The sequence below is a fragment of the Jaculus jaculus genome, unplaced genomic scaffold (assembly GCF_020740685.1).
Source record: "Jaculus jaculus isolate mJacJac1 unplaced genomic scaffold, mJacJac1.mat.Y.cur mat_scaffold_46_1_974171_arrow_ctg1, whole genome shotgun sequence".
Classification (NCBI taxonomy): domain Eukaryota; kingdom Metazoa; phylum Chordata; class Mammalia; order Rodentia; family Dipodidae; genus Jaculus; species Jaculus jaculus.
In genome coordinates this window covers 738,098-861,692 of record NW_025423499.1, presented here as the reverse complement: position 1 = coordinate 861,692, position 123,595 = coordinate 738,098, and the positions used below count along the sequence as shown (strand labels likewise).

The 123,595-nt window shown below is 38.7% G+C and overlaps 1 protein-coding gene across 1 annotated transcript; it reads left to right on the top strand.

Moving 5' to 3' along the window:
* The first annotated feature begins 53,542 nt into the window (after positions 1 to 53,542).
* LOC123457426 (vomeronasal type-2 receptor 116-like) lies at positions 53,543 to 96,472 on the top strand. Its single transcript, XM_045141344.1, has 8 exons — positions 53,543 to 53,680; positions 79,288 to 79,364; positions 79,951 to 80,088; positions 89,090 to 89,381; positions 89,760 to 90,563; positions 91,795 to 92,022; positions 92,538 to 92,661; positions 95,553 to 96,472. Exons 1-8 carry the CDS (start codon positions 53,543 to 53,545, stop codon positions 96,470 to 96,472), a joined length of 2,721 nt encoding a protein of 906 aa, XP_044997279.1.
* The last annotated feature ends 27,123 nt before the right edge of the window (positions 96,473 to 123,595 follow it).

Genomic DNA, 123,595 nt, shown 5'->3' with positions numbered 1-123,595 from the left:
CCCGATGGGTCTGACCACAATTTTAAGAACTGGCAGCCACTCTAAGAACATTTACTGGCTGTTGCATACCCAGTTTTGTTGATAGGAAGAGAGGCTAGATAGGAGGCCTTTGCCAATGCCCAAAAAGGCCATCAGTATTCACACAGGGAGCTAGGGGCCTTCAGCCAATGCCAGAGGGTAGCCCTGGCCAAGAGGCTTCAGTTGCCTGTTGCTATATTGCAATTCCACGCGATGGCGCCAACTGAAAGTAAAAGGAGGAAAAGAAGTGCAAAAAGGAAGTCTCGCAGTTCCTGTGCTTGAAAAAGATGACTCAATAGTCTTTACTTTAATTGCCTAAAATTCGTTGCTTACCTCAAATGGATCAGTTTCGTAGGCAGGCTTTTCTGCGTTGATTGCGGTGCAGGTCTGTATTACATGTGTATTGCCTGTAGTGACCTCTATGCAGACCTTCATTCACCTCTCCGGTGAGGTGGCAGTCTAATGGCTGGGAAGGCCATCCACTCGAGTGATGCCCAGGTCACACTTCATACCTTGGGCCCCATGTTGGGCACCAATTGCCCCGGCCAGCAGGGAGTTGAACAAGGACTCAAGGATAAGCTCACCTGGGTGAAAGACAAACAGACACAGAAGGAGACAATGCAAGGCATTTGTCATGGCCTTGAGAGTTCATTCTTACATGTAGGCTTATATAGGGCTGTAGGGGGAAGGGGACGTGGTCAGGGCAAGGAGTTGTAGGGGGAAGGGGACGTGATCAGGGCAAAGATTACAGAGTTACTGGTTAAACCGCATTGCCTTTGTTTCTTCATTAGCTACCAGCAGTATGGGGAATGTTTGGACAGGTGTACGATCCCATTGTTTCCGGTAGTTGAATATTAGGTGAGGAAGTAGAAACTTAACTTGATATATGGCAGTCTTTGTGGTAGTTGAGTATTAGGTGAGGAAGTAGAAAGTTTAACTTGCTATATGGCAGTCTCTGTTAACATGGCTGAAGTTTGTTTCATAGCTCCCAATAATATTACAAAGCCTTAGTAATAAAAAGAGAATGGTACTGAAATAAAACAGGAGTATAGATAAATGGAATAGACTTGAGGACCTGGACTTTGGGTAAATCAACTGCACCTATTTGATATTTGACAAAGGCGCTAACAATATAGGCTAGAAAAAGACAGCATCTTCATCAAATGGTGCTGTACAAACTGGATAACAATATGCAGGAAACTAAAACTTGATCCACACATCTCTCCATGCACAGCATTCAAGTCCAAATGGATCAAAGACCACAATATAAGACCAGAAACTCAGCTACTACTGGAAGAAAATATAAGAGGAAATTTCCATGATATATAAATGGGAAAAGACTTCCTCAACAAAACCACAGTAGCACAGGATGTTAAAGAATTACTCACCCAGTGGGATCACATGAAGCTGAAGAGTTTCTTCACAGAAAAATATACAATAAGCAAAGCCAAAAGATTACCCTCCAAATGGGAGAAAATATTTACTAAATATCCAACTGAAGGAGGACTAATCTCTAGAATCTACAAAAACTCAAAAACTTAAGCAATAAAAAGTCAAAGAACCCTCTGACCCAAAGGGGCAAAGAACTGCTCAGGAAGTTAACAGAGGAAGAAATACAATTGGCAAACACACACTTAAGAAAATATTCATCATCCATAATCATGATGGAAATGCAAATTAAAACAACAATGGGCTTCCACCTTGCACCAGTAAGGAGAGTAAACATTTAAAAATCCAATGAAAATAAATGCTCATGATGATGTGGAGAGATAGGAATGCTCATCCACTCTTGTTGGGAATGTAAGATGGTACAACCACTTTGGAAAGCAATATGGAGACTCCTATAAAAGCTGACCACATAGTTACCAACAGACCCAGTTATTCCCTTACTGGGCATATGCCATGAAACCTCTAAGCCTTAGTCCAGAGAAATGTGTTCAAACATGTTTATAGGTGATGAATTCATAATACCTAAGAGCTGGGATCAACCCAGATGTCCATCACTAGAAAAATGGAATACTAAGTTGTGGTATGTCTTCACTATGGAATTCTACACAGCAGTAAGGAAGGACAACACAATGAAATGTGAAGAAAAATGGTTGAACCTGGAATAGATCATGCTCACTCTACTCACCCAATCACAGAAAGATAATCACCACAAAGTCTCACTTATCTACAGCACCTAACCTGAATCTACCCAAGATGCCAACATACCTATGAAGTATCTCAAGGACCAAACAATAGGGTGGTTGGGGAGGTATGGGAAGGTAAGGGAGGGTGGAACACAAATGGCAATGATACCATAAAACTCTACATCCTAAAAAACAGACCAAATGGTTGAACCTTCTCCAGGCCCTTAGAGGGAACACCTGAGTCACAAGGCCCTCGAGAGTATATGATAAAGACTGACTTTAATCTTCTACTGTTTCTCTCTCTCTCTTTCTCTCTTGCTCTTCCTCTTCTCTCTAACTGTTTTATATTACTTATCTTTTTCTTCCTTCTTACAGGTCAGTGGGCACTGACATGTAACTCCAAGTACCAACAGGTGGATATCATCCACAATGAGCTTTTGATCAGAGAGACCCACAAGGTATCCTAAAAGAATGACTGATTTCTGTCAGAGTACTTGATGACCCACCATAGGTTAGTGGTAAGACCCTACTGCTGAAGACACCATATGCATTTGACATGTAACATGGAATGCCATGGCTGGAAGCTGGAAGAGAGTCAGCAGCCATATAGTTACTGTGTCCAGTTGTACAAGGTGCTACATGGGCAACTGGGGGAAAATGACCAATACCTGCCCAGCCAACTCATCGTCTAACGTACGTAGCAGCAAATAACCTGTTGTGAATCTCACACAAGAGCAATAGTGGCACACAGCCATGGTGGGTAATCATCTGCTCTCGATTTGGCAAACTGATCAGCTCAGTGACAGAACCCATAGCTGGAGCTGGGAAACAAGACAGAACCATATCCAAAAATGAGCCCATTCTCTGCTATTAAGCTACTACCAATCATGGGCTACAAGAGGGCCTATACCTATTAAATTCTCTCTAAAAAAATAATGATTATCCCATTTATCTGGGACTAAATTTACTTTTCTTCAGAGATTCTGCTTCTCTTTTTTCAGATAGACGGAGGTTTGAGGGAGAAAACCACCCCTTCATACCTCAAAATGGTTCTGGCTGAAACTAAGAATAATTGGCAAAAGAAGAAAGTGTATTGTTTTCTTGGTGAACCTGGTACAAGAAATAGGGTGAAGGAGATTAACACAGAGCACAATCAACTCATACCAAATCATATATCCACAGACACAGAGGCTCCCAAAACCTCGTGACTGAAGCAGACCTTAAATGAACCTAACATGGCTCAGGGAAATATGCAGAAGAGGGTGCAGAAAGAATTTCAGAGCCACACATTGGGTGACCATACACAGAGACATTTCCTCCTACCCATAACTGATGGCTAAGCCCACAGTGCATGACCCATATACCCCAACAAGGAGGGGCCAGGTGGAGGGCGGAAGACAGGAGGTGGCTAACAATGGTTCCAACTTAACTGTATTCACTGAGTACAATAGAGATAAAAGAAATTCAAAAATAAAGTTTCCCTTTCATTTGAAAAATTGCAGTATACCAGTGTACTCAGATGTAGGAACTTATATATCTATTCCTTTAAGGAAGATTCAACATAGTCCTCATTGCCATGGTTTCACACTGACTTAGGCTCTGGGATCAATACTACATTAGGAAGTTGCTATGGGAATTGTGCTACTCTGCACTGACTCCATTTTCTCTACCAAAGATTCAGACATAGCCTTTCCACCACTGTAGATTCACACCAAATAAATACTCAATGTAACACCTTCATTGTGTCAGAAAGAAGTCACTACTGGAAGTAAAGCTTCCCCCCACCATGGACTAGATACTCAGCAAATACAATCTGAGCCGATTGTGTGGTCACAAGACCCTCATTCCAACTAAGAAAAGGAAGAAACTACAGGCACAGGTGAAACCAAAGAGAGGAACTGGCAGGAGGCGTGAGAGAGCTGCTTCCGCAGTGGGCCTGACAACCTGCACCAGGGTGATGGAGACAGGCACTGAGGAGACTCACAACACATCAAAGCAGAAATCCAGAACCTACTGAGAGCTCATCACTAAAGTAGACTTAAAGAACACCCACCATGGCATTCACTTGTCATCCCAGGGCTGGGAAGCAGGAGGCAGGAGCATTGCTGAAATGTACTGGCCAGGTGGTCTAGCTGAACTGGGTAGCTCCAGGATCAGTGAAACCGTGTCTCACAACATAAAATGTAGAGCATTGAAAAAAATAACAGCAGATCTTACCTCAAAAAACAAACAAACACCAAAAACATAGAACAATTGAGGGAACTAAAATCAAAAGCATGATATACACATATGAAAGTGCCAAAACAAAAATAAAATAATTATCTTCAAAAGCTGGCCAGATGTGGTGGTGCACACCTTTTATCCCAGCACTGGGGAGGCAGAGGTATGAGGATGGCCATGAGTTTGGGGTTAGCAACCGGCTACATAGGAATGAATACAAGGTCAGTCTGGGCTAGAGCGAGATCCTATGTCAAAAATAAAACAAAAAAATAATGAAATTAATTAAACTTTGGTGACATATGTATTAAGGGAAAAAGTGCACTTCATATAAGGACATGGTATAAGCTTCAATTTTAGTTATCTGTTTCTAAAGTTTTCCATTGAACATTTTTGGATCATTATATGTACTTATATGTGTGTGTGTTTATATATATACATACAGAGAGACAGAGAGAGTCTTATAGCCTTTGTAGCCAAAAATACTGGGACATTTTTCAAGTTTACAAATAGGGTAAGAGCATTGAAGTTTGGAACCCCCAGAACCGACATAACACTGGATGTCATAAGGCCTGCATCTGTCATCCAAAAGTACCTACACCAATGGGTAACAGAGTTAGGGGAAACCCAAAGCAGGCATGGATGGTTAGATGGTAGGTACCACAGAAGTCATGTGTCTTGCTCTCTCTCTCTCTCTCAAACATGGTGAAAGATGAGGCCTAACATCGCAAGACATGTGCATTCCCCCAACACCGCATAGACACACATGAACACACGAGCAAACACAAATGCCGTACTCTTCAACTTATTCTTTACTTTTTCTTGTGAGGCAGTCTCCCTCTAGTCCAGGCTGAGATTACTTAGTGGTTAAGGCCCTTGCCTGCAAAGTCTAAGGATCCAAGATCAATTCCCCAATACCCACATGAAGTCAGATGCACACAATGGCTCATGTGCCTGGAGTTCATTTTCAGTGGCTGTAGGCCATGGCATACCCATTCTCTCTCTGTGAGTCTCTCTCATTATGTAAATAAACTAATTAATTACAAAGAACGTCAGTGACAAAAAGGTCAGGAAACTGAATAGCAGAGCAAAAGTGGCAGAACCTTAGGAAGCAAGACTCCCATAGAGGGAGTGTCAAGGTGAAATTTCAGTCCCCTTTTCCTCCATAGTATATTTTCTCCATATGAAATGTGTAGTAGCATTGGGGGGATGACACAGTGGTCAAGACACTTGCTTGCAAAGCCCAAAGACCTGAATTCAATTCCCCATTACCCAAGTAAAGCCAGATGTACAAGGTGGTGATTGCATCTGGAGTTCATTTGCAGTGGCTAGAGGCCCTGGTGTGCTCATATTCTCTCTCTCTCTAATAAATACAATTTTAAAAAGAATTGAATGTTGAGAAACTCAGACATTCATTTGCACTAGTTCTCAGCCACTATGAACTTTGAGATTAATTTAAGAGTTCGGGATGGGTTCTGGGCTTGTATGTTCTCAGACACCTTAATGGTGTGAAGTGTGTGAGTGTGTGTGTGTGTGTGTGTTTACTTGTGCATGCATGTGCAGGTGTGTGGACACATACATGTGTCATACACCTGCTCATCTCTTCATATATCAGGGACCAGATGTCAAGGTTAGGCCTTTGCCTCAAGGACTGTTTGACTTATTTTTTGAAACAGTGTCTCTCAATGAACCTGGAGGTCATGAATTAAGCTAGATGATCTGGCCAGTGAGTCTTCACCTCCCTCACACTGGGATGGCAAGGGGGCACCACAGCACCTGGCTATTGACATGTGAACTGAGGCTTTGAACTCACATTCTCATGCTTGCACAGCAAGTGCTTTCCCCATTGAACCATCTCTCCAGCTCCAATGGCAGTCACATTTTTGTGTGTGTTTTTTTAAGTAGTGTCTCATTGTATCCCAGGCTGACCTAAAATTCACCCTATAGTCTCAGGCTGACCTCGAGCTCACAGCCATGATCCTCTTACTTCTGCCTCCACAATTCTGGGATTCAAGGCATGAGAAACACCACATTCCACAGGCCAGTGACTTTTAATTCCATGTCGTTTAAAAGACTTTGGCTCATCCATAGCCTGACTTCCACTTGGGGTCCCTTTTTCTTAAGCAAGCTTCCCAGGTTAGAGAGATCTTTCCAGGTACCTCTCCCAGTGAGCTGGGGTGCAGAAAGAGATTATCACAGCAGTACACACAACTACTATTGGGACTACCGGGTGTCCTGGCATTTAGACATCACCTCCAAGACTGTGAAGCCTACTGGTGCCACAAGGATCCCTGCAAGTATATTTCATTTCTCTTAGAAATTCAGATTCAGGTGATCAGACTTGACCACCCTGAAGAAATTTTTCAGATCCAGAGTCATCTGAGTACATGTTCCCATAAAATAAACCCTGACATATAAGGAAAAAGAACAGGGGGTGTAGAGATGGCTCAGAAGTTAAGATGCTTGTCTGTAAAGCTTAAAGGATCCAGGTTCAAGTCCCCAAAACCCACAGAAAACCAAATACACAAGGTGGCACATGCTTCTGGAGTTGTTTTCAGCAGTAAGAGGCCCTGGCATGCCCATACTCTCTCTGTGTCTGTGTCTGCCTTCTCTCTGTCTCTCTCTCTCTCAACTAAGTTAAAAATAAAAAGAAACAAAGCCATTGACTCTTAAGAACTTAGATGTATGACCTCATCTAATCTATATAGTTGAAGTCTTAGGACATTTTTGTTCTTTTCTTTTCTTTTTTTTAATTAGTTTTGTATTCAGCAAATACAGTAAGTTTGGTACCATTATTAGGCTCATCCTCCCCTCCCCTTGGCCTCTCCTTGTTGAGGTATATGGGTCATGCATTGTGGAATTAGCCTTCAGTTATGGGTAGGATAAATGTCTCTGCATATCATGACCCAACATGCAGCTCTGACATTCTTTACGCCCCCTTTTCCACAAATTTCCCTGAGCCATGTTGGGTTCCTGTTTGGTCTACTTCAGTGATAAGGTGTTGGGGTCTTCTGGGTCTTTGGCTCTCTGATTTTGTAGGAGTTGATTTTTCTCTGTGTTAATCTCCTCCACCCTTGTACTGGTATCAGGTTCACCATGAAAACAGCACCCTTGCTTGTTTCACAATTTTTTTGTTTGTTTGTTTGTTTCAGCTGGGGCCCTTTTGAGGTATAATGGGGAGGCTCTCTCCTTAGGATCTATATCTATCTGAAAAAGAGAAGCAGATTCTCCAACAGACAGTAAGTTAGAACCAGGACAAAGGAGATAACACTTACTTTTTTAAACAGAGAATTTAATAGGTGTAGGCCCTTTTGTAGCCCACGATTGATAGTACCTGGATAATGGAGAGCGGGCTTATGTTTCGATATAGTTCTGACTTGTTTCCCTGCTCCAGCTATGGGTCTCATATCACTGAGGGGATCAGTTAGCCAAATCAAGAGCAGTTGGTTCCCCACCATGGCTCTGTGCCACTATTGCACTTGTTGGGCATCACAACAGGTTATTTGCTGCAAAGTAGGTTAGATGCTTGCAGAGATATTGGTCAGTTTCCCCCAGTCACCCATGTAGCACCTTCTGGCACTAGACGCACTGACTGGGGACTGACTCTCTTCCAGCTTCCAACCATACCATTGCATTTTACGTGTCAACCACATAAAGTATCTTCAGCAGTAGTGTCTTACCACTAACCTATGGTAGGTCATCAAACAGTCAGACAGAAACCTGTCTTTCTTTTAGGAAATCTTGTAGGTCAGTCTGATCAAAAGCTCATTGTGGATGATAGCCACATGCTGGTACTGAGAGTTTCAAGTCAGTGCCCACTAAGAAAAGGAAGAAAAAGAGAACTAATTTACAAGAATTAGAGAGAAGAGAGAGAGAAAGAATGAGCTAGAGAGGGGAGAGAAGGAGGGAGGGAAGCTGTAGAAGATTTAGGTTGGTCTTCATCATACCCTCTCCAGTGTCTTGTGGCTCAGGTAATCCCTCTAAGGGCTTGGTGAAGGTTCAGCCATTTGGTCTGCCTTTTAGGGAGCAGAATTTTATGGTACTATTGTCGTTTGTGTCCATATTTGAGTTTCCCACCCCTTCATTGCCCTCCCCTCCATCCCTACCCATCCTATTGTCTAGTCCACAAGATGCTTGCTGGGTATATAAGGCATCTTGGGTAGATTCGGGTTAGGGGCTGTAGATGAGTGAGACTATGTGGCGATTTTTTTTCCATGATTTGGTAAGTTCACTGAGAATGATTTATTCTAGATTCAACCATTTTTCCTCAAATTTCATTGTGTCATTGTTTTCTTACTGCTGTATAAAATTCCACTGTGTAGATAGACCACACCTTAGTTATCCATTCTTATAGTGGTGGACATCTGGTTGATTCCAGCTCTTAGCTATTATGGATTGAGCTGCTACAAAAATGGTCAAGCAATTCTCTCTGGCTGTGGTTTGAAGGTTTTCGGGTAGATGCCCAGGAAGGGAATAACTGGGTCTGTTGGTATCTCCATAGTCAGCTTTTTCAGGAGTCTCCATATTGCTTTTCAAAGTGGTTGTACCATCGTACATTCCCACCAACAGTGGATGAGTGTTCTTTCTTCTCCACATCTTTGCCAGCTTTATTTTCATTTGAATTTTTGAGGTTTGCTATCTTTATTGGGGTAAGGTGGAATCTCATAGTTGTTTTAATTTGCATTTCCCTGATGATTAGGGATGATGAACATTTTATTAAATGTGTGTTTGTCATTTTTATTTCTTCCTCTGCGAACTGCTTGTTCAGCTCTTTGCCCCATTTTGTGAGTGGGGTGATTTTGGCTTTATACTCTTTACATTTTTGAGGTTTTTGTAGATTCTAGAGATCAGGCCTCTGTCAATTGGATAACCTGCAAATATTTTCTCCCATTCTGTGGGGAATCTATTGGCTTGGCTTATTATATGCTTGTCTGTATAGAAACTCTTCAGCTTCATGAGATTCCATTGGTTGAATCACTGTTTAAGATTGTGAGTTAATGGGGTTTTGTTCAGGAAGTCTTTTTCCATGCATATATCATGGAAAGTACATCCTACATTTTCTTCCAGTAGTAGTCAAGTTTCTGGTCTTAGATTGGGTCTTTGATCCATTTGGACTTGAATGTACTTCATGGCGAGATGTGTGGATCAAGTTTTAGTTTCCTGCATATGGTTATCCAGTTTGTCCAGCACCGTTTGTTGCAGTCTTTTTATTTCAGCCTCTATTGTTCGGGCCTTTGTCGAATATCAAGTAGTTATAGCTGCTTGACCTAAAGTTTGGGTCCTGAAATCTATTCCATTGGTCTACACTCCTGACTTTATGCCAGTACCAAGCTGTTTTTTTTTTCTTCTCAATTTTTACTAATATTTCCCATGATTATAAAAAATATTCAATGGTATTACCCTCCCTTCCCCCACTTTACCCTTTCAAATTCCATTCTTCATCATATCCTCTCCCCATCTCAATCATTCAACTTATATATATACGATACGAACCTATTAAGTGCCCTCCTCCCTTCCTTCCTCTTCCCTTTATATCTCCTTTTTAACATACTGGCCTCTACTACTGAGTTTTTTCCTTCTCACACAGTATCCCAGTCAGGGAGAACATGTGGTGCTTGGCTTTCTGAGCCTGGGTTACCTCACTTAGTATAATCCTTTCCAGAACCATCCATTTGTCTGGAAATTTCATAACTTCATTTTTCTTTACTGCTGCATAGAACTCCATTGTATGAATGTACCATATCTTCATTATCCACTCATCAGTTGAGGGACATCTAGGCTGGTTCCATTTCCCAGCTATTATAAATTCAGCAGCAGTAAACATGGTTGAGCATGTACTTCTAAGGAAATGAGATGAGTCCTTAGGATATATGCCTAGGAGTGCCATGTCCCTTATTTCTTTCTCAGTATCTTTGTCATTTGCATATAGAAAGGCTCCTGATTTTGTGCATTTATTTTGTATCATGCTACTTTGCTATAGGAGTTAATCACCTTCAAGTGTTTTGGCATGGAGCTTCTCAGGTCTCTTACATATACAATCATGTCATCAGCAAATAGAGCTAACTTAAGTTCTTCCTTTCCAAATTGTATCCATTTTATTTCTTCTGTTGTATTGCTTGAGCTAGTACTATATTGAAAACAGAGGTGAGCATAGATAACCCTGTCTTGTTCCTGATGTCAATGGAAATTCCTTCAGTCTCACCTCCATTAAGTATTATTTGGGCCTTAGGAGATTTGTATATTGACTTTATTATGTTGAGATGTGAATCAACCTTGCCAGTTCTCTCCACTGTTTTGATCATGAAATGATGTTGTATTTTGTCAAAGGCATTTTCTGCATTGAAATGATCGTGTTGTTTTTGTGTATAGCCTTGTTTATGTGGTGTATTACATTGACAGATACCTATATGTTCAACCAACACTGTGTTCCTGGGATGAATCCCACTTCGTCAAGATGGATAATACATTTGATGTGTTGTTGGATTTCGTTTGTGAGGATTTTTTTCAGGATCTTGCTTTGGCTCTAACTTTCCAAAGCCACCTGAGCTCTTGCCTGGTAGTGGCCCCAAAGTTTTCTGAGCTCTCATGCTGTAATGCGCCAAAGCTGCCTGTGTTTGCACCAGGAGGGGCATTGAGGCACCAAGCACCGAGGCAGCCCACACTCTGGCGTGCCCGAACACCAGGACCCAGGAGTAGTCTAAGCTCTGCAACAACAGGACAATGGCGGTTGGCCACAACAGACAGGGATGGTCATGAACCTGAGCTGATACAAGTGACAGAGACAGCCTGAGCTCCCATGGGCAGTTGCAATCGGCCTGGGCTTGTGCATGAATGTGCAGTGGCCAGAGCAGTAAGTGAGCAAATGGGCCGAACATGCTAAGCATACACAAGCAGGGATTGGCGCAGTGGCACACATTTCGCAGGCAAATTGATCAAAGGAGCCTGAGCTCCAATGGGCCCATGAGTGTAGCCTGGCCAAGGTCACTCGTGGCCAGGGGTAACAGGGCGATCACCCCTGTGCAGTGAGTCAAGTGGACTTATATTGGCCATGGACCCTTTTCTTGTAGTAAGTGTGAGAGGTTCCTGAAGCTGGGAATGTGGGTTTAGTGGCTGCTTGAGTGCAGGGCTGGGCTACCCGCATGTGAGGAATCAGTGATTCCCTGTTATTTTTCCTCTCTGTGCCCTGCAACTGAGAATCTACTTGCTGGGGTCCAGCCCTGTCTTGAAGAAGGGCCCCTGAAGAGAGGTGTGAATGGGAGTGGTGAAATAACGACTTGAAGTCAAGTTCTGGTGCAAGATGACAGGGCATCTGAGGGCAGCTGAGTTTTTCTATCTTTTTCTCTCTGCCTCCATATCTGTTTCTTTTTTTTTTTTATTTTTCTCTTTCTATTTTTCTATTTTTTTTCTTGTTTTTTCTTTTTTTCTTTTTTTGTCTTTTTTTCTGTTTTCTCTTTTTCCCTGTTTCTATGCTTCCATGTTTCTATATTTCTCTGCTTCTCTGCTGCCACAGCTCTTAGTCTCAGTCTTTTATTTTGTGATCACGTCATACAAGAACAAACTTCAAGAAAGGTACAATTTTACAGAATTCATAGAAACTTTTTGTTATTCCTTATCATCAAACAATCCCATAATTTTTCACCTCAAGTAAAGTTGTCAGGCCCCTGTAATGATTAACTGTTTTCACATTTTCCCCATGTATGTGTGGTCAAGCACTTGTGATTTCCTGGACTTCTACTTTCTTTTTTTTTTTTTTAATTTAATTTATTAGTTTTCTTTTCAGTAAATACAGGCAGTTTGGTACCATTATTTAGGCTCATCTGTGATCTACCCCCTCCCATTAGACCCTCCTTGTTATTGAAAATGGGTCGTGCATTGTGGAGTTAGCCCCCAGTTATTAGTATGATAAATGTCTCTGAAAATCATGACCCAACATGTAACTCTGACATTCTTTCCGCCCCCTCTTCCGTAAGATTTCCCTGAGCCATGTTGGGTTCATTTTTGGTCTGCTTCAGTGCTGAGGTGTTGGGGGCCTCTGAGGCTCTGGCTCTCTGATTTGGTAGGAGTTGATTTTTCTCTGCATTGATCTCCTTCCCCTTTGTGCTGGTATCCAGTTCACAGGAAAACATCACCCTTGCTTATTTCGCCAGTTGTCCTTAGTTTCAGTTGGGCCCCTTCTGAGGTATGTTGGGGCAGCTCTCTTCTTAGGATCTGCATCTATCTGGAAAAGAGAAGCAGATTCTCCAACGGAGAGTAAGTTAGCACCCAGAAAATTGAGATAACACTTACTTTTTTGATAGACAGTTTGATAGGTGTAGGCCCTCTTATACCCCGTGATTGATGGTAGCTTGATATTGTAGAGTGGGCTTGTGTTTGGGTATTGTTCTGACTTGTTTCCCAGCTCCAGCTCAGGGTCTAGTACCACTGAGTGGATCAGTTAGCCAAATCAAGAGCAATTGATTCCTCACCATGGCTGTGTACCACTATTGCACTTGTGTGGGTATCACATCCGGTTAATTGTTGCTACTTAGGTTAAACAATGTGTTGCTTGGACAGATCTTGGTCACTTCCCCCAGTCGCCTATGTAGCGCCTTCTGGCACTAGATACGCTGACTGTCACTTTTAAATTCAGACTATTTCCCATTATCTCCTTAAATGCTTCAAATTACATCTAAAATGATGCACATGATATTTTAATTGGAATGTTTATGTTTCCTGATAAAGGATTTAAATAGCTGTGATATGCTATTACCTAAAGTCTTGAAACCAGCTGCTTTCTGAATTATTATTTCATAGATGCTAAGGAGATATTATGCTTATATTGAAAGTGTTTGCAAAATTACATATCGCTAAAGCCAGAAAAGGGAGGAGTGGTGGCATACTGTCTAAAGTACTTTCTTGCGAAGACTAAGGACCCAGGTTTGACTCTCCACATCCCATGTAAACCAGTTCTATATGGTGGCACATGCATCTGAACTTCGTTTGCAGTGGGTAGAGGCTCTGGCATTCACATTCTCACTTTATCTCTCCTTCCCTATCTAATCAATCAATAAATAACAGAATGGAATGAATATAAAAATTTATGTCCAAAAATTATATCTCTGAGCATATATTATTCATCAGCAACCTCTTGCATCCTGGGAAGATAAGGATGTGAAAGATTCCTTCTTTTTAACTTCATTTTATGTCGATTCACAGAGGATTATATGAATATGTGACATTCCTTGATAGAAATAATATATTCATTTACTATTTGACCTCAAAGAGTATTTTTATTGTGGGAGAACCAGTATGTACAATGGATCTAGGTACTAAAAATGTGGTTCATGGAGTAAAGTGAGTATTATGTTTATGGTCATGAGTATTTATCATTTCACCCAAGTGATTACATAAGGCAATGAAGAAATATTATCTGTTTTTTTTCAGATAGATGGATAAAAGAGACAAACTGGAGAAAGACTCTCTAAACCATGAACTTACCCGATTTGTTAGAAATCTCATTTTCTGGGCAGGGGAAACAATCAAAACAACAGGCTGCGTTTCCCTCATGTCGGAACTTCCTGAAACCAAGCTTGCAAGTCTCACTGCACACAGAGGAGGGAACCTGAGGTAAACCAGAAGTGTAGTTGTAAAAGTTGGTAATGTTATATACTCCATTCAAACGATATGTGAAAATAATCACCCTTACTAAACTCTTTATCCACATCTACAATAAAATTGAGGTGTCACACTCTATTTATTACAATGTATGTTGTCATGTCTGTCAAGATTTTTTTTTTTGTTTTTGAGGTAGAGTCTCACTCTAGCCTAGGCTGACCTGAAATATACTATGTGATCTCAGGCTGGCCTTGAACTCACAGCAATCCTCCTAACTCTGCCTCCCGAGTGGTGGAATTAAAGTCATGCACCACAACACCCAGCATGTCTGTCAAGATTTTGATGAAATATTTTGCCATTTCCAAATATTTTTCAAAAGATATAAAGAAAATCTAGGACATTGGTAAAAGAAACATAAACAACATGTTGCACTTGGCCAAATCGTGAGGGCACACATGGGCCCACATGATTTTATCTATTTATGTTGAGAGTAAAACATCACAGTTAGGTAAATATACCTGCCTACTCCATGTGGCCCACTCTATAGCCTCATCAGACAAATACAATTGTTGACCGAAGGAACCATATGATGTAAACTGTCCTATTTTCACCTTGATTCCAAGACCTTGTGGATAATTTGAAATGTGGAAAATATCATAGTCTGCATCACATTTTCTTTTCTCATTAATAGTCACTAGGTCTCCAATGGGGTTAATAATTTCCATATTCTTCATAGTGTGGTAAAACTAAAGAAACATATCAGTTCCAATTAAGTAAAGACGAAATGGACATAATATGTGATATGAGTAATACCTTTGTTTTTTAACACCCTACCCAGAAAATGAAACTCTATTGCATGTACCCCATAATGTGAAAAAAATGAATTCCCACAGATAAATGGAGAAGCACCCAAATTCAAAAGTACTCCCAGCAACAGGTTTTAAACATATATGCAGCTACTTAGAAAGTATTACTGATGACAATACATACCTTTGAGCAGTCAGGTACACATAGACTTGTTATTGGGTGAACATCTAACTGTTCATAATACATTGCGTGGTAAGCGTATGCCCAGGCATACACAGCATTATATAGATTATAACTCTCATCATTCATGGCTGTCAAATCCTTGACTTGCAAACCATTTTAATGAATTATTGAGTGCACATTTACTCTGTGTTCTACATTTAGATTCAATGTCCAAACAATTAAAGTATATCCATTGTGATCTCAGAACAGAAATGTCTATTGGATATTGAGAAGTGTTCATTGACTGAATAAATTTTTTAAAATTGGGAATCTCATGTTGGCAATTAGAAAATGTGAAAGCACCATAGAATGAGTCAAAATTGATGTCTCTTCCTGTATTTGTGATGACATCCCACTGTGAGGTGGTGACCCAGATCCTGCGGATGCCTAAATTTGCCCATCTTCTAAAGCTCACTTCCAGTGTGGAATTTAATTCACCATAAATGACCACAACATTTGCCAATGATGTCACAATTTGTTTATAATATTTCTCAGCCCTTGTATTGTATAAGTCCATGTTTAATGGGATCACATTCACAAAGGCTAAACAGAGTTCATTTCCTTGCATCTTTTCTCTGAAGTCTGAGAGAAATTGAATACCTTGGTCATCATCAGAGATGGCCAGCCCCATCCAGGTCCAGTTGAAATGAAGCATTAGGGAGACTATGGCAAAAGGCAGCCTTGTTTCCTTGGGAGCAATCTGATACACATAAGGATACTGAAAACGGTCACTCAGAACAGGATTTAATGGGCCATAGTGAATCTAAAGGACACAGAACATAGAAATGAATGTGAGGAAGAACAATGGAAGAAAACTCAAACTAAGATCTGAAATGTTTTAAACACCATTTGGGAAGAATGTTTAGAAGGATGTTTGCTCACACCATTATTCATTGTATTTCACTATCCATAAGACTCTGGAAAAGTACTGAACAGTTTAAGAGTTGTAGCAAATCCATTTTTATGTCTCCATAGATCCTCCTGTCAATTTTTGAAAGTTAAGTGCTGAAACCCCACTAAGTCAAGGATTATGATCTCTATTAACTGGATGTAACGATACATGAATAATCCAAATATCTACTGGAAATATCCCTAAGCACATGAGATTCATAACTCTACTCTGTACATAACAAAGTCTCACCTGTCCTATATTAAATATTATTGAGAGAAATGTCCCAATTTTACTACTTCTTTCCCATGATAGTCCTGTAAATGATAAGCCACATTCATTTATTTCACATTTATAATTAGGAGGAAAAATCCGTATAGCTTCTGTGGAATGTAGGCAAGAGACAATAGTCAATGAATCATCACATGTGGAAGGATGGAATGAAAAATTAATAGACTTGTTGGGTATAAGTTTGGGATTTCTGTTGATCTCTTCAGTGACAAAAATCATTGTGAGAATATATTGATATTTTTTGGCTGGCACACTGAAATGAAACACAGTAATCATTATGGATGAGGCTTCAAACAGGATAATCTTCAAAACAATTTGAATGGACATGTAATACATGTGATAAGTGATGGTTTGCTCCTGAAATTCTCATGTAATCATGCACCTTTTAGTGAGGATATGATCCTACGTAGCATAAAGATCAACTAGGAATTTTAAATTATTAAATGAATGCCAATTCATAAAGGGATTTATGTTATGAATATATAGAGAGAGCTGTATTCACCTTTGGCTAATGAGAAACTGGTGAAAAGTATATATATAGTATATATATAGTATATATATAGTTTATTGGTCATAAACGAACATGGAAGTAGACTTCCTCCACACAGAATATCTTGATGCTAGAATTCTAAATTTTAAGAAATGAAAAATAAATGCAGTAGTGATCGAGTTTAAGGTATTTTGGTGGGCATATGTGGGTAATAGTCACCATTTTCGTGGAAGATCACATTGTTTGTGTTTGTGTGTGTATTTGTGTGTGTGTGTGTGTGTGTGTGTGTGTGTGTGTGTGTGTAAGAGGGCCTGTGCTTGTTTCAGTGTGTACACAATAAACTAGTGTAAGTTGTTCTTCTACATTACTGTACATGTCATTATTTGTCTTCAGTTTTTCTTTTGACACAGGTTCTGACTCTTGCCCTTTCTGACGTGGGATTCAATATGTAGTCTTAGGGTAGCCTGGAACTCATGGTGATACTCCTACCTCTGCCTCCTAAACACTGAGATTAAAGGTATGTATCACCATGTCTGATTTACATGCCATTATTCTGATGACTTGGAGTTCACTAATTTGGTCATACAAGCAACCAATATCTAGGGATTAGGACTTTTCAAACTCAGAACATGGGATGACATGTGCTCCAAGTCACAACTTTAGGTTAGGGCCATGGATTTGAACAAAGGACCTCATGTTTATGGGGAAATTCCTTTACAAATTCCTATGTTTTGCTACTTTTGTTAAATACCATCCTGCAATGAGTAAAGCAATTCCCTGTTTAATGGTGAATATACAGTCAATCCTATCTATTTACACAAAAACATGGCACTTATAATGCCTTTGAAGGCATGGGTATCTCTTCTAATTGTAATGTGAACTCTATTTCACCAGGAATTGGAAGTGTCTCTTCATTTTTGGAGTTAATTTGCTTCTTCTGTTAAGTAATTCTATTTTGCAAGGACAACATAGCTGACAAAAATCAGGTTAAAGGAAGGCATATTTGTTGCAGATTATCCTTCCAGGTCATACTAAAGAATACTCAAAATTGATAAGGATATTATTGGCAGCCATAGCATGGTATCTGGGAGTGGCGTCTTTCAGTCCAGCAAGGAGGCCCACAGAGCTATATGAATATTGCACATTGGCAGTCATGCCTCTTCCTTTTTATACAGTAGAGGATCTCTGCCCTGCTATGGTGCTGCCTACAGTAAATTTGGATATCCCCAATTCAATTACCCAGTCAATCTTATCTAACAGGAATTCTCTCCATGGATAACCTGATCCATATAATTCCTCTCAGATGATTATAAGTCTTCTCAAGTTGAATATAAAAATAAAACTTGACAGTTAAAACATCTTTTCCATCTGTTACCTCAAAAATTCTCTCTCACATTTATTGTACCAATAAATGTGGGCTAACTCCACAATGCACGACCCATGTACATCAACAAGGAGGGGCCATTGGGAAGGTGGTAATCTGTGGATGAGCCTAATAATCATACCAAACTGCCTGTATTTGCAAATAGAAAACTAATAAAAAATAAATAAATTTAATAAAATTATCTCTCTAATGGTAATGTGAAATATTTTAAAGTGAAGAAGTATTCCCTTTGTCTGATATAATCTTCTACTGTAAGTCTTTTGATCAGAGAACTAAGACCATAAATATCCAGAGTTATTGTTGTTCTGTGAGTTAATTTTTATTGAGTGTCAAAGATTTCTTTCATTATGGTGTTTTAAAACAAGGTTTCATTCCCCTCTTCCCCTTTTCTTTTTTCACATCCCTTTAAGCTCCTCCCTGATACGTAGCTTTTCACCCTTCATCCCTCAGGTTTCCTCTGGTTTGGTGGTATAGCACTGTAGTTGTGCCTCTTGTGGTTGGTCAATAGTTGTAGCTCATGTTACCTACCCCTTCTTGTATTTAGAGTTCGTTGAAAAATCACCTATCTTGAAGGGCTTTTTTTTTTTTTTTTTTGTAGCTTTCCATCAAGAGGTGGCAAAGGTGGTATGAAGGGCAAAGAGTCTTCCTCTACATTCTGACTCACAATTGGAACCCTAGAAGTAATTATTTATCTAGGAAGAGGTTCATGGATCTCAGGAAATTGCTCCTATACTCTTATTGGAACCCAGAAATGGGGAGTGTGGGTGGAAATAAGGACATGGGTAAGGTTAAGTATGCCCAAACTAGCATGAGTGCTTCTGTCCACCTGCAATTATGATCCTTGCCACAGGTGATATAGGAGATAGAAAGTGGTATAGTGACTTGGTGGCTATGCTGAGAGTCATGTGTGACATCCAAGTCCATGTAACAGTGGCAGGAGGATAACATTTGAGATCTGAGGATTTGGATACACTAGAGTGAGGATGTGTTGTGTAAACAAAAATCATTTTTATCAATGGAACACAATGATGCTATTGATAATTATTAATGTAATTCTTCTGACATCCTGCTCTACCTTTACGTTACACTTTTCTATCTCTATGTATCATTACTGGACTTCTAGTTGACCAAGTAAGCAGAAAAAACTCAGGACATAATGATATTTCAGATGTTGATAATTTCATGTTCCCTTAAACTTTTGTATCTCTCTGCAAAGAAACCCTTTGATATCCTATATAATTCTCTTATTATTAAGTCTTTTTTATTTATATTTACTAGTATTTAATGTGCTGAATGATTTCTAGCTCATTAGAGGTATTCTGTAGATGCATTTTGACTTCCTATTTAAAATAGTTATTCATAATCATTTGGTCTTTTTGTGAACATTTAATATTTAATTATTTGAAGTGACTACAGCAATGTTAAGTAGCAAAAACATAGCATTCTCAACAAATGTTGCTGGACATATTGAATAACTACGTATAGAAAAAATGAAACTACACCCATTCCTCTTCCCATGCCAAAAAAATTAAACTCCAAATGGATGAAATTCTTCAAAATAAGATCCAGAAATCTAAAGATACAGGATGAAACAAAAAGGGAACTTTCTACAAAATATGACTAGGGCCATACTTCCTGAAAAATACCCCAGTCATCCATGAAATTAAATAAATCGTTCAACCCATGGCAACTAATAAAGATAAAATGTTTGTCTACAAACAACATACCCTAAACAGAACCCACAAACTACCTACAGATGGGGAGAAAATCTTTGCCAGTTATACCACTGACAGAGGCCTAACTTCCAGAATCTAAAGGAACTCAAAAAAGTAAACAATAGGAAAAAGAAACACTAAGCTCAAATAATGGGGCAGAGAATTCAACAGAAATTTCTCCAAACTCAACTCTGAAAATATGCAACATTCTTAACCATCAGGGACATTGAAATAAAAAATTCTATGACATTCCACCACACTCCCTAAAGGATGGGAATCTTTAAAAAAATTAAATGAGGGCCGGGTGTGGTGGCACACACCTTTAATCCCAGCACTTGTGAGGCAGAGTTAGGAGGATTGTTGTGCGTTTGAGTCCAGCCTGAGACTCCATAGTGAATTTTAGGTAAGCCTGGGTAGAGAGAGACCCTATCTCAAAAAACAACAAAAACAAAAACAAAAAATAAATGACAGTACATTTTGAGAACACCTAGGGAAAGAGGGCCCCTTATTAACTACTAGTGAAAATACAAACTTGTAAAATCAATATATAAATCAATAAGTAGACTCCAGAAAAGGAGTATAATATTGCTACTAACTAACTCTGTCATTCCTCAACTGAGCATCTACCCTAAATGCTCCACTCTTCACTCCAGAAACATTTGCTCAATAGTAGCTGCTCAAATCACCATGACTAAGAACTGGAATCAACCAAGATGCCTATCAGTTGACAAATGAATAATGAAGATGGGGTACATACACACAATGGAATTCTACTCAGCCCCAAGGAAAAAAATCTAATGAAATTGGCAGGGACATTGTAGGACTTGAACAGATCATACTAAGTGAAATCACTCATATGTAGAAATACAAATGCCTGGTTTCCCTCATCCATGCTTCCTAAACTGGAATAGCTTGAATTGCTATCATACCCAACAAGAAACTGATGGTCAGATGAGAGGGGTGGAAAGGTTTCTGGAAGGGAGTGGGAAGGCACAGTGGAATGGAAATATAAAGAAAATGAAATCCAAAAATATATTGGTATCATAGAATACTTTCTCATCAGTAGCAGACTAAAAGATATAATCATCAATAGGAGCATGGGGGGATTGTCTGGTAATGATTAGGCCTGAAGAGAATGGAATGGAGGCTTAATGTAAACATGGAATAAAATGCTGTATGAAAGCAGCCAGCAATACTGTGAGAAATCAGGGGACTATGGTATACCCAAGCAACAATCCTGACCAGTTGTACACACCTGAACAATAGTGTCAGTCACCCTAGTTAAGTAAACAATGCCTATCTCATTAGCTAAATGATGCACTCAGTGGAAAAGAAACCATAGGTAGAACTAAAAGTCAATTCAGAATCCTATGGATACCAAGATAATAGACTCTGATGAGAACCATCCATTAGTCTTTGGTCAAAAGTGAGGCTACAGCTATCAAAATCTCATTGCGGCATGGAGGCAGGGTATTATCATGGGCTATTTTTTATAATCATGGAAAATGTTAATAAAATTGTGAAAAGAAAAATAATCTCTTGAAGTTAATAATTCTTCTACATTTTAACCTATCCTGATCCCACTCTACATTGGAGTATCTGTTTGTCTTTCAAGGAAGCAAAGAGAACAAAGCACAACCAAAATATATCAATAGAACAAGAACTACCTACTGTATGTCAGGAGGTAAGGGATAGAGACACTGATAATACTCTGAATGCAATAAAGCAAAAATCCAGAATGATGAGACTTACACACCAACGTAGACATAAAGCACAGTGAGGATGAGTTTGTGGAAACAATGTACTCGCGACAGGTTGGGCAGAAACATCCAGAAGCATTGCATTCCCCTACAATGACAGACTTTTCAACTCACATGTTATTACCAATCATTACATTGTGATTATCAGTAATCATATTTGGAGGGCCCTCAGTGAAATGGGGATAGGGGTGAGGGCACTGATGGTAACAACAGTTGATATATCCATACAAAGTGTCCACTTAATAAAAAAGAAAATATTATTAGAAGTGAAAAAGGAAATTTCTGTTTGTAACATGTCAGTCTTGCTATTAAATTGTAATAGCTACCACTGGCCAGTTTAGGAACTCAGGAGGGATATAAGTAATCACAACTTTGAGTGACATCTCCTATTCTACCAAGAGTACAAATATTCCCTGGGCTTTCTTAATTGTGTGTTTCACCCTTGTATTAACTGGAATAAAGACAAAACACCTGACAGACTATGTTTCAAATTCTTGCTATTTTTTTCCAAATAAAATGCAGTAACAGGAAAATAATGCAAACTTGGCACCTGTCTTCTCCACATACCCTGTTACTAAAGGAAGAGAATATCATGGAATCACATATACCTATTATCTGAGAGATTAGCATCTATGAGAAAAGTCTGTCCAGGGTTAGAAAGACAAAGACAATGGTTCTCTTTTCAAAGACTTTACAAGTTATGTGCTTATGGGTGAAAGATGAGCAGCTACTTATATAATCCTTTGTCTCAGCCACTTAATAATGAACAAATATGAGTGATGTTTATTTTATCAAAGGAGGGTCTAATATGAAGCAAGTTGTAAAGCCCTGTGTTCTCCAAATTCTACCTTTCTACAGAAACAAAATACTGAAGAAAACCAGGAAGAAAATCTACCTCTGGACAAAACAGTCAGTCAAGTAAAAACCTCTGGAAAATCTCACCAGCAGAATGGACGGAGGAGAGAACAGATGTCAACTATAATCCCAGGGATTTGTGGCACAGAGGCGGTCGCCATCTTGTCCAGAAGTCTAATATTTTAGTTTATTTTTTTATTAATTTTATTTATTTAAGAAGGAGAGCAGGAAAAAGGCAGATAGAGAGTGAATGGGCACACAAGGGCCTTTCCTCTAGCCACTGCAAATGAACTCCAGACTCATTTGTCACCTTGTCCATCCTGCTTACATTGGTCCTGGGGAATTGAACCTTGGTTTTTAGGCTTCAATCAGTATGTATCTCAAAAAATTTTGAATATATGCCCATCAAATCGTATAAAAGGTGTATGATTTTTCATAGTTAAAAATTGTATCAAGGGGTTGAAGAGATAGCTTAGCAGTTGAGATGCTAATATTTTATTTTTATTTATTTATTTGAGAGAGAGAGATAATGTGAATTACAGGGCCTCTAGATGTTGCCAACATACTCCAGATGAGTGTACTACCTTCTGCATCTGGTTTATGTGCATTGTGAGGAATAGAACGTTGGTCATTTGGCTTTGCACACAAATGTCTTAACCACTAAGCCATCTCTCCAGCCCAATTTTTCAAATTCTTAAATGTTTCCAGTGATACAATGTGAAAAGTGTAGACAAATAACAATATCCACAATGTACAGGATAACTTTTCAAATACACAGGACAAAACACAAATGGAAAAACTGCCAGTATCTCTGTATCTAGTTCACCAGGACTTGGTAACAAGTAGTCATTGTGGGTAGCTTAAAGAACTACCATTGCATTCTCATGATTTTGGAGGTTGGAAATCCAGTATCAAGGTGCTGATGGCACTGGCCCTCCTCATGCTCCCAGAAGGTCACCTTCTCCCTGGGTTTTCATGTGACCTTCCCTCCATACTTCTCCATATATAAGTGGCTCCTCTAGTCATGGCACACTTTTAACTTACTTACCTGCACATTAACTCCATATAAAAATAAAACCACATTCTAAGGTACTGGAGGTGAGGACTTCAGCTTAGCACTTCAATCTATTATAGTACATTAGTGTAAACTCCTCCAAGGAAGCAATTTAAGGGATCAACAAAAAATAAATTAAACATGTATTTTCACATCTTTTTGTAGTTATCACATTCGAAACCAATAAAAGAAGGAAAACATGCTTTCTTGACATTCAAGAGGCTGTGGGAACTGACTCCCAGAACTATGAAAGGGAATTGAAAATGATGAAAAAATTCTTATGAAGAGCCACTCTGTGTCCTTACCTCTGACCCAGGCATGGGCTCTCCAAAGAGAGAAGTTGGACACGTGCTCTAATATGTGTGAAAAGATGGAAACATCCTCAGCAGGCAGTGACTACTCGAAGTCATGAATGAGACAATCAGAGCATGTGCATATTTAGTGGCATAATTCCCTTTGGGCCTAACCCAGAGATCCCATAGCTCTGGAAACTTATTGTGTGAATTGTTGATATGGTGGGCCCCTGCCCACCAGAGACATTTGCACAAGTAAACCCTTAGCTGTGGGACAAGATCCACGGTAGATGCAATATCCCAAAGAGGAAGAAATAGTTTTTCCTCCAGATCTCCTTAGAAGACAAGACAGCACACTTGGACAAGTGAGAAAATAAAGATACAGTTCTCATTACATGAATTTGTGGGCTGAAATTTTTACCAGATTCTATAGGGTGGACATTTGTGTCTCCCCAAATGTATGTGTGGAATTCTAGAGCATGATTTTAGTCTTGGAGTTGATGGCCTTATGATGGGGTTCTTTGTCTTTACATGAAATGTCCAGAAAGCATGAGCCTCAAAGTTCTGTCATGTGAGTCTAGAGACAAAAATAGCTATCCATGAGGAAGTACCCTCAGTACAATCCACATCTATTAGAGCCTTGATTTACTAGCTTCTAGAACAATTAGACATAAATGTTCATCACAAGCCATCCTTGCATGTATTCTGTTAAAGAAACTCCAAGGTAGTAGGACAATAGGCATCGTGATTATCCAGGTGACATTTCTAAACTTAGGGGGAGGTGACATTGGAATCATCAGACAAAAACGCTGCCTCATGAATTAGATTCACAAATTGACAGGATCTCACTAGAAGGTCTGTAAGAAGAAACCAAGACATTCACACAATAATAATTAGATAATGTTTGGTTCATTGGATCAGTCACCACTTTCTACAAATGCAAATTTATTCAAAAATATGTAAGTGAGGTCTGGAAGGGATCATGAAGACAATAAGTAAGCCCAAATTCTGGCATCTTAAATATGTGCTTCCTGGACCATTATTACAGCATCTCCTGGGAGCTCCTTGGATGTGCTGAATTGTGGCAAGCTCCTCAAGAGTTTCAGGACTCAGAATCTGCATTTTATGCAACTTCCAGGTGATGCCTAATGCCACTAGTGTAAGCAGCTATTGTCTGGGCAATGCTTGCTACCCAGGTGAGAGATAGATGGCTCAGGGTAACAGAAGACTTTTGCTTGAGCCTTGGCATTATAACAGGCAGAAGACCAGGGAATGCAATCACTTCAATTACATGAATTGAACTGTGCATGTTGAGTCTCAACATTCCCTATACTTTAAAGATACTGTAAGTTTCTGTGGAAACATAATATTCAGGGATTTAGAAAAATCCAAATGATCCCATCCAGTAATCAATGTAATTTGGTGGACTAAACTGTTTTTCTTTCTCCTGATCAACTGTTAAACACCCTCATTATAAAAATTCATCTGAAAGGTAAGCAGAATGTAGAGTAGATAAAGGAGTTCATTGGCTCATGGTGAAGATATAATCATTGCTCTACGATGGCCTGTTCAAGGAGACTGTATTAAACAAATGCATCACGGCACACCATTGCCCCAGAGGAGATGGTCTAGTTGGCTCCAAGCTCTCCTTCAAAGCTTGTGCTCAATTAATTCTATGCTTTCATTAGACCTCTGTACCAGATTCTGATGTGCTAATTATTGCCTGGATTATTCTTCACTGCAAAATACACAAAATATGCACATTCTACCAGAAATGCCATAGAAGAGGCTTTCATGGTGGGCATGTATTATAATTTTATTCCAAATATGTAAGCAGCAACACAGCTAACAAAGAGTCAGAATTTTTTAGCCATCAAAAGAGATGAGAGAGCTATAGAGATGGCTCATTGGATGAAGAACTTGTCACACAAGTGCATCCTAGTTGAAATCTTCAGAAGCCACATAAAATCCAGATGTGCAGCATAAAATATGTAATCCGAGATTGCTTATGGTCAAATATGGGAGAGACAGGAGAATTACCTAGAAACTTGCTGAGCCATCCTGGGGAATGCTTTGTTGACTGAGAGACACAGCTTCAAATACGGTGCAAGGTGAGATCAGAAACCTGAAGTTGTCCTCAGATCTCCACATGTATGCTGTGGCTCACGGATCCACATGAATGCACAATACAATGCACACACACACACACACACACCATGCACAGAGACACACATGAAAAGGATAGTGTAAAATTATGTGAACAAGAGGGAACATGGTTCTGAACTAAACTTTCCATCGATCAGAGATCTGAATTTATGACATCATAACCCATCTTTGACACTGGAGTTATCTTCAGAACAGATAGAAAAGAGAACCTTTAATGTCTATTTTCTTTATGCTCACTGTTTATTTTGGGCTGAATTTTTTTTTTTTTAGTATGAGTTCCAAGATATATATATATATATATATATATATATATATATATTTTTTTTTTTTTTTTTTGCATGTGAAAGTTTTTTTTGATATCAGATTCACTAAGAAAGGAGAACTCTTTCTCTTTTCCCCAATTCCTCTGTGGTTTCAGCTGTGGTCAGAAAGGCATGCACTTGGTCGTTTATCTCCTCAGGTCTAGCTCCCATCTGAAAAAGAAAAGGAAGTTCTCCAATGGAGAATGAAGTCATTACTGGTTAAATGGGATAACCATTATTAAGTTAGAAAGAATTAAAAGGATGTAGATCCTCTTATAGTCTATGGTTAGGGGGATCTTTATGGTGGAAAACAGAATTATCATCTGGATATGGTTCAGACTTGTTTCCCAGTTCCAGATATGGTTTCCTTTCCACTGAATGGATCTGTTAACCAATCCAAGAGCATGGGGTTATCCTTCATGGCTGTGTGCCACTATTGCATTTGTGTGAGCATTATGTCAGGTTGTTTGCTTCTGAGTTACTTTGACTTTGACTTGCTTGGACAGATTGTGTCCACTTTCCCCCTGGAAGCTCATGTAGCACCTTCCAGCACTAGATGGGTTAATTGTCTGAGGACTAGCTCTCCTCCGGATTCCATCCAGGTTTCTCCATGGTCTGTGTTGACAACTGTGGACTTTTATTTAATGTTACAAGAAATCATACAAAAAGTAGTGATGATCAATCCTTTCAATTCGAAAAACCATCAGCAGCAGACAGAGAGATTCCACCATAACCTCATAAAGGTGATAACACATGTATACAAGGTGAGCCAAAACACAGGCTTTGCTCCATGTCTTAAAGATGCCATTCTATTCAAAGATCTGCAATAAAACCCTAATAATTTGTTTTATTTGTTTTTTCTTTGAGGATTTTAAAATTTCATTTATTTGTTTACTTAAGAGAAGAAAAAGGGAGGGAAGGAGAGAAGGCCAGAGAGAGAGAGAGAGAATATAGGCTCACCAGGGACTCTATCTACTGAAAATGAGCTCCAGGCATATGCGCTACCTTGTGCATCTGATATACATGGGTCCTGGGGAAGTGAACCATCCTCCTTTGCTTTTCAGGCAAGCATATTACCTGCTAAGCTGTCTCTCCAGCCCTGAAGATTTTAGTATATGAATCTACTGTAATTTCATTATATTTTCCCATGTTGCTCTCCTTTGTCCCCTCTGCATTCCTATTCCACTTTCCCTCTTCTTTTCAAGTTGTCCTTCCTCTGTTCTGATGTCTCACATTTTTGTCTTTCTCTGTCCTCTGTCACATTGTTGATGGCCTCAACCTTGCTCAGGTCTTGTGGTAGTGACAATCCCTTTTGTGAGATCATAAATTCACTGGTCATATTTCATTGTGACCTGTGCTTAAGAATGCAGGGGCTGAGGTAAGGTGGGGCTGAGGTAGGAACCAAGACAATAGGAACTATTCAAATTGCTGTCCGTTCACCATAGGACAGATTATGATCTCTAGTTCCTTCACCCATATTTCTGAAATGCCTGGCTTCTTGAACATTTAGTGCTTTTCCTGCTTAGCTCTGCATTTGTCTTTACTCAGTCACATCCATTCTCACTTGGGTCACCACATTCCTCATAACGGCACTATCACTTTTCATAATTTCACTCCCATCTAGAAAGGAACTAAGAAACATTTATACTGAACTGTAATTGACTGATGAGTATTTCAAGCTTTGACAATAAAAGTATATTTCCAAGTTTGAGCAGGCAAGGGCTTAATTTTCATGATGGCACATGCTGGGGAGAAAGCCTCAGGAAATGGTGACATTTCAGGAAGAGTTGATTTACTTGAAGATATGCATGTATTACTTTTCTTAAGAATGAATGTACAGGAGTGGAGAAATGGCTTAGCAGTTACAGCACTTCCCTGCCAAGCCTAAGGACTCATGTTTGACTCTTCAGGTCCCACATAAGACAGACTCACAAGGTGATGCAAGCACACAAGGTCACACATGATCACTATGTGACACATGCATCTAGAGTTTAATTACAGTGGCTGAAGTCCCTGGTGCATCAACTTTCTGTCTCTCAAAACAATGGGAGGCCAGTCTCTTAGACTTCTTAAAAAGAATATTGTAAAGCAGTACATCATATAAAATCCACATAACATGTACCATTGAGACATGAGGGTTCACATGTGAATTTTACCTTTGAGTGATAGTGAAGTCTCCTTGTGTTGATTACAGACCAATGCTCTATACATAAACAGATGATTAGTAATTTTTTGAGCTAAAATTTCAGCTTATGGTATATAGATGAATAATTGGCAACATGCTCATATGCACAACTGTTTGTGTATTGGTATAAGTAAAACAAAAAGCTGGATTACAATTATACTATAAAACGTGGTGCTGCAACACATGTTTAAAATGAATAACCCTTTATTTTTCTCAAGAAAAGGAAGAAAAGGATGTGGAAGAAGTACAAGAATTGCTTAGTTCTTTAAAATATACTTCAATATGTCCAGCCTTAAAAGTGACTGACAAGGACTAGAGAGATGGCTTAGCAGTTAAGGCACTTGCCTGAGAAGCCTAAGGACCGAGATTCAGTTTTTCAGGTCCAACGTAAGCCAGATGCACAGGGTGTTGCATGGATCTGGAGTTCGTTTGCAGTGGCTAGAGGTCCAGTTGTGCCCATTCTCTCTCTCTCTCTCTCTCTCTCTCTCTCTCTCTCTCTCTCTCTCTCTCTCTCTCTCTCTCATAGATCAATAAAAATAAATCTTTTTAAAAGGTGAGTGACAAGCTAGCACTGCAGCGAGTCTCCTCAGGCAATCTAGCAGTATATACCAGCATTCCACCACTGTGTCCTGGATTTCAGTGAGATCAAGGAAATAGATAACGGGGAGTTTGAAGAGCAGAGCAATTAACTGTTCATTGTACAAATTATCTGTATTAATTGTGGTAAATTTTGCATATCAGATACCACTGATTCCTAAAGTCATTCCAACTCCCTTAAAGATCAGCAACCAGAAAATATGAGCACATAAATATGTGTGTGTGTGTGTGTAAGCTTATGTTTCTGGATTCATTATGCAGGTTAAAATATATGGTTACATTTTATACATTCTGTTATTTGGAGGAGACTGTCTTTGCCTAAACATCTGTACTTGTCCTCTCTCTCTCTCTCCTTGAAGTCTTTGCTAAAAATTAATCTCATAATAGTAAGATTGTATTAAAACACCATTACATATAAATGTGATATATATATATATACATATATATGTTATATATGTGTACATAATGCTGCCAATTGGAGAGTTAACCCATTTAATCTTTCTAAAATATTGTTAGCTGATGATAGAGGTTCAAGAACATGACTGATGTTAGCTTATTAGTCCTGTTCCATACATTTATGATGAAGAATAATTGGAAATCATGTCAAATATTTATTTAAAATATTTTCATTACACTGCTATTTATAGATTACTGCTAGGAGTAATCTCAGACTGCTCTTTAGCAAAGGTGAAAGTAAATTATGTTGTAACAGAAATGAAAATCCCCCTCAATACCGCATAGATGGAAAGACACCTTGAGCTTGAGAAGAAGGTTTATTCACATCAATGTATCTGTTATTTTAAATTATTCTTTGTGACTTACAAACTCCCCCTCTGCTTCTAATGCAATATCTTGAACCTTGATGAGGTACTCTGAATCTTCAATGAATAAATACTTCTTGAAGTATGACAATCTTCAAGACAAACTGCATCCACACAATGTCCATGTAGTAGCAAGTGACATATCCTGTTAGTGAAGATGACACGTATCACTCACTTATGCCTTCATGTACTTTGCATTTTATCATTTTATGACACCCCCCCCACCTTGAATGAACATCCTGTGTCTAGAATGGTGACAATTACAGTGAAAATAGAATGTGGGGAAGACTCCAGTAGCTTAATCAGCAAAGCCCAGGAGCACCAGGTCTTCAACCCCATGCGACTGATGAAGAAGTTACCCTGTGCCATATGCTGTGGTAGGTAGTGTACTTGCATTCTAACTAAAGAGCACAGAGGTAACTGGTATAGAATATTATCTTTAAGAAGAGAAACAGAGGGCCTCATCACCTAGATACTAAGAATATAAGAATTTATACTATTTAGAAAATAAACAGGATTTCATAAACACATGCATTCATGTTGTTCCCAAAATATTAACTTCAATAGGTATTTTACAATAATCCATTTAAATCAAATATATACATGGAATTTCAAATGACTTCTGAGGACAGAAATGATCAGCTATTCTAAGGACTATGTCGCTGGATACATATTCCAGATATTTTCAAAATTTTAACACAAAGCAATGAATTAATGTGCCAAGAAAGTATACATATATTTTTTGTAAGTATGCAGTACTTTATCAGCAGGACAGTGAAGATCCTTAGCTACTCAGTACACCTTTCCTCTCTGTAGGCACATTGTTGCACATTAGATTTCCCAAAATTATTGCCCTTTTAAAACTGAAACTTCGCACCCTTGATTAACATCTTTTCAGATGTCAGTCACCTTGGGACGACACAGAAGGTATCATGTACTGGAAAGAAGTGACTGGAATAATGAGTAATGTCTCGATCACACCTTCCAAGGCTCAGGGTCTAGACCCTGAGTTGCTTGAACAGATATTGGTCATTTCCCCCAGTTGCCCATGTAGCACCTTCTGGCACTAGACATGCTGACTCTCTGGGGACTGACTCTCTCCTGGCTTCCAGCCATGCTGTTCCATTTTATTTGTCAACTGCATATGGTGTCTTCACCAATAGGGTCTTACTACTGTCCTTTCGTGGGTCATCAAGTTCTGTGACAGAAATCTGTCATTCTTTCAGAAAATGTTGTAGGTTTCTCTGATCAGAAGTTCATTGTGGGGCTAGAGAGATGGCTTAGCAGTTAAGCGCTTGCCTGTGAAGCCTAAGGACCCCGGTTCGAGGCTCAGTTCCCCAGGTCCCACGTTAGCCAGATGCAAAAGGGGGCACATACTTCGTTTGCAGAGGCTGGAAGCCCTGGCGCGCCCATTCTCTCTCTCTCTCCCTCTATCTGTCTTTCTCTCTGTGTCTGTCACTCTCAAATAAATAAATAAATAAATTGCTTAAAAATAAAGTTCATTGTGGGTGAGAGACCCATGCTGGTACTGGGAGTTACAAGTCAGTGCCCCCTAAGAAAATGAGGGTAAAAGGTAACTAATATATAGGAGTTAGAGAGGCAAAAGAGAGGCAGAGGGATAAGGAGGAAGGGAAGATGTAGAGGACTTAGGTTAGACTTGATCCTACACTCTCCAGTGTCTTGTGGATCAGGTGTTTCCTATAAGAGCCTGGTGAAATTTCAACCATTTGGTCTACTTTTCAGGAAGTTGAATTTTATCATACCCATGTCGTTTGGGTCTAGATTAGTGTTTCCCACCCCTTCAATGTCCTCCTCTAACTCCGCATACCTCCTAGTGTCTCGTACATGAAATGCTTCCTGGGGATGTAAGGTATCCTGGGTAGATTCAGGTTATGTTCTGTAGATGAGTGAGAGTATGTGGAAATTGTTTTTTCTGTGATTGGGTAAGTTCACTGAAAATGATCTATTCCAGGTTCAACCATTTTTCCTCAAATTTCTTTGTGTCATTTTTTCTTACTGCTGTATAGAATTCCATTGTGTAGATATACCACATCTTAGTTATCCATTCTTCTAGTGATGGAAATATGGGTTGATTCCAGCTCTTAGCTATTACGAATTGAGCCGCTACAAACATGGTTGAACAAATCTCTCTGGCCTGTGGTTTGAAGGTATTGGGGTAGATGCCCAGTAAAGGTATAACTGGGTCGGTTGGTATCTCTACAGTCAGCTTTTTCAGGAGTCTCCATATTGCTTTCCAAAGTGGTTGTACCATCCTACATTCCCACCAAGAGTGGATGAGTGTTCCTGCTTCTCCATATCCTTGCCACAATTTATTTTCATTTGATTTTTTGATGTTTGCTATTCTTATTGGGGTAAGGTGGAATCTCATAGTTGTTTTAATTTGCATTTCTCTGATGATTAAGAATGATGAACATTTTTTACCTTGAAAATATATTTTATTTTATTTATTTATTTTTTAATTTATTAGTTTACTTTTCAGCACATATAGGCAGTTTGGTACCATTGTTTAGGCTCATCATTGGCCTACCCCCTCCAAGTGGCCCCTACTTGTTGATGTAAATGGGTCATGCATTGTGGAGTTAGCCCACAGTTATTGGTATGATAAATGTCTCTACATATCATGACCCAACATGTGGCTTTGCCATTCCTTCTGCCCCCTCTTTTGCAAAATTTCCCTGAGCCATGTTGGGTTCATTTTTGGTCTCCTTCAGTGATGAGGTGTTGGGGGCCTCTGATGCTCTGGCTGTCTGATTTGGTAGGAGTTGATTTTTCTCTGTGTTGGTCTCCTTTCCCCTTGTGCTGTTATCTGGTTCATCAGGAAACAACACCCTTGCTTGTTTTGCCAATTTTACTTAGCTTCAGTCAGGGCCTTTTTGAGGTATGATGAGGTGGCTTTCTCCTTAGAATCTGCATCTATCTGCAAAAGAGAAGCAGATTCTCCAACGGAGAGTAAGTTATCACCGAGAAAATTGAGATAACACTTACTTTTTTGATAGAGAATTTAATAGGTGTATGCCCACTTGTACCCCATGATTGATGGTAACTTGATGTTGGAGAGGGGGCTTATGTTTGTATAAGGTTCTGACTTGTTTCTCAGCTCCAGCTATGGGTCCTATACCACCGAGGGGATCAGTTAGCCAAATCAAGAGCAGTTGGTTCCCCACCATGGCTGTGTGCCTCTATTGCACTTGTGTGGGCATCACACCAGGTCATTTGTTGCAAAGTAGGATAGACCATGAGTTGCTTGGACAAATATTGGTCATTTCCCCCAGTCACCCATGTAGCAGCTTCTGGCACTAGACACGCTGATTGTCTGCTGACTGGCTCTCTCCTGGCTTCCAGCCATGCCATTCCATTTTACACGTCAGCTGCATATGGAGTCTTCAGCAATAGGCTCTTTCCACTGACCTTTGGTGGGTAATCAAGTACTTTGACAGAAGTCTGTCATTCTTTTAGGAAACCTTGTAGGTTTCTCTGATCAAAAGCTCATTGTGGATGATAGCCCCATGCTGGTCGTGGGTGTTACATTTTAGTGCCCACTAAGAAAAATAGGAAAAAAAAAAAACTAATATTCAAGAATTATAGAGGGAGAGGGGGGGAGGGTGAGAGAGAGAGAGAGAGAGAGAGAGAGAAGATATAGAATATATAGGTTAGACTTGATCCTACCCTCTCCAGTGTCTTGTTGTTCAGTTGTTTCCTGTAAGGGTCTAGTGAAGGTTCAGCCATTTGGTCTGCCTTTTAGTAAGTAGAATTTTATGGTACCATTGCCATTTGGGTCCAGATTAGTGTTTCTCACCACTTTGATGCCCTCCCCTCCCTCCCTGTCCCTTCTAGTGTCTAATCCATGAGGTGCTTGCTGGGTATGTAAGGTATCTTGGGTAGATTCAGGTTAGGGGTTGAAGATGAGTGAGAATATGTGTCTATTTTTTTTCTGTGATTGGGTAAGTTCACTGAAAATGATCTATTCCAGGTTCAACCATTTTTCCTCAAATTTCTTTGTGTCATTTTTTACTTACTGCTGTATAGAATTCCATTGTGTAGATATACCACATCTTAGTTATCCATTCTTCAAGTGATGGAAATCTGGGTTGATTCTAGCTTTTAGCTATTACGAATTGAGCCGCTACAAACATGGTTGAACAAATCTTTCTGGCCTGTGGTTTGAAGGTTTTAGGGTAGATGCCCAGTATGGGAAGAACTGGGTCTGTTGATATCTCTATAATCAGCATTTTCAGGAGTCTCCATATTGCTTTCCAAAGTGATACATTCCCATCAACAGTGAATGAGTGTTCCTGCTTCTCCACATCCTCACCAGCACTTATTTCCATTTGATTTTTTGATGTTTGCTGTCCTTATTGGGGTAAGGTGGAATCTCATAGTTGTTTTAATTTGCATTTCTCCGATGATTAGTGATGATGAACATTTTCTTAAGTGTGTGTTTGCCATTTCTGTTTCTTCCTCTGTGAACTGCCTGTTCATCCCTTTGCCCCATTTTGTGAGTGGGGTGTTTGTCTTTTTATTGTTTAGATTTTTGAGTTCTTTGTAGATTCTAGAGATTAGGCCTCTCTCTCAGTTGGATAACCCAGAAATATTTTATACCATTCTGTGGGTAATATATTGGCTTGGCTTATTATATGTCTGTCAATAAAGAAACTCTTCAGCTTCATATGAACCCATTGGTTGAGTGACTGTTTAAAATTGTGAGCCACTGGGGTTTTGTTCAGAAAGTCTTTTTCCATTCCTATATCATGGAAAGTACTTCCTAAATTTTCTTCCAGTTGTACTTGAGTTTCTGGTCTTATGTTGAGGTCTTTGATCCATCTGAATTTGAGTGTAGTGCATGGTGATATGTGTGGATCAAGTTTCAGTTTACTGCATGAGGTTAGTCAGTTTTGTCCAGCACCATTTGTTGAAGATGCTATTTTTTTTCCAGCCTCTATTGTTCAGGCCTTCATCAAATATCAAATAGCTATGGTTTCTTGACCCAAAATCTGGGCCTCAAGTCCTCCATTGGTCTATATTTCTGTTTTTATGCCAGTACCATGCTGTTTTTATTACTATGACTTTGTTGTGTAGCTTTAGATCAGGTATGGTGATGCCACCAGAAGTATTTCTTTTGCTGAGTATATGGTTGGATATGCGAGGCCTTCTGCCTTTCCATATGAGATTTGAGATCATTTTTTCTATCTCTGTGAAGAACACTGTAGGGATTTTAATTGGAATTGCATTAAATCTATACATTACCTTTGGTAGGATTGTCATCTTCACAATGTTGATTTTGCCTATCTAGGAGCATGGGAAGTCTTACCATCTTCTCAAGTCCTCCTCATTTTCTTTTTTGATTGTTTTTATATTTTCGTTGTATAGATCTGTTACTTCCTTGGTTAACGTTATTCCTAGGTATTTTCTTTTTTTACTTGCTATTGAAAATGGGACTATGCCCCTTATTTCTTTTTCTGTATCTTTGTCATTTGCATACAGAAATGCTACAGATTTTTGTGCATTGATTTTGTATCCTGCTATTTTGCTATAGGAGTTAATCACCTTCAGGAGTTTTGGGATGGATTCCCTCGGGTCTCTTACATATACAATCATGTTATGAGCGAATAGAACTAACTTAACTTCTTCCTTTCCAAATTGTATCCCTTTTATTTACTTCTCCTGTCTTATTGCTTCTACTAGGACTTCCATAACTATGTTGAAAAGCAGAGGTGAGAGATGACATCCCTATCTTGTTCCTGATCTTAATGGGATTTCCTCCAGTCTCTCTCCATTAAGTATTATTTGAGCTTTTGGAGCTTTGTATATTGCCTTTATTATGTTAAGATGTGAACCAGCCATGCTGATTCTCTGTAGTGTTTTGATCATGAAGTCATGTTGTATCTTGTCAAAGGCCTTTTTTGCATCTATCGAAATGATCATGTGGTTTTTATGTTTAAACTTGTTTATGTGGTGTATTACATTGACAGATTTTCATATGTTGGACCACCCTTGTGTTCCTGGGATAAATCCCATTTGGTCAAGGTGGGTAATGGTTTTATGTGTTTTGGATTCGGTTTGCAAGTATTTTGTTCAGGATCTTTGCATCTATGTTCATAGGGGAAATAGGCGGGTAGATTTTTTTTTTTTTTTTCTTCTGGCATCTCTGCCTTGTTTTGGGATTAGGGTGATACTAGCTTCATAGAAGTAGTTGGGGAGCTTTCCCTGTTCTTCAATTGTGTGGCACAGTTTTGGGAAGATTGGTTTGAGTTCTTCCATGAAGGTTTCATAAAATTTGGCTGAGAATCCATCTGGTCCTGACTCTTCTTTTTGGGGAGGTTTTTTTATTGCTTTTTCAATCTCCATGAGTGTGATGGGTTCATTGAGGTGATTAATCTGCTCTGAGTTTAGCTTTGGTACATGGTATGTGTCCAGGAATTTATACATCGCCTCCATTTTTCCAGTTTTGTGGAGTAGAGGTTTTTGAAATAAGTCCTGATGATGCTCCCAATTTCACATATGTCTGTTGTGATCTCTCGTTTTTCATTTTGAATTTTGTTAATTTGGAGCCTCTCCTTTTTTTTGCTTGATCAAATTGGCAAGAGGTTTGTCAATCTTGCTTATGTTTTCAAAGAACCAGCTCTTTGTTTTGTCAATTGCCTTAATTGTTCCCTTGGTTTCTAATTCATTAGTTCCTGCTCTGATTTTAATTATTTCTTTCCTTCTGGAGGTCTTTGGGTTGGATTTTTCTTGTTTTTCCAGTGCCTTTAGGTGGATGGTTAGGTTATTGATTTGGGATCTTTCTGTCTTTTTTATGAAGGCATTGAGTGCTATGAGTTTTCCCCTGAGGACTGCCTTCATTGTGTCCCATAAGTTTAGTATGATGTGTTCTTATTGTCATTCAATTCCAAGAAATTTGCAATTTAATTTTTTATTTCATCCACTATCCATTTATTGTTTAAGAGTGTGCTGTTGAGTTTCCAGGTGCTGTTGGGATTCTTGGTGGGTCTTTTGTTGTTGATTTCTAGCAATATAGCATTGTGATCTGATATCATGCAGGGAATTATGTTGATTTTCCTAAATACGTGGAGGCAGTCTTTGTGGCCCAGTATATGGTCTATTTTAGAGAATGGTCTATGGGCTGCTGAGAATAATGTGTAGTCTGTGGATTTGGGATGGAATGTTCTGTAGATATCCATTAGGTCTAACTGTTCTATGGTGTTGTTGAGCTCCCTTACTTCTCTGTTGAGTTTTTGTTTGGATGATCTGTCTATTACTGATAAAGATGTGTTGAAGTCCCCAGCTATGATGGTTTTGGTGGTTATTTCTGTTTTATTGTCAAGTAGGTTTTGTTTTATGAACTGTGGTGCCCCTGTGTTTGGTGCATACAGATTTATGATTGTAATATCCTCTTGATGGAGTGTTCCCTTGATATGTAGGAAGTAGCCTTCTTTGTCTTTTCTGATTATTTTTGGATTGAAGTCTATTTTTTCTGATATTAATATAGCTACATCTACTTGTTTCATATTCCCATTTGCTTGGAATATTGTTTTCCACCCTTTCACCCTGAGGAGGCTTCTGTCTTTAGTGGTAAGGTGGGTTTCTTGAAGGCAGCAGATTGAAGGGTCTAATTTTTTGATCCACCGTGTTAGCTTGTGTCTCTTGATGGGTGAATTAAGGTCATTACTATTTAACGTAATGACTGTGAGATTTGATTTGATCCCTGTCATGTTGTGGTGGTAGAGGTGTGCTGGTGTTTTCAAGGTATTTGAAATTTTTTGTGTCTATTTTGGGTTTGGTTGTTGTGATCTGCTTCATGTAGGCATTTGTGTTTGGTTATTTGTTTCTTCTCTGTGGAGAATTTCCTGAAATACTTTCTGTAGGTTTGGTTTTGTGCTCATATTATCGTAAAGCTGAGTTTTGTCATGGAAAGTTTTTCTTTCACCATCTATTAAGACGGAGGCTTTTGCTGAATTGAGTAGTTTGGGTTGGAAGCCATAGTTTCTTAGAGATTGGAGAGTTTTATTCCAGGCCCTTCTAGCTTTCAGGGTTTCCATTGAGAAGTCTGAAGTAATACTGATGGGGTTTCCTTTGAAAGTGGTGTGTTGTTTTTCCCTAACTCCTTTTAGGATTTTATCTTTGGTGTCAATATTTAGAGTCTTAATTAAAATATTCTATTATATGATAATTATTATATAATTATAATAACTTCTCCCGAGTATTACTTGTTATACAGATGCCAGTTGTCTCTCCAGGATTCAACTACTGAGGACTCACATCTCAATGTTGTAGTTTTGAAGAACTGTGGATAAGAATGTGGTTCTAGTAGAACTTCATTGCTTGCCACTTTCTTGAAGATAGATTTCTTTTATCCTTATTTTCTGTCCTTATACATGCTATCCGCATTTTTGATGGCATTCATCAAGAGACATCAAAAACAAGGCACCATACCAAAACCTTTGAATTTACATTTGTATACTTTCATCTAAAACTCTTAGCTTACTATCCAAAGTTACGTAAACTAGAACTCAAATGTGAGGGTTAGAGATTTATCCATGCACAGGAGAAAAGAGTTCAATGCCTTGCACCTTGAATCAGAATATAAATTGTTTAAATCACCTTTCCTGTGTTGTGCTGATGAAGAGAAAATATACAGAGTGCCTGCAAAACTTATGTGACAGTGACTGTGGTGGTTTGATTCAGGTGTCCTCCATAAACTTAGGTGTTCTGAATGCTAGGTTCCCAGCTGATGGATATTTGGGAATTAATGCCTCCTGGAGGGAGTGTATTGTTGGGGGCGGGCTTATGGGCTTTATAGCCAGTTTCCCCATGCCAGTGTTTGGCACACCCTTCTGTTGCTGTGGTCCATCTTATGTTTGCCAGGGGGTGATGTCCACCCTCTGCTCATGCCATCGTTTTCCCCTGCCATCGTGAAGCTTCCCCTCGAGCCTGTAAGCCAAATAAACCTCTTTTTCCCAGAAGCTGCTCTTGGTTGGGTGATTTCTACCAGCAATGCGACCCAGACTGCAACAGTGACAGTGTCATTCTTGGTCCATGTGAATGAGAGCCAGGCATGAGGAATAATCCAGGGGATAAGATAAGCCTTGCCATTAATGTTAGCTTCTTGATAAAACTAAGATAATGATTTATTATATCCTCTTGATTTTCTTCTGAATATTTTGCATTGTCTTTCCTGAAGGACTATAGAAGATTTTGGTCCTAGGAAACACAAACTCAGAGCAAGCCTGAATATTTTTCAGGGCAATACTATTTTGAATGTGATATTTAGATTGGTGTAAATAATAGTGGCCAATGGAATAGATCAGTATCATTTTTTTTTTTTTTACAATTTTTAGCTTGTGTGACTCTCATAGTTATATCCCATTCTTGCAAAAATAGTAGAAAAGATTAAATAATTTATCCATTGCTGGTTTATAAAACTGTGCATATATTTGTGGTAGGATTCTTCTCCTTTATGAGTAAGTTAAGGATGAAATTGTAGGAAGAAGACATTCGTAGACTATATGTAAAAGTAAACAATGTACCACATGCGTCTCTATAATAGGTATGCAATATTATATTTATTCTTCTAAAACAATACAATTCTCATCTTTCAGTGAGTGGTTGCACATTTCAGAGGCCTTAACTCCATTCATCCACCTCTAGAAATGTTTATCTTTCACAAACAAGTCTCTGCTGAATCAAAGCAATTAAACTGCCTGATCCTTCCACCAAAAACACATGTGCTTATTCTAGGCCAACAAAATAATACAATAACATTAGAGCATCAATATATTTTTTTGTGATTTGAATTTTTGAACTTTGGTTCTTATTTGACTAGGTGACTGTGAAAATTACTTACTTTATTGCAAGCAACAACTTGCAAATTTTACTGTCAATTAATATAGTATACTTATTTGTAATGGGCCAGATGGTGGATCATTTTAGCTTTATGGTCCCGTGGTTTCTGTGGCCCCTGTGACACACCACTGCTATAGTGTTAAAATCGACATGGGTGATGTGTAATGTCAGATGTGACTCACTTTGAGCAAATATCTAGTGGGCACAGTATCATTTGGCTTTAAATAGCATTCACATATAATGAATTATTTGAATTTCAGATATTTTTCACTCATGAATTTTTATAATCTCTCAATACTAATTGGAGAATGGAGATAAGTAACATGTTATTTATTTTACATAAAATGGAAATTAGAACATATAGCCTTCCAACATATTTAAAAAACATGAAAATATTGACATCTGAAATATTAAATTTACACAAATTTTGAGATATCATACTGCAAAATATGGATAATTTTTAACTGTTAATCTTTTAACTTTTTTAAAAGATATATGCGATAATTTCATGAATATGTTTTTTCATATATACTTGAATAAATTAAACACAATGTTTTGCATAAAAATGTAAATAAAGACTCACAATTAATAACCATAAAACCAATTTTATTTTACAAGCTATGTAAAGACAATTGTCTACAATTTTATGTTCTGCATTTAATAAAATTCAGAACTCAGAAAATAATATTTGCAGAAAATGAATGAATCCTCCAGTACATAGATTTTTGCATTATTGCCCTATTACTCTGTCTTCATACAGGGTTACATAAATCAGTCTAATCAGATACACCTTATGGTAGGATGGGATTTGTTTCAGACTTGCAGGCCCAGGGAAAGTTCTATATTGGCAGAAGAAGCTGGCCCCTTTGACCAAATGTACCCAGAGAGAAAAAAGACCAGTAGCACCACAGGCAAGCACACTCTGGGAACACAGGCAGCACTCAAGCACTCTGCATAGGTTAAACTGGAACCTGATCTGGCCCAGTAACACCTCAGAGCTGGACTTGAGGATGTGTGCACAGTGACACCTCTTCAAGCTTTGTGGCTGGAAATCCAAGGGACAAGTTTTAATAAAACATTTGAGTCTATTGGGGGACATAGATTCAAATGACCACAGTGCAGAAGCAGAGAACAATGAATGCTGGTGGGCAGCCCTGTTTATTCTTTTTATACAGTCCAGGATGTCTGGCCGTGGTGAGGTGGTGCCCACAGTTAAAGTGAGCATTCCCACATCACCCAAGTCCAGATTATCCCTACAGATGATTCTTGGTCCCATAAAGTTGATCATCAATATAGACCATCATCAATAAGAACAACACTGAGGTTTTGGTGGAGGTGTGGACTGAAAAGGGCATGAGGGATTTTTCTGAATAGTAATAGAAAGATTATATATCTTGATCTACGTAGGTCACATAATACATATACACAGAAATATAGGTGTACACAACATGACTTATTGCTTATAAACTGAGTGACCTGCTCTAATTTTAGCCAACAATGTTAGACAACTTCATTATACTTATGGGATATTTATTATTTATTTGTTAATTTGTGAGGAGGGTGAGAGATTGAGGGGGGAGAGAGAGAACACAAGTCAGGCTTTCTTTATCACTGCACACGAACGCCCATGCATGTGCCACTTTGTGCCTCTGACTTTATGCAGATACTTTGGAATTGAACCTGGGCCACCAGGCTTTGCAAGGAAGTACTTTAATACCCTCGTCAGAACTTCCTTACATGTCGAGATGAGTGTGATGGAACATCTGGATCTCCTGACTAATCAGCCCATATTTTACCTGGCACCTTGCTCAGGCTGAATCAAGGCCTAGCTGAGGTCTGTGTTGTCAAGTCATGTCATAGCAGCATGGCTATGATTTATGCACCCTAATTATTAGTTACAGCGTGTGGAATGAATACACAAGGGCTAGAAAGATGGCTTTGTGGTTAAAGGTGCTTGATCGCCTGGGTTCAACTCCCAATTATTCACCTAAAGTAAAAGTGGCACAAGCATGTGCAGTTTGTTTACAGTATCAAGAGGCCTGGAATGTTCGCTTTTTTTCTCTTTCCTGTCTCTCTCTTGGAAAATAAACACATAAGTAAACATTAAAAAAACTAAAGATATGTAATAGCTGGGAGGGGTGTCTTGCTCCTATAATTCCATATGAGGGAGGCTGAAGCCCAGCACTAGCGAGGCTGTAGATGGAGGAGTATTGTGAGTCAGAACCCAGACTGAGCTTTAGTATTACACCTGTTTCAAAGAGAAACAAAGAAAAAATCAGTAAACTAAAGGAAAAAGATGTGACTTGGGCTGCTGTTGAATGAGATATAAGCCTAGGACAAGAGAAGATAAAAGAAAGATGAATAAACATGTTTTATGTTTTCATCCCATCAGTTCAGACTCTGTGTCTCCCTTTCTATTCTTTTTAAACTTTGTTGAGTTATTTAGGAGAGAGAAAAAACAAAGAATATAGGGAGAATAGAGCCTTTTGCCTCCATAAACAACCTGCAGGCATAACCACTACTTTGTGCATGGGCGTTTATATGGGTAATGGGGAATTAAACCTAGATCAGCAGGCTTTACAAGCAAGTGCCTTTAACTGCTCCACCCTGACTGCAGTCACTTACTTTAATTTTATTTTATTTTTGAGATAGTGTTTCATGTAACTCTTCCTCCAAGAATTTGGTATGTAGCTGAGGATAACCTTGAACTACTGCCTCCATCTCCTCAGTGTTGGATGACAGATCTGAACCACTATGTCTGGTTTGTGCAGTGCTGATGATTGAACCAAAGGGTTTGTATAATTGAGTCAAGCACTCGACACTCTGAGTTACATCCCCAGCCATTTGTAGTAATTATTTTTCCATTTATTTCTGGGTATGTGTTTGCAATATGTTGTGATGTGTGCATGCACATGTATGTGCCCTTTTTTCACCTGGAGCAGAGGTTGCTCATTTGCAGTGCTCAGTGGAACACCAAATATCCTGCTCCATCATTCTTCTGCCAGGTCCTGTGTTTGGAGTTAGAGTCGCCTATTCACTGGTTCTTGAGCTTTCAGGTCCCTGCTGATTCTTGGGTATTTGTTCCTCTGCTGGACTGGAGTGACAAACATATATGGCCACTCTCAGCTGTTGTACATGGAATCTAGAAATTTGAACTTCAGCATTCTCAGGGTTCCTCAGGCCCTTATGCTTGTGCAGGAATAGATATAACTATCAAATTTCCAGCCCTTCCTCCTCTCATTTTGTTTTGAGACAGTGTGTCATGTAGCCATGGAAGGCCTTGAACTTGTTATGTAGGCAAGGCTGGCCTTGAACTCTGATTCTTCTGTCTATGCCTCTCAAGTGAAGGATAACAGACATCATACAACACATCTGGATTTATTTTCTACTATTAATTTATTTACTTTATTTTGAGGGTACAGATTTTATGAGCTATGGTCTCTCTCAAGCCTGGGCTCACCTGGAACACATACTATCATCCCAGGCTACCCTCAAACTCAGAGTGATTCTCCTACCTGTGTCTCCCCAGCTGAGCCTCTTGCAGCCTGAACTTTTCTTCATGCCAGCATCCAGTTTTTCCACTCTCCAGAGCTGTCTTTCCCTGGATCTGTGGCAGGTTAAATTTAGGCTTTGTGACTTTAGAATTTCCTATTCTCAGATCTCTAGGGTAGCTCAACTTTAACTCATAAGTCACCTCTCAATATAGCCTGACCACACTGCCTTTTGAGTCCTATAGAATGACAACATGGAACTCCTCCCCTCACTTGAGGAACACAGCCTTAACATAACCCACAATCGGACTTGAGGCTTGTGGAAACTTTAGGCTTTTCCTGAGTGCACAAGTTCAGCTTGCTCACCAGGACTGCCTGACTTGCCTTATGGACAAGGTTTCTACATCCTTTTCCCCCTGTTGAGTAATAGTGTGGCTGGAGACGTGTTAGGCTTGGTCACAAATACCTGTGACTATGGGGGACACTATGTTCAATAACAACCACCTGGAAACAAAATGGTTGTATCTGAGAATGAATAATAGAAAACATTTTGTTTTTCTCTTAAACACCTTGTTTTCTTTACAAATGGTGTCATCTGCTTTTCCCTCAGAGAATTGCAAATAATGTTAAATTCTACATCTGCTATAAGCTGCTTCAAGAAAAACTCCTCATGTGCTTTGATATATTGCAGGACCATTTGTAGCAATTTAGCAAGATTAAAACAATTGTCTTTTTTGTAAAGTCATAGTTCTGGTGCTCACAGCAAGTCATAGTTCTGGTGCTCTATGACAGGCAGCACCTGTGAGTCATATATTTTGAATTAGTAGGACAAGATTTCAGGCAAATTTGCCTGGGCCAGTCTTTTTTTTTTCCCTCCTATTCAATTTTTTTTCATAATTTTTATTAACATTTCCCATGATTACAAAAATATCCCATGGTTATACACCCCCCCACACTTTCCCCTTTGAAATTCCATTCTCTTTTTTTTTTCTTTCTCAGTTTTTATTAACATTTTCCATAATATAAAAAATATCCCATGGTAATAGTGCTGGAAAGAAGTGACTGGAGTAATGAGTAACATCTTGTTCACACCTTCCAAGACTCAGGGTCTAATGTGAAAGAGGTGGCAGAAAGAATGTAAGAGCCAAAGGAAGGGTAGGGTTCCTTACAATATGCTCCTCCAGACACAAAAAGCCCTGGATATCCTTAACCTCACAGTGCCTGACATAAGAGGAAGAAAAGATCATGACATCAAAATAAAAGAGAGACTGATTGAGATGGGGAGGAGATATGATGGAGAATAGAATTTCAAAGGGGAAAGTGAATATGCTAACTTTTAGAATGTTCTTCTAGTCATATCTAAGAAGTTTCTTCCCAAGATTTAGCTGCTATTCTTATTTCCTCACAGAGAGACCTGTGGCCTCTGCTGCTGGGTGACCCTGGAGCTACTGGTGAGGACACACCCTTAAAAATTGCTACCATACATTCAGCTGTGTGTGCGTATGTATGGTTCACTGCTAAGTCCAGGCAATTCCTGTATTTAGCAGTTGAGTAGTGGTTCAGCTCAAATGGAGGAATGCTGGGTTAATATGGGCTTAAATCTAACATAAACTTACTACATGGGAGACCTAGGAAAAAAGTCTTCATATGAAGAAAGGGAGAAGCATACATTTTATTTTGAAGATTGTAGAGATCAAAAACATGTCAAAGATAATTGCATGGCGAGCTATTGTTTTTGTGCAAAGAATATATCATACCCTTAAGTCCAAGTGCTCATATTATTCAGTTTCAGTTAAATTTGAAATGGGGGTATGGAAAGATGTCTTACCAGTGAAGGCATTGTTCTGAAAAGTCAAAAGACAAAGGTTTGATTCACCAAGACCCATGTAAGCCATATGCACAAGGTGGCACATGTGCCTAGAGTTTGTCTGCAGGGGCTGGAATCTCTGAGGCACCCATGCTCACTTACGCTTGCTCTCTCTCTCTCTCTCTCTCTCTCTCTCTCTCTCTCTCTCTCTCTCCCCACTCTTTCCCTCTCTCTCAAATGAAAAACAATCAAATTAAAACATTTAAAATAAATAAATAAATAAATAAATAAATAAATAAATAAATAAATAAATTTGAAATAGGAATTTATGGCTGGAGATGAAAAAGTGGGAAGAATGTTGGGGCATACATTTCACTTCCGTGCCTTCTTCACAAAACAGTTCTGGAATTCGTCCAGTGAATCAGAGTTGAGCAAGCATTTGGCATCACAGTTCATTAATGAGCTCATGGACATTATGGACAGACTGAGTAGTTACTTCCTTAGGCCATTTACTTATCCATTTATATGCACTCATGTAGCAAGGGTCATATACCATGGGCTTGGAGGGCTTGGGGAGGGATCAAACATTTTTGCATTTTACAAGACAAGATGTTATTGTCGAATGCAACCCATTCCAATCCCACCTTGTAACCAAACAAAGCACTTTTATTGCAGTGTAGGTTCTAACTTCTACATAATAATCGTCAAATAAACATTTCCCTGAAGGGGAATAGAATGGAAAAAAACAAATTAGTTTTAGGAGGCTAGGAGGAACCTGCCCTCGTCTTCGCTTTCCTATATAGAGACTGGTTTCAGTGATTTGTCTTCTGGGGCCCACCCTCTTGTGTCCCATAACATTTCTGTAGGAAGCTAAGTCTAGAGCTATCCAGATAAATTTAAATGGAAATAGGAATTTGGATAGCTGAAAAACTGAATTTGAATTTGAAACAATCTAGCATCCTTTTCTCCTCACTATAATGTGCAAAGTGCACACAACACACCTTCCCAAGCCCCTGCCTGATAGTGTTGGGTATAGGATTTGGAGTTTATGTAGGTCAGAGGTGTTCTGCTTAAAGAATTGTCATTGGTAGGATATTCACATTCAGACATCAACAGGCTGATTATGCAGACATAATCTCAAACATTTTCTCATGGTGACACACATTTATGAAAAGATCAGAGTTACATGGTCCACATGGATTATCCAGGAATGTTTCTCAATCCCATGTGTCTCCCCTCGGGCTTTGACCCTTCTGTGCCCAACTCTGACACCAAGAACTGTGGAACGTAATTCTTAGCTTATTGTCAGTTAATAGCACCTTAAAAGAATGATCTAGCTCCTAAGAAATTACTGAAGTGAACTGTTCCAGAACTCTTTAGTTTAGGTATTGTTGTGGTCAAAAAAGTGAAGCAATGTAAGTACAGGAGGAATTATTTATTTTTCTTAGGTATGAAAATACTCTACTGGCCTGTCAAAGGACGTGTGTGTGTGTGTGTGTGTGTGTGTGTTGAACAATACCTTAGGTTTGGCTGAATCAAGAAAAAATATATAACTTGACACACAAGCATCCTTGAAGTTTTAATTACATCAATTCTGTATTTATTTTAGTTTTGTGATTTAAGTTGATCCTTATGACTAACACCATTGTAGGGAGACTGAATCATATATATTTCCTATTGTACAGTTCCAAAATATATCAATGTAAAATAATTTGTGTTGTGCTTCTTAAGATAGTGCTAAGGAAAACCATTCCTGAAGCAGGTAGGACATACTGGAGGACTTTTGTGCTCCAGACACTCAAATGTATGACAAAAATCAAACTTCCAGGCATAATGTCAGACTTTCTAAGCAAGGGAATTGGTATCTTACAAATCAAAACCTACAAAAGTAAAGGTGACTGAGAAACATCTGGTTGCACATGGAAAAGTTCCCTGAGGAACATGATATGAGGAACAGGTGAATGAAGACATGGGGCAGGATACTCTCACTTCTGGTTAGAGAAGCTTCTCTTTTCAGATGTTGATGGCCACAGGGATGACTCAAAAGGCAACATAGTGCTGTGAAAAAGGGACAGAGGATTGTCCAGCACGGACACATCCCACACTGTCCAAGGCTCAGTGTCCAATGTGGAAGAGGTGGTGGAAAAAATGTAAGATCAAAAGGAAAGGTACCACTCTACATACAACTGTCCAGATAGAAATTGGGCTCGATATCCAAGACCTGGCAGTGCCTAGCAATACCTACACAATAACCCTCACAATAGGAGAAAAATATGATGACATCAAATTCAAAGAGAGACTTATGGAGAGGGAGGGAGTATGACAGAGAGCAGAGTTATGAAGGGGAACGTGGGGAAGAGGAGGGAAATACCATGGTTTGTTGTCTGTAAGTATAGAAGTTTATATTTATATATTTATATATATATATGTATGTATGTATGTATGTATACACATACATACATATACATATACATGCGTACATACATACATATACATGCTTACACATACATACATACATACATACATACATACATACATACATACATACGTACATACATAATGGAGCAAGAGTCTTGGGGAGAAGGCTCGGCAGAGCTTATGGGGGTGGAGGAGGGGCTGATTTCTCCCCTTTCCCACCCTGAGAAACCCTCTGTGACTCTTCCCTGCACTATGATGCAGACCTGCTGCTGCCCAGGCAACCTCAGAATTCAGTAGTCTCAGGAAGCCTTGAGATTCAGAATATAGAGAAGTTTCTCTCCTTTCTGAATAGCCATACTGAACCATGGTTGAGCTTTGTCTCAACTTTCTGGGACACAGACCCTAACTACACCTTTCGTAGAATAGTGGGGTTGCTTCTTAATTACCTATAGTACCTGATAGCCATTCTTACCACCACCCTGGGAAAGTAAGGACATCAGAAAGGTAAGGAAGTATGATGACCATCTGAGAAGTTTATTTATTTATGTTTATGTTTCCCATTTCTGTTCTCGTGTTACTGAATGCATTTTTCTGTCCTTGAAGATGTGACACTGAGAAGAGGGTGTAAATATACCTGGGTCATGAGGCCTAGAAGTATGCATGTGTGTGAGAAACAACTAGAGACCTAAGCTTTTCATCTTGATCTACAAGCTACCTCTACTGGTGTCAATGAAAAGGCCAGGATAATGTAGCCAACAACATTGATTCCTAGTTTTATTGCCTTTGTTAAGGAAGGGAGCTCCTCTGAGGGGGAACAGCAACACTTGAGACCTGAGAACATGCACATTTACACCTTCCTGCTCATAGCAGAGCAGTGCTGACCACTAAGGCCCCCATCAGAGGCCGGAGCCTGAGCTTTGTCCCCAGGACCCAGGGTCCTCAGAGGAAGCAGTGCTATGACTACTGACCATGGCGGAGCACAAGACTTCTGATGAAAACACAAAGTGTGGACTTTAGAAGCAAGGTTCTCTATAGTTACAATAGAGCAATCAGAATCTCTTCAATCACCTCTGAAAATTAATAAAATGAAGGAACAGATATTGTTAATTTAATGCATGCTGCATTCCAGATAAATGAAAATCTACACATCCTTGAGACAATATGAGTAACTCCACCTACTTATTTTATCCTTTCTTTTTACAGGGACAGGGCATAGCTGATGAAGGTAGGAAACTTTTAAGGGTAGGTCCCTGCCTGTAAAGCCTGCTCTACAATTCAAAGGCAATTCTTCTTTCCTCTTGTACCCAAGCCCACTTTCTCACACACTGTGAATCCCATAGACTCAGGGCTGCCTGTTTTTGACAAGTGCGGTATAGTTACAGGAAGAGATGTGTCGATGAAGACAATGTGACAGCACTTTCAGCAAGTGCTATGCTCATAAACTTTCTATTGTATCTGCAATAGCGATAGTGCTAAGGTCAGTTGTATGCACTCACATGCCTCTGAAGATGGCCCTACTTCTTCTGTGTCCCTGTGGCTTCCATAGCTTTGGTGACTAAGGCTTCATGTACTTTGTCTTCTCGCCTCTCAGCAAACCTACCAGAGTGTTAAACTTCAACCCCAGTGCCCAAATGTTTTTCTCCTTTCCCCTCCAATCCCTCATCTAACTAAGTTATCCCCTTACCTTCTGCCATAATATTGGGGAACTCACTGCTACCAGAACGAGGCTCGCCCTTGAATTCTAAGTTACCAGGAAACTATATCCCACCTCATCTATTTTCTATTCTCCCTCATCTGCCATGGCATACCATTAAGAATGCAGCAACTCTTTTCAAACCAGAAGCTGCTTTGTCTCCAGCAGGCTGACCTACTGAATTGTCCAACAATGTGTCAACAACAAAAACCATTGACAGCATAAGATGTGCAAAATCAGTCCTGCCAATGTTGGTGCATGGGAAATTCTAGGCCAATATGAAGCCTCTGAACGGCACTGGAAGGGCTCCAGGAATATTTGTACCATAATGTCAACTGTCTCACTCATATCCCATCACTTGCCCACTACAATGTCCACCTGTAGGCCACTCATTACCCACCCCACCTTCTCAGAGATGTCTGAGCTGCTGGGTTTCTTGGGTTTTGGACAAATTGTTGAAGAAGGAGGGTAGTAATTGAGACTGAATATATGGAGTACCCAGAATCTTTCAGAATATTGAGAAAAGGTGTACACTTGGAATATCAAGGCCATGTAGAAGAGAGAGGACACCTAGTGTAGTAAAAGAGGTTTCATGTCAGCTAGCTAACCTACTGCCCAAGACCAGTTCCTAAAGAGGACTCTGAGTTCACAGCTGTATGTAACATGAACACTTTTCAGATCTCAATGTGGAGCTTATAACGGATTTTTCTCTCAGCAGAAAGATGACACCCAGGTCATCACAGGACACTAAGTGAAAACAAGTAGATCAATGTGCCTCTCAGGAGTCATGTCAGGCTGTCACCTGCCTGTACACCACTAGAGGTGGTGAGAGAGAATGTGAAGGACAGAGATATCCCTCCCTCTTTCTCCCTCACACCTCTCTGTGTCATAGCCAGCACTTTTGTTGTGGGCCAAACTGTGTCTCTGATTTCCAAATTCATATATTGAGACCCAGCATCTGGAACTGACTATTGCAGACTTCCTTCAGAAAGATGGCTGAATTAAAAGGAAGAATTAACACAGGTCCAAATCCCATATGATTGGCATCATTATAAGAGGAAATTACAACATAAAGATATCAGAATCCAGGTATGGTTACATATATTTTTAATCCTATCAATTGGGAGGCAGACATAGGAGGATCTCCATGAGTTCAAAGCCACCCTGAGACCACAAAGTGAATTACAGGTCAGGCTGTGCTAGAGCAATACCCTACCAAAAAAACGACAACAAAAGACACCTGAAGATTGTTCTGATCATACACATTTATTTTATTTTATATTTTATGGAAGTGGCTGTCCCCATCATGCACGACCCACAGTCCCCATGGGGATCATGGGCATCCCCCAGGAGGATCACTGTGGGGGGCATAGGAATGAGGGAAAGGATTGTACCAACATGTGCTGTTTACATACTGAGCATGTCCATAATTAATAAAAATGAATAATATAAGAAAAAATGTTAAGACCCTACAATGCAACAAGCTAATTGGAAGATACGTTTTAGCCAAAAACCTTATTTCTGGAACTTTTTCACAAAAAAAATCTTTATTGTTTGGGGAATTAAGCTTAAGTTATCCTGTAACAACTCAAGACTATTATATTACTAGTAGAAAGTTAATGATACATTCATGCATGCATCACATACATATTGAATACTTCCAAGATACTGTACATGGTATTATAGATAGCACATGGTGCTATAGATAGAACAGTGAACAGATCAAAGCCCTTCCCTCAAGAAGCTCACATTATCATAGACACAAACTATGTATTCACTGTTCCTATGTAAACAGAGTTTTCAAACACTCTTTGCAGTAAAACAGTATATTCTCAAGTGATTTCTTCTACTGAAATAATTCATTTCAAGTTGCTTCTATACCAGTAATAACCAGAAGTTTTATATGAAGTTTGTTTAAATATAATCAGCTTAAGATATTCTAATATGTATTTCAAATTTAGGGACATTATTCAAAAATCTTCAGGCATCCTATTTAAAATTAACTTCTAATATATAATAATGTCTAGTGTATATCTTGACAGTGTTCAAATTTGATTTTATGATATAGTCCAAAGTCTGTATAACTATGATAGAGTGGACAATTATTTTTCAAATTTTCTGAACAATAATGAATTTATAAGTTAGTGCTTTGCCATGGGAGTTGGACAGCATAATTTTAGAAGTGAGATATAAAGCCAGGGCTGGTGGTGCGTGTGGGTAACCCCAGAATTGGGAGACAGATGTAGAAGACCTGCTGAAATTTCAAGGCCAACCTGAGCTATCTAGTCTTAATCTACTAATCACCTAAGTATTAATAGGAATGGGCAAACCAACACAATCCAGCCTTTACTCTATTTTTATATGCTTACAAACTAAGATTATTGTATTTATAAAATGTAAAAATGTAAACAAAAATGAATATGTCAGAAATCTATGTGAAAACCAGGAATGCCAGTGCACACCTGTAATCCTAGTGCTGGAAAAGTGGAGGAAGGAAGACCAGTAGTTTGAGATTGAGATTATTCTCAGCTACATATATGGTTTGAGGCCAAATTGATATATGAGGCACTGTTTCTAAGGCAAAAAAGAAATACACCTAGGTGACATACAAAGCCAACAATATTCAATAACATATAAATAATAATAATTGTTGGGTCTTGAGAGGCCCCCACATGAGGCCTAGTGGAACTTCCTGAGCCTAACTGCCTCCGCCCAGCTATGACTCAGCAGGGGGCCAAATGGCCTCTGGCCTGCTACTTCCACACAGGAAATTAGAGTTCCTGCCCATGGGCACTGAGAACTCAGCAGGAGGCCAAATGGCCTCTGGCCTGCCACTACCGCACAGGAAGTTAGAGTCGCCGGCTCATGCGAGGTTACTACCAATCATCTCAAAGGTTGCGGTGTGCTATTGGCCCTTAGATCTCACCCCACCCTAAAGTCTCTGCCTTCCTCCTCAACATTATATAAACACCCGCCTGTAACAAGAAAGTGAGTTCCTGCTTCAAAAGGACTCCCCAATCAGTGTGGTTTTTCTCCAGTGGCCAGGAGAGGTTTCTGGGTTGTCCTCCACTCATCATCCTCCCTCAACCCCTAGGGAGGACCCAACAGGCCTGGTTCTTCCCTTGGCACAACCTGTGCAGGAAGGAGCCCAACAATAATCATACTTAATATTCTGGCCCACTGTTCAATTGTGCAATTTGTTCAATTTTGTTCAATTTAAGCCTTGAATTATCATGACATTCCAAATAAATTTAAACTGTTTTCTATTAAAACTGACATTTTTAAAACAAATCTCTCATTTATGGACTACAATACAGTAATCCTGAATCTTAGCTGGTAATCAACGATGGTTGTGAACTAACTGAGAGATGTAATCTCTCTTCCAGGTTCCACCTTTCTGACATTTAAAAAAATTCCATCTAAGAACTAGAATTGCACCTGTTGGTGTCGCTGTCACCTTGAGAACAGGAACAAAGGAAAGAAAGTCTACAAGGTCTTTGATTCTTCTACCCAGGAATACGTAAAGCTAAGCTTATTAAAGACTAATGTTGAAGCCAGCCTACATGGGTTTGAATTCCATTCCTTCTGCTTGGGAATATCTCTATGCATCGGTTACCAATTGCTTCTCTGTGTTTCAAAGAGTCTGGTTAGTCATTTCTGGTCCTCCAAGTGTACATAGGCTTCCTGTGTTTTTCGTCTGCCTCTATAGTCCATCACAAAAGTTACATCTAGTATGTTCAGTCCTGCAAAGTCTGTGATGTCTTTCTCATTGCAACTGTAAGGAAGGCCTCGCAAGCAAACCACACCATCCTTGACTGCAGGTGAAGACTTGATCTGCAGACTCTTCGTCAGGGCATCCACATCCTCATTGTTGGTCCCCACAAGCTTCCACATAGTGCTGACCCATGTACACCCAGTGCTTTTATATGAATTTCTGTACATCCTGCTCTGACTCCATTTCAATTATGGCCTCACCCCTTCCTTTTCCTTCTCTATTTAATAAGAAGTGTATTCCATTCTCACTATTGCAGATTCTGCAGTCTGAGAAAAAGTTATGCGCATCTTCCACAGTACATGACCAGGGCAACTCTGGAGCTCTAATGAGAGAAACATCATCCTCTTCCTCTCTTAACTTGGACAGGCTCAACTGTACTCAGGTGGTGGAGGAAGGTCTTCCGGATGGATCTTTTCGGACTCCTGGCTGAAGGCCACACCGGGCAGCGGCCGCCAGCACCTGGGGCAGCAGAAGGCCGTGTAGGCCAGGTGGGAGGCGGCGGGGTACTGCGGCGAGGGAGAGGCCCCGCAACCTCCTGGAGGACGCAGCCTGAGCTGTGGCTCCACGTGTTCGAGGCAGGCATGAGCAGCAGCAGCAGCAGCAGCAGCAGGAGGAGGAAGAGAAGGCGACAGGCCAGGCACAGACGAGAAGGGCGGGCAGGCGAGGCCCATTTAAGCTGCAGCTAGCGCCCCAGCACGCAGTGGGATGGCCGTGGACTGGGCAGGCTGTGGGGAGTCGGGAGGCGGGTATGGCGTGCAGGCCCAGGCAAGTGGAAGCCAGGCCCCGGGGAAGGAAGCATCTGCGCTGCGCCGTGGGCGCCTGGCCACCGCGAGGGCATGGACCGTGAGAAGCCCAAACTGACGTTTTTATTTACAGGCTCCTACGTTCAGAACTTTCCTGGTATCAGATTTATTTTACTCACGAAAGCTCTCGTCATCCACTGAAAATCTAAACTTTCATATTTAGAAGTTCATCAGGTTTCTGGGATGAAGTGTATTAAAAAGTAACAGTTCGAAATTTGCACTTATTAGTCACCATAGGTGTAATAAATTGAAAATATAATTTTGTAGCCCAGTGTGGCCACAGTCTCACTATGTAACAAAGGATAACTGTGATATCCAGTCCTCCTACCTTTACCTGTAGAGGTCTAGGATTATAGGCATGTGCAGTTATGCCAAGTTAAATGGTGCTAGGGATTAAAGCCAGGTATTAATGCACGCTGGAAAAATACTGAACCACCTGAGCTATATCTCCAGTACCAATTTTATCGTTAAAAATTTTTAAATTTAAATTAAAATTTTATTAAATTTGAATTTGAAATTATATTTTTAAAATTACTTTCCCACCTATATTCCTGCAATCCTTTAAAAAGTTAAGTCCATACTTGAAAATGCCACTAAACTCTTTTCCTCCCCTCTCTAGAGTGGCTAAAATGAAACAAATGCTTCTGAAGATCCGTAGGTTGAAACTGTAACACGGAACTTGCTTACTCTTCAGTAGCAACCTAGTGTCTACTACAAATTACTTAATTACTGGGACAATGGTCAGTGGGTAATAACACTTGCCACACAAGCATGAGGACCTGGATTCCATCTCCAGCAAACACATAAAATGCAGGTGTGATTGAACACACCTGAAACCCCAGGAAACGTGATAGAGGAGGACACCTAACGTCCTAATCTAGCCTTTCCATGTGTGCTCATGGAGCACGCTCCTCTACACACATACAAGCCAATACTGCATGCAAACACACATAGACCCAAAAATACTACATTAAAATGAATAAACCAATAAAATTTATAACCTGCCATTGGTATTTGGGCTTGCTTACACTCAATCAAAATATAAAGTTGTTTGTACTGTACTTCATTTTACATTAGGTAAGAATTATCTTGGCGTCATTCTGCAAGAGGAGAAAAAAAAAGGACTGCTCAATGGGGTACAGGGCAATTCTCCACCCCATCTCCTTTGAGATTTCAGGAGGGAATCCTGGTCATTGCTGCCTGGGCGGGGGCAGGGAATGAGGTTGGGGGGGATTGTTAGGACCTGCCAGTGAGTGGAAGGAGTAACTCATTACTGCACTTTGTGTTACCTCCACTGACACCTCATTATCACTGATCAAAGGTCTCTTGACTGTCCATAAAGCTTCTCCTAACATTAGTTCAGTGAAGTGGGAAGGGTACTGAATTACCTTATCCCATTTGCAAGGATGTAAAACCCAGACCTTCCACATGGCCTCCATCAGCAACACAGAGGTGGGGAGTCTTACTGATTTTGTAGGGATGAGATTCCAGCTTCTCTCTGCGGCCTCTCCACCTAGTGGGGGCACCTCATTAAACCTGGTGAAAATGGACATCCTGGCTCTCTAGTTGATCTCTGTTACTGGGATAGAGTGACAACACATTTTCTGTGTGGTGTTTGGCTAATAAAGAGAGTTTACTCAAAGCTTTCATTCTTACTAGCTTGCTTTCTCTTGTTGGTGCTTTGATTAAAAAGAACAAGCTTGTCTTAGCCTGTTACTGCCTGTGCCACTGGCATTTCCCAAATGCTGGCTCTCCAGTATCAAGCCAAGAAATTCAAGGGGAAAAGAAAACCCCACAAGTTGCCAAACTGAATCGCTTTGCTGTTTCAAAAGAAATTACTAGGAACAGTGATGCATTCATGAATTTGGAACCAAAGTGTCAATCTGGAAGCACATAATCAAGCACCAAAAGAAAGAAAGGCAGGAAGAAAAGGGGAAGAGAGTAAGAGAGAAAAGGAAGTAAGGAAGAAGAGAGGGAGGGTATTACTCTAACCAAACCAGGGTACTCAGCATTGGGTCATTTCCTATGTCCCAAGACCCATAACCAGCTTGACTTCTTTTGACCTTCCTTTTATATCTCTTGTATGTAATATCCATATTTTTAAAATAAAATTGTTTTTAGAATGGGAGAGAAGGAGAGAGAGAGGCATTGCATCCTACCACATAAAACTAACTCTAGATGCATGTATCACTTCTTCTGAGACTAGGCCATTGTACCCAGAGTAGCAGACTTTGAAAGCAAGCATCTTTAACTGCTGAGTCTTCTCTCCAGCCCAATATCCATGTTTTAGAATAAATTTTATTGGGGATATGTGCACATATCTCAACAAAAAAAGGCTATATATGAGAAATGTATAGGCAACATTAGGCTACATGGAGAAAACTTCAAAGCATTCCCTGTACAATCACTAATGAGATAAGACACCACTCCTAATCAATAGAATACTCAAAATTTTAGCTTGAGCTGAATGGTTAATGAATCACTGACCTCGGACCACTGATCTTAGTGGACCATAAAACTTTCCTTGACCATAGCAAGATAAGCGGCTTTTGTTACAAAGAAACCTCATGACTCAAAGATCAGGCCTCAAAAACTTTCAGGCCACCTACACAGGAATGGCGTTATCTTCCTCTTCCATTCTTCACTCCCTAAAATCCCCATTTCCCATCCTCTGGCACTTAAAAAAATCTATAGTCTCATGCCAAGCATGATGGCACATGCTTTTAATTCCAGCACTTGGCAGGCAGAGACAGGAGGATTGTAATAAGTTTGAGGCCAGCCTGAGATTGCATAGTGAATTCCCAAACAGGCTATAGTGAAACCCTACTGTGAAATCCACCCTCCCCCCACACAAAGACAACATTCTAGTCTCCCATATCCTTACTATCCACCCACCACACACACATCCAGCACCGATTTCTCTTGCCATTGACCCTACCATCCACCCAACATCTGACAAAACAATGTTGAGGTAAGACTCAAACAGTCTAGCGGTAGCCTAGATTATTGTCCTTCTAGACTCCAGGCACCATCTGGCTCTCTTGCCTCCAGCCCTATACCTCCCAGAGGGTGAATTTTGGGGATGCCCTTTTTCATTCCTGGGAACTCCATCTAGCCCTAAAGCCTCCTGCTGCTTTATTTCAGTATCAAGTGACAACTTAATACCAAAACATAGTTCCATGCCTTACCAACAGGTAATAGTTCATTTTGTCTGTCTACGTGGTCTTAAATACCTATTAAGGGAACATCACCACAAAATATTACAACATGAACAAAGATTTGGACTAATAGGCTCCTCTGTCTGATGGTGGAATACAGTACTAAGCTCTTGAATTAACTCATGACTTTTTCTAGGCCCTTATTACTTGGCTCTGTTTGCCTTTAATTTTAAAAATCCAAAAATTGTCCTCACTGGTTATGGTTGCCAAATAGTTATTTGTTTATATTAGTCCAATCTCTCCTTGATGCACCTTATTACAGTAGAGTTCTTTAGTCTGTGCCTTTCCAAGTTAATAAAGAGTACAGAGACCTTTAAAGTTAATGTAAGGGCTGGACAGATGACTCATTGTCTAAGGCACTTGACTGCAAAGCCGAAACACCTAAGTTTGATTTCCTAGTACCCATGTAATGCCAAATGTACAAGGTGGTACATGAATCTTCCTTCCTTCCTTTCTTTCTTTGTTTCAGAGAGTGAGAGAAAGAAAGAAAAAGAGAGAGAGTGAGTGAGAATGGGCATGCCAGGGCCACTGGCCACTGCAGATGAACTCCAGATGCATGTGCCACCTTGTGCATCTGGCTTACAGGGGTCCTGAGGAATCAAACCTGAGGCCTTTGGTTTTGCAAGCAAGTGCCCTAACTTATAGTTTGTCTCTGCAGCCTTTTTGTTGTTGCTGCATCTGTTGTTTTTATTTATTTATTTATTTACTTATTTATTTATTTATTTGATTGAAAGAGAGAGAGAGATTGAGAAAGAATAGTCCAGGGCTTTGAGTTTAGAGACTTACCAATAATAAAACTAATCCAAGATAAAGTATATAAGCTCCACCAAAAGTCAAAGTCCAGGCTTTGAAAGAGACTTCGCTGAGCCCACACTGGTGTGAAAATAAACTGATTCTCCATTTAGTCTCTAGTGCTGGCACTTATTAATATTAATATGAAGATTAAAATTCAAGTATACATAGTGTTAAGCTTTGACTACTAAAAATTGAGTCATGAACAAAGTTTACAAAGATATATTTTCTTTGTTTTTTTGCGGGGGGGGGGCGGCGTTGAATTAGGGTCTCACTGTACCCAGGCTGACCTGAAATTCAGTATGTAGTCTCAGCATGGCCTCAAACTGATGGTGTTCCTCCTACCTCTGCCTCCCAAATGCTGGGAATAAAGGCGTATGCTACCACACCTGGCTCAAAAAGATACTTTCATTAGGTTTATATATTTATTTAAGCTCTAATTGTAACATGAAATCAAAACTATAAAGTGGATATAAACAACCTTCTGGACCTCTTCAGTGTCACCAGTTCACCTCATAGAGTCCTATAACATACTAACTCCCCCTATTTGGGCCTCTTTTGTTTGTTCTACAAGGCCTAAAAGTCAACAGGAGAGGAGACCCCTGCTCTATTCACAATGCCTAACAAAATGGAATCAGCCTAGACATCTATCACCTAATGAATGGATAATGAAAATTTGGTACAATTACATTATGAAACTAAGCACAAAATAAAAATTAAATTTGCAGGAAAGAAATGGTTCTGGAAAATATACTACCAAGTGAGATAACCCACACTCAGAAGATAAACACTTAACTTCTGTGTCATATGCAAATCTTAGACTAGAATTGTAAGTTAGAAGGAGTCTTTGTGGAGGGCAAAGGCCAGGAAGTAAGAAAGCAAGGAAGATGCCATGAAAGGAGGTGGGGAAAGAGGGAGTGGTCCAAATGGGGCAAGGTGTAATAAAATACATATAGTACAAAAATGGATTGTGGAATATTAGGGGAAGAAATTGTGGGAATGGGGTAGGGTCAAACAATCCTAATGGTGTATGAAAAAGCCATATTTAATCCCACTATTTTATCAACTAAAATATCTTGTCTAAAATAAGGAGGTAGGGGGAGATTGAACAAAGATGTTCTGTATGGATGGATAATATTGCTCCCAGAATTAACGAGGTTTTATATTAAAAGTCCTGTGCCAGGTTATGAGAAATCTCTTTATTAGTTGTTGATAGAGGAACTTCCAGGATTTTCCAAAGTAATACAGGCTATTGTTACTCCTCTTGGTTGTCCACCAGAACTAAACACAAGGTCTATTACTGCAGACACCACATACTTTGGATATTGGTTACAGAAAAAGTAAGTTGGAACTGAGCTGGAAGCTACCTTGCTGCTAGGTAACATAATGATATAAGGTGCTATGCAAGTTGGCAAAAAAAAAAAAAAAATCAGTAGTCTTTGTTACAGTTATCTTTGAGTTGTTGGTAGAAGACACCGTACTAAGAGCATCTTGTGGGAGGTAAGGGCTTATTTTGGCTTATAGGGTTGAGGGGAAGCTCCAAGGTACAAATGATGACAGGGGATAGACATCATCTCCTGGCCAACATAATGTGGACAACAGCAGCAGGAGAGTGTGCCAAGCACTGCCAAGGAGAAGTTGGCTATAACACCCATGGGCTAGCATCACCTCCAGGAGGCTGTAGTTTCCAAATCACCACTAGATGGAGACCTACCATTCAGGACACCTGTATCAAATCACCAGTGTTGCCCTGTTGTGGACACTGGATGCTATAAAACTGAATATAAGATGTGGCCACTGATTCAACAGTGGTATGAATCTTCTAGGGGCAACAACTGCCTCCTTATTGGATTTGAAGCCTGTTTCAGGGGAAGGAACACATGCCTGGTATTGTAAATCCACTCCAAAGCCTATAGCTAGGGAGGTCACAGGCCCCATGGGGGAACTTACCACTGACAATTTGCTCAGTGGACTTGTAATTAAACTGTATTCTAAATATTTGTGTTTATATTCATAATATAGTGTAGCTCTCAGCCTTGACCAGAGAGTCATCTTTTGGCAGTGGGTGACAGCCCTAGCAGAGATCCATAAATAGTCAATGTGACTGCTGAGTACTTGGCAGTAAGTAGAACATATATATAACCCCTTCAAGCTCAGGAATAATCATAGAAGAGGGGATGAAAAGCCAGAGGACAAAGGAGAGTACTATAAAATAATATCTTCTTGAGCCAAACCTGGTTGCACATGCCTTTAATCCCATCACTCAGAAGGAAGAGGTAGGAGGATTGCCATGAGTTTGAGGCCACCCTGAGACTCCATAATGAATTCCAGGTCAGCCTGAGCTAGAGTGATACCCTACCTCAAAAAAACAATGATAATAATAATAATAACAATATCTTCTAAATGTCAAAGGCTGTTGCAATCATGAATGCACAGTGGCCACTCACAGAAGACCTGACAAAAAGAAGGGTGGTGCCGCGGACTGACTCTCGGGGAGATCAGGACCGAGGGAGAACAAGGGCGAAGGCTCAAGGAGAACTCAGGATTCGGCGAGGAAATGACAGACAGACACACTCAAGTTGAATATGCTGCTGCAATTTACTGAAGGTTTCACGAAGATTTTATACAGATTGAACAGGGAAACTTAGCAAGCCAACAAGTGATCTCAGAAATCATTAATCTAAACAATCTTTGAGTATTGTTCTATTGTAAGCATACATGTAATGTTGATCAGGCAGGAACTGTACCCATTTTTTAAGAAGGACGCCTTGCATCATTGACCACAGCTTTACATGAATAGAAGCTTGGGGTAAGGGATGTAAGGTGAACAATAGGTTATTTATTTTTTATAAACCGAGCAGAGAGCCATCTCTTTTCACTTATAAGATTATTTATATAATCCTCATATTTATTATAAAAGTGTTTCTATCCAAAAGACCACCAATATTTTAAGGCTGGTTTAATGTTTTCCAGGAATTCTTTTCTTTCTTGTCTAGAGTATAAGCACCAAGGCTTACATGTCCTTGCTAAGCATTTCATAAATGGAAGAGAATGCCATAGCCTCCTTATACCTTCATAATTCATTCATCTATTACCGAATTTATCATATCCTCCCTCATAGGGGAGTGGAACTAAGTAGATTCCAGCTCTAGGAGTCCACCATCTGTCCTTGATCAAGTATTGAACATATCCCCCAGGAAGTTTCCTGGTGGGAATGCCTAAGTTTTGTAACTCCTTTTCTGCAGAACTGTCATGTTTCTTATGAACACTACCGATCAACATTTCTACTTTCATATTCTCAGGCTCAGTATCGTTCTCAAACATCATAAGCTGTTTTTACTTTACACCATCTAAAAACTGTTCTAGAGTTAATTTTTTATTCCTAGTAGAGTTATACATTCTCTCCATTGCCCTAATCATAGGAGGGGCACATTCAATGCTTAGATTGTTTCTTGTACTCTGATTGCGTGCATGATTACTAATAAGTGTTGAATTAGCTGTTCTTAGACAAACAGCTAGAAGAAAGCAGGAAAGAAACAGCATTGGCGCCAGCAATTAGGTCGTCGTGACTTCATGGGCAGCAGGAACCATTACAGTAACTGACTGCCAAGGGGTCACCGGGGGCATCCCTCCGAGGAGTGCTGGCCCTCTGTCCTCAGCTCTCTTCCAGTGCAGAAGCATTTCTGCTTGCTACACAGGCGAGGTCGCCGTGGACGTAGCAGGGTGGGAGGGATGGGTAGACAATGAAAGTACGAAGTCACTTGGAGAAAGGGATTCAGTAAGGAACAATTGCATAAGAGAAAATAATGGATCTCAAGATATTTTATACAAGTTTTAAATAGTGTAAAATAGAAAATAACATAAAAAGAAATGTGGGCTGGGGATATGGCTCAATGTTTAAAGGTGCTTGCTCCCCAAAGCTACTGAACAAGTCTGGATACCCAGAACTCTTGTAAAAGCAGAAGCAGAGTGTCACGTGCATCACTAATTCCAATTCTCCGAAGGCAATGGGAGGTGGAGTCCAGAGAATCCCCAAGCTTGTGGACCACCTAATCTGGCCTTCCAAGCATCAAACAAGAAGACCCTGCCTCACATCCCTAACATACCTGCTGCCAATGCTCAGGCAACATTTTGGAAGAGGTGATGGAAAAAAGTATAAGAGCGAAAGGATGGGGAGGAATGTTTAGAACATTGTATTCTGGACATGTGGTAACCACTGCATGAACTACCTCACAGTAGCTATAGTTACCCACACAATATTGGGCCTGTCAATATGTCATCTTTGGTAATGAGGGAAGGAAAAGAGTTCAGCAAAATTTAGAAAGAAAGAAAATCAAAATTTAGACAAACTGGTTGAAGGGAGGAAGTGATTTAGTGGACATATGGAGTATAAGGGAGAAGGGACAAGAAAATGAACACCAGAGGACTATAATCAAAATATTATATATTATTTACATGTGTAAAATTGTTAAATTTAAAAACAATTTTTAAAAAGAAAAAGTAGAAGGTTAACACCAACACACAAAGATTGTTTTTTGACTTCTAAGCATGCTTGGTGGCACATGCAAGCTGATATACATATGCATGCATATACACATATGCACACACACAGCATACTAAAAACTTTGCACGAGGACTGATAAAGACATTTAATAATACCTCACAACAAATAGACTGGGTTCAGAACATGAAACACTCTTTTAAAAATATGCAACAGACATATATATTGAGTATTCTTCCTGATTTGATACATTGGTAAATGTTGTAAATGTAGACAATAGACTAATGATTGTAAGTTCAAATATACAAAAAGTTACTATGTCAAATTATTAGTCTATTATTATTCAGTATTTACATTAACCCATCATCAACTTTTAATTAATACATGAAATTTTCTTGGAATGGATGACATTCTCTCTCTCTCCTGTCTCTCTCTCTCTCTTTCATACTCTTCTCTAAAAAAGTCAAACAAATAAGTAAATGTTTTGTGAAATTAATAGATTTGTACAATTCAAATATGTTTTGTTACTGATAACAGTAACTGGAACTGGGTGAAGTAAATATATTAAAAATACATTCCAGGGGACTGGAGAGTTGGCTTAGCAGTTAATGGACTTGCCTGCAATGTCTAAAGACTCAGGTTCAACACCCCAGTGTGCACCTAATCCAGATGCACAAGGTGAAACACCTGGAGTTCATTTGCAGTGGCTGGAGGCCCTGGCATTCCTATTCTCTCTCTATTAGTCCTTCAGTCTCTCTGTCTCTCATCTATCTGCCTCTCTCCCTCAGTCAAATAAATTATATTTATTATATTTTGTTATTATTACTATTTGTTATATCTATAAATTTTTAAAAATAGTGCACTGCTTATGAAGCCCTAGCACTCTGCTTCCAAGCTTCCCCAGAAAAAATGCCCCAGCCAAGTAGCCAATGTTAAAACTACTGCTCATCAGCTGTCCTTTTCATATATGTTACAAAGTCAGCAGTGGAAATAAATAACAGACATGAGAAACCTTGCCAAAGGACAAACCAAAACATCAAAATCATCTGGGGCTTGAGAAAATTCAATGTCATAAATATCTTTTTTCAGAAGAGTTCTCTTATTTTTTTTCATATACAAATGGAAAATTCCGCCTGAAGTGCATGTGCTATTATTTTCCCCAGTGAAGTACATTCAGTAATGAGAATCAGAACATCACTAAACCCCTCATTTTATTATGCAAGAATTATCCACCCACATAATTAAGTTATTCCTGATCTATATTAGAGTCTAGTTTCTCAGTTTTAAAGGTCAATGTGTGACATAGAGTCATCATTAACCTCATGAAATGTGGAAACATGTATGATCACAATTGAGGTAAATATTAATAATCAAAGAAACAATACTATAAAATCCAAGAAAATGTTCAAGCAACAAAAGATATAAAAGAATTTTGTAAACACTTTTCAGTTAATTCTTTAAAATCCAGACATGAAATAGTATTTTACTTGGTTTCATTAAACTGAACATAACTTGTGAATTCAAAGATATGTTAACATAAAATACACTAAAATTGGGACACAAAAGGAAAAACCATTCTAATTTCTTACAGTATTACAAAAGAAATTTTATTAAATTCATTTAGAGAAGCTTAATTAGTATTTAATTGAGTTAATGAATAAATTTGTATACACACACATCACAATTTCATCCATGAATAAAGATAATGGCTTAATGGATTTATTACATAAATTCACTTCCTGACAACTTATGCAGACATTTAAGACTATTTTATATCAATAATACATTAACAGAAAGTAGAGGTTTTCAAACAGAACTCTAGTACACTCTATCTAAAGTTCCATATGAAAACAGAGTGAAGGAGGATAAAGTAAAACATGGCTCAGGGAAATTTTGCAAAAGAGGGGGCGGAAAGAATGTCAGAGCCACATGTTGGGTCATGATATGCAGAGACATTTATCTTACACATAACTGTGGGCTAACTCCACAATGCATGGCCAGTATACCTCAACAAGGAGGGGCCATGGGGAGGGGATAGGTCACGGATGAGCCTAATAATGGTACCAAACTGACTGTATTTGCTGAATACAAAGCTAATAAATAAATAAATAAAATAAAATAAAATGTACTTTACCCATTCAAAAAAAAATATATATATATATGAGAAACATTTCAAATGTGTGTTTAGTCTGTCACTTCATGTTGTCACTGCAGGTTTCCATCAGGGGCTGAGATTCATGAGCACAGAAAATGTAATGGTGAACAGAGATCTAGCAGAGTTAGCACTGATGAGGAACTGACAGGGAGAGGGATGCTGACAGCCAGCTGAGGAGGCACTGCTAGGACCAATAGTCTGAAGGATGGTCCTCTACAGAGCTAGGCTAAACAATTGAGTAAAATGTACCCAATGCATGCCACTAATAAGAGGACATGAATTAGCACATATTTTCCTAGTTTAGAAAGTTTCTTGCACTCTGAGAAATTAAAATGTAGTTGCAATTGCTCTCAAACAGTACAATATTTCTTTAAATAAAACAGTATGTAAGCCAGGCTTGGTGGCACACACACACACATGCAAGCCCAGCGTTCAGGAGGTAGAGATTGGAAGATTAGAAGTTGAAGAACATCCTTGCATATATAGTAATTTCCAGACCAGTGTACCTTACAGGAGGAGATAGGAGAGGAGGGAGAAAGAAGGGAAACAGGGGAGAGGGGAAAGGGAAAAGGAAAAGAGAGGTGAGAGGTAGAATAGAAAAGAGAGGAGAAAGTCAGAAAAGGGATATTGTGAAAAGCATGATAGAAAGGAAGGGAGAGTGAGAGGGATATAGAGAAGGATGGAGAGATGAAGGAAGGAGAAAGGAAAAGAAAAATAATGCACTAGAGTGATAAGCAAGTATGAATAATTGATGATGTAGCAAGGTGTTCCCACAGTATTTTTGGAAAATTTAGCTTTATGCATATGACAAAATTTATAGTTACCAAATTTGTGGATGATAGGTAATATGTGGTAGACAGATACATTGATAGATAAATAGAAGATTCATTGATAAAGCATATCTCCAAGTGGAGCAAGAGTTGACAAATTATAGCCACAGGCCTAACATGGCCAGACACCTGTTTCTTTATGTCTGTAGGATATGAACTTTTTCAACATGCTGGAGAAAAAAGAATAGTATTTCATGTATATGGATATTAGATAAAGTTCAGATTTTGATGTTTAAAAGAAGTGCCTTTGGAAAACAACCAAATTATTAGTTTACACACTATATATGCTTGCTTTCAATCCACAACAGCAGAGGTAGGTAGCAGCAACAGACAACACTTGGCCCACACAGCCTGAAGGGTGGGTCTGAGCTTTCCCAGTCTTTATTGTAATGATTAAGAAAATTTCCCTAAGGAGTTTGCACTTCAGATACATTTCATATGGAGAGTATTTGGACTAGCTGAGTCAATATGGTCCTATCAACCACAAAGAATTTATGACCATTAAATAGATTCATTTCTCACTGTTGAGTCAATTAAGCATTGCCAGAATAAGGGTTTTCATGAATTCTCTATGTAACTATATACTAAAGCTATTTTATAGTACAGAGATATTAAGTCATTTACTTAGCATAGTTTACACTTGACCATGTTTTTGTAGAAGTCCTAGTAGTTTTAGGAGCTGAAATTGTAACCATGGTGCTGGTACTCTGTGATAGTTGAATTCTACAGGGAGGTTTCCTCAAATACTGGCTTCCAAGTTATTACAAAACTCCCAGGCAAGTGGCAGAATTCAAATCGAGATGAATTCCCCCACATCAACAAAGACTTCCTACTAATAAGGAAGTCCTTTGTTTTTGGCTTTTGTTCTTTGGCATAGAGTCTCATGTAGCCCTTGAACTCAAGTAACTCCTGTATCCCTTCTCCTCCAAAGCACTGAAAATACAGGCATGCACCACCACACTTGGGGTAATAATACTTTATCAACACTGGAGAGATGCTCTTCTGATAAGAGCACTTCCCACATAATCATGAAGATCTCAGTGTGACTGAAACCATCTGAGCACAATTCCCTAGAGCCCACATAAACAGCTGGGCTTGGCCACACATGCCTGTGACCCTAGTCCTATGGGGAAAAGAAACTTGAGAATTTGGGCTCATAAAAATGGTATGGTAGTGTAGCAGACAGCTTCAGGTTCATGGAGACAAATTTCCAGACCAGGCACAGTTATGGAGGAAGGGATATTTATTGAAGCTTACAGATCTATGGGAAGTTCCATAAATGGCAGAAAAAGCTGGCCTGCATTTACAGTTCTAAGGAGAGAAGGAGAGAGAGAGAGAGAGAGAGAGAGAGAGAGAGAGAGAGAGAGAGGAGCACAAGCCTAAAAGTCTAAAGCCACAGCACACTTCAGGAACTCCAGCTAGGCACACTTTGGAAATCTTTAGATTGAAATCTGAAACCCACCACCACTCCTTAAGATCCACCCAGTAACAGTGCCAGGTGGCTTCAGATGCAAACTATAAACAAATTCAAAACTGAATATATTGGGGGCCATCTACTGAAACCACCACATTCCGCCCATGGCCCCCAATAGATTTATAACCATCACACATTGTAAACTGTACTCAGTTGAATTTCAAAGGTGCCCATGGTCTTGACCAATTTAAGATACTAAGACCTGTAAAATCAAGCCAGTTAAATACTTCTATCATATAAGGGCACAGAGTAAACATTTTCAACTGGTATAATGCATAGCAAGGAGAGTCTAAAACAATGCAAACTCAACCACCATCAAAAAACATCAAACTTGTGCAGTTTAAGTTCAATATAACCAGAAACTAACAGTCTCTGGATTTTCCAATTTGCCCCTCAAGCTGGACAGAGTATCCATGGAACACTTCCATCCTAGGCCAACAGTGCCCAGCATGGTAGCCCTTGCACAGTCCTGGTATATGCAAAATGTTCTCAGGTCTCCACTCAAAACATGGTCCATCTTCCAAAGGCTCCTTCAGCCTATCAGGGCATCAAGCCCTGCCTCATGCTGCATCTCAGCAGCAGCTCCTGGAACTCTGTGCAATTCACAAGCACTCCTCACAACTTTCATGCTGCTGAAACCAATACCAGTTATATAGGACACAGCCATATTCACCTCCTTCCAAGACTTTGCATTTCTATGATTGTCTTTCCTCGGGCATCCTTTCCATTGTTTTAATGCAAAGCAATTGGATCATCTTCCTTAAGATTGCTAATGTGTTCACAATAGCAGCTGGAGTAACCTAAAACCAGTCTCTGTGCCAGTAAATTTAACTTGCTTGATGTTTTCCAGCCTAAAAATCTTAATACTTTCAGACCAACATTTCTAGCTAAGCACATCTGTCCATAACAAATCTAACGTTAATCAAACACTCTGGGCCACAGCAGCATAATACAGCCAGCCCTCATGCCAGTAGCCCAGTTCCAACAAAGATCTCTGTAGTCTTTTCTTCCCCTTAGAAAGCACAATACTGTCTGCACTTGGCATTCTCAAACTCTCATCAGAATAGTCCATAAAATTTGGCTTACCACTCCAGAAGGCATCTTCAGTTGCAAGCACCAAGTCCATGCCTATTCCTCCAAAACAAAGGTTTCAAAAGATCTACATCCACATGGTCAGGTTCATCTCAGCCCACTCCTTGGTACCAAGTTCTATAGCAGATAGCTTCAGGTTCACTGAGATAAACTTCCAGACCAGGCACAGTTATGGAGGAAGGGATATTTATTGAAGCTTACATATCCAGGGGAAGTTCCACATATGGCAGTAGAAGATGGCCTGCCTTCACAGGTTCAAGGAGAGAGAGAGAGAGGAGAGAGAGAGAGAGAAAGAGAGAGAGAGAGGGAGGGAGAGGGAGAAGGAGAGAGAGAAGTACATGCCTAAAAGCCAAAAGCCACAGCATACTTCAGGAACTCCAGCTAGGCACACTTTGCATATCCTTAGATTGAAATATGAAACCCACCATCACACCTTAAGTTCCACCCAGTGACACTGTCAGGTGGCTGCAGATGCAAACTACCAACAAACAAACAAACAACAACAAAAGCCCCTGCATATATTGGGGGCCAATCTACTCAAACCACCATATTCTGCCCATGGCCCCCAATAGATTTATAACCATCACACATTGTAAATTGTACTTAGTTCAATTTCAAAGGTCCCCACAGTCTTGACCAATTTAAGATACTAAGACCTGTAAAATCAAACAAGTTAAACACTTTTAACATATAAAGGCACAGAGTAAACTTTTTCAGCTGGTATAATGCAAGCAAGGAGAGTCTAAAGCAATGCAAACTCAACCACCATCCAAAAACATCAAACTTGTGCAGTTTAAGTTCAATATAACCAGAAACTACGAGTCTCCAGATTTTCCAATTTGCCCCTATAGCTGCACAGAGTACCCAGGGAACACTTCCATCCTAGGCCAACAGTGCCTTCCATGGTAGCCCTTGCACAGTCCTTGTATATCCAAAATGTTTTCAACTCTCCATACAAACCATGGTCCATCTTCCAAAGGCTCTTTCAGCCTATCAGGGCATCAGGCCTTGCCTCATGCAGCATCTCAGCAGGAGCTCCTGGAAACGTGTTCTATTCACAACCATTCCTCACATCCTTCATGCTTCTGAAACCAATACCACTTGTATAGGACACATCCATATTCTTAATTCAGGGATGAAAACAAATCATAGCCTTGAAAAGCAGGTTCCTTCTCCAGTCAACTCTTTTCAAGACTTTGCATTTCTATGATAGTCTTTCCTCATGTATCCTTTCCATTGTTTTAATGTAAAGCAATTGGATCATCTTCCTTAAGATTGCTAATGTGTTAAAAATAGCAGCTGGAGTAACCTAAAACCAGTCTCGGTGCCAGTATATTTAACTTGCTTGATGTTTTCCAGCTTAAAAATCTTAAATCTCTCAGTCCAATATCTCAAGCCAAACACATCAGTCCATAACAAATCTAACCTTGATCAACCTCTCTGGGCCACAGCAGCAGAACACAGCCAGCCCTTATGACAGTAGCCCAGTTTCAACAAAGATCTCTGTAGTCTTTTCTTCCCCTTAGAAAGTGCAATACTGTCTGCACTTAGCATTCTCAATCTCTCATCTGAATAGTCCATAAAATTTGGCTTACTACTCCAGAAGGCATCTTCAGTTGCAAGCACCAAGTCCATTCCTATTCCTCCAAAACAAAGGTTTCAAAAGATTTACATCCACATGGTCAGGTTCATCTCAGCCCTCTCCTTGGTACCAAGTTTTGTAGCGGACAGCTTCAAGTTGCTGAGATAAACTTCCAGACCAGGCACAGTTATGGAGGAAGGGATACTTACTGAAGGTTACAGATCCAAGGGAAGTTCCATAAATGGCAGAAGAAGCTGGCCTGCCTTCACAGGCCAAAGGAGAAAGACAGAGAGAGGAGCACAAGCAAAAAGACACACAGCACAGAACACTTCAGGAACTCCAACTAGGCACACTTTGCATATCTTTAGACTGAAATCTGAAACCCACCACCATACCTTAAGATTCACCTAGTGACAATGCCTCCAGCCAGCAGATGCAAACTACAAACTAATAAAAAACTGATTGTACTGGGGGCCATCTATTCAAATCACCACAGGTATCTGTGTGTATAAAGAGAAACTCCAGCAGAAGGAAACAAACAGATGAGTGATGCAGTGGGAACAGTTCATACATGTGCATATATTACACACAACACACCATGTGTTATATAGAATATCTATATTTTTCATTTCCAAAAGCTGTTATTCACCTCAGGAAACTGTGTAAAAGAGGACCAATGCTCAAACAGCTGTCAAACCTGCAAATTTAAATCACTTTCCATAACTACCATTTTTCTATATAAAACTACAGCATTCAGAACAACTGAATCTGACAATTCTGTCAGATTTCATTAATATATTAGAATTTTAATTCCATAACTACATTTTTGTCATAACTACTGAGCACTTACTGAAATTGCCAACTTACCTAAATCATCCTAAGGTATATGTGCAAACAATGTGCCATGACCTCAACAACCCTGTCACAAAGTTCTTTGCAAAACATAGTATGGCTGGACTGTACTTGATTAGGAACAGTGAAATGGAACTTGTAAAATCACCAGAATAGTTCATTTGGTCTTTTTGTGACAGTGTGGACTTGTTGTTTTGAAATAGAATCTCACTCTGTAGCCTAGGCTGTCTTGAACTTACTATGTAAACCAAACCAGACCACCCAAATGATGGCAATCTGCTGGCCTCAGCCTGCAAAGTACTGGAGGATAGGAATTAGTAATCTAAGCGCAGCTTGGTTTTGAATTTTTGAGAAGATCTCACTTGGTATCTCTGGTTTGTGTCTAACTCATGATTCACCTGCCTAAGCCTTGCAAGTGATGGATCACAGGAATGGATTACTGTGCCCAACTACAGACACTCTAAATGCCCACAGGATATATTTTTAATGTCATGCATAACTTTTGCAATCAGCTGAAACAAATTTTGTATTTTTTCTTTTTTGCTTTCCTTTTGAGATAGGGTCCTGCTATAGCCCAAGGTGGCTTGGAATGCACTATGTAGTCTCAGGGAGCCTCAAGTTCAGGGAGGTTCTCCATATCTGCCTCCAAAGTGTTGGGATTAAAAGTGTATAACACCATGCCTGGCTAGAATTCCTTGATTCCAGTGAGAAACACACACACACACACACACACACACACACACATTATTGCTAGAAAAATTGAAAAGAATCAAAAGTTTAAATCAGTAATAGACAATTTCAACTCCTAATTTTAAGTTAATATCTTGTTTTTTCCATCATGGGAAAGAATGCTACAAATATTCTGAGGACAGGGAAGCACACAGGAGCACGCTTGTCATAAAATGATGTTACTCCTCTCCTTGCCTGATCATTTGTACTTTAAATCTCATAATAATAAAAAGGAAAATGTATAGGTTTGTCTCTTACTTACCTAAAAATAATCCTTTCTTGAGATACCATAATTTTAGATAATAGAAATATTAATTAAGAAACTTTAAAATAAATGTTTCACTTTGTGTTTGTTCCTTGAGACAAGATCTCTCACGGAAACTGGGGCTTGCTGGGTTTTGGCTGGGGCTGACCATCAAGGCTCAGTGATTTTGCTGTCAATGCTCACCTGTTCTGGGGTTACAGAGCCATACCTGGATTTTATCTTGGGCCTGGTGTCTGAACTGAAATCCTTATGTTAATACAGCAAACACTCTTAGCCACTGAATCACTTCTACAAACTTCCAGCCTTTTTTCTTCATAATATTTTATTTATCAAATCTGTATTTAGAACAAGGATCCTTGTATTTGGTTTCAAAAGTTTTATTGGAATGCAGTCATACCCATTATTGTACCTGTTTTATATTGTCACCTTTATTTAATAAGAGCATAGTGGAGTAGCTTTGACTAAGATCATCTGTTCTCTTTAGGTATAATTTTTAGTAATTGACCCTCACCCAAATGTCTACTATTTCCAAACTAAAAAGTATTTGTGTTACAGTCATGCTTACATATCCACAGTGTGACGTGGAGATATTGGAAATATCTATCTAGATGTCACTAGAAAGGACTCACTTAAAATGCCAATGTTAAGTAATCTACAGTTTTGGAAAACAGTAAATTCGCATGACATAGACTCTGGTTGTCAAGATTATTTTGAATAGAAATGGTAGTTACTGTGGAATCTTGAGAAAAGTAACTGATTTATAAATCTATGTAATCTGTTAGCATTGTCCAGTGAAGTGGTCCCTGAGCAACAATTGGTATGCTGATCTTCAAGATTATTCTAATGGTCTTTTCTGTTTTTCTCAGTAGGGTCTCTCTGTCTAGCCCAGGTTGACCTGGAATTCACTATGTAGTCTCAGGGTAGCATTGAACTCATGACTATACTCCTACCTCTGCTTCCCAAGTCCTAGAATGAAAGGTGTGCCCGACTCTCATGGCCCTTTTAAAGAGGAGAATACAACTTAGAATACTTTCAGTTAGAAAAACAGTAATTTAAAAAGTGTTATACACACGTGCTTAACATCTGCCTGTGAACAGAACATGAGGGAAATGTGACATACCCTCAAACTTCCCAACATTTACATAATGGGAATAGCAGAAGTGGAAGAAATTCAGATCAAAGGAATGGTGAAATTATTCAACAAAATAATTGAAGAAAACTTTTCCACTTTTTCAAAAGAATGGCCTATAAAGATACAAGCAGCTAAAAGATCTCCAAACAGATTGAACCAAAGGAGAAAATCTCCAGACATATTTTCATTGAGACTTTAAACATGGACATGAAATAGAAAGTCCTAAAAGCAGCTAAGGAAAAACAACACATCACATTTAAAGGTAACCCCATCAGAATCACTTCACATATCTCAATGGAAGCCCTGAATGCCAGAAGGGCCTAGAATGGAGCACTGAAAACTCTAAGAACCTATAGCTTCCAAGCCAAACTACACTACCCAGCAAAAGCATCCCTCATAATAGATGTTGAAAGAAAAACTTCCCATGACAAAGCTCAACTTAACAACTATATGAACACAAAACCAAACATACAGAGTATTTCAGGAAATTCTCCACAGAGAAGTATCAAATAATCACACTCCAATGCCTACAAGAAGTAGATCATAATAACCAAACTCAGAGAAGATGGAAACATCTTCAAAGTCCATGTAAAAACCAAACCACATATATCAACACAATATGGCAGGGATCAAATCAAACCTCAAAGTCATTACCCTAAATATTAATGGCCTTATTTCACACATCAAGAGACAAAAGCTAACAGGATGTATCAGAAAATTAGACCCCTCAATCTGTTGTCCTCAAGAAACCCACCTTGCCACTAAAGACAGATACCTCCTCATGGTGAAAGGGTAGAAAACAACATTCCAAGCAAATGGGAATAAGAAGCAAGCAGGCATAGCTATATTAATATCAGATAAAATAGACTTCAAACCAAAAATATTCAAAAAAGCAAACAAGGCCACTTTCTACTTATCAAGGGAATGTTCTATCAAGAGGATATCAGAATAACAAGTCTTTATGCACCAAACATAGGGGCACCACAGTACATAAAGCAAAACCTACTTGACAATAAAACAGAAATAACTACCAACACCACCATATTTGGGGATTTCAATACACCATTATAAGCAATGTACAGATCATCCAAACCAAAACTCAACAGGGAAGTAAGAGAGCTCAACAAAACCAGAGATTACTTAGACCTAACAGACATCTCCAAAACATTCTATCCCAAATCCACAAACTACACATTCTTTTTAGCATACCATAGAACATTCTCTAAAACAGATCATATACTGGTTCACAAAGCATGCCTCCATATACTTAGGAAGAATGACATAATTCCATGCATGATAACAGATCACAGTAGTATATCACTAGAAATTAACAACAAAAGACGCACCAAGAATCCCATTGGCTCCTGGAAACTGAATAGCATAATTTTTAACAATAAATGGATAGTGGACAAGATAAAAAATAGAAATTGTGAAATTTCTAGAAATGAAAGACAATGAGAACACAATAGAGCAATGGGACATAATGAAGGCAGTCCGCAGGAGAAAATTCATAGCACTAAACGCCTTCATAACAAAGAGAGAGAGATCCCAAATGAATAACCTAACCATACACATAAAGGCACTGGAAAAGCAGGAAGAATCCCACGCAAAAAGCTCCAGATGCAAAGAAATGAATAAGATCAGAGCAGAAATTAATGAATTGGATACTAAGAAAACAATTAAGAACACTGACAAAACAAAGAGCTGGTTCTTTGAAAAAATAAACAAGATTGACAAACCCCTGCCTAATTTGATCCAGCAAAAAAGATATGCTTCAAAGGAATAAAATTCACAATGAAAAAGGAGAGATCACAACAGACATAATTGAAATTTAGAGAATCATCAGGACTTATTTAAAAAACCTCTACTCCCCAAAACTGGATAATATGGAGGAAATGGATAAATTCCTGGACATGGGCCACCTGGTAAAGCTAAACACAAAGCAGATTAATCTCCTAAACAAACCTATCACACTCATTGAGATTGAAAAAGTAAACAAACAAACAAACAAAACAAAAACAACAACAAAAAAACCTCTCCAAAAAGAAGAGTCCAGGACCAGATGGCTTCTCAGCTAAATTCTATCAATCCTTCATAGAAGAACTCAAACCAATCTTTCTCAAACTGTGCCACACAACTGAAGAACAGGGAAAGCTCCCCAATACCTTCTATGAAGCTAGTGTCACCCTAAGTGCAAAACCAGGCAGAGATGCCACAAGAAAACTACTGGTTTATTTCCCTGATGAACTTAGACTCAAAGATCCTGAACAAAATCCTTGCAAACTGAATCCAACAACAGATCAAAAGCATTGTCCACCTTGATCAAGTGGTATTCATCCCAGGAACACAGGGCTGGTTCAACGTATGGAAATCTGTCACTGTAATACACCACATAAACAAGGTTAAATATAAAAACCACATAATCATTTCAAGAGATGCAGCAAAGGACTTTGACACAATACAACATCACTTCATGATCAAAACATTGGAGAGAATTGGCATGGTCCTTTCATATATTTACATAATAATGGCAATATACTAAGCTCCTAAGGTCCAAATAATGCTTACTGGAAAGAAACTGGAGGAATTTCCATTGAGTTCATGAACAAGACAGGGTTGTCCATTCTCACCTCTGCTCTTCAATATAGTACTGGAAGTTCTAGGTTAAACAATAAGACAGGACAAAGAAATAAAAGGGGTACAATTTGGAAAGGAAGAAGTTAACTCTATTCCCTGATGACATGATTGTGTATGTAAGAGACCCAAAAGACTCTGTCCCAAAAACTCTTGAAGCTGATTAACTCATACAGCAAAGTAGCTAGATACAAAGACAATGCACGAAAACCAATAGCCTTTGTATATGCAAATGGAAAAAATACAGAGAAAGAAATAAGGGACATGGTCCTATTTTTAATAGCAACAACAACATAATAATGCCATGGAATAATGTCAATCAAGGAAGTGAAAGATCTATACAATGAAAACATAAAAACACTCAAAAAAGAAATTGAGGAGGAGTTGAGAAAATGGAAAGACCTCCCATGCTCCTCGTGCTCCTGGATAGGCAGAATCAACATTGTGAAGATGGCAATCTTACCAAAGGCAATGTACAGATTTAATGCAATTCCAATTAAAATCCCAATATTTTTCTTCACAGAGATAGAAAAAATGATCTCAAAGTTCATATGGAAAGACAGAAGGCCTCGGATATCCAAGCATATCTTAAGCAAAAATAATATCTCTGGAGTCATCACCATACCTGATCTAATTCTATATTATAAACCCATAGTAATAAAAACAGCATAAAACAGGAGTATTGACCAATGGAATAGAATTGAGTACCCGTCCTTTGGGTCAAGTAACTACAACTACTTGATATTTGACAAAGGACACAAAAATATAGGCTGAATAAAAGACAGCATCTTCTACAAATGGTGCTGGACAAACTGGATAACCAAATGTAGTAATGATTACAGAAGATTAACTATTTGAGGGGAGGCATTAGTTTAAAAGGAGCTAGGATGGGCTGGAGAGATGGCTTAGCAGTTAAGCGCTTGCCTGTGAAGCCTAAGGACCCTGGTTTGAGGCTTGGTTCCCCAGGTCCCACGTTAGCCAGATGCACAAGGGGGCGCACATGTCTGGAGTTCGTTTGCAGAGGCTGGAAGCCCTGGCACGCCCATTCTCTCTCTCTCCCCCTATCTGTCTTTCTCTCTGTGTCTGTCACTCTCAAATAAATAAATAAATAAATTTTTTTAAAAAGTGCCTTAAAAAAAAAAAGCAAAGCCTAGTGTTGCTCTCTAAAAAAATAAAAAATAAAATAAAATAAAGGAGCTGGGAGATGGAAACTGACGTAAAAATGGGCAACAAAAAACAAGATGACAAATATGGTCACTCATATGCAAGATATAAATAAATATATATGACATGAACGATATGAGCAATATTTTGGGTAAGGAAGGGATATGGTAAGAATTGGGTAATGGATAAACATAGGTGATGGAAGAGCCTCAAGCTCAAATTACAATGTTACACAAATTATTAATTTCCTGTAGAAATACAACCTGTCCCATGTTAAGTAAATATAAAAGCAGGATCTTAATTTTTGCCTCAGCTAATTATCCAAGTACTTTGACAGATATATGTTTGTTTTGGAGGCGAGACCTTGAAGCTCTTATAGATCATAGCTTATTGTGGATAGCAACCAATTTCTGGTTCTGAGAGTTACAGTCCCATTATAACAATAGCAATGACAATAACAACAACAAAATTAAGGTAATGCTTCATCCTGTATTAACCAGGGCCCTTCTTTTCAGGGACTCAGGCCATGTTCTTGTTGAAGGTTATATTTTTTATTTGACCTCCAGGGATAAAGTTTTCTATGGTAATAGTTCTTTTTTTGATTTAGTTTTGTGTTTGTTTTCCCCCAAGCCTAACCCCTCCTATCCTTCATCTCCCCACAAAACTTTCCAACCCTAATGTCCACCTATGAGTTTCCTATCAGCTATGCTGGCAACTCAAGCTGGTCCAGACTAGGAGCCAAGAATGAGTGAGAACATGCAAAGTTTGTTTTTCCTCCTGTGATTGTGTGTGTTCACTGAGTATGTTCTGTTCCACCAATGTTCATATTGTACAAATTTCTCAGTATTTTTGTACCACTCAGTAGAATCCCATTGTGTAAATGTGCCATACATTCATTATCTATTTACCCAGGGATGAGCACCTGGGTTGATTACAGTTCTTAGCTATTATGTATTGAGCAGCTATAAACATGGTTGAGCAGATTACTCTCTGTAGTGAGACTTGGGACATTAAGGATAGATGTCCAATAAGGCAATAACTGGGTTTCTTGGTAGCTCTATGTTCTTCCTTTTCAGGAATCTCCATATTGATTTCCACAGTGGTTGTACAAGTTTAACTTCCCACTAACAGTGAATGAGGAATCTTTTTCTTCCATATCCTCACAACATTTGTTTTCACTTGATGTTTTAATGATCATCATTGTTACTGCAGTAAGGTGGAATCTCATAGTTCTTTTAATTCAAAGACACTATATGCTGCATAAAGTGTCCTGTATGGAATCTGGAATAGAGCCAATACCCAGGCAGTTAGCCTGTCCAGAGCTGGAACGTATTTCCTGAATTACTGGGGGAATGTGGCCAACACAGGTCTGAGCAACCAGATGTCTAAGCTACTCAGAAGTAGACACCCTGACACATGTACATTCCAGTGCTATAGTGGCACACAGGCTTGGTGGGTAACAAGTAGTTTTCTTTTTGATTAAGGGATCCACTCAGTGTAAAGGAACCCATATCTGAAATTGAGAGCCAGACCATAATCCTATGGAGACAAATGCTTTGCAGTATCAAGATTTCATGAATCTTTGGTTAAAAGAGGGGTTGCATACATCAAATTCTCCTTAAATTAATAATGCTTATCACATTTAAACTATAATGACTCATTTTCAATTGGAGAATCTGTTCTTTTTCAGAAGGTACAGAGACATGAGTAGATAAGCTACCCCTTGTGCTTCAGCCATTCCACAGATGAAAACCCAGAGGAATTGACATGAGGAAGAATGCTACTTCCATAATGAACTTATAACCAGCACTAGGGCGAAGGAGACAGAACCTTAGGATACTCAACACCTACCAAAGCAGAGATCTAGAGGCTCCTAGGAACTTTTCACTGAAGTTGATTTAACACCCTGACAAAATGGATCAGGGAATTTTGTGGAAGGTGGGGCAGAAAGATTGTAAGATCTATATGTTGTAACATCATGAGAGGCACTCCCACCCCACAGAAATAACTGACTGCTGCTCCCACAATGCATATCGCACAAACCCATAGGGAATACCTGCAACCCCAGGTAGAAAGGCCCCCAAAGATATGGGGGCAAGAATGAGGGATAAGAGGGAACAAATACATGGTGTACACATATAAAATATGTTGTTAATATAGAAGATTTATATTTAAAACAATAAAAATGAAATAATGACAGTAAATACTGATTACAATATGCTCGACGCTATTCACAGAAATTTTATTTTCTGTCTTCAAGGATGAGTTCCATCCCCACCCCTTCATGGCTGATTCTCCTTATTTTCTCTGCACCTGCCTCTCATAATTCTCAGGATAATTCTTTGCAGATTTATAATCAGTGAGTAATGATTTTTTTTTTTCAAGTTAGGGTCTTGCTCTAGCCCAAGAAGAACTGGAATTCACTATGTAGTCTCAGAATGGCCTCGAACTCACGACAATCCTCCTACCTTTGAGTCCCAAGTGCTGGGAATAAATGCATGGGCCACCAAGCCCAGTTAATGTTTTTAAAATATTAATTAGATTTGAAATAAGGAAGTAAATCAGGACAGTTTACCTTAATTCAAGTCCCAAGATGTATCTCAACTCACAAAAAATGAATTACCTAAATTTGTGCAACTTTCTATACATTTCACATTAATAAAAACCAGGCTTCTCATCATACGCTCATATATTTATTTTATTATTATTTGTTTATTTGAGAGAGAGAATGAGGCGGAGGAAGAGAGGGAGAGAAAGAGAAAGAATGGGCAGGCCAGTGGGTCTAGCCAAAGAAAATGAAGTCCAGATGCGTGTGCCACCTTGTGCATTTGGCTGACATGGGTCCTGGGGAATCAAACTGAGGTCCTTTGACTTTGCAGACAAGCACCTTAACCACTAAGCCATGTGTCCACCCCCTCAAACTTATTTATTTACTGTCCAGTTGGAACACATAATGTGAAAGCAGCAAAAAAAAAAAAAAATTCTTACTCAGTGGCAGAAGTGGATGTATAAACATGAAATGTAAATTCTGTGTGGAATCCCTTAATGAGGTAAAAACAGTGTAAAAGATGAGCATCTGAGTCATCGCAGTTTATTACTCTCTGGGAACTGAGGAACTGTAGGTCATGTATCAGAACTAAAGTATGAAGCTTATTGTCTGCTTCGTTATTGGGAGACTGACTGGCAATCCTGGACTTCCCATGATTATTTTGTTGTTGTGTACTCAGACAATGGGAAACATGGCACTGTGGGATATTACAAGCATGGATCACACAGTAAATGCTATGATGCTGATGGAAGTGAGGTATGTGAGGACCTCTCCACTGCTTGAACAATGGAAGAAACAATGCTACCTATGTCTTCATGAGCTATGGTTAGCAGCAAACCTTTCTGACCTTTTCACATCTCATCTTCACTTGGAAACTCCAGTGCAATCCACTTACATGATTTCAGGTGCTGTTCATCCAAATGGGGTTCTGAAATTAGTTTGAAAACAAGTATGCTCAGGAGATTACCCCAGTGGCATTCATGCCTGGAGACACATGAACTTATAGCACCTGAAGCAAGAGATGATGCTCACAACATGTTTTTCAACTCCTTTTCATGACCTTGATGTAGACCTCAGATGCAGAGCCCAAGGGCTGTGTTCTGTACATCTCATGGGAGGATGACAATGATTACAAAGACAGAAATTAGGGATATAAATATCTTCTCTAGTCAGCAATATTAGCAATGATGCATACACATACATAAAAGGCATATGTGATGTGTGTATCTACCTGATCATGCATATTACATCAGAGCTCAGACTGTGAGTTTCGCGATATGGGGAGGCTGATCATTTTCACTTTTCTCTTATTTCTTCCAGTGCTTTCTGTCCTCTTCTGCAGTTTGACAGAAACAGGCTGCTTTTGGAGAATAAAGAAAAATACACGAAGTGATGGAGATATGTGGAAGGATTGTATGTTTATAACTCACACATCAAAGGAGCATATGATAGACTATGATTCAATGAATCAGCTTTATCGGTAATTGTGTTTTGTTACTTAACTTTCTGTTTGAAAGTCATGAATAATGTTAAAAAAATCTATATATAGGCACACTAGAAGTTTTTGTATCCCTTGCACTTTTCCTCCCAAGCATATCACTTATGAATGAATGAAAATTTATTTTATATTATACTGAGCAGAAAGTTCCCATAGTCAAATGCATCTGATTTGTATAGATTTTCTTGTTGCTGATTTGCTGTTTAATCCCATTGTGGTAAGATAAAGTACAAGGGGTTATTTCAATTTTCCTGTAGTTGTTAAGATTTGCTTTGTGTCCTAATATATGCTCTATTTTAGAGAGTGTTCCATGTGCTGCTGAGAAAAGTATATATTCTGCATTGTTTGGGTGGCATATAATGTATATATCTGTAAGGTCCATTTGTTCCATGACATCATTTAATCCAGATGTCACTGTTTATTTTTTGCGGGGATGACCTGTCAATTGATGAGATTGGAGTATTAAAATCACTCACTGCAATTTGTGTTTGCTGTCTAACACTGTTTGTTTGATAAAATTGAGAGTCCCCATGTTAGATGTGTATATGTTTAGGATAGTAATGTCCTCCTGCTGGAGTGTTCCTTTAATCAGTAAAAAGTGACCATCTTTATCTTTCTTTGGTTTTAAGTCTATCCTGTCAGATGTTAAGATAGCAACACCTGCTTGTTTCCTAGACCAATTTGCTTTAAATACCATTTTCCACCCTTCTACCCTAAGACAGTGTCTATCTTTCTTTGAGAGATGAGTTACCTGGGGGCAACAAATCACAGGATCCTGCTAGTCTGCAAGTTTGTGTCATTTGTTTGGTGAATTGAGGGCATTTATATTAACAGTTACTATTGAAATGTCTGTATTTATTTTCTGCATTCTTCTTGTTTGGTAGTGCTTCCTGTTTTCCCTTTACTTGCTTGTTTTAACTGTTATTTCAGTATTGATTGTTTCTTAATATTTCCTCCTCTGTGTGTTTTGCATTCTCTCCATTGTGAAAGATTCCTTTGAGTATTTTCTGTAGACCTGGTCTAGTTGTCATAAATTCATTTATCCTGCTTTTGTTGTGTAATAATCCTTATTTCTCTATAAATTTGGATAGATAGCTTTACAGGACAAAGTAATCTTGGTTGACAGTTGTTATCTTTCAGAACCTGGTATATATCATTCCAAGTCCTTCTGGCTTTTAGAGTTTGTGTTGAATAAATAATCTACTGTTATTCTGATGGGCTTGCCTGTGTAGGTGGCACTTTTTCTCAAATTATTTTCAATATATTTTCTTTGTTTTTTTGTGTTTACTAGTTTAATTGTAACATGGTGAGGAGATGTTCTTTCCAGATTTTGTCTCTTTAGTTTTCTAAAAGCTTCTTGTATCTTCATGGGCATTTATTTCCCAATTTGGGAAATTTTACTTCTATGATTTTGTTGAAAATGGCTCATAAACCTCTGGATTGAAATTCTTCTCATTCTACATTTGATTTTTTCATATTCATATCTTCCTATTAGCTTGCCTTTCTCTTGGTTGATTGGACTGTATTAGTTCCACCTCCTGGTTTTCTAGTTTAGATATTCTGTTCTCCCCTCCTCCCATTCTACTGGTGATATTTTCCAGAGGGTTTTTTTTTTTTTTTTTTTTACTTGACTGACTCTTTTATCCAGAGCTAGACTTTCAGCCTAGTTTTTTTTTATTTTTTAATTTTTTTTTTTATTTATTTGAGAGCGACAGACACAGAGAAAGACACATAGAGGGAGAGAGAAAGAATGGGCGCGCCAGGGCTTCCAGCCTCTTCAAAAGAACTCCAGACGCGTGCGCCCCCTTGTGCATCTGGCTAACGTGGGACCTGGGGAACCGAGCCTCGAACTGGAGTCCTTAGGCTTCACAGGCAAGCGCTTAACCGCTAAGCCATCTCTCCAGCCCAGCCTAGTTTTCTTGAGTATTATATTTCTGAAAAAAGGTAGAATTTGGAGAATACAGTACTTTATAACTTGCTTCATATTAGACCATCCTTTCCTGAAAATAAACACCACTGTTATTTGTTCATTATTAAGTGGCTAAGACAAAGTATCCTTTTAAGTAGCTTCTCATCTTTCACCCATAAGAGCATAACTTGTAAAGTCTATGCAATGGGAACCATTTTCTTTGTCTGTCTAACCCTGGACAGACTTTTCTCATAGATGCTAATCTCTCAGATAATAGTTATATGACACTCCATGATATTCCCTTCCTTTGGTAATAGGGTATATGGAGAAGAAAAGTGCCAAGTACGCATTATTTTCCTATATTACTGCATTTTATTTGGACATAAGAATAGCAAGAATTTGAAATATAGTCTGTCAGGTGTTTTGTCTATATCCTAGTTAATACAATGGTGGAACACACAATTAAGAAAGGCCCAGAGGAGCTGGAGAGATGGCTTGGCGGTTAAGCGCTTGCCTATGAAGCCTAAGGACCCGGGTTCGAGGCTCGGTTCCCCAGGTCCCACGTTAGCCAGATACACAAGGGGGCGCATGCGTCTGGAGTTCGTTTACAGAGGCTGGAAGCCCTGGCGCTCCCATTCTCTCTCTCTCCTTCTATCTGTCTTTCTCTCTGTGTCTGTCGCTCTCAAATAAATAAATAAAAATTAAAAAAAAAAAGAAAGGCCCAGAGAATAATTGTACTCCTGATATAGGAGATGTCACTCAAAGTTGTGATTACTTACATCCCTTCTCAGATCCTGAACTGGCCAGTGTTACAAGTTGTAGCTGTTACAATTTAATTGCAGGACTGATATGTTACAAACAGAAATTTCCTTTTTTCACTTCTACTAATATTTCCTTTTAAATAAATTATCACGTTGTATGGATATATCAACTGTTGTTACCATCATACCTCACCCCTGCCCCCATTTCAATGAGGGCCCTACTAATGTGATCACTGGTATTCACCATGCAATTGTTGGTAATGAGTTTTGAGTAGAGAAGTCTGTCATTGTAGGGGAACGCAATGCTCCTGGGTATTTCTGCCCACACTCTGGCTAGTACATTCTTTCTACACGTTCTTCCTCAAAATTCTGAATCTTTTTCATTGTGCTTTATGTCTACCTTTGTGTTTAAGTCTAATCATTCTGGATTTATGCATTAATGCATTCACAGTATTTTCATTGTCTCTAACCCTTACCCTGACTGACGTTGTGAAGTTCCTCATGGAGGCAGCCCTTTTGCTCATCTCAACAACTCTTTTGTGTTTTCATCTGAACTCTAGCTTCTGTGCTAGGGGTGGTTCACCTGATGAAATAGAGTAGGTGATCCTTGTTCTGTTGATATATTTTGGTTGTCCTTTGCTCTCTGCTTTCTAGAAAATAGAAACTGATTCTTCGATGTAGAGTGAGATCAGGATATGTTAATGTGTACAAGAATTGTGAATTTTGAGAGATTTTGATAGCTGTAGCCTCACTTTTTGGCCAAAACTAAAGTGTGGTTCTCATCAGAGTCTATTATCTTGGTATCCATAGGATTCTGAATTGACTTTTAGTTCTAGCTATGGTTTCTTTTCCACTGAATGCATCAATTAGCTAATTAGATAGGCATTGTTTACTTACCTAGGGTGACTGACACTATTGCTCAGGTGTGTACATCTGGTCAGGATCGTTGCTTGGATTTGTCACAGTCCCCTGATTTCTCACCGTATTGCTGGCTGCTTTCATACAGCATTTTATTCCATGTTTTCTGCACTGTATGTATTAACCGTCTGGGTGCTGAATTCCTTCCAGATTCACCCTGATTTCTCTATGTTCTGTTATATTCTGCATTGGATGCATGTGGTTTCTTCTCCAATAGGTTATCACTTTTCCCATTATGTGGGAAATCAAGTGTTTTGACAGAAATTTATCTTGTTTGGGAATATACATAATTCTCTTCAGTCAACAGCTCAAGGTGGGTTGTAATCAATTTCTGGTACTTGAATTTGCCAACAAGTGCCAAATATTTTAGATTAAGGCTTCATCCCATTCTCTTCAGTCCTAATCTTTACCAGATAATCCCTTCATGCTCCTATTGATGGTTTTATCTTTTAGTGTTCTATGGATGAGAAAATATTCTATGATACCAATACATTTTTGGATTTCATTTTGTTCATATTTCCTTTCCCCTGTGCCTTCCCATTCTCCTTCCCCAAACCTTTCCATCCCTCTCATCTGACCCTCAGTTTCTTGTTGGGTATGACAGCAATTCAAGCTATTCCAGTTTAGGAACCATGGATGAGTGAAACCATGCAGCATTTGTATTTCTATATATGAGTGAGTCACTTAGTATGATCTGTTCAAATTATGACCATTATCCTACTAATTTCATTATATCATTTTTTCCTTGGGGCTGAGTAGAATTTCATTGTTTGTATGTACCACATCCTCATTATTCATTTGTCAAGTGATAGGCATCTGTGTTGATTCCAGTTCTTAGCCATTGTGATTTGAGCAGCTACTATTGAGCAAATGTTTCTGGAGTGAAGAGTGGGGCATTTAGGGTAGATGGTCAGTACAGGAATGGCAGGGTTAGTTGGTATCAGTATTTGCATCTTTTTCTGGAGTCTACTTATTGATTTCTATATTGATTGTACAAGTTTGCATTCCCACCAATAGTTAATTAGAGACCCTCTTTCCTGAATGTTCTCAAAATGTACTGTCATTTGACTTTTTTCAGCATTCTCATCCATTTGGGAGTGTGGTAGTATCTCATAGATGTATCAATTTCAATTTCCCTGATGTTTAAGAATGTTGAACATTTTCATAGATGAGTTAAGCCATTTAATTTCTTCCTTTGACAATTTTCTGTTGAATTCTCCTCCCCATTATTTGAGTATATTATTTGTTTTTTTTATTGTTTAGATTTTTTGGTGTTCCTTTAGAGTCTGGAAGTTAGGCCTGTGTCAGTGGTATAACTTGCAAGGATTGTCTCCCCACTTGTAGTTAATTTGTCGGCTCTGTTTGGGGTATGTTGTTTTTAGACAAACATTTTATCTTTCTTAGATGCCATGGGTTGAAGGATTTATTTAATTTCCTGGATTACTGTGGTACTATTCAGGAAGTATGTCCCTAGTCCTATTTTGAAGAAAGTTCCCTTTTTGTTTCATCCTGTAGCTTTAGATCAGGATCTTATTTTGAAGCATTTCATTCATTTCTCGTTTTTTTTTTTTTTTTTTTTTTTTTTTTTGACATGGGAAGAGGAATGGGTGTAGTTTCACTTTTTCTATATGTAGTTATTCAATATATCCAGCAACTTTGTTGAGAATTCTAGATGTTCTCTAGTTTACATTGCTGTAGTCAATTGACAGAAGTAAATATTAAATGTTATAAAAAGACCACTTAGCATGAATGATAAACTATTTTAAATATGAAGTCAAAATGCATCTACAGAATAACTCTAATGAGCTAGAAATCATTAAATAGATTAAATATCAGTAAATATAAATAAAGAAGGCTTAATAATGGGAGAATTACATAGGAAATCAAAAGTGTTTTTTTTTTTTTTTTTTTTTTTTTTGCTGAGAAATCCAGAAGTTAAAGGGAACCTGAAATTATCAACATCTGAAATATCATCAAATCCTGAGTTTTTTTCTGCTTACTTGGTAAGCTAGAAGTCCAGTAGTAATACATAGAGACAGAAAAATGGAACATAAAGGTAGAGTACAATGTCAGAAGAATTACGTTCACAATTACCAATAACATCATTTTTTTCATTGATAAAAATGATTTTCATTTTTACAGCACATCCTCCCTACAGCGTATCCAATCCTCAGATCTCAAATGTTATCCTCCTGCCACTGTTACATGTACTTGGATATCACACATGTCTCTAAGCATAGCCACCCAGTCACTATACCACTTGCTCCCTACTACATCACCTGTGGCAAGGATCATAATTGCAGGTCTACAGAAGCACACATGCTAATTTGGGCACACTTAACCATTATCCATTTCTCTATTTCCACAAACAGTGCCCATTGCCAGGTGCCAATGAGAGTATAGGAGCAATTTCCCAATATCCATGAACTTCTTCCTATATACATAATTACTTCTAGGATTCCAAATGTGAGTCCAAGTGTAGAGGCAATCTCTTTACCCTTTCTACTGCCTATGCCACCTGCTGCTGGGAAGCCACACATTAGAGGATGCCTCCTAAATCATTACTAAATATGTTGTTGTGGCACCAAATAAGAAATATGTACAGAAAATGAATTCAAGAATGTCTGTGTGTGTGTGTGTGTGTGTGTGTGTGTGTGTGTGTGTGTGTGTGTGTCACAGGAGTAAATGTCCAAAGGAAATCAAAGACAACACAAAGCAGAGGACATAAATATGTACAAAGTGAATTCCAAGACAAAAGAAAAAATATCACAATCAAGTAGATATTTCTAAAGAACATATTATAATAAAATTGAATAAATGGATAGCATAGAAATGAAAACTCTAACTGAAATGATTATGGAAATGAAAACGTAATAAATAAACTAAAAGGTCCGTGGAAATCCTCTCACATAGACTGCATCACATGAATGACAGAAGTTCATGACTTAACAACAAGGTAAAAGATAAAAGAAAAGGATGAATCAAAATTAATAAGATCAAGATGTATGAAGGAAACAAGTGATATTTTCAATACTATTGGAGGGTCATATTTAGAAATGAATTGCTTAGAATGAAATAAACCCTAGACTGAAGGTATCAAAGTTATTGAAAGTAACTGTAGAAGAAAATTTCCCAGAACAAGGAGAAAAGATGCTATCCAGTTATAATAGACATAGAAACCACCAAACATGCAGGAATCCCCCCAAAACTCCCCAGGTCATATTAAAGTGGAAAATGTAAATACAAAGAATGAAGAAAGTGTACAGAGAGCTTATGACAGAAACGTTCAGTAACATATAAAAGAAAGACAATCAAAATAGATGATTTTTCAACAAACTCTAAATACAAGAGGGGCTTGGCAATTTGAGTTACAACTACTGACTACCCACAAGTGGCACAACTGCAGTGTTATAGCACCAAACCAAAGGAAACATGTAGGATGAAGGTAGAAAAGCTAAGTATCAAATAGGAGCTTAAAGGGGTGTGAGAAAAGAAAGGGGGAGGATGGGAATGAAATTTTGTTTTAAAACACCATAAAGAAACAAATCTTTGAAACTCAATCAGAATAAACTTACATAACAACAGTAACTCTGGATATATATGATCTTAATTCTCTGATCAAAAGACTAACAGCAGAAGGTTATATCAGAGAAAAATGAATATTTCTTCATGTTAAATTAATTCACATTACAAATAGAGAGATCATTTTTGAGGTAACAGATGGAAAAAGTGTTTTAACTGTCACATTTTATTTTTATATTCAAATTGAAAAGACTTATAATCATCTGAGAGGAATTATATGGATGAGGTTATCCCTGGAGAGAATTCCTGTGAGATAATGTAGACTAGGTAATTGAAGTGGAAATAACCAAATTTACTGCAGGCAGCACCATAGCAGGGCAGAGATCCTCTACTATATAAAAAGAAAGAGGCATGACTGCCAATGTGCAATATTAATATAGCTCTGTGGGCCTCTTTGCTGGACTCAAAAAGGCCACTCCCAGATACCATGTTATCCCTGAAAATAATTTCCTTATCAATTTTGAGTATTCTTTAGTATTAACAGGTAGGAAAATCTGCAACAAATATGCTTCCTTTCACCTGATTTTTGTCAGATATATTGTCCTAGCAAAGGGGAGTTTCTTAACACAAGAAGCAAATGAACTCCCAAAATGAAGAGACACTTCCAATTCCTGGTGAAATAGAGTTCACATTACAACTAGCAGAGATACCCATGCCTTCAAAGGCATTTTATAAGTGCCATGTTTTTCTGTAAATAGATAGGATTGACTGTATATTCGCCATTAATCAGGGAATTGCCTTACTCATTGCAGGATGGTATTTAACAAAAGTAGCAAAACAGAGGAATTTGCAAAGGAATTTCTCCATAAACATGAGGTCCTTTGTTCAAATCCATGGCCCTAACCTAAAATTTTGACTTGGAGCACATGTCATCCCATGTTCTGAGTTTGAAAAATCCTAATCCCTAGAGATTGGATGCTTGTGTAGCCTAATTGGTGAACTCTAAGTCATCAGAATAATTGCATGTAAATCAGGCATGGTGATACATACCTTTAATCTCAGTGTTTAGGAGGCAGAGGTAGGAGTATCACCATGAGTTCCAGGCTACCCTAAGACTACTATTGAATCCCAGGTCTGAATGGGCAAGAGTCAGAACCTGTGTCAAAATAAAAACTGAAGACAAATAATTACATGTACAGTAATGTATAAGAACAGCTTACAATAGTTTATAGTGTACACACTGAAACAAGCATAGGTCCTCACACACACACACACACACACACACAAACACAAACATTGTGATCTTCCACAAAAATGGTGACTATTACCCACATATGCCCACCAAAATACCATAAACTCGATCACTACTGCATTTATTTTTCATTTCTTAAAATTGAGAATTGTAGCATCAAGATATTATGTCTGGAGTAAGTCTACTTCCAAGTTTGTGTATGACAAATAGACTATATATTTTATATATAGAGACTATATATTTCATATATAGAGACTATATATTTCATATATAGAGACTATATATGTGTATATATATATATATATATATATATATATATATGTATATATATATACTTTTCTAGTTATCACCAGTTTCTCATTAGCCAAAGATGAATACAGCTCTCTCTATATATATTCATAAGATAAATCCCTTTAGGAATTTTCATTCATTAATAATTTAAAAATACCTAGTTGATCCCTATGCTATGTAGGATCATATCCTCACATAAAGGTGCAAGATTACATGAGAATTTCAGGAGAAAAGCATCACTTATCATATGTATTACATGTCCATTCAAATTGTTTTGAAGATTATCCTGTTTGAAACCTCATCCATACTGATTACTGTGTTTCATTTCAGTGTGCCAGTCAAAAAATATCAATATATTCTGACAATGATTTTTGCCACTGAAGAGATCAACAGAAATCACAAACTTATACCCAACAAGTCTATTATTTTTTTATTCTCTCCTTCCAAGTGTGATGATTCATTGGCTATTATCTCTAGCCTAAGTTCCACAGAAACTAAACAGGATACTGTTCCTAATTATCGCTGTGAAATAAATGAATGTGGTTTATTATTTACAGGACCATCATGGGCAACAAGTAGTAAAATTGGGACATTTCTCTCAATAATATTTAATATAGGACAGGTGAGACTTTGTGATGTACAGAGTAGAATAACGAATCTCATGTGCTTAGGGATATTTCCAGTAGATACTTGGTTTATCCATGTATTGTCACATACAGTTAATATAGATCATCATCCTTTACTTGGTGGGGTATCAGCACTTAACTTTAAAAACTTGATAGGAGGAACTATGGAGACATAATAATGGATTTGCTACAACCCTTAAACTGGTCAGTAGTTTTCCATAGTCTTATGGATAGTGATATACAATGAATAATGGTGTGAGCAAACATCCTTCCAAACATTCTTCTCAAATGGTGATTAAAACAATTCACATATTAGTTTGAGTTTTCTTCCATTGTTCTTCCTCACATTCATTTCTATATTCTGTGTCCTTTAGATTCACTATGGTCCATTTAATCCTGTTCTGAGTGACCATTTTCAGTATCCTTATCTATATCAGATTGCTCCCAAAGAAACAAGGCTGCCTTTTGCCATAGTCTCCCTAATGCTTCATTTCAACTGGACTTGGATGGGGCTGGTCATCTCTGATGATGACCAAGGTATTCAATTTCTCTCAGACTTCAGAGAAAAGATGCAAGGAAATGAACTCTGTTTAGCCTTTGTGAATGTAATCCCATTAAACATGGACTTATACAATACTAGGGCGAAGAAATATTATAAACAAATTGTGACATCATTGGCAAATGTTGTGGTCATTTATGGTGAATTAAATTCCACACTGGAAGTGAGCTTTAGAAGATGGGCTAATTTAGGCATCCGTAGGATCTGGGTCACCACCTCACAGTGGGATGTCATCACAAATACAGGAAGTGACATCATTTTTGATTCATTCTATGGTGCTTTCACGTTTTCTAATCGCCATCATGAGATTCCCAATTTTAAAAAATTTATTCAGTCAATGAACACTTCTCAATATCCAATAGACTTTTCTGTTCTAAGATCAGAATGGATGTACTTTCATTGTTTGGACATTCAATCTAAATGTAGAACACAAAGTAAATGTGCACTCAATAATTCATTAAAATGGTTTGCAAGTCAAGGATTTGACATAGCCATGAATGACGAGAATTATAATCTATACAATGCTGTGTATGCCTGGGGATATGCTTACCATGTAATGCATTATGAACATGTAGATGTTCACCCAATAACAAGTCTATGTGTACCTGACTGCTCAAAGGTATGTATTGTCATCACTAATACCTTCTAAGTAGCTCCATTGATGTTTAAAACCTGTTGCTGGGAGTAGTCTTGAATTTGGGTGTTTCTACATTGTTTCATTTCTTAGGAAGTAAATGAATACTGATTTTATTAGTTACTTTTTTCAGGGCAAGTACTTGACCAAAAAGACTTATTTGAGAATGGCTTCATTCTACTTCACAATTCAAGACTATAGTTCATCATGATGGTGACACAATGGAAGCAGGGGCATGAAATAAACTGTCCATGGCATCTACAATCTGTATGCAAGGGTGATGAATTAATTTGTCATCTAGCTTTCCCTGATTATAAACCCTTTTCCCATGAAATAGTTCCTGCATTCAGTGTGAGCTTTCCACGTTTAGTTACCAATCTAAAGATTTCTTAGTGACATGTCCACAGAATTGTGTCTATGTCCACAGAATTGTGTCTATAATTCTTACTCCAGTCAAGAAGACAAATCACCACTGTGTGCATACATGAAAAAGATACTGAAATTGATGACATCAGTTTTGAGTGATCCATATTCTATGTGACATATTTTCTGATCCTGATAACATGCCCCACTTGTTTTGGTATTTGATAAGTGATACCAGTTTATTTATTTATTTATTTATTTTGGTTTTCTGAGGTAGGGTCTCACTCTAGTCCAGGCTGACCTGGAATTCACTATGAAGTCTCAGGGTGGCCCCGAACTCACAACCATCCTCCTACCTGTGCCTCCCGAGTGCTGGGAATAAAGGTGTGTGCCACCACACCTGGCTTCCAGCTTTTTGTTTTATTTATTTATGTATTTTATCATGGAGTGCTTGAAATCTATTGTGAGCTTACTTTTCCCATGCCAAATATCCTGATCAATGTGATTGAGAAGTCACATAAGTTGCTATTTTAATTTTGTATCACTGTTATACTTGATGACCTTAACGCTTTAGTTAATATTCTTTTGATTTCTATAAATATAGAGGTTTAAGGTTTATCTCAGTAGCCTTACCTAGTATTTGGTGATCAATTTTAGCAGTTTCTCCAAAAATAATCTTTTAAAAATTCGTAATGTTTAATTTATCTGTGGAAATTCATTTATTTCACATTATTGGGTACATGCAATAGAGTTTCGTTTTCTGGGTAGAGTTGTAAAAAACAAAGGTATTACTCATATCACATATTATGTCCATTTTGTATTTTCTTAATTGGAACTGATATGTTTCCTTTAGTTTTACCACTCTATGAAGAATATGGAATTTATTAACCCCATTGGAGACCTAGTGACTATTAATGAGAAGAGAAAATGTGATGCAGACTATGATATTTTCCACATTTCAAATTATCCACAAGGTCTTGGAATCAAGGTGAAAATAGGACAGTTTACATCATATGGTTCCTTCGGTCAACAATTGTATTTGTCTGATGAGGCCATAGAGTGGGCCACAAGGAGTAGGCAGGTATATTTACCTAACTGTTATGTTTTACTCTCAACATAAATAGATAAAATCATGTGGGCCCATGTGTGCCCTCACGATTTGGCCAAGCGCAACATGTTGTTTATGTTTCTTTTACCAGTGTCCTCAATTTTCTTTATATCTTTTGAAAAATATTTGGAAATGACAAAATATTTCATCAAAATCTTGAACAGACAGGATTGGTGTATTGGTGCATGCCTTTAATTCCACCACTCGGGAGGCAGAGTTAGGAGGTTTGCTGTGAGTTCAAGGCCAGCCTGAGGCCACATAGTAAATTTCAGGTCAGCCTAGGCTTAGGTGAGACTCTACCTCAAAAACAACAACAATAAAAATCTTGACAACATGTCAACATACATTGTAATAAATGGAGTGTGACACCTCAATTTTATTGTAGATGTGGATAAAGAGTTTAGTGAGGGTGATTATTTTAACATATCATTATGAATGCAGTATATAACATTACTAGCTTATGCAACTACACTTCTGTTTTACCTCAGATTCCCTCCTCTGTGTGCAGTGAGACTTGCAAGCTTGGTTTCAGGAAGTTCCGACATGAGGGAAATGCAGCCTGTTGTTTTGATTGTTTCCCCTGCCCAGAAAATGAGATTTCCAACAAAACGGGTAAGTTGATGGTTTAGAGGGTCTTTCTCCAGTTTCTCTCTTTTATCCACCTATCTGAAGAAACAGATAATATTTCTTCATTGCTTAATATAATCACTTGGTTGAAATGATAAATACACATGACCATAAACATAATACTCACTTTACTCCACGAACTACATTTTTAGTACCTGGATCCATTGTACATACTGGTTCTCCCACAATAAAAATACTCTTTGAGGTCAAATAGTTAATGAATATATTATTTCTATCAAGTGATGTCACATATACATATAATCCTCTGTGAATCGACATAAAATGAAGTTAATAAGAAGGAATCTTTCACAGCATTATCTTCCCAGGATGCAAGAGGTTGCTGATGAATAATAAATGCTCAGAGATATAATTTTTGGACTTAAATATTTATATTCATTCTATTTAGTTATTTATTGATTGATTATAGAGAGAAGGAGAGATAAATTGAGAAAGTGAATGCCAGAGCCTCTACCCACTGCAAACAAACTCCAGATGCATGTGCTACCATGTAGAACTGGTTTACATGGGATGTGGAGAGTCAAACCTGGGTCCTTAGTCTTTGCAAAAAAGTACTTTAGACAGTATGCTACCACTCCACCCTTTTCTGGCTTTAGCGATATGTAATTTTGCAAACACTTTCAATATATGCATAATATCTCCTTAGTGTCTATGAAATAATTCAGAAAGCAGTTGATTTTAAGACTTTAGATAATAGCATACCACAGCTATTTAAATCCTTTATCAGGAAACATAAACATTCAAATTAAAATGTCATGTGCATCATTTTAGATGTAATTTGAAGCATTTAAGGAGATAATGGGAAATATCCTGAAGTTAGAAAAAAGAATAAAAATATATCTCCCATGTCAAACCTACTAGGTTGAGCACAGAATGGAAAAATAGGTACTATTTTATGTTGCCCTCTATTTTACAGGTGAGAACACAATACAATGGGAGTGGCATGTTAAGTAGAACCTAAAGGCTGTGGTCAATATTTTCAACAGGATTTAAATATGATATAAATATTAATTCCACAGTATTTTTATCTATTAGAGTCTGGAGCACACGCTAACATCCGGACCACCTTTTCAGTGTACCAGAAGTCAAAGTGGATACAGAGGAATATTGATACATGATGTAAAAAAGGAATGAGATTGACATAAATTTTTGGTATTATTGGATAATGTCACAAAATGAATAAAATAATATTAGAAGTATATTAAAACAGTGTTCATTCAAGTAATACTTCAACCTGCAATCCAAACTAATTAATTACATACAAATTTAGTGGTGTTGGATAAGTACAGTATTAGCATTGAAGTGTTTTTTTTTTTAATTTGTACGTGTTGGCCATGTTATATTTACCAAATAAGGTGGTATGTATGGCCTTATAACATATGATTCATAAAATATATGTGCATAAATTTACAATACATGATTCAGAGAAATAGATTAGAATTATTGGAAAAATATTCCTTTATGGAAATACTCAATAGGAGATACCATATATTTCTTTTAAGTCCTCTTTTATGATTCAATGCAATTACAATCAAAAGTGTAAAGCACCATGATAGAAAATACAACTTAAAGGGGGAAAGAATTTCTCCCCAGTTCCTTATTTTGTATCGTGTTCATTCTTTTAAAAGTTGGCAAATTATCTTGTTTATAATCCTTTCTTGAATAAACTTCTTGACCAAATTATGCTAACACATAGACCAATGATTATTGAGGTAAATTTGGAGAAACAGGTAAATGGTATGTCATCTCAAAATTTGTATATGAATACCTATTCCAAGTAGATAGAGTTCAGCAATAATCATATTAGAGCTAATTATATCTAGGTGTATTCAATTTCATTCATATTCCCTAAAATATGTGTTGGAGCAATTATATGTACCTATTGACATTTGGGTACAAAGCCATAAAACATCAGCTGATACAGACAGATAGGCTTCATAAGACAGAGAACTGTAGTATGAGGGGAAAATCACATTTTATTATCTAAATTTATGGATGTTGTCTAACAAACATGTTAAAATCAACATAGAATCATGTACCTCTCTGATCTCATACTGCACTGTGTACAGAACTCTGAGCTAGTGTTTTTTCTTTTTGTAACAACACTAGTTCTTTTAATGAAAGAGAGCATGAGTGTGAGGGAGTGAGAAAAGAGAGATAATTGGGGTGCAATGGTCCCTAACCACTGCACTTGAATTCCAAACGTGTGCCACCTTGCGGAAATGTACGACTTATGCATGGATCACCAAGTGTGTCTAACTTATGAGAGATGTGGTGAATCAAGCATGGGCCCTTAGGCATTGCAGGCAAGCTTCTTAATTGATAAGCTGTCTCTCCTGTAGTAGAAATCATAAGAAATACCTCATGTAAGAAATGTCACTATATAATCCTAGTATACTGCAACAAAATTATTTTATTCTTTTAAGAAAAACAAAGGGTCAAGAGAATATATAAAGTAAGTTAAGTGAATAAAATCCAGCTTTGTTAGGCTGAGGAGATGGCTCACCACTTAAAGGAAGGACATGCAAAACCTAACCACCTCAGTTCAATTCCCCATGGCACAGAGAAAGACAGATGTAGAAAGTGGTACATGTATGTGGTGCTTGTTTTCAGTGGCTAGAGGTTCATGTGCACCCAATCCCTCCAGATTTCTCTGTCTCCCTCTGCCTATGAGCAAATAAATAAAGTATTTTTAAAAAAGCTTTGTTTATCTCACCTAATATGATGGTTCTTATTAATTGCCATCATGGCTATAAAGAGAACTACCTTAATTGTAAATAGGAGCAAGAATACAAGAATATTGTAATAAAGAAGTAAATACTGCCACTAATCTGATGATATTTTACATTGTCTGCCAGATATGGATCAATGTGTGAAGTGCCCAATGAACCAATATGCCAACAGAGAGAAAAATCACTGTCTCCAAAAAACTACGAAGTTTCTGGCTTATGAAGATGCGTTGGGGATAGCTCCTGCTTGTATAGCGCTTTGCTTCTCTACACTCACTGCTGTTGTACTTGGGGTTTTTGTGAAGCACAAAAACACACCAATTGTGAAGGCCAATAATCGAACAAACAGCTACATCCTGCTCATTTCCCTCAAGTTCTGTTTTCTCTGTCCATTACTCTTCATTGGACACCCCACCACAGCCAAGTGTATCCTGCAGCAGATCACATTTGCACTTCTCTTCACTGTGGCTGTGTCAACTGTTCTGGCCAAAACAATCACTGTGGTTCTGGCCTTCAGGGCCACTGCTCCAGGACAAAAGTTGAGGGGACTGCTGGTATCAGGAGCACCTAACTTCATCATTCCCACCTGTACCTTGATCCAACTTGTTCTCCGTGGCATCTGGATGGGAACATCCCCTCCCTTTGTTGACACTGATGAACACTCGGAACATGGGTACATCATCATTGTGTGTAACAAAGGCCCAGACACTGCCTTCTACTGTGTCCTGGGCTACCTGGGATCTCTGGCTATAGGGAGCTTTACTGTGGCTTTCCTGGCCAGAAACCTGCCTGATGCATTCAATGAAGCCAAATTTCTGACCTTCAGCATGCTGGTGTTCTGCAGTGTGTGGGTCACTTTCCTCCCTGTCTATCACAGCACCAAGGGGATAGCCATGGTGATAGTGGGAGTCTTCTCTATCTTGGCCTCCAGTACAGGATTGATAAGTTGCATCTTTTTCCCCAAGTGTTACATCATTTTGATAAGACCCAGTAAAAATAGTCTAAAGAGGGTGAAGAAAAAACATATTGTACAACCAATTAATTTTTAAACTTTACTTCATATGTCTTAAATTATATTCTGTAGAAACCCTTGCACGATTGTAAACACTAAATATTACAAAGAGGGTATAAATTTGTTCATGTGTACAAGTCTTATTTGGTCTCTAACATTGTTTTTTTCTCTCAATATTATTAACATTTTCCATGGTTATAAAAAATATCCCATGTTAATGCCCTTCCTCCCCCACTTTCCCCTTTGAAATTCCATTCTCCATTATATCCCCTCCCCATTTCAATCAGTGTCTCTTTTATTTTGATGTCATCATCTTTTCCTCCTCTTATGATTGTCTTGTGTAGGTAGTGTCAGGCACTGTGAGGTCATCCGGATTCTACCCTTCCTTTGGCTCTTACATTCTAACATTGTTTATCAGCTTCCATGCACAGCTGTCAGTCCAGGTTCCACTACTGGAAGCTAATTTCACAAAGTGTTATATGCCTCTGGAGATGGTTTGCAGTAGCAAGAATAACCATTTTCTCACATCTCTCTCCAATTAGTAAATAAAGACACTTAGAACAAACCATTGCTAACGTACTGTGTATTTTGCTCCCATCAATCTTGATAACCTGAAATGTATCTGATACCTTCTTCAGATTGTCTCAAGGAAACCTACTATAGTTTGCAGGATATAGAAAATGTCTTTGAGAATGTCTTAGAAGGTTGTATTTGAGTGTTCAAAGAATATTCAGAGATACAGTGAGGGTATGATTAGGAGGTAAAAGAATAGTTCCCTTTGAAAGTAGCAGAGGCCTTACCTAAAGATGTTTTCAATATACATTGACGTTTATCCATGCATAGGAGCAGATAGTTCATCCCCTGGAAAATTGAAACAGAATAGTTATGGTCTAAATCACAAGTCATTTGATGTTCTGTGGTAGGGAATATACACAAGAATGTCTGCAAAACTTCGGTGAAAGTGAAAATGTTGTTCATGGTCTACATGAAAGACAGTCAGGCATAGGAATAATACAATATGCGCTTCCTGGTACAACTAAGATGATTAATGACCCTATCATATTTTTTGCTGAATATTCCTTGACTATCCTTTTTGTCCATGAAACATGATCTTTTATCAAGCCTGAACATCTATGGGGACCATGGAATTTTGAATGTAATGTGTAGAGAAGTTCAAATCATAGTGGCCAAGGGAATAGCTCATCAGCAGTTTTATTTTTTATTGTTTTTAGTGTGTGTTCTATCCCATTCTTGAAAAAAATTACACAAATGATTCAAACATTTATCCATTGTGAAAATAAATGTGAAATTATTGACTATTCTGAAATATAAATTTATACAAATTTTGTAATACAATATTGCAAGATATGGATTATATTTAACTGTTAATCTTACAATATTTAAAAATATAGACATGATAATTTCAAGAATTGTTTTCACTTAGACACGAATAAACTAATCACTCACATTTGCATAAGTCTGTAAAATTACCAATTAATTTTAAAAACCCATACAAACTGATGTTAGTTTATGAGCTATGCAAAGACCAGGATCCACAATTTTCAATTCTTTATTTAATGAAATGAAGGAAATTGTATTTGTGTAAAATGAAAGTATTCTCCAGTAAATAGTTTTTTTGCCTCATTGATGTATTTGTCAGTCTACACAAAGGGTTACAGAAATCAGCCTGTTTCTTAAAAGAGTTTAGTGACTAACCTAACTATTCAGTAATTCTTATAAGCTGAAAGTTTTGTTTTTAGGACAAGATCCTATTGGAGATTGTACATTTAAGTGGGGTGATCTGCTGTCATTTGTAAATGATATTCAACTATGTTCTTGCATGGGATACTGTCACACAAACTGCTCCTCTCCCTCTGTACTATGTGACGGTACATTCTGCCTTTCATTCCAGTAAGGATGTGCTGCTGTCTCATCACAGCATAGAAGCACTGGCAGGAAACACGTGAGCATAGAATAAATGTGCTTAAACTGTGAAACAAATGCACTGCTTTCTCTACATGATTAGGGACTGCTCCATATGCTGCTGAAAAAAATGGGTATTGTGCCACAATTGCATGGGATATTCTGTAGATGCGTAGATTTTACACCAAAATAATTGAATCAGGGTCATCAAGTTTTATAGACAAGAATGCTTCCTGCTAAGCCATCACTCTGGTCCTATGAATAACATCCTACTTTCAATGCAGACTCTATGTAGCCATGATCTTGTGTTCTGAATAATATTTCCTGTTTCCTTATGACAAACAATGCCATCAACTTTTCTCTTGCCTTCACTAACATATTGGTTCTATGTTTTACATATGTTGTGATCTCTCTGCTATAATCCTGTTTCACCAAGAAAGCAGCACTCTTAATCATTTCCCCAATTACTCTTGGTTTCAGCTTGGGCTCTATTGAGTTACTATGGGATGATTCTCTCCTCAGGAGAAGCAAAATCTCCAACAGTCATTGAAGTCAGCACCAGATAAATGGGATAACCTTTGTTATTTTAGAGATAATTTAATAGGCGTAGGCCCTCTGGTAGCCCACAACTGGTAGGAGCTTGATAATGTAGAGCAGGCTCTTTTTTTTTCTTAAATATGATTCTGACTTGCTTCCCAGCTGCAGCTATGAGTTCTGTTCCATTGAGTGGATCAGTGGGCCAAATCATGCACACTTGGTTACCCACCATGGCTGTGTACCACTATTGCAATTGTGTGAGCATCATGTCAGGTTGTTTGCTGCTAAGATCACATGTTGCTTGGGCAGATGTTAGTCATATTCCCCCGTCACTCATGTACCACCTTCTGGCACTAGGTGAGCTAATTGTCTGGGGACTGACTCTTCAAGATTCCAGCCAGGTCATTCCATGTTGTTCATACCAACAGCACTGGTGTCTTCAGCAGTAGGGTATTAGCACTACTCCATGGTGGGTCATCAGTTGCTCTGATAGAAATATGTCTTCTTTTGGAACACCTTGTAGGTCTCTCTGAATAACAGCTCATTGTGGATGTTTGCCACATGCCGGTAGTGGGAGTTACAGGCCAGCGGCAAGGAAATGAAGGAAGAAAATTATAGGTTATATAAAAGAGATAGAGAGAAGGGAGAGAAGAGGAAGAGAGAGTGAAAGAGAGAGAGAGAAAGAGAGAGAGACAGAGAGAGAGGAGAAGATTAAGGTTAGACTTCATCATACCCTCTCCAGGACCTTGTGATTCAGGTATTCCCTCTAATGACCTGATGAAGTTTCAAACATTTAGTCTGTCTTTTAGAATGTACAATTTTATGGTACCTTTGCATTTGGGTGCAGTTTAGTATACCCACACCCACATTACCATCCCCTCCCACCCTGCCCTCTTATTTTCTGGTCATAAATTGCACCACATAAACAAGGTAAAACACAAAAACCACATGATCATTTTGATAGATGGAGGAAAGGCCTTTGACAAAATACAACATCACTTCATGATCAAAACATTGGAGAGAATTGGCATGATCTGTTCATGTCTTGACATAATAAAGGCTATACACAAAAGTTCCTAAAACAAAAATAATATTTTATGGAGAGAGATTGGAGGAATTCCCATTGAGATCAGGAACAAGACAGGGTTGTCTACTGTCAACGCTGATCTTAAATATACTACATGAAATCCTACCTCAAACAATAAGAGAGGAATAAGAAATAAAAGGGATACATTTGGAATGGAAGAAATTAAGTTAGGATCTATAGGCTGATGGCATCTTTCTATATATAAGAGACCTGAGAGAGTGCATCCCCAAATTCTTGAAGGCGATTAAATTCTTTAGCAAAGAAGCACGATACAAAATCAATGCACAAAAATCAGAAGCCTTTCTATAAGAAAATGACAGAGATACAGAGAAAGAAATAAGGGACATTGTCCAATTTTCAAAAGCACAATAAATGAAATATATTGGAATAACATTAACCAAGGAAGTGAAAGATTTTTACAATGAAAACATAAAAACACTCAAAAAATAAATTGAGGAGGACCTGAGAAAATGGAAATATCTGTCATGGTCTTGGATAGGCATAAGTAACATTGTGAAAATGCCAATTCTACCAAAGGCAATAAACAGATTTAATACAATTCCAATTAAAATCCCAGCATTACTCTTCACAGCGATAGAAAAAAATGCTCTCAAAATTGATATGGAAAGGCAAAAGGCCACAGATAGCCAAGTGTATTCTCAGCAAAAGAAATAACTCTGGAGCCATCACCATGCCTGATCTAAAGCTATATTACAAAGCCTTAGTAATAAAAAGCAGTATGGTACTGACATAAAACAGGTGTATAGATCAATGGTATAGAATTGAGGACCTGGACTTTGGGTCAAGCAACTACAGCTACTTGATATTTTACAAAGGCCCTAACAACATAGGCTAGAGAAAAGACAATAACTTCAGCAAATGGTGCTGGACAAACTGGATAACAATATGCAGGAAACTAAAACTTGATCCACACATCTTGCCATACACAGCATTCAAGTCCAAATGGATCAAAGACCATAATATAAGACCAGAATGTCAGCTACTACTGGAAGAAAATATAAGAGGCAATTTCCATGATATATGAATGGAAAAAGACTTCCTCAACAAAACCACAGTAGCACAGGATGTTAAAGAATCACTCAGCCAGTGGGATCACATGATGCTGAAGAGTTTCTTCACAGACAAATATACAATAAGCAAAGGCAAAGATTACCAGCAGAATGTCAGAAAATATTTACTAAATATCCAACTGACAGAGGCCTCTTCTCTAGAATCTACAAAGAACTCAAAAACTTAATTGATAAATAGTCAAACAATCCACTCACCAAATGGGGCAAAGAATTGTTCAGGCAGTTCACAGAGGAAGAAATACAAATGGCAAACACACACATAAAAAAATGTTCATCATCCATAATCATCAGGGAAATGCAAATTATAACAACAATGAGATTACACTTTGCCCCAGTAAGTATAGCAAACATTAAAAAATCAAGTGCTAGTGAGGATGTGGAGAGATAGGAATGCTCATCCACTGTTGTTGGGAATGTAAGATGGCACAACCACTTTGGAAAGCAATATGGAGACTCCTATAAAAGCTGATTGCATAGTTACCAACAGACCCAGTTATTCCCTTACTGGGCATATACCCCAAAGCCTCTAAGCCTCAATCCAGAGAAATTTGTTCAAACATGTTTATAGGTGATCAATTCATAATATCTAAGATCAACACAGATGTCCATCACTAGACAAATGGATAACTAAGATGTGGTATGTCTACACAATGGAATTCTACACAGCAGTAAGGAAAGATGACACAATGAAATTTGAAGAAAAATGATCAAACCTGGAACAGATCATGCTCAGTGTACTCACCCAATCACAGAAAGATAATTGCCACATAGTCTCACTCATCTACACCACCTAACCTGAATGTGCCCAAGATGCCGACATAGCTATCAAGTATCTCAAGGACCAGACAATAGGTTGGGTGGGGAGGTAAGGGAAGGTAAGGGAGGGGGAACACAAATCTGGGCCCAAATGGCAATGGTACCATAAAACTCTACATCCTAAAAGACAGACAAAATGGTTGAACCTTCACCAGGCCCTTAGAGGGAACACCTGAGTCACAAGGCCCTGGACAGTGTATGATAAAGACTGACTTTATTCTTCTACTGCTTCACTCTCTCTCTCTCTCTCTCCCTTTCTTTATCTTCCACTTCCCTCTAATTCTTTTATATTACTTATCTTTTTCATCATTCTTACAGTTCAGTGGGCATTGACCTGTAACTCCCAGTACCAGCAGGTGGATATCGTCCACAGTGAGCTTTTGATCAGGGAGACCAACAATGTTTCCTAAAAGAATGACAGATTTCTCTCAGACTACTTGATGACACATCATAGGTTAGTGGTAAGACCCTACTGCTGAAGACACCATATGCATTTGACATGTAACATTGAGTGACATGGCTGGAAGCTGGAAGAGAGTCAGTAACCAGATAGTTACTGTGTCCAATTCCAGAAGGTGCTGCATGGGCAACTGAGGGAAAATGACCAATATCTGCCCAACCAACTCATAGTCTAACTTATGTAGCAGCAAATAACCTGTTGTGAATCTCACACAAGTACAATAGTGGCACCCAGCCATAGCGGGTAATCAGCTGCTCTTGATTTGGCTAAGTGATCAGGTCAGTGACAGAACTCATAGCTGGAGCTGGGAAACAAAACAGAACCACATTCAAAAATGAGCCCATTCTCCACTACTACCAATCGTGGGCTACAAGAGGGCCTACACCTATTAAATTCTCTCTAAAAAATAAAGATTATCCAATTTATCTGGTGCTAACTTTACTTTCCATCAGAGAATCTGCTTCTCTTTTTCAGATAGACAGAGGTCCTAAGGATAAAACCACCCCATAGTACTTCAAAAGGGTTCCAGCTGAAACTAAAAATAATTGGCAAAACAAGCAAGCATATTGTTTTCTTGGTGAACCTGGTACAAGCAAATGGGTGAAGGAGATTGACACACAGCACAATCAACTCATACCAAATCATATATCCACAGACACAGAGGCTCCCAAGACCTCGTGACTGAAGCAGACCTAAAATGAACCTAACATGTCTCAGGGAAATTTGTGGAAGAGGGTACAGGAAGAATTTCAGAGCCACACATTGGGTGATGATACACAGAGACATTTCCTCCTACCCATAACTGATGGCTAAGCCCACAGTGCATGACCCATATACTCCAACAAGGAGGGGCCAGGTGGAGGGGGGAAGACAGGAGATGGCTAACAATGGTTCCAACTTAACTGTATTCACTGAGTACAATACTAATAAAAAAATTCAAAAATAAAGTTTCCTTTTCATTTGAAAAATTGCAGCATCCCAGTGTACTCAAATGTAGGAACTTATATATCTATTCCTTTAAGGAAGATTCAACATAGTCCTCATTGCCATGGTTTTACACTGACTTAGACTCTGGGATCACAACCTTGCTTGTTTCACAAGTTTTTTGTTTTTTTGTTTGTTTTTTGTTTTTTGTTTCAGCTGGAGCCCTTTTGAGGTATGATGGGGAGGCTCTCTCCTTAGGATATATATCTATCTGAAAAAGAGAGGCAGATTCTCCAACAGAGAGTAAGTTAGAACCAGGACAAAGGAGATAACCCTTACTTATTTAAACAGAGAATTTAATAGGTGTAGGCCCTTTTGTATCCCATGATTGATAGTAGCTTGATAATGGAGAGCGGGCTTACGTTTGGATATAGTTCTGACTTGTTTCCCTGCTCCAGCTATGGGTCTCATACCACTGAGGAGATCAGTTAGCCAAATCAAGAGCAGTTGGTTCCCCACCATGGCTGTGTGCCACTATTGCACTTGTGTGGGCATCACAACAGGTTATTTGCTGCTAAGTAGGTTAGATACTTGAGCAGAAATTGGTCAGTTTCCCTCAGTCACCCATGTAGCACCTTCTGGCACTAGACGCACTGACTGGGGACTGACTCTCTTCCAGCTTCCAGCCATACCATTGCATTTTAAGTGTCAACCACATAAAGTGTCTTCAGCAGTAGGGTCTTACCAATAACCTATGGTGGGTCATCAAACAGTCAGACAGAAATCTATCTTTCTTTTAGGAAATCTTGTAAGTCTGTCTGATCAAAAGCTCATTGTGGATGATAGCCACATGCTGGTACTGAGAGTTACAGGTCAGTGCCTACTAAGAAAAGGAAGAAAAAGAGAGCTAATTTACAAGAATTAGAGAGAAGAGAGAGAGAAAGAATGAGCTAGAGAGGGGAGAGAAGGAGGGAGCGAAGTTGTAGAAGATTTAGGTTGGTCTTCATCATACCCTCTCCAGTGTCTTGTGGCTCAGGTGTTCCCTCTAAGGGCCTGGTGAAGGTTCAGCCATTTGGTCTGCCTTTTAGGGAGCAGAATTTTATGGTACCATTGTCATTTGTGTCTAGATTTGAGTTTCACACCCCTCCATTGCCCTCCCCTCCATCCCTACCCATCCTATTGTCTAGTCCACAAGATGCTTAGTGGGTATGTAAGACATCTTGGGTAGATTTGGGTTAGGTGCTGTACATGAGTGAGACTATGTGGCGTTTTTTTTTTTTTTTTTTTTCCCCGTGATTTGATAAGATCACTGAGATTGATTTATTCTAGGTTCAACCATTTTTCCTCAAATTTCACTGTGTCATTTTTTTCTTACTGCTGTGTAGAATTCCATTGTGTAGATAGACTACTCCTTAGTTATCCATTCTTATACTGATGGACATCTGGGTTGATTCCAGCTCTTAGGTATTATGAATTGAGCTTCTACAAATATGGTTGAGCAAATCTCTCTGGCCTGTGGTTTGAAGGTTTTAGGGTACATGCCCAGTAAGGGAATAACTTGGTCTGTTGGTATCTCTATAGTCAGCTTTTTCATGTGTCTCCATATTGCTTTTCAAAGTGGTTGTACCGTCATACATTCCCACCACAGTTGATGAGTATTCCTTCTTCTCCACATCCTTGCCAGCTTTATTTTCATTTGATTATTTGAGGTTTGCTATCCTTATTGGGGTAAGGTGGAATCTCATAGTTGTTTTAATTTGCATTTCCCTGATGATTAGGGATGATGAACATTTTCTTAAATGTGTGTTTGTCATTTTTATTTCTTCCTTTGTGAACTACTTGTTCATCTCTTTGCCCCATTTTGTGAGTGGGGTGTTTTTGGCTTTTTACTCTTTAGATTTTTGAGTTCTTTGTAGATTCTAGAGTATAGGCCTCTATCAATTGGATAACCTGCAAATATTTTCTCCCATTCTGTGGGGAATCTATTGGCTTGGCTTATTATATGCTTGTCTGTATCGAAACTCTTCAGCTTCATGAGATCCCATTGGTTGAGTCACTGTTTAAGGTTGTGAGTTAATGGAGTTTTGTTCAGGAAGTCTTTTTCCATGCCTGTATCATGGAAAGTACTTCCTACATTTTCTTCCAGTAGTAGTCGAGTTTCTGGTCTTATATTGAGGTCTTTGATCCATTTGGACTTGAGTGTAGTGCATGGCGAGATGTTTGGATCAAGTTTTAGTTTCTTGCATATGGTTATCCAGTTTGTCCAGCACCATTTGTTGAAGATGCTGTCTTTTTTTCAGCCTCTATTGTTCTGGCCTTTGTCTAATATCAAGTAGTTATAGTTGCTTCACCTAAAGTCCGGGTCCTGAAATCTGTTCCATTGGTCTATACTCCTGTCTTTATGCCAGTACCATGCTGTTTTTTGTTTTTTTTTCTCAATTTTTACTAACATTTTCCATGATTATAAAAAATATTCAATGGTAATACCCTCCCTTCCCCCACTTTACCCTTTCAAATTCCATTCTCCATCATATCCTCTCCTCATCTCAATCAATCTACTTATATATATACAATACCAACCTATTAAGTGCCCTATTCCCTTCCTTTCTCTTCCCTTTATATTTCCTTTTTAACATACTGGCCTCTGCTACTGAGTTTTTTCCTTCTCTCGCAGTATCCCAGTCAGGAAGAACATATGGTGTTTGGCTTTCTGGGCCTGGGTTACCTCACTTAGTATAATCCTTTCCAGATCCATCCATTTTTCTGGAAATTTCATAACTTCATTTTTCTTTACTGCTGCGTAGAACTCCGTTGTATGAATGTACCATATCTTCATTATCCACTCATCAGTTGAGGGACATCTAGGCTGGTTCCATTTCCCAGCTATTATAAATTCAGCAGCAGCAATAAACATGGTTGAGCATGTACTTCTAAGGAAATGAGATGAGTCCTTAGGATATATGACTAGGAGTGCCATGTCCCTTATTTCTTTCTCTGTATCTTTGTCATTTGCATATAGAAAGGCTCCTGATTTTGTGCATTTTCAAATTCGTTTATAGGAATTGAACTGTACATGTTGATTCTCATCATTCCCTATACTTTATAGATACTGTAAGTTTCTATGGAAACATAATATTCAGGGATTTAGAAAAATCCAAATGATCCCATCCAGTAATCAATGTAATTTGGTGGACTAAACTGTTTTTCTTTCTCCTGACCAACTCTTAAATGCCCTCATTATAAAATTTCATCTGAAAGGTAAGAAGAATGTAGAGTAGATAAAGGAGTTCATTGGCTCATGATGAAGATGTAATCATTGCTCTACGATGGCCTGTTCAAGGAGACTGTATTAAACAAATGCATCACCACACACCATTGCCCCAGAGGAGATGGTCTAGTTGGCTCCACGCTCACCTCCAAAGCTTGTGCTCAATTAATTCTATGCTTTCATTAGACCTCTGTACCAGATTCTGATGTGCTAATATTTGTCTGGATTATTCTTCACTGCAAAACACACAGAATATGCACATACTACCTGAAATGCCATAAAAGAGGTTTTCATGTTGGGCATGTATTATAATTTGCTTCCAAATATGTAAGCAGCAATACAGCTAACAAAGAATTAAGAGTTTTTAGCCATCAAAAGATAGGAGAGAGCTATAGAGATGGCTCAGTGGATGAAGAACTTGCCACACAAGTGCATCCTTAGCACTTAGCAGCTTCTGGATCTCTGGTTTGGTAGATGTTGAGTGTCCTCAGTATATTTCTCCATCATCCATGAGCTGATATCAGATTCACTAAGAAAGGAGCACTCTTTCTCTTTTCCCCAATTCCTCTGTGGGTTCAGCTGTGGTCAGAGAGGTGTGCACTTGGTCGTTTATCTCATCAGGTCTAGCTCCCATCTGAAAAAGAAAAGGAAGTTCTCCAATGGAGAATGAAGTTATTGCTGGATAAATGGGATAACCATTATTAATTTAGAAAGAATTCAAAGGATGTAGACCCTCTTATAGTCTATGGTTATGGGGAGCTTTATGGTGGAAAAGAGAATTATCATCTGGATATGGTTCAGACTTGTTTCCCTGCTCCAGATATGGTTTCCTTTCCACTGAATGGGTCTGTTAGCCAATCCAAGAGCATGTGGTTATCCATCATGGCTGTGTGCCACTACTGCATTTGTGTGAACATCATGTCAGGTTGTTTGCTTATGAGTTACTTAGACTTTGACTTGCTTGGACAAATTTTGTCCACTTTCCCCCTGGAAGCTCATGTAGCAACTTCCAGCACTAGATGGGTTAATTGTCTGGGGACTAGCTCTCCTCCGGATTCAATCCAGGTTTCTGCATAGTCTGTGCTTACAACTGTGGACGTTTATTTAATGTTACAAGAAATCATACAAAAACTAGTGATGATCAATCCTTTCAATTCTAAAGACCATCAGCAGCAGACAGAGAGATTCCACCATCACATCATAAAGGTGATCAAGCATGTATACAAGGTGAGCCAAAACACAGGCTTTGCTTCAGGTCTTAAAGATGCCATTCAATTCAAATATCTCCATCAAAACCCTAATAATTTGGTTTATTTATTTTTTCTTTGAAGATTTTAAAATTTCATTTATTTGTTTACTTAAGAGAAGAAAAAGGGAGGGAAGGAGAGAAGGCCAGAGAGAGAGAGAGAGAGAGAGAATATATGCTCACCAGGGACTCTATCTACTGAAAATGAACTCCAGGCATATGTGCTACCTTGTGCATCTGATATACATGGGTCCTGGGGAAGTGAACCATTGTCCTTTGCTTTCCAGGCAAGCATATCACCTGCTAAGCTGTCTCTCCAGCCCTGAAGATTTTAGTATATGAATCTACTGTAATTTTATTATATTTTCCCATGTTGCTCTCCTTTGTCCCCTCTGCATTCCTATTCCACTTTCCCTCTTCTTTTCAAGTTATCCTTCCTCTGTTCTGATGTCTCACATTTTTGTCTTTCTCTGTCCTCTGTCACATTGTTGATGGCCTCAACCTTGCTCAGGTCTTGTGGTGGTGACAATCTCTTCTGTGAGATCATAAATGCACTAGTTATATTTCATTGTGACCTGTGCTTAAAAATGCAAGGGCTGAGGTAAGGTGGGGCTGAGGTAGGAACCAAGACAATAGGAACTATTCAAATTGCTGTCCATTCACCATAGGACAGATTTTGATCTCTAGTTCCTTAACCTATATTTCTGAAATGTGAGGCTTCTTGAAAATTTAGTGCTTTTCCTGCTTAGCTCTGCATTTGTCTTAACTCAGTCACATCCATTGTCACCTCCTGGGTCACCAGAGTCCTCATAATGGCACTATCACTTTTCATACTTTCACTCCCATCTAGAAAGGAACTAAGAAACATTTATACTGAACTGTAATTGACTGATGAGTATTTCAAGCTTTGACAATAAAGGTATATTTCCAAGTTTGAGAGGCCAAGGGCTTAATTTTCATGATGGCACATGCAGGGAAGAAAGCCTCAGGAAATGGTGACATTTCAGGAAGAGTTGATTTACTTGAAGATATGCATGTATTACTTTTCTTAAGAATGAATGTACAGGAGTGGAGAAATGGCTTAGCAGTTACAGCACTTCCCTGCCAAGCCTAAGGACTCATGTTTGACTCTTCAGGTCCCACATAAGCAAGACTCACAGGGTGATGCAAGCACACAAGGTCACACATGATCACTAGGTGGCACATGCATCTAGAGTTTGATTACAGTGGCTGAAGTCCCTGGTGTACCAATTTTCTGTCTCTCAAAAAAGTGGGACGCCAGTCTGTTGGACTTCTTAAAAAGAATATTGTAAAGCAGTACATCATATAAATTCCACATAACATGTACCATTGAGACATGAGGGTTCACATGTGAATTTTACCTTTGATACTGAAGTCTCCTTGTGTTTATTACAGGCCAACGCTCTATGCATAAACAGATGATTAGTAATTTTTTGAGCTAAAATTTCAGCTTATGGTATATAGATGAATATTTTGCAACATGCTCATATGCACAACTGTTTGTGTATTGGTATAAGTAAAACAAAAAGCTGGATTACAATTATACTATAAAACGTGGTACTGCAACAAATGTTTAAAATGAATAACACTTTATTTTTCTCAAGAAAAGGAAGAAAAGGATGTGGAAGAAGTACAAGAATTGCTTACTTCTTTAAAATATACTTCAATATGTCCAACCTTAAAAATGACTGACAAGGACTAGAGAGATGGCTTAGCAGTTAAGGCACTTGCCTGTGAAGCCTAAGGACCGAGATTCAGTTTTTCGGGTCCCATGTAAGCCAGATGCACAGGGTGTTGTATGGATCTGGAGTTCGTTTGCAGTGGCTAGAGGTTCAGGTGTGCCCATTCTCTCTCTCTCTCCCTCTCCCTCTCTCTCTCTCTCTCTGTCTCATAGATAAATAAAAATAAATCTTTTTAAAAGGTGACTGACAAGCTAGCACTGCAGCGAGTCTCCTCAGGCAATCTAGCGATATATACCAGCATTCCACCACTGTGTCCTGGATTTCAGTGAGACCAAGGAAATAGATAATGGGGAGTTTGAAGAGCAGAGCAATTAGCTGTTCATTGTACAAATTATCTGTATTAATTGTGGTAAATTTTGCATATCAGATACCACTGATTCCTAAAGTCATTCCAACTCCCAGCAACCAGAAAATATGAGCACATAAATGTGTGTGTGTGTGTGTGTGTGTAAGCTTATGTTTCTGGATTCATTATGCAGGTTAAAATATATGGTTACATTTTATACATTCTGTTATTTGGAGGAGAGTGTCTTTGCCTAAACATCTGTACTTGTCCTCTCTCTCTCTCTCTCTCTCTCTCTCTCTCTCTCTCTCTCTCTCTCTCTCCTTGAAGTCTTTGCTAAAAATTAATCTCGTAATAGTAAGATTGTATCAAAACACCTTTACATATAAATGTGATATATATATATGTATATATATATGTATGTATATATATATATATATATATGCATATATATGTTATATATGTGTACATAATGCTGCCAATTGGAGAATTAACCCATATAATCTTTCTAAAATATTGTTAGCTGATGATAGAGGTTCAAGATCATGACTGATGTTAGCTTATTAGTCCTGTTCCATACATTTATGATGAAGAATAATTGGAAATCATGTCAAATATTTATTTAAAATATTTTCATTGCACTGCTATTTATAGATTACTGCTAGTAGTAATCTCAGACTGCTCTTTAACAAAGGTTAAAGTAAATTATGTTGTAACAGAAATGAAAATCCCCCTCAATACCACATAGATGGAAAGACACCTTGAGCTTGAGAAGAAGGTTTATTCACATCAATGTATCTGTTATTTTAAATTATTCTTTGTGACTAACAAACTCCCCCTCTGCTTCTATCTCAATATCTTGAACCTTGATGCGGTACTCTGAATCTTCAATGAATAAATACTTCTTGAAGTATGACAATCTTCAAGACAAACTGCATCCACACAATGTCCATGTAGTAGCAAGTGACATATCCTGTCAGTGAAGATGACACGTATCACTCACGTATGCCTTCATGTACTTTGCATTTTATCATTTTATGACACCCCCCCACACCTTGAATGAACATCCTGTGTCTAGAATGGTGACAGTTACAGTGAAAATAGAATGTGGGGAAGATTCCAGTAGCTTAATCAGCAAAGCCCAGGAGCACCAGGTCTTCCACCCCATGTGCCTGACAAAGAAGTTACCCTGTGCCATACACTGTGGTAGGTAACATACTTGCATTCTAACTAAAGAGTACAGAGGTAACTGGTATAGAATATTATCTTTAAGAAGAGAAACAGAGGGCCTCATCACCTAGATACTACGAATATAAGAACTTATACTATTTAGAAAATAAACAGGATTTCATAAACATGTGCATTCATGTTGTTCAAAATATTAACCTCAATAGGTATTTTACAATAATCCATTTAAATCAAATATATACATGTAATTTCAAATGAATACTGAGGACAGAAATGACCAGATATTCTAAGGACTATGTCGCTGGATACATATTCCAGATATTTTCAAAATTTTAACACAAAGCAATGAATTAATGTGCCAAGAAAGTATACATATATTTTTTGTAAGTATGCAGTACTTTATCAGCAGGACAGTGAAGATCCTCAGCTACTCAGTACACCTATCCTCTCTGTAGGCACATTGTTGCCCATTAGATTTCCCAAAATTATTGCCCTTTTAAAACTGAAACTTCGCACCCCTGATTAACATCTTTTCAGATGGCAGTCACCTTGGGACGTCACAGGAGGTATGTGCTGGAAAGAAGTGACTGGAGTACTGAGGAATATCTCGATCACACCTTCCAAGGCTCAGGGTCTAATGCAGAAGAGGTGGCAGAAAGAATGTAAGAGCCAAAGGAAGGGTAGGACTCCTTACAACGTGCTCCCCCCAGACACAAAATGGCCTGGATATCCATGACCTCATAGTGCCTGACACTACCTACACAAGGCCATCACAAGAGGAGGAAAAGATGATGACATCAAAATAAAAGAGAGACTGATTGAATTGGGGAGGGCATATGATGGAGAATGGAGTTTCAAAGGGGAAAATGGAGGGAGTGAGGGTATTACCATGGGATAGTTTTATAATCATGGAAGTTGTTAATAGACATTTGACAATGATATAGATTGGAATTTTGCATATTTGATACCATATTAATATTGAATACATTTTACTTGAATAATCCTACTGGAAGTAATATTGAAATTTAGGAACAATCACTTCATGTCTAAGGAGATCCAAGTGTTATCAATAGTTAATTTTGTAATAGTGTTAAGTTTATAGGAATGTTGCAAAATAGAGTCTTCAGATAATTCACATTCTGTTCGTATACTCAACATCCAAATGCTCATGCTGTTCTTGTCACACTTAATGAACCAGTGCTTATATATTCTTGTTTACTTGGCTGCTGGCTGTGTTGGAGAATTTGTCTGCTAGCTGCTTCTTGTGTTTAAGTATCTCTCATTTGAAACAAAACAGTAGATTTGTGTAATGTGTGCATAACAAAATTTTACTTTTTAAAGATGTTTTGAATTTTATGTTGTGTAGTGTGTGTGTGTGTGTGTGTACATAAGCACACCCCATGTCCCTGTATTTTTGTTATTGGATGCAAGTGTCATTAGCATGAGTTCTGGTTTCTGTCCACCCTGCCCTTATGTAGGTCTCTGTGATAACCCAGGAGAAATGAGTTGGAAACACTCATTACTTCCCCAAGACATCTTCCAACCAGAGTACTATATCCTCGCTGGTCCCATTTATGGCCTGTGCTGAAAGAAGGAGAGGCATTGGGTCTCTAGTTTACAAAAGCATCATTTTATTTCATATAAAATGTGTCTTCCATGCAGTCCTTTCAAAAAAAGAAAAAAAAATGAGGCTTCTGCGCCAGTGAGAAATATTACCCTTTCATCCTCAACTGATGCAGAGCCCAAAAGAAGCAATGGTGTCCTCTGTGAGACCTGAAGCCTTGGTCTCTCTATCATCTCTCTGCCTGCTGTGGTGTGGTGAGAACTTCAGGGCAGGCTTCTGTGTCTTCATTACAGAAAATGATACTGGTATGAGAGACAAGTCTTATTTGTCCCTGGTACATCCTACTACCTCAAGCCCCAGAATCCTAAACATCATGTAGTAGGATGACATGGAGAATCCAGGATGAGTGGAGACACTAGTCACATGCATGATGCCAACCCTGATATAAAACTCAAAGGTAATATGCTCTACTAATGGATCTTCCTTTCATTTTCCCCAAATCCTTAAGTCACTTTTAAACTATTAAAGTCTGTCATAAAACAGTTTTATGAGTGCTATTGTAAATGGAAGACATCAAGTTATTACTGTGCAAATTTACAGTAAGTTTTCTTCCATTTAACTTCTATCATCTTCTTGTCACACTTCCCTTTTATTTGCCCTTTGGCATTATAATTTTCTTTTCACAAAATCCTTGTCTTCAAGGAGCAATGAATAGTAGGGAAATGAATTCAATTTATTTTATTTTGAATTTATATTACATCAGAAGGTGTCTAAGCTCAAGCCTAGAATTTTATTTTAGTTAAAATCTTCAAGGTGTATTAAAAACAGATAATTGACTTGTTTAAAGAAGAAGATACAGGCTGGAAGGATGGCTTAGCTGTTAAGGCAAGAACTCATGTTTAAATCTATATGCCCCATGCAGTGATGCAAGTGCCCACAAGGGGGAAAACAAGTCTTGAGTTCATTCACAGTGGCCAAAGGTTCTGGCACATCCATGTTTCTCTCTCTCTCTCTCTCTCTCTCTCTCTCTCTCTCTCTCTCTCTCTCCTTTCTCTATTTTTCAAAATAAAAAAAAATAGAGAAAAGTCTAGAATACAGGTATTACTGGTAACACAGTGATCTGATTTTCTGTATTTTCTTTAGAAATTTAGCTAGCATATCAATGAACAGATTATTAAAAAACAAAAGGTATTTGAGCTCCTGAAAGATTTTGTATATTTTCTCTGTGGCACCCTAAGAACAGCCAATATCACTTTAAGAAATGTAGGAAGATTGGGATGAAGATGTGTCTGAAACATGGAGGATTCACATCTGGTCCTGATTTGCAGATATTTGTGTACAATGTATCCTTTCTCAATATACATTTTACATGTGTATGTGTGTTCACATTTGTGTGGGAACATATGCACATGTGTGTAGGTTTTCATGTACATGTCTTCACATCCATGTGAAGGCCATAGATTTTGTTCATGTGTGTTCTTACATCGTTATCCACATTATTTAATGGGAGGGACCTCTCACTTGAACCTAGGACTTGCCAATGTTGTACTTTAGCTAGCCAGCTTGTCCCGGGCATCCTGTTTTTCCACCTCTTGAGTAATAGGATTACTGGTGCGTGGCCATGCCTACGTAGCATTTATGTGGTTCCTGGGGATCTAACCTCCAGTTCTCATATATGTGCAGAAAGCGATTTGTCCACTGACCCATTTACCATGACTCTTAATACCTAGACTGATAAAGTGGAATTAAATCTCCATTTCTTTTCAATTTTCTAGCCCCAATGCTGGTTACCCAACACCATGACAGATTTACATTTTTCATACATTTCAACAATAAATTATTTTTGAACCTGTCAGAATACACAACTAAAACAGCTCCAGATTTCCCTAAGAACTCTTCACTTCTCTGAAGTTCTATGAACACTATCTTGGCACTGTGACATATTTTTCTCAATTTTCATTAACATCTTCCATAATTATAAAAAATATCCCATGGTAATACACTCCCTCCCCACACTTTTCCCTTTGAAATTCCACTCTCTATGATATTCCATGCCCATCTCACTCAGTCTCTTTTTAATTTCAATGTCATGATCTTTTCTTCCTCTTATGATGGTCTTGAGTAGGTAATGTTAGGCACTGTGAGGTCATGGATATCCAGTCCATTTAACGTCTGGAGGGAGCATGTTGTTAGGAGTCCTACCCTTCCTTCGGCTCTTACATTCTTTCCGCCACCTCCTCTGCTTAAGACCCTGAGCCTTGGAAGGTGTGATTGAGATATTACTCAGAATGCCACTCACTTCTTTCCAGCACCATGATACCTTCTGAGTCGTCCCATATACCTCAACAAGGAGGGGCCAATGGGAAGGGGGTAGGTCATGGATGAGCCTAATAATGGTACCAAACTGCCTGTACTTGCACAATAGAAAACTAATAAAACAATAAATAAAACTTATTCATCAGCTCTAGAGGTGTAACTACTGCTAATGTCGAGATAAATGTATATACTTTGCTTATCAAACTGCCCAGTAAGAACTTCTCTTATTATTCATACCCTTAGATTAATGCTACCCTCGCTTTGGGTAGAGAGTCTTCTCTTTTCAGATGGCAGTGACTTTGGGATGACTCAGAAGGTATCATGGTGCTGGAAAGAAGTGAGTGGCATACTGAGTAATATCTCAATCACACCTTCCAAAGCTCAGGGTCTTAAGCAGAGGAGGTGGCGGAAAGAATGTAAGAGCCGAAGGAAGGGTAAGACTCCTTACAACATGCTCGTCCCAAAGTCACCCCCTCCCCATTGGCCCCTCCTTGTTGAGGTATATGGGTTCTGCATTGTGGGGTTAGCCCACAGTTATTGGTATAATAAATGTCTCTGTATATCATGTATAACATATTATTGGTTCCAAGAAATAGCCCAAGCTACAGTGAATTCTACTATGACTTGTGAGGATATAAGAAGCAACAGGGAGTAGAAAAATGCCAACAAACACCGTACTCTCCAGTATATGTCCCAAAACATCATTCCCACATGTACTAGGAGAATATGAACTATAGTTGTTTGCCCTAAATAATATACACGAGAAGAAATCTTTCCCTCCATGCTTCTTTTTAAAATTAGTTTTCTATTCAGCAAACACAGGTAGTTTGGTACCATTATTAGGCTCATCCATGACCTACCCCCTTCAATTGGCCCCTCCTTGGTGAGGTATATGGGTCGTGCATTTTGGAGTTAGCCCACAGTTATTGGTAGAATAAATGTCTCTGCATATCATGACCCAACATGTGGCTCTGACATTCTTTCTGCCCCCTCTTCCACAAAATTTCCCTGAGCCATGTTGTGTTCAGTTTTGGTCTGCTTCAGTGATGAGGTGTTGGGGGCCTCTGCTTCTCTGGTTCTCTGATTTGGTAGGCATTGATTTTTCTCTGTGTTGGTCTCCTTCCCCCTTGTGCTGGTATCCGGTTCATGAGGAAAATAGCACCCTTCCTTGTTTCGCCAATTTTCCTTAGTTTCAGCTTGGGCCCTTTTGAGCTATGATGGGGTGGCTCTCTCCTTAGGATCTACATCTATCTGAAAAAGAGGAGCAGATTCTCCAACAGCGAGTAAGTTAGCACCAGGTCAAATGAGATAGCCCTTACTTTTTTTAATAGAGAGTTTAATAGGTGTAGGTCGTCTTGTGCCCCATGATTGATGGTAACTTGATATTGGAGAGTGGGCTTATGTTTGGATATGGTTCTGACTTGTTTCCCAGCTCCAGCTATGGATCTTGTTCCACTGAGGGAATCAGTTAGTTAGTTAGTTAGTTAGGGGATCAGCAGTTGGTTCCCCACCATGGCTGTGTGCCACTATTGCACTTGTGTGGGCATCACAACAGGTTATTTGCTACTACATAGGTTGGACCATGAGTAGCTTGGACAGATATTGGTCGTTTCCCCAGTCACCCATGTAGCACCTTCTGGCACTAGACATGCTGACTCTCTGGGGACTGACTCTGTCCTGGCTTCCAGCCATGCTGTTCCATTTTATTTGTCAGCTGCATACGGTGTCTTCAGCAATAGGGGCTTACCAGTAACTTTGGTGGGTCATCAAGTATTCTGACAGAAATCTGTCATTCTTTTAGAAAACCTTGTAGGTTTGTCTGATGAAAAGCTCATTGTGGGTGATAACCCCATGCTGGTACTGTGTGTTACAAGTCAGTGCCCCCTAAGAAAATGAGGATAACAGGTAACTAATATATAGGAGTTAGAGGGGCGAGAGAGAGGGAGAGAGAAAGGGAGGGAAGATGTAGAGGATTTAGGTTACCTTGATCCGAAACTCTCCAGTGTCTTGTGGTTCAGGTGTTTCCTATAAGGGCCTGGTGAAGGTTCATCCATTTGGTCTACCTTTTAGGAAGTAGAATTTTATGGTACCCTTGTTGTTTGGGTGCATATTAGTGTTTCCCACTCCTTTGATGCTCTCCTCTCCCTCCCCATCCATCCTAGTGTCTAGTACATGAAATCCTTCCTGGATATGTAAGGTATCTTGGGTAGATTCAGGTTAGGTGTTGTAAATGAGTGAGACTAAGTGGCGATTCTTATTTCCATGATTGGGAAAGTTCACTGAGAATGATCTGTTCCAGGTTCAACCATTTTTCCTCAAATTTCTTTGTGTCATTTTTTCTTACTGCTGTATAGAATTACATTGTGTAGCTATACCACATCTTAGTTACCCATTCTTCTAGGGATGGACATCTGGGTTTATTCCAGCTTTTAGCTATTATGAATTGAGCCACTACAAACATGGTTGAGCAAATCTCTCTAGCCTGTGGTTTGAAGGTTTTATGGTAGATTCCCAGTAAGGGCATAACTGGGTCGGTTGGTATCTCTATAGTCAGCTTTTTCAGGAGTCTCCATATTGCTTTCCAATGTGGTTGTACCATCCTACATTCCCACCAAGAGTGGATGAGTGTTCCTGCTTCTCCACATCCTTACCAGCATTTATTTTCGTTTGATTTTTTTGATGTTTGCTATTCTTATTGGGGTAAGGTGGAATCTCATAGTTGTGTTAATTTTCATTTCTCTGATGATTAGGGATGATGAAATTTTTTTTTCCTTGAAAATATATTTTATTTTATTTATTTTTTAAATTTAATTTATTAGTTTTCTTTTCAGCAAATACAGGCAGTTTGCTACCATTGTTTAGGCTCATCCATGACCTAACCACTCCCACTAGCCCCTCCTTGTTGATGTAAATGGGTCATGCATTGTGGAGTTAGCCCACAGTTACTGGTATTATACATGTCTCTGCATGTCTTGACCCAACAACTGCCTCTGACATTCTTTCCGCCCCCTCTTCCACAAAATTTCCCTGAGCCATGTTGGGTTCATTTTTGGTCTGCTTCAGTGATGAGGTGTTGGGGGCCTCTGAGGCTCTGGCTCTCTGATTTGGTAGGAGTTGATTTTTCTCTGTGTTGATCTCTTCCCCTTTGTGCTGGTATCCAGTTCATGAGGAAAACAGCACCCTTGCATGTTTCGCCCATTTTCCTTAGTTTCCTTCGGGCCCCTTTTGAGGTGAATGGTTAGGTGATTGATTTGGGATCTTTTTTTTTTTTTTTTTTTATGAAGGCATTGTGTCCTATGAATTCTCCCCTGAGGACTGCCTTCATGGTGTCCCATAAGTTTTGGTATGATGTGTTCTCATTGTCATTCAATTCCAGGAATTTTGCAATTTAATTTATTATTTCATCCACTATCCACTTATTGTTTAAGAGTGTGCTGTTGAGTTTTCAGGTGCTGTTGGGATTCTTGGTGGGTCTTTTGTTGTTGATTTCTAACAATATAGCATTGTGATCTGATATCATGCATGAAATTATGTCGATTTTCCTAAATATGTGGAGGCAGTCTTTGTGACCTAATATACACTTCTATTTTAGAGAATGTTCTATGGGCTGCTGAGAAGAATGTGTAGTCTGTGGATTTGGGATGGAAAGTTCTGTAGATGTCCGTTAGGTCTAAGTGTTCTATGGTTTTGTTGAGCTCTCCTACTTCTCGGTTGAGTTTTTGTTTGGATGATCTGTCTATTACTGATAAAGGTGTGTTGAAGTCCCCAGCCATGATGGTGTTGGTGGTTATTTCTGTTTTATTGTCAAGCAGGTTTTGTTTTATGAACTCTGGTGCCCCTGTGTTTGGTGCATACAGATTTATGATTGTAATATCCTCTTGATTGAGTGTTCCCTTGATAAGTAGGAAGCAGCCTTCTTTGTCTTTTTGGATTATTTTTGGTTTGAATTCTATTTTATCTGATATTAATATAGCTACACCTGCTTGGTTCTTATTCCCATTTGTCTGGAATATTGTTTTCCACCCTTTCACCCTGAGGAGGCTTCTGTCTTTAGTGGTAAGATGGGTTTCTTGAAGGAAGCAGATTGAGGGGTCTAATTTTTTGATCCACCCTGTTAGCTTGTGTCTCTTGATGGGTGAATTAAGGCCATTAATATTTAGGGTAATGACTGTGAGATTTGATTTGATCCCTGCCATGTTGTGGTGGTATATGTGTGTTGGTGTTTTCATGGAATTTGAATTTTTTTGTGTCTACTTTGGGTTTGGTTTTGTGCTCATATAATTGTAAACCTGAGTTTTGTCATGGAAAGTTTTTCTTTCACCCATCTATTATGAGGGAGACTTTTGCCGGTAGAGTAGTTTGGGTTGGAAGCCATAGTTTTTTAGAGTTTGGAGAGTTTCATTCCAGGCCCTTCTAGCTTTCAGGGTTTCCATTGAGAAGTCTGAAGTAATACTGATGAGGTTTCCTTTGAAAGTGGTGCGCTGTTTTTCCCTAGCTGCTTTTAGGATTTTCTCTTTGGTGTCAATGTTTAGAGTCTTAATGATAATATGTCTTGGGGTGTTTCTCCTTTAGTATAGTCTGTTTTGAGTTCTGCTCACTTCTTCTATCTTGATGGGGCTTTCTTTTAAGAGACTGGGGATGTTTTATTTAATTATTTTGTTAAATAAGTTCTCCATGCCTTTGGTCTGAAATTCTTCTCCTTCTGGTATTCCAATGATTCTGATATTAGGACATTTAAGTGTATCCCACAATTCACTCATGTTCTGTTCTCAGGAACTTTTGAGCTTACTGAAATTTTTGATCTCTTGAACTGTTTCTTCCATCCTGTCTTCCAGATCAGAGTTTCTATCCTCCACTTCGCTGACTCTATTCTTGAGAGCCTCTAGAGAGTTTTGGACTTGGTCAATTAAGTTTTCATTTTCTACTACTTTCCTATGTATCACTTCCATTGCTCTATCCAGCTCCCTTTTCACCTCATTTTCTGATTTTCTTGATGATCCTTGGAAATCATCCTTGCATTTCTTTATGTTTTCATTTAGTGTGGCCAGTTGATTTTTAAGGTCCACTTTTTTTTCACTCTCCCTCAACTCTCTTAGCACTCTTTGAATTCCTTCCAATGTCTTATCATATTGCTCCAGCTTAGTGATGGTAGCATCCACACAATTATCTGTCCTTTGTTGCTTTCCTGAAAGTTATAGCAGTAGGTTGGTCAGGGTTGCATTGCTCATAGCTTCCACTTGATGTTCTGATCCTAATGACTCTTCTATGTTTTGGTTAGATGTAATCCCTGTTGGACTGGGTGATCTATCTGTATTTTCTTGCATTTTTTTTATGTTATTTCTTTTGCACTTTGGTCTACCCATGACAGTGTATAGGCAGGTAGATGGGTGGCCCAGCCTGGTCTCTAGCTCAATGGGAATCCAAGGCAGCTTGGGTTAGTTGCCAAGCAGCCTGGGTTTGGCTCTGTCTTGCCAAAGCCACCTATCTACTGCCTGACAGGGGCCCCAAATTTGCCTGAATTCTCACCCAGTAATGCACCAAAGCTACCTGTCTTCGATCTTGGAGGGGGACTGAAGTAGCAAGCCCTGAAGCTGCCCAAACTCTGGCTGGGAACACTGGGACCTGCAAACCGTCTGTGCTCACCCGCCAGAGGGAAGTGGGGGATTGGCGGCAATGGGCAGGTAGGGGATGGCACCTGAGCTGGTGCTAGTGACTCAGTCTGGGCTTGTGTGGCCCTTACTGTGGGACTGGGCCTGCTGAATGTGTAATTGTAGTGCAGAGGCAGCTGCAGCGGGCAGGGGATTGGGGCACTGTGGAGGCTGGCCTGCGCATGATCAGAGCACAGTGCCAGAGGATCTGGCAGCCCCCCAATCGGCGGCAGTGGTCCCCACAGGTGTGCAAATGGAGTACAGCATGTTGGGCCGGCGCGCACAATCGGAGCACAAAGGCTGAGGTCCCCGCGGGTGTGGAGATCCCTGCAGGTGTGCGAATGGACACAGCAGTGGAGATCCCTGCTGGTGTGTGAAGGGAGTGCAGCAGTGGAGGTCCCTGTGGGTGTGCCATCCGAGCACAGTGCAGCAGGCTGGCGGGCATGCATTTGGAGCACAGTTGCTTGCGGTGTGGAGCTCGGCAGCTGTATGTGGGGGATAGACTACCCACCTGAGAGGGGATCATCAATTCCCTGGTTTTCCCCACTCTGTGCATTGCCCCTGGCAAGAAGACCCTGATAACACTTAATTTCTTGCCTTTCCCAGGTGTTTGCAGTGCAGCTAGGCGGTTGCCATCTTGTCCAGAAGTCCCCATATGTATTACTTTAATATACCTTTAGTGTATATTTTTCCTATAACAATGTTTAGCAGCTTCCTTGAACAGCTTTCAGGCCAGGTTCCATTGCACTTCACCTACTGAAATCCCGTTTCACAAAGTGGCAAATACCTCTGGACTTCATTTGTCGAATCAAGAATAATTATTTTCTCAATCTCTCTAAAATTAGTAAACAAAACATTTAGAAAAATCACTGCTAATGCACCATGCATTTTGCTCCTAACGTCTTAATAAAATGAAATATATCTGCTCCATTCTTCAAATTGTTTAATAGAAACCTACCATAAATTGCTGAATAGAGCAAATATCTTTGACAGTAAGAATTTTTAGTTCAATGGTCAATGAACATTCAGAGATACACTGAGGATATGATTAAGAGCTATAAGAATATTACACTTAAGAAGCAAAGGCTTTACAATAACATGTTTTCAGTATGCATTAATGTTATCAAAGTATGTGGAATCTACTGGATAACTTAAAGAGTGATAACTAGAGGTAAGATTGTGAGGACCATGAAAGGTCCTAGTCTATTATTTAAGAAGAAAAGGATGCCATTGAGAATCTGACAAGGTTGTAAATAAATTTGTTGTCACAATGATATTTGTTAATACATTTGTCATTTAGTGGATTGCAGGTCATTGAAACTTGAATATTTACAAAAACTCTCTTAAATAAAATCTTTGTGGTTCCTATTTAAAAGTTTATCAAATAGTAATTACTAAAGTTATGGTGCATCACTGTAACTAATGTAACTTCTCCCGAGTATTACTTGTTATAAACATGCCAGTTGTCTCTCAAGGATTCAACTACTGGGAACTCACATGTCAATGCTGTAGTTTTGAATAACTGTGATTAAGAATTTGGTTCTAGTAGAACTTCATTGCTTGCCACTTTCTTGAAGATAGATTACTTTTATTCTTATTTTCTGTCCTTATACATGCTATCCGAATTTTTGATGGCATTCATCAAGAGACGTCAAAAACAAGGCACCACACCAAAACCTTTGAATTTACAGTTGGATACTTTCATCTAAAACTCTTAGCTTACTATCCAAAGTTACATAAACTAGAACTCAAATGTGAGGGTTAGAGATTTATCCATGCACAGAAGAAAAGAGTTCAATGCTTTGCACCTTGAATCAGAATATTAATTGTTCAAATCACCTTTCCTGTGTTGTGCTGATGAAGAGAAAATATACAGAGTGCCTGCAAAACTTCTGTGTCAGTGACAGTGTTGTTCCTGGTCCATGTGAATGAGAGCCAGGCATGAGGAATAATCCAAGAGGATAAGATAAGCCTTGCCATTAATATTAGCTTCTGATAAAACTAAGATAATGATTTACTATATCCTTTTGATTTTCTCTTGAATATTCTGCATTGTCTTTCCTGAAGGGATATAGATTTTGGTCCTAGGAAACACAAACTCAGAGCATGCCTGAATATTTTTCAGGGCAATACAATTTTGAATGTGATATTTAGATTGGTGTAAATAATAGTGGCCAATGGAATAGACCAGTATCATTTTATTTTTGCAATTTTTAGCTTGTGTGACTCCCATAGTTATATCCCATTCTTGCAAAAATAGTAAAAAAGATTAAATAATTTATCCATTGCTGGTTTATAAAACTGTGCATATATTTGTGGTAGGATGCTTCTCCTTTATGAGTAAGATAAGGATCTACATCCACCAAACTATGATGAAATTGTAGGAAGAAGACATTCATAGACTATATGTAAAAGTAAACAATGTACCACATGCGTCACTATAATAGGTATGCAATATTATATTTATTCTTCTAAAACTAGTAAAACTACACACAATACTGTTCTCATCTTTCAGTGAGTGGGGGCACATTTCAGAGGCCTTAACTCCATTCATCCACCTCTAGAAATGTTTATCATCACAAATGAGTCTCTGCTGAATCAAAGCAATTAAACTGCCTGATCCTTCCACCAAAAACACATGTGATTATTCTAGGCCAACAAAATAATAGAATAATATTAGAGCATCAATATTTTTTTTGTGATTTGAATTTTTGAACTTTGGTTCTTATTTGATTAGGTAACTGTGAAAATGACTTACTTTATTGCAAGCAGTAACTTGCAACTTTTACTGTAAATTAGCTATAGTATACTTATTTGTAATGGGCCAGATGGTGGATCATTTCAGCTTTATGGTCACATGGTCTCTGTGGCAGCTGTGACACTCCACTGCTATAGTGTTAAAACAGACATAGGTGATGTGTAATGGATAGACAGACTCATTTTGAGAAAATATCTAGTGGGCACACTATCATTTGGCTTTAAATAGCATTCACATATAATGAATTATTTGAATTTCAGATATTTTTCACACATTAATTTTTATAAT

Coding starts and splice junctions, on each gene's coding strand:
- LOC123457426 (XM_045141344.1), top strand. CDS start 53,543: ATGGCCGTGGACTGGGCAGGCTGTGGGGAGTCGGGAGGCGGGTATGGC. Junction 79,365..79,950: donor ATGATGCTGATGGAAGTGAG/GTATGTGAGGAC, acceptor CCTCTTCTGCAG/TTTGACAGAAACAGGCTGCT. Junction 92,662..95,552: donor TGAGATTTCCAACAAAACGG/GTAAGTTGATGG, acceptor ATTGTCTGCCAG/ATATGGATCAATGTGTGAAG.